The following is a 136,861-nucleotide window of genomic DNA, read 5'->3' as shown; positions in this document are numbered from 1 at the left end:
TCTGGAGCTTGAAAACATCCCATCATAACATGTCTTTTCCTCTCCGCTTTAGGATATGACCTTTTGGCTTGGCATGGTCCTTGATAGCAGCATCAATCCTGCCACCTTCAAAACTGCTGTTTTGACAAGCATAAATAAAAGCTGGTCTCTTAGAATTCTTTATTTTGTCTGTGTGCATGTTTTGTATGGAGGAGAATAAATAAATAAATAAATAAATCTTATATATAATATCTGAATGTCTTGTACAGTGATTACATGATTAAAATTCTCTCAGAATATCTGTCTGCATTTCTGACTTGCACAATGCAGCCTTAATGGCTTGTAAGTGCTGAATTTTGTCACAGATGAAATGAACACAAGAAGTGCAAAGCTTGTTAACATGAGCCAGGCCTGCCATTTATCTGATATTTTCAGCATACTGAATGTGAATGGCAGTTTTGCTGCCATTATGGAACCTATTTTAGACATATCAAGTGCCCATTTTCTTTCAGATTGTGAAGAAAGCCACAGAACAGGAATTTAGTTTTCTGTTGATAAAGCTTGTCCTAGATCATCATAAAATGGAGCTGCAACTAAGTAAGGCTGCTTGCTGCACACAATGCAGTAAATAGCAGTTCTGTCACAAGTGGCAGAATTAGAAACCAATTCCTGCTGATGCTTCTTATCTATGCACCAAAGTGTAATTGGATCAAAGTGATGGGGACCGCAGGGCAGTACAGATACACAGTTTTGTGACAGACTGCTGAGTATGGGGTCTGTGTTTAAGTGACTGGAATGAGGAAGACCAGGAGAAGACAGGGATGAACAGAGAATTTTCAGGCACTGCGGGATAGAGACCAAGTGTCTTTCTGCTTCTGTAGCACAGGAGCACTCACTGTGTAAAAGATCACAGATTCTTTCTTGTTTTTGGATTGGACATTTATTTACTTTTTCATCCTGCACTTTTCGGACATAGAGAGGCTGCAGGGTGGGTGTTTCGCTACCTGTCTCTGAAAGTGACAGTATCAACCCACAATGTACTCCTGACACTTTTCTGGCTGATTTTGGTGGTGGAAGATCAGGACATATTTACTCGGGTGCTGTGGCTTTTTCAGTCCAGGTCCTAGGAGAATTGCTAGGGGAATTTAGAAGCCTGAGAGTGTTTCAGATGCAATGCCTGGAAGGTAATTTTTACTCTCAGTGGTATAACTCAGGAAGCTGGGCTGCTTAATGACATCTTTGATCATTTGCTCCCTCTCAAATTTGTCTTCACTCTCTGGATCTGCTTGTGTGGCTGTGCGTACACTCACATACAAAGTGGCTGAGGTTTACATTACCATCCAGTGGGAAGGATGTGTGAACAGAAGGTAGAAAGTGGAGCTGAGCTCAACATAACAACAGCATGAAACTACAGGTTGGTATTGACAGCAGCAGTAAGATTTTGAAGAGTGAGGAAGAAGAGAGATGTCCCATATGGACTTAAATTCATGGAAGACCTGCCTGAAGTTTTGTCTTGAGCTTTCCTTTTGAGTCTCAAGTTTGAAGAATGTTTCAGTTTTCTGAATTCAGCTGCAGAAAAAAATTGGACTTGAGCATACAGCAACCACAAAGAAGCAAATAAACCAAAACCACTCCAGAGACCATAGCAGTAACAGCAGTACCTGGTTGTTTGATCGCTCCAAAACTCTTTGCAGCCTTCCACAGGCTGTGGCTGAAGCTGTAAAATTTTTCCAGAAATGACAATACCAGATCTAATATAAAGCTTTTTCTTGACAGGGTACGCGGTTTCCTGGGTGCAAGAGAAACAGAAAATATTATTGATTCCTGACACAGTGCTGTGGGGCATTCACATAAACTGGATAGTGGAGCATGATGTAAAATTAGGGCCTGTGAACCTATTTGCTGTCTTATTCTGGAAAGAAGTTGCAAGTGATGTCGTGACAGTCAATTGTAGCAGGGAGATAATGCCTTGTTTAATTACTTAAATGTTAAAATGGAAATGTTGTGCCTATCCAGATGGCGTGGGGCTGGGAAGGGCTGTGAGCATGATGGGTAATGAGTTTAAAATTAAATATGATTTTGATACATTGCAGAAAGTGCATGGTATCAGCAAGATGAAATCCAGTAAGAGCAAATGCAATGTACTATTTAAATTTTTTTTTAAAAAAAGTGAACAAAGAAAAGCTGGGTGACAGAGATGCAGAGATCGAAGACTGAGTCTGCATCAGCTGTTCTGTTGGGGAGGGTGGATGGGGGGAAGGCACATTTAGTTAACATCTCTTCAAAGGAAGATCACCCACTGGATATAGAAGGGAATAAAGCCTGGGCACCAGGGAGGATAGGGCTCACAGGCTCTATGTCAGAGTGTATGCAGAGGAGTGCAGGGATGTTTTTTGCAAACTGGAGGTGGGAACACAAGGAGTGAGCACAGATTTATGAACAGGATTTATGGAACATAAGGGACAGCATTAAACCATTCTGCTTGACCTCTACTTGGAGAAAGTTAAAAGAAACTTCCAGTTTAAAAGAAAGAAAAAAGAACAGGTGAGAGGCTGGTTGAAACTTTTTACGCTAAGAATGGGTGGGTGATCAATAAAAGAAGCTACCTAGAGAAATTAAGAAATATATTTTTCTGTGTGCTTTAAGGAGAAATAAGAGTAGCATTTTGTATATACTTAGAGTCAAAATTACCAAATTATACCTCAAGAGCGAGTGAGAAGGGGCTACCTGGAAATCATAATCCTCTTCTGCAGGAATCTAGGGATCAGGGAATTGGAAGCTGAGTGTACAGATCTATAGCCTCTGTCCTTCCAAAAAGACATTTGCATTTCCAGAAATCTTCTAGCTTTCCTGGAGACAGTGTATATCAGTTACATGCTAAGAAATATTTTCCTGTATTAACTAGGTATTCAGGTAGCCAGAAACACATAGTAGAGGTGTTCAGAAGAAGTAATAATGTAATGAAAATGAAGACAGATAAATGTAATAGATATAGCTTTAAAAGTCAATTATTTTCTTTTTCATTAGGAAATTGCTGATGTTTACAATGAGGGTAGTAGGCAAGACAGCCTGTAAACAGCAGTTTGTATCCATCACAGTTTTTATATTCTTGCATTTCTTTACCAAAGATGTGTCAAAATAAAATGTATTCAAACTTTTGACACCTGTGCTTTTCCCTATTCTGCGTTATCTGCAATATTGTCATGCAGAAAAAGCTTTACTTATCCCTTTTGGTAATTTGCAAGTTTGACTTAATAGCTCACAATAAATATATGGATTTTAAAACTTTGAAATATGTTCTTGGTGTGGGACAAAGGGTTGCAATTGGATGACTTTTCCGAAATCCTTTCCAGCCCTACTTTTTCACTGATTCTGTTTATCTTTCCATGACACAAACATAAGAAATTCAGAGAATATTCCTGAGCATGAAGTTTACAGTAGAGATGTATTGGTATTTTCATGTACAGCATGGTGGGATTTTAGGCCTAAATAGAGAAAAACACATGGGAAATGTTGCTTTTCTTCTGTTTGCAACTCCCTTGTCAAAAAAAAAAAAAAAAAAAAAAGAAGAAAAAAGAAAAAAAGGAAGGGTGACAGAAGAGAATAAAGCAACTCTATTCGGGCTTACACTTAAGGGGAGAGGAAAATTACTTCTGCAGTACTTCAGGACAGATAGGGTGCTGGAGATGCCCCTGTTTTCACTGAATCTATTTTTTTTCCTTTCTTTTTCCTTTTCTCCTTTTTTTCTTTTTTTTCTTCATTCTTTTTTTTTTTCTTTTTTCTTTATTATTTTTTATTGTTTCTTTTTTCTTGTTTGCTTTTTCTTTTTTTTTTTTTTCCTTTTAGTTATCTGTTAATCAGAAGGAGTAAACAACATGGACTGTAGGGCTCCCTTTTCAGTAGAAGAGTGTATTGGTTCAACTAGTTAAAACAATTCAGATTTTGGATCTCTTTAAATGTACTGTTGTTCCATTTTCCTCCATTTAACTTGATAGTGACAGTGAAGAGATAAGGTGTCAGAAATGGTTTCTGCTCTGCTTTTTTGTAAGCTGAATTTCCTCTGTGAAGTTTCCAGGCAAAAGCTCTAATTTCAGAAGAACTCCCGATTTATACCATGCTGAGAGAGCAAACATTTGATCTTCTATTAGTTAAATCAGACCTTTTCTACTTCCATGCTGAGAGAGCAAACATTTGATCTTCTATTAGTTAAATCAGACCTTTTCTACTTCCATCTTCTTCTAAAGGCAGATTTAAAAGATCTTTCTTTCATTTTGTTAAATAGGAAAGAGTGTGTGAAAAAGAGGAATTTTATCTCTTGGCAACCTCCTTAAAAACAATGATCTTTTGTGTTCCTTTCATGGAGTTAAGTAGCCTTTCCTGCACTTTCAGGTAGGGAGGAGCTCATGGATCTTTTATACCTTCCTATAAAACAAGAAATGAGTGCTGTGATGACAAATGTACGCCTTTCTGGGGGAGTACCTTGAATACTAGGAAAGTGGTAATGTCTAGAAAAAGTGAGATGATCTTGCTGGTCTCTGCAACTTTTTCCTAACCAGAGATCTTCTGCAGACTCAGAGAATTGTATAAGTCATCATGGAAGGTTTTGGAAGGACATTTTTATATGGATGGTCCCCTTAGCAGAGGGACCTATATGGAAAAAAAAAAAAAAAGAGAATTCAATTTTTTTACTACTAATAATACTAATCCTTTTATTTTAGCAGACATGTTTTTGGACCTTCTGAAATCCTAGGATCATCATATTTATTTAAGGACAAAAGGAGCAATTGTTGTGGTGCTGCAAAGATGTTTCTCCTTTCTAAACAAAGAAAAATGGAGATAAAATTCTTAAAATTATTTCCCAACAGTCTGCCTACTTGCTTATGTTAGCAGGGGTGTATGAATTTGTTATTTTATAGTAATTTTGTGGATCACTCTGATGGTTTCCTCCCTGCTGTGGGTCTTACATGTTCTCATGAATTGAGAAGCTCTGCCTCTGGCACAGCCTGGCTGCAGAAGGGTACGGATCCATCAAGCAGCTCAGAACAGTATTGTCTGGGTGGATAATAAGAGTTTTTCACCTTTACCTAAGGGTGTGTGTGCCCAGCAGTCACTCCTGCTGTCTATAACCCTGAGCTGACACCTTCCAGCTGTCACAGTCATGGTTTCCACAAGAAAAGAATTTGGGTTTTTGTGCACTCTGCTTTATGATGTGCCAAGACCCAGAGTGCTTCCATATCTTGGAGTTACTATCCTCAATCCCAGTGAGGCTAAAGCAAATCTAATTGCCTAGTTACAAGTACCAAATCCCTCTGTTTACTACAAAATCAGACATAGCTGTGTCTACACAGCACGCTCTTAGAAGGTAAAATAGAGCTCTGGATCAGGATTTATTAATTCAAATCTTTGCTATTAGGACTCAGACTGAGGAAGTGGGTTGCTGAGTAGCTGAGCAGCACAGAAACATATTTTCATAAATTATTCCATTTGCAAGGTCATGCAGATATGTTTATTAATAGCGTAAGGGACATTGTGGAAAAGGTGCAGGGATTTTAAAAGTTGTATTTGAGGAGGAAGGGAGAGACAAAAATGAAATAGTAACAAATTCTTTTTCTTTTCTGTAGCTCACCTACAAATGGTCTGTAGTAGCATTTCCTTTTTTAACTTTTTTTGATAGCTTTTTAGCTATTTTCCTCTGTTTTTTGTGTGTTTGTTTTGTATGTTGGTTTTGGTTTTTTTATACTCCAAAGCATGAAGGTTTAGTCAAAACTGTGGTTTGTCTGGTTTGTTGTCAAACAAAGCATTAAAAAAAAGTTTGCCCTATCTCATCAGTCTCTTCATGTTTTTAAGAAAAGCAAGCACTTTTCTTGACAGCTTTAATAAAAGGTAACTGTTTTTTCAGTAATTTAAATAGTGGCTATGTGGGCGAGGTTTAAGTAAGTTAGGTGGGAGAGAAAAAAAAAAGAAGCATCAGCTAAAAATTCAGCAGTTAGACCTTCATCTGCCCCAAATATACTTTGGATGAAGAGAAAAATAGTGTTTAGCTGATACACTTTACCCTGAAAAACTAAAAGAAAAAAATTAGTGAAAACATAAATCCAAATAAGTAGCTGCAAGAAAATTAGATAATTTTTTTTCTGATTGTGACAATGAAAGAAATAAAACAGAAAATTCAATTCAAAATGGTCTTTTAATAAAGTGAAATACTTTGCTTCTTTGGTCTGATTTCTGATTTTTCCTCCCAGCTGAACTTGCCTACAGCAAGTACTGGATATGCATTAGCAAAATACCTAATAATAATTGGGAAAGCAAAACAGTGTTCTTTTTACATTGACACTGCAGATAACATTGGATGAGAGGGTTAAATCAGCAAAATTTGAAAGGTGCATTTAAAAGTGAAAATCCTTCTTTAGAGCTGTTGTTATGAAAGCATCATATGAGGTGAAAAACCATAAGAGAAAAATGAAGATCTGTCTGGCCATGGATTCATGCTTCAGAGAGAAAAAGAAGGTTGCTCTTGTGAGTCCATAATGTGCTTGCTTTGGTATATACAGAAATAAATCTGGGTGTTTTGTTATTCTCGTAAATCAGTAACTCAATTTCACATCCCTCCTTTTATGCTAGATATCCTTTAAGGAGGATCAGGTGTCATAAATCTGTGCGGTAATAATGAAAGAAATCAGTCTCTTTAGTGGCTTGTAAAGAACTTAACAGATATCCATGATCTGCTTGAGTTTATTAGGAGTGAATTCTGCTCAGACAGGGATTATTAGACAAGGAGGCCACTGATCGGCCACAAAAAAAAAAAAAAAATAAAAGAAAAAAAAAAATAAAAAAAAAAGAGTTTGGGCTTTCCCAAAAGATATCTTGGAAGGAGCATAAAGGATCTGCTGACAATATTAGCAAGATGCTAAAGAATTCCTGCAATTAATTGTGTTTCTTCCACTCTCTTGGAGTGCAAGCAGCAGCTGTGGCTCTGCTCGCAGTAATTATGAGCAGTGCAGCAGTGAATAACAGGGCACTGCTGCCAGCTTAGTGTTTAACCCCAACGGCAGCACAAACACAAACCAATGTTTTCCCAGCATGGATCGGTCCTGTCACCAGCTCCCAAAGCAGCTGCATCAGTGACACCAGCACGTACAGCTGGAAGGACTGCAGCCCTGGCAGTGACCTTCAGAAAAAATAAAGGCCTCTCAGGAGCCCAGATACTCCTCCTGCCCTGGCATCCTCTACTAGGATGAAATCTGACTGTAGCTGACCTGCTTAAAATCTTGTCCTTTTGTTGGAAATAATATAACTTTTGAAATTTTTAAAATTCTGTTTCTCTAGTCAGGCCTGCTTTGCCTTTGTCTTGGTGAAAGGAATTTTAAAGTTTGTTTTTTAAGGGATGTTGCGCCACTCAAGGAAGCTGACCTAAAAATCTCAACAGACTGGGAATAGCCCAAAAGATATCCAAGAAGATAACAACCATCAACAAAACATCAACGACCATCAGAAAACATCAATGAATATCTACCTCATCTACACTGCCCCCTGGCACAGTTGGAGACACCTGGTCTGGAAAAGGCTGATATGGAAATCAAGGAGTGTGGACCTAATTAGTACCAGAGGCAAAGAAATCCAGATCCAATAGGAAACCAAATACTAAGAAATACTCAACTTGGGACAATGAACATTAAACCAATGGATTTCTATGGGTTTTAGACTGTATAAACTTCGGGAAAAATCTAGTAAAATGTATGTGTGTGTGGAACATTTTCTGTGGCACATCCTGGCCAGAATAAAGTAATGCCTGGTTCTCTATCACTTCAAATACAGTGTTAGAGGGATTTTATTTTCTACCCAAGTTCTGGTACATTTGAGATACCAAATTTGGTAGTGGTTTATGGTTTCATTCTAATTTCATTTATTCTGTAGAGTGAAGCACCCATGTGAAAGCAAGAAGATATGGGGCATGCCTGAAAAATGTAGTAACTGATATTTCCCAAATTTAGGACTGAAGTACAGGTGCCCTGAAATCAGTAGGCTATTGAATGCTGCCTTTAATTGAGGGAAAATAAGGAAACCTGCCTGGGACCTGAATTTTTAAAAATCCCTATGAGCTGTCATAGGGACTAATTAGGAGACTAATTATAGTCTTTCTGTGACACCTGAATTTACATGTGCAAATGCATTTATATCAATGGATATTAAGATTCATAATAGACAAGGTATCTGTCTTCCTGTTCCTATCTTCCTGTTCTTTCCTTCACTTCACAGCTGCTGTTCTTTGAAAAAAAGAACACAAACCCTCTGTTTTTCCGGTTTCAAAAGAGATATAATCTTATATCTTGCAAGATTAGTTCTACCAGTTTATATAGATAGGAGTTTCATCACAAGTGTAAGCCAGCAAGCCCATCAGCCTTGAAGGGTACAAATTTAACACATTTATTTCCTTCTGTGTGGGAGACATAAAAAACTTAAAAAACAACCTATAATAATCATAAATGAGCCATCCCCAGGCTCTAATGAGTTGAAACTGCTATTTGTTTTATGCAGATGTCAAAAGAGCTAATATAGCAAATCACTGCAATAGGCATGTATAATAGAATTTTCATAGTGTGTTTACCTGTCTAATTGAATAAATGGATAAATCCAGACTGAACACTTTGTAACCTGGCTTTGCTAGAACTGCTGCTGGGAATAATCATCCCCACTTTATGTATGCAATGTGGTTTAGCCTCTTAAAAGACAGTAAAAGGGTGAGGTCAGGGGCTGACAATAAAGGAATAATATTAATTTTGCTATTTTAAATGATGAGAAAACACAACTAAAAAAAAAAGAAATTAGCATTAATAGTTTGGACCTTCTAGTTAGATGGTGATATTAATTCTGACATTGCAATTGGTGCACTGATCATAGAGTTTTCTTTGTTTATATTCTGATGGACTATATTTAGTAAGAGCCATCATCCAAAATAATTTTCTGTTTGTCTTTCTTTTTGCTGTTGTTGTTTTCATGTCATTGTCAGTGTTCTTAGATATTTGAGACTCTGTATTTAAGATGTGTAAGCTGCATACTTTACTTGGCAGACATGGCAAAATGGTGTTATAATTCAAAGTCACTGCTTTTAAGGTAACAGCTCATTTTCCTGACCACTTTACCATGTTTAGACAAAAGCAAAGAACAAGGCACTATGTGAAAACACAGTGTATGAGTGCCATATGTGTTTCTTCAGCACAGTGATTAAAGTAGCAATTTTTTTTTAATTTACATATCTCAGCAATAATATAAGCCAGAGTGTTCTGTGGAGGGCCACAGGTGAGGAGGTAGCATCAGACCTCATGGTAAGTTCCTCTTGGAGAGATCTTTCGAATAATTCCACAAAGAAATGTGTAAAAACTGGATTAAAATTCAGTCTGACTGGGTACCAAAGTGCTTTGGCTGTCCTGAACCTTACTGATTTTTTTGTGCAGGACAAAGACATGCAGTTGGTTTGCATGTGGGACCACACCTGGATCTCCAGCTTGTGAGGTATGACCTGGTCAGAGCTGAAAATGAAACCTTTCTCCAGCCCTCTCCTTTCCTCATCAAAGGGTTTACAGCTCCATACTCCAGCACTTTGGGGAGGCACCTGGTCCTCACCTACTGATCTCCAGCTAGTTCCACCTTCTCAGCTGAAAGCTGGGGATGGATGTGTCCCCAAGGGCACTACAACTTCATCCTGGCGATGTTCAACCTTTGCATTCAGTATAAAAAACAGCCATATGTGGATTTATGGAAGACAGTGAACTCTCCAAAATTCCTTACTTTGACTTGCATGGTAGGCTATTATCACAGCCATTAATCTCATGTCATCAAAAGGGTGAGATAACAGATGAGCTGGATTTTGTTTAATCTGCCTTCAAAGTAATGAAGAATAATGACACTGACAAGGAAATTCTGCAGAGAAACTGCAGAGCAGCCTCAGCTTGACATTGCTGGAGAAACTCATGCCCCAAAGCCTAACTGGCGACAAGGATTTCCATATCAAACAACCCACTCTGCTCCAGGTAATTATTGAGTTACTTCTGGTCCAGTGGTTAAAATCAGTGATGATTTTCCTGGTGAAAACAGGAGAAGATTAAAACCTGCTGAGATATCTTCCTGTGTCGTGGGGCAATAGGTCAGCTGAATGTGGAGTCAATACCTTGTGACAGAACATCTTCAGGAGCCTGTGTGGCATCTAGCGTCACTTTGACATGCAGCATCCTCTGCCAGTAGGTGTCACAGCTCTGAAGTCTGCCTCACCTCTGTTTTGCTGAAACCTGCAGTAGGACGACTGGGATTCATGAAAATGAGGCTCCAGTTTCTCATTTCTGCTGCAGTATTGAGATGGTGACAAATATGTTTTACAGAACTAACCTGGAGATTGAACACTGGTTTAAAGTTACGAACAGAAGAGCATAATGCTGAGTAAATGATGAAGTTGCTCACGTACCTATACTAAACTGCAATCCTTTCAAGGTACACAGAACATTTAACATTCATGTCTCTGGATTTATAGTTTCCAGATGTTAAGAATTGAAACACAAATCATTTGTCATTTGCACACAAATCATTTGTCATTTGCTCTTGACCTTTCAAAAGTCTTATTAGACATCTGGTATGCTCTATCAAGTGTAGAAGAATAAAGTTTTCTAGCTAACAATTGCAAAATGCAATAACTGTTGAAATTTTTCTTTTGTTTTTCAGAGAATTGATTGCATTGCCATCTTGTTTCTGCTGCTTTGAAGCAGAAAGTTATCCACCATTCACCTACAGACTTCACAAGAAGACTCCTTTGTGTTTCTTACTCTCACAGGCCACATCTGTTTTCACTTCCACAACTTTAGCTCACAGAATTTGTTGTTAGGTGTTTTTATTCTTCTTTTCAAGAGCATTTTTATATAATGTCTTTTTCCTCTTTTACTAAGGTTTGAAGATGTCAATTTTCTCTCTGTACAGACCAAAGAGATCTCTCATGAAAACTCTCCTCTTTTCACAGAGGGAGAGGAACAGAGGATTTGTCAGAAAAGACTAGATTTGCAAGATATCATTCAGTAGCACTATCATTCAAGGCACTAGTCACTCAGATGTAGATGTAAGAATACACAAAATATTTTTGCAAGTAATCGAGTAAATTAAGGATGTAATTCAGTAAGAGTTTAAGCTTTGACTTTATCAGAGAACTTAACCACTAGCATTTCAAAATCCCTTGTCACTAACAGCCTGCTTTTTTTTTCCTGTAAGTGCAGCTTATCTCTGTCCTTGGGACAATCAAGTCCTTATTTTGATTCCCTTATACTCTCCTCCCACCCAAACTGATTTCTTTTTTTACTGTTGTGGTACATCTTCAAAATGTTCCTTGCTCTGACAGGGTGAAACAGTGGCTGGCTGCTGCTGCTGCAATCTGCATGAGAGAGGAATTTGTGGTGGTGTTGGTGTTTTTGCAACACCAGCAGATGGAAAGGAAGCTGCATTCACAAAACAATTTAAGCTACATAATGGCTCTTGAAAGCCAAAGGAGAGTGAGGACGGGAGCGCTCTGGAAGGGTACATGATGTCTGCCAAATGTCATGCTGTAGAGAGGTGCCAGCTGAGCAGGAGTCTGAGAAGTGAGTGCCTGTGGGACTCACACTGCCAGTGCTGGTTGCTCTCCTCCTCACCCCATAGTGCTCTAGCTGTGGGATTGAGTCTGCTGGACTACTCAGTGTGTCAGTCCCAGCTAATCCATCTCCTGGTGTTACTGGTAGTGCTGGAAAGAGGTCTATACCCTCTCTCCCTGAGCTGGGGCAGAAATGGATAGAAGAGATGAGGCTGCTGTCTTTCCCTCTGTGTGCAGGCAGTGAAATTGCTGTCTTGCTCTATACACTCAGTGGAAGAGAGCTATGACTCATTTCAAAGCACACTCCTTGCAGCGGAAGAAATAGTTCTCCCATGACAGCTTTTTTGTCTTAATTCTTTCCTTTTTACTTGAAGAGTCTGAGCATTATATAGACAGTCAGATGTTTCACCATCTGCATAATAAGAGGAGGGGAGAAGGGTACAGGACTTTTTTTTATGTGGGGGGTTATTCGTTTGGTTTTGGTGCAGAAGCAGAGCTCTGCTTAAGATTCTGTCCTTTCACAAGGTTTCCACCCCTTAGTGAGACAGACTTTCCCATATTATGTATAAATGGGTAAGCTGTCCCTCTTTTAGTGTTTGCAGGTATATTCTGAAAAAACAGCCATTTCTGCTTTCCTAGTCAAGACCAACCAAACTTGCAGGTCATGAAAGTAAAACGATGAGAAAATGTGTACTGTCTTTGAACAGGGTTGGTTTTCAACCTCCACAAACAGCGTGGTTTTTGCACATGTTAAAGTCAAGCTTTCCTTGTGTAGATATTCTGGTCTGGTTTGAGAAATGTCTTTGTTGCAAAGTGCTTTTGAATTGCAAAGGCCATCCTCTCTTTACCTTGATGCTTGCTCTTTATTCCTTCTTTCCTTTATTCCTATGTCCTTTTCCTCTTCCTTCCTGCCTTCTTCCTTACTTCCACTGCCACTTATTCCCTCCCTTCCTTCCTTGCATTATCAGATGTTTTAATATCAATAGATCAAATCCAGGGCTTTTCTCATAAGCACTGTGTTAGGCTTTCTCTTAGGGAAACTTGTGCCTATTTCAAAAGCTGGAATCGGACTTTCTCTGTTTTGTATTTTGGCAATAGTGAATAACATTTCTGGTGTAATCGGTGCTTCATTTGTGAAGTCCCTCCCATCTCATGCAGCCTTTCCACAGCTGCATTCAAGGGCCATGTCAAACTTACGGGGTACTATCTTAAGGATGAGCTGTTCAAAAGCAAAGGTTCTCTTCATCTGTCTCTGAGATCATCTTCATCTCTGGGAATAGAGGTCTTCTCCTTCTTCTCTGTGGGCTGAGGGTCTTCATCACTCTCATCATCCTCTTTCTGTTCAAGCTTCTCATGAGATCACAGCTACTTCAACTTGCTTCAGCACAAGTGCCTTTGCTCATGTCTGCAATTTGAATACTCCATCCCCATACTGTTTTCATGAATCAAAGGGATATTCTAGTGTATCAACAGTCCATCACCATGGCCTGGCAAAAGAATTTCAGCCTAAGACTAAGGCATCTCCTCCTTCTCCTCCCATCTAGGACTTAACTCCTCCTTCTTTGACCTTGGTGTCTTCATGTTGTCTCTCTACATGGTTTCGCTCTATCCTTTTCTCTCACTTGAGAGAGGATCAATGGCCTGTAAGTTTCATCTGTACAATAAAGGAGTTAATATCTCACCTGGGGCCTGCGGTGGTCATGATGGTTTAAGTAGTCATGGTGATGGATTCAGGCTGTACCAGGGCTGTGCCAGGATTTCAGGGCCCCAGTCAGAAATGGTGGTGGCCTCTCTGGCTGCATGGCTGGCCTCAGCCCCGTACTGTGTTTAATTCCAGCTGTGAGTTGGCTTGACTGCGCTGGTGAGGAGGAAACCGGCTAGGCAGAGAGCCAGTTACTGGCCCAGCCCGGCCCCACGGAGGAGGGCTGGACTGGCCTGTTACATGTTCTCAGGATGGAAGAAGAGAGTTTTCCTGGGCTTTGTTTGTTTTAACGTGTATTCACAGAGGCGTATTCAGATTCCTAGTGGTTTAACAAGGTGTCAGTATTCAAAACTAGTCACTGATTGGTTTTATCAGGCATGAAGGAAACTGTTAGCAGCTCCTCTTAGAAAAATCATTTCCGCGGGTGGCTTCTTCCCTGCTCACTAAATGTCAGTCAATGCAAAACCAGCACATTCATTTAACTGAATTGTTTTTTATTGTTATTATTATTATTGCGGTTGTTAATATATGTTATTATTATTATTACCATCTTACTATTATTCCCCCCCCCATTATTTAGATATTGTTATCTCAATCCACTGTGGACATGAATTTCTTCTGTGGTTTTCCTGCAAGGTAATGTATGTAATTTGTTTCTGGAGAGTCTTTTCCACTTTCTGCTCTTCATGCTCTAAACTCGCTCTGCTCACATATATCTCACCTATGGTCTTGTGTACAAAACATTATCATAATGTATGGTACAGGGGCCATATTTTAGCACCTTTGGCTTGGAGAAAGAGCACATGATTGCAACTGTTGTGTTGCATTCATTCTTTAATCTTAATTTCATTTTAACCTTTAAAATGCAGAGACAGTGGTCTCCATTTTGCTCATGAGTAGAGGAGAAGCATTTCTTTTGTGTGATACTCCTTTCTTCATTGTTTCATGCATGTGGTTGAGTGTCCCATATAGACTGGGTCAAGAATATAAGAGGACTGTAGACCATCTAAATATTTGAGGAAGAGTGGCCTCCTTCCTTTTAATTAGTGCCCACCATACTGATATCTCTGCTGATGTCTCTGCACTGATGCACCCTCTATGTTTGTGAGTCTTCCAGGGCAGTGAGGAGTTTCTCCTTGGCTCTGTTTCTTCTCTGCCTCACCCAAGTGCAGGTTCTCACTGATTTGACAGTAGGTCTTTCTCCAGTGACCTGGGAAGAGTACAGCTGTGTGCACAGCATGTCACTCCTGGTGCCAGCTGTATTGCCTTCTGGCCAGAGAAGGACTGGAAAATTGCCAAGCAATTTTAACTTTTAATAAGACAAACTTGTGGCCTGTGGGTTCAATACAGGGCTCAGAGTTGTAGAGTTTTTTTGCCCTCAGGGCTCTGTCCTACTTGCTCAAACACATGTTTTTTATTTCTCTCTTTAGCAGCTGTTTGTACCTGGAGGGGTGTTAACAAAGCCCTAGTTGCAGATGATATCTTGAAATGGCTATTGAATTGCAGTAAATAATAGTAAATGGAGCTTAGCTGTTTGGAAAATTAGTTCATAACCAAATCTTCACTGACAGAAATGAACATGTGTTTAGGAAAAGAGAACCAAAATCTTATTTTAAGGCTGAAGAAAGTAAAATTTTATATATATTTGTGATATACACAGTATTGATATGTTGTCTATCCCAATTTTGCTTTTTGTTTTAATATTTACCCAGGGAAATTTACTTGTCCAGAATATTTGATTAAGAGTGACTATAGTACTCTGCTGTGCCTCTGAGATTTACAAATACTACAGGACTCCAGCTGGGTACCTCAGGCTGATCATGCACTTCCCATTCACTTATTTGACATAATATCAATATCAGATAGCATTCAGGTCTGAATACTAAGAAATAGTCTCCCCATTGAATGTCTTGATTCTTAATTTTATTGAAACTAAGACATAGGAAATATTCTGGTGAATGGTTTATACAGGATTTGGGCAAGCAATCATCTATACAGTTATGAGCAGTAACTGCATCACTGATCTAAATAAACAGTGAGCTGGTTAAGTGATCTCTTATAAAGAAGAGGCAGAAGTGCCACAGCATAACAGATACACACTCCCCTGGGACGTGGGAGTCTTGGTAGAAATCCTTTTGCCTAATTCAGCAGGGTTTTTTCCAAGGTGTCACACATCATTAGTGACTGCCTTAAGTGGTATATGAAGAACTCTGGAGCAAAACTTTCCAAATATCTCAGGGCAAGACTGTTCCACAAGGTTATATCAAACAGATATTAGAAGCATGATTGCAAACTACTTTTTCAATTCTTATGGAAGAGTCCTACTGGCTACTGAGTTATTTTTTTCAGTCTCAGGTCTAGCAGGTGTGTAACACTTCCACAGTAGAAACTGAAAACTTGCAGAGCACTGTAAATTAGGTTTATAATTTTACTCTTCTTGGAGGCTGCAAAAATAATGCAAGGAAAGTTCTTTGCTTGTGCAGCAACTTGAAGGACCTGGTTTCTTTATTTTCCATATTAGTCCTAAAGTTCAGTATTGTAGGGTAACTCCATCCTTCTCTGATTTTATAAATATGGTCTTTTACTTCTATTAAAATATTCCAAAACAAAATTATTTTTTACTTGAGTGTTTTATATCTGGAAAAAAAAAACCAAGCCAATTTGAATTAAAAATATTTAAGTCATTTAAGACAATTAATGCATTTACACAATTAATTGAAGTCATGCACATTGGTGTGCATCAGTGCATCATTTTACCATATTTTACTCAAGAAGTGCAATAGATTTTGCATTATGTTGCTCCAAAGATTTGTTTGCGTTTGCCAAGCATTTGGCCTATAAGCAACATATGTGTTGTCATAAATAGAACAATGTTAATGACTTAGAAATAAAGAATATAATTGCTGCTGTACATCCATGTGAAAGATGAGAGAATATGACAGAAGATAAAAAGGTAACATCTCAGCATCTTTGCTGTATGACTGTCAGTTGAAGAATTTTAAACCTTGTTGTTGTACACAGAAAAGAGTGAAATTTTGCCAGTTTTGTTGCCTTTGCTGTATCTCTTTTTTCTGCCTGCAGATACCTGTGTGACAAGAATCTTCTCTGTCCCAGCACCTTAAGGTAGCTCTAAATTCAATAAAAATGCAAGGAGAACATAATTTTTAAAATTTTATATATGGTGTCTCTTCATAAAAGTGAGAAAAAGCAAGTTAACCAATGAATCATTGCAGATTTCTAAGGGGAAAATGCATTTGAGGCAAAGAGATATTTTTTTAAGACTTCTGTGAAAACTCTGTCTTTTAGCTAGGAAATGGAGTGAGACATGGCATGAGAATAATTGCAAGGAATTCTAGTGGACTTATTTGCTGCTATTTCATGCAACCCATTGTCCCAATTAAAACTTGGTTGCTGGTTTCATATTGGCTTTTGAAAGTATTGTCCTACATATGACCTATAAATCAGCATATGCAATGTGTCTAGATGCACTTCAAAATATTGGGATTATTTTTGTTTGCCAGAGAAAACGTTCCTGTATAATGCGCTTGAATTACCTTAGTGATTTCTGAGTATCTCTTCATTTTTTCTTATTTTTGCCTTTCTACTTTCTTGGCCATGAGCCAAGTCCATCTCTGAGGTCACAGTGTTTAGTCAGTGGAGTTATTTAGCATGCCATGTCGAATTAGTCTCTGATAAACTTAGATCTTGCTGATATCCAGCTCTTCACTGGTCTCCTGTGTTGTTCATGTTAAGGTAATTGCCAGGCTTGACCACATGTGAAATGGATGACTTACTCTCAAAGATTTGCCAGAATGCAGTTTAGCACTGAATTTGTCATGGTCGGGTGTTTGGTGTGCTTCTGGCTGCTAAAGCTGACTGAAATAGTACATCAGGTACAACAGGGTTGCCTGCTGTGAGGGGAACAAGGCCAGGTTAGTGTCAGTAGATTGTTGCTGAGGTGGATTTGAAATAAAACATTTCTGAATATTACCAGGAAATGAAACCTTCCCACAGGAGAAAGAGTAGCCCTTTCTTTCAGGTTATGTTGATTCACCAGGTCAGTTCTCCTCACAAATAAGGCTGAAGCCTTAAAGGACTCTAAGACAAGATTTCTCATAGATTTGCAACAGCCAATTAAGAATTTTTTTCCTTCAGTTTTCTCCTCTGTCCTCTTTCGGAGACCATCACTTTCAGACCAAAACCAATAAAGAATACTAGAACATGAGTAATCATAGATAGCTTGGGAAAGGGAAAAGCATGGATTTTAACCCATGAAGTTTGTGGTGTAACAAGGGTATAAATGCAATTGTTTTCAGCATGGCCAAGTGGATTTTTTTTTTTTTTTTTTTTTTTTTTTTGGTGAGATATAGTTTCATTCAGCTGAAAAGAGCAAACAATATTTAGACATTGTCATCCTCATCTCTCACCATAGCTATGTGGCCTTTTTGGGAGCAATTTCAGGAGGACATGTTGAGCTTGAGTGCACAGGGAGTTTCAGGTGCAATGATCTAGCTGGGATGAGAGTGTATTTCCTCTTCTGTCACAGGGGAAAACTCAGGATAGTTCCTTCTTGCACAGTTTTACACCATTAATTCCCTTGAGAACTGTGCTTGCAGACCTGACTTCATGCTTAAGCGATGCCAGCCGAAAGCTGTGTCCCCTTACAGCTTCTAGAGTGATGAATGTGCTGCAGCAGAATCAGCTGATGTGAGGGAGTTAGTTGTGTCTTCCTGCACATCAACACCTCTTCTATAGTATAGCACCTAATATTATACTTCTCCTTTTTTCCTTACAGTTAGTTAATTTTAGGCTGTATGGTGAGTATTTTTAACCCTTTTTATGCAAAGAAATTAACTGCCAATCACATAAGAAAGTAATGCATCTAGGTTGAAATAAAATCATCCTAATCGAATCAAAATCCTAGTGATGTAGAGATTATTCCTAGGGTGTTTACTTTATCTAGTTGAATTGGTGAAAGATATTTGGGCACAACAGAACTCACAAAGAGGTAGTCAAAAGTCCTTGGACCATTTTTTGTATCACTTCTATGGGCTGTTATCCTGACTCAGCATCTTTTTTATGACTCAGAATGTTTTTATTGGAGAACTTGTGGATTTCAAGCATCAGGTGTAGCTAATCCATGAAGGGCCTGCAGAGAATACATAATGAGACACAGACTTCTTTATGCCCCATTCACCATTAACACATGGCCAGTGGAGCTGATCAAAATTTCACTTGCTGAAAAACACAGCTTCATTCTTCAGCATTTTTTTCTTTTTAATTCCAGTACTCACCTACTTATAACAAGAGGAGCAAAGTTCTTGGTGCCATTAGAATTTAAAGTCTGGTAAGTCTGTAAGTATGTACTTACAGAGGAACAAAAAAAAAGACATTGTCTAAGCTGATGAGAAATGCAGCAGGTGAAACAATATTCACCAGGTCCCATACCTAGCTCTAATTCTGCTGACTGATTCCTTAAAAATCCAGTGAGTGCAGTGGATAACAAGAGCTCCACAGAATGAGACCAGTCCCTCTGAGAGCTCTGGAAATCTTAGCATGGCTGTCAAAAATCCACAGCGTCCATCCACCCACTCACCCTGAGTCCAGACCTCCCAGAAATTTCCCCCAGTCTTCCCAAATCTTCTCTACACATATTCCATTAACCTGAATTCATGACAATTTCATTCATTTGCCCCCAAGACTGCCCATGTAAGGGAATATCGCTATCTAGAGTATGGGTATGTTGGACTGAAGCCATTAGCTCTTGGTCTGAGAGCAGGAATTTATAGATTTGCTTGATTGAGTAATGCTCTGGGAAATGCAGGCATGAGTCAGAACATGCAACTTGTAAGAAGGAAATTATGGAACAAAGGATGTGTTGCATATTTTTAATACTCAATGAAGGGTTAATTTGAATGGACCTTGTAAATTTGGTGGGTTATATATATATTTTTTTTTTCTTTTTATTTGGTACCTCCAAAAAAAGACTTATTTTTTCGCCACAAGTCTTGATTTCTCTGGGAGTGTATTTTCGTGCTTCATGAACTGTGGTGTTTGCTGTACTTCAGTTGTTTTTCCTAATGTTCTAAAAACATTCTGAATTGTTTGAGCACAGCTCTTGCAAACTGCAGCTATTTAAAGATTAGGTGTTTTCAAAAAATAACTCAGTAGTTGTCAGAGGTTGTCTGCTTTTGAAGGTCTGGCTCTTCCCTTTCCCAGCCATTGTTTCAAGCAATTCTGCTGTCTTCCTAGTTGCAGTGTGATTTCTAGACTTTGACTATGCTTGGGATGGAATTTTTAACTTTATGAATATTATACATGATATGATGGCTTTGAGATACTTCTATCACAACCAAAATCCTGCTATGTGTGGCACTGTTTAGACACAGGGAAGTAGATCTAAACAAGGAACACATAAGGGATTTTTGATGTTATGTGTTGGCATTAACACAGCATGTGCCAGACCACGTGAACATTAAGCAGGTTCCATTTCTTTAGTAAAGACTGAAAATTCTGTAAGTTGCCAAAAGCAGTTGGTATTTTGCTGAACACTAGCAGGTATCTAGATTTCTGTGGCATTGAAAGGCTTCTGAGAATATGACGGCCCAGCTGAAAGTATCAGAATGTGTAATTCTGCAAAAGTGCTGTAAACTTCAAACCAAAGAATCAGGGACAAATACCAGACATAAAGAATAATGAAGATGTCCATAAATGTAATTTTAAACTTTACTTATAGAGTTCAGCAGTAAAAAATTGGCTTTTTGGTTCTTGTTTGAAAAAAATCAAATCTGTCAATTTCTCTCTGACCTTGGTCTTTCATTCCTTTTAGAGCCAGCGTAAGGGACAACCCATGCTACTGATCTCTGTACAGAAATCAGGAATACAACTTTTACTTGGAAAAGTCTCTGAAGGAAGCTCACACTCCAGGTCTTGTATGCTGATAGATAGTGATAATTAGTTTTGAGCAGCTGGTGGATTTACTGAAGCACACTGCTACTTTCCACTGCTTACACAACATAACAGGATCAGGCTGAGCCTGCTGTTGAAGGGATAGGAGTGGAGTTACCCCCAGGATTTGCACCCTTTAATCTGCTTCCTGCTCCCTGAATCCATGCTGTTACAGATGCAAGTTCTCTGCACTGGTTTTATCTGGAATCACATTCGTTTTCTTCCCAGGGTCTGGTGTGGGCTGTGTTTTGGATTTGTGCTGAACACCAGGTTGAAAACACAGGGATGTTTTTGTTATTGCCAAGTAGTGTTTACATAATGCCAGGGCCTTAGCTGTTTCTCATGTTGTCCCTTCAGCCAGGAGGTTGGGGGTGGACAAAGAGCTGGGGGAACACTTCTGGGACACCTGATCAAAGAGATATTCCAGAAAGCATCATGCTCAGCATGGAGGGCTGTGAGGAGGAGAAGGAAGCGGTTTATGTTCAGAGAAGCAGCATTTGTCTTCCCAAGTCTCTGTTACCAGAGCCTGGCTTTCCTGGTGATGACTGAGCATCTGCCTGTCTATACAAAGTGGTGAATGAATCTCTTGCCTTTGCTTGTGTACACAGCTTTCGCAGCACTTATTTAACTGTTTTTATCTCAGCCCGTAATTTTTCTCACGTTCACCCTTCCAATTCTCTCTCCTCCCTACTCCCATTGGCATGGAGGGAGTGAGTGGGTTGGGGCTGAGTTGTCATGTGGGGTGAAATCAGGTAACCTCCGAACTTGCCCCACATGCAATGCAAAACTTCATAAATCTCTTCTGGGTCTCCCTCAGTACCTAAACAGATGCTCTGAAAGACTCTAGGCCACAGTGGAAAAGACTTTCCTAGGCATTTGAAAGGAATTGTAGAACTGCTTGATGGAGTGGTGAGCACAAAGCTGCATCTGGTTCACAGAAGGCCATGGGTAGGGATGAGGAGCTTGAGGAGTTGGAATTTATGGAAAGCAATTTATTTTTTACATCTTTTATAACCTCTTTCTGAAAATAGTCTTGATTCCCTTATTCTGCTTAGTGATCCTGCGTTAGAGTAGTCTGAGTATCATGAAATACTAAAGTGTTTAGCTTCCAGGATGTTCAACACATTCAAATTTTATTATCTTCATTTTAGAGGTGAGGCATAACAGGATCAAAACTGAAGAGTATTAAAAATAGATCATTGGTCAATCAAGGTTATGAGCGAAAATGTGAGACAACATCCATCAGTGCACAAAACAAACAAACCAACCCACAAAAACCAAAACACAAACAAAAAAGAGAAAACCCAATGTAAATTTGACAGTTTTTTTTCCCACTGGATCCATTTGTCCCACAGTTTGGTGATAACCTGTAGTGCTGACCTCTGCAGCAAATGAAAGTGACTCTGCATTTATCTTTATGTAACACTGCTACTATTCCTAATTTTGGAAAGTCAGCTAGTGATTGCACAGAAGCTGACAGGGAAGAGTTTATACAAAAAGATGATCTTCTGATTAAAACCAGAATAACTTGCATACATGGAGAGGGAATAAATTAGCATTCTGACACTTTGTAGCCCATATATGACAGTGCAAGCTTCACTGTTAATTAAAGAATGCGTGTCCACCTGAGCTGTACTATGTAATGATTCAAATCTGGGTAAAACACTAGATAGTAATATTGGAGCAAAGTTGTGTAGAAAACAACAAACCCCCAAAACCCAAAGAAACAACAACAAACAATCACACAAACAACCCCAAAAACAAAAACCTCAGCCAACAACAAATCAACAAACTAAAACAAATCTTCAAGAAGCATCTCTAACATACAAATTTCTGATTTTTTAAAAAAGGATTAGATACTCCTATGCAGTTATGAGTAGATAAAAACATTTTCAAGGATAAACCACACTGCACTTAAGGGAATCAGAAAAGGATGAATGCTGACCATTTACAAGATATAATTTCAGTTAAAAAAAAAAAAAAAAGCATTTTGTGTGCAGCTTTCACAACAGTAATGTGTTTGTTTTCTCAGTGTTCTTTAGACATGCTCCAGCTATGAGCACTGCCATAAAGACAGAGGTTGCAAAAAGAAAGAACCAAACTCGGGGAAGGATTTTTGTGTTCAGTCATAGGATCTGTCATAGCAATCACATGCTGGAGACAGACATACAGTAGGGTATCACTGCTCTTTGTCCCATAACTTCTTTTACTTTAGTAGTATATTTGGTCTTGGGGATATTTCATGTATAAATGCAGATAGGAACAATATAGGGAAAGCACAACTGACCCTTTTTGACAGCTAGTGATGGCACAGAAGCTGACTGAGAGGAGTTTCTGTTTAAGCAGTCAGCAGCCTTTTAAAACAGCAAAGTTAACATTTCTCTGCTTGGCTAGGATGAGTCCTGTTAGAAGCTGAAAGTGGAACATAACATAATCCATTATGAATGGATGTTGGAGAAAAGAGTTGTTTTCAGCATAGATATACTTTGTATCAAGGAATCTGAGGAGGCTCCTAGGTCCAGAGACTGACTCTGCAGAAGACAGAGCCTGTGGCAGCATAACAGAAGTATTAACTGAAAGGCATCACATTAACCTTGTTTTTTTGAAGGGCCTAAAAGATAAGGTCAAACAGAAAAGAAAAAGAAAAAAAAAAGAAAAAAAAAAGAAAAAAAAAAGGAAAATGAGGAGAAATCAGAAATGAGCAAAGCTTCAAACAATGGAATGAAAGACAACTTCAGGTTACAATGAAGTACCCTTTTTCAGAGAAAACCATAATAAGACAGTAGTCACACCTGCCAGTCTTTCTACTCAGAACTTTGTTCCTGGAAAAACATAATCCTGATGGAGGGGAGATGCAGACCCTCTCCCACAACAGGTTACAGGACCCCAGGTGTGCACTCTTCCTCTTGGAACAGCACCTCAGATGGTTAGATTCTCTCTCTCAAGCCCTTAATACACTGTACCTTACAAAGAATTTACAGATTGCTCCGAGGAAAATAAATGAGGAGCAAAGGGAATTTTGTCAAACTTTTCCATACACATGTTGCCAAGTCGGCTGCAATTGCAAGCAAGAGAGAAAGCAGAGGTAGAAATACAATTCTCTTGCTGGCTACTTTTTACTTTTTGTCTCCTCTGTCCTTATCCTGGTGTCGGATGTAGGGCAGAGGAGGAGCTTGCTGTTCTTAGTACTGGATGTTTTTGATCTCAACCAGATAAGGTAACAGAAATACCCTAAAGCAACTGCTTTATTGAACAATAGGCTGAGAAAATGAGACACATTATGGGTTGTCTAGAGATGGTGATCCTGTTAATGCAGGAGCCAGAAGAAGCTTGGATGCTTTTTTTGAGATCTACAGCCGTTCCTCAAGAAGAAAGGGAGCTGCTTTTGCAGGCAGCCATTTGGGAATGTAATGGGTATTTACTCTGAAGCAAGACTGTTATGCAGAACATTTCCAAAATAGCACATTTTAAGGCAAGTTATGGGATTTGTTCCAGAAGATCAATAAATAATTTGTAACAGAAAGGTTAGACTAATCTCATTTTAGGTGTTTAGTGTTGTGTTGACTGAGAGCACAGATTTAGCCTGTTTGTCTAGGCAGGATATAAATAAATGTTAGATCACATTCCTGGACCTTTTTATAATGAAAAAGTTTAAGTATATAGGAAGAAGATTTAAAAACTGCATATGTGATCTTCCTTGAACTGCAGAAACTCATACACTCCTTGCTGAAGCACTGAAGTCAGACTCTTCCGTCTTACCTTTTTATTCTGTATCAATCTTGCCACAAAGGTATCTGCAGCTTAATGAGTGTCTGTCTACCAGGGTACTTACAGAGTTAAGGCTGCAGACAAGGAAAACAAGCCTTGCATAAAAATATTGGTTTATCTCTTAGATCATTTCTAGGTGTACTAAACTAGTCCTGAGCCAGTCACTTCTATGTAAGCTAAGAAAAGAATTTATATTTGGCTGACTATTTCTGATGCTCTACAGAGAAGGAGCATGCTTAACATTTTGCATTATCAGGTCCAAATGCTATTGATGGTATCTGGCTGCCTTCTTCCTCATCCTCCTTCAAAGGTGTCAAAGTCATTGTAATCAGTTTACTGCTGAAATATTTCTTTAATTAATCAAACTAGACCTTGGTGGTGGGGATGGAGGTGCTGGGAGAGAAATTATTTCTCATGCCAAATTTGGAAAACCTGTCACCAGCAAGCAAAGAGTGTCAGCCACTCAATTATCCACGTTAAATCCATATACAGGCTGATCTAGGAACTCCTGAAATTATTATTTGTTCTAGTTAATCTGGAACCATGAGGCTTGAACTTCAAGAATGTTTGAAAATCTTACATGCTCCCTTGCTAGGGAAATTGGTGAAGCTGGGAAAAGGTTTCTCTTGTGTGTTCTCAATCTGTTTTTTACCATGGAACTCTGGTGGGCTCCTGTGGAGAAATACTCAAAGAAAAAGCTCAGCAAGGAAACATGTTCATTTGAGCAACTGTTCACCAGAAACAAACTGCAGGAACACAGGAGCAGGGACAGTGAGGAAGCTTGGGGTGGTGCCTGAGAGAGGCAGGAAACAATGGATGGAGCAGCACCGAGGTGTTGCTGCCGTGCTCTGTTTAATACAATGGGAACTAAGCCAAAGGAAGAGCCCAACTGGTGCCTGAAACCTGAACTTTGCTTTATTAACTCAAAAATACACATTGCTTTTCCAACCCAGTGGCATTTGCTACCCTGTCATATGCTAATGAAGGAAAACCTGCACACGCTTCGCAGATATGACCAAAGTCATTCAAACTCCACCTGATCATGGAATGACACTAGCTGGAACTTTTTCTTTTATGACTCTTTTCAATGATTTGTGCCTCTGACAGCATCAGAGCACACCCAGGTGAAACTAAGCTTAATAAAGAGTGGAGTTAAGCTTAGCGGACCAAATTTATTTAGATGCCTCAGTATATTTAGTGCTAACAGAGTAAGTGCATTTAACAACAGCAATTCTGAATCTGCATAATCTGTTGCTTCAGTAAACCACACTACTCATGAATCAGCAATTGTGCAAGTCCTTACTGAATGAAACCAGACTTACAGTGCCAAATTGGTCATAATCAAAAAGGATGCCCAGCCATACCCAGCCACTCTGATCTCTGAGTACCAGCTGGAATGCAACGGGGTTTATTTTCTGCCAAATTTCATCCTCTAATGCAACAGAAAAAAAAAAAAGTGTAGTCAGCAGGATTGCCAAGGATAAACTGCTGCAAAAATATAACGGTGCATAATTCTGAGATGGAATAGATTGGGCGCAAAAATTTTGGGAAAATGGGAATAAAATGGTACAGTAGATAGAAAATTACAGAAGTGTGTAAAAAGTTAAAATATAATGACAAAAGAATTATTTACATAGTGTTGGAGACTAATTTATTTAGTGCACAAAAGAAAATCAAAGTGTATTGTCTCCCCCCTCAAATTCCAGATTTAGAATATACTGCTTTGAAATCCAAAAATGAAGTTTGAAAACATTATTGACATTTGAAAGAGAGTACTAAGAAACGCCCAATAGATAAGTAGATCTCCTCATGACTGAAATGCAAAACCTAAAAACAGGGAATAAGGAACCTGCAAAGGTATTGTCTCCAGCTGAAAACTGATAAAAACAGCTGCAGGAAAAATTAGGCCTCTTACTGGACCTGTTGCCATTCTTGGTTTAACTAAAGAGAGCCAGAAAGTGGAAAACTGTGCAGACCCCAAAATAATGGCATGGAGACATCAGGCATGGAGATGATAATGATGAGATGGAGGAAGGTTCTGATTGTCCCAGTACCCATCATTTCCATCCTTATGAGGCTGAAGCAAGCTTTTGTAAACTCTGTTGTTGATACAAGGGCACAGATGTAGTAATTACTATAAAGCAGCAGACAGCCTAAAGTGAAAACTGCAGGAATTGATAGAATTTTAAAGAATGCCTCACTGCAAACATATTCTAATGGCTCCCTTGTGATAAGAAATTAACCAGGACTGAAATACTGGTTGGTGCCACTAAACCCTGTATTTTAGGGTATGATTTGTTGTATGACAAAAATTCCTAAGTGGTCAGTCTGGAGTTTTTCTGCATGAAGTGCAGGAGAAACAGCATCTTTCTATCTGGGAAAACTGGAGTAAGATATGGGATCTTACTTAATTAATAATTCCACTAAATTTCATCAAACACTAGTCAAATTCTAACTTGAATATTTAGCATACCAGTTTGTTGTCAAGAACACATACTTAGCAGCAGCACCTTCACTACATTTGCAAAGCGCTCAACTTTGACAACCTTCAAACCATTCCCTGGGATTTGCTTGCAGAGTCAACCATTTGACTAAGAAAGAAGTAGAATTTTAGTTCTGCTTTATTCTAGTGAAGACCTTCAGTCTTGTTTAAACACATGAGGAAGAACGATATTGGTATTTTCCAGATGTTGCCTAATCCAGTATCAAATGACTCAAAAACCCTGTTAGCATAAAACTGATTTATTCCATGCACTCAGTCATGTTTCCAGAAGAGTTAATACAAAATATTGCTCAGACCCCCATAGGTCCTTGGTGTTCCCCAGATGTTACTAGTAGGGTGTCAAAACTGACAGCAGCTTTCTGGCCCATATTTGCCTTGATTTGCATCCATGCAAACAATGGCAGCTGATTTGGTAGTCTTTGCCTGTTAACACCCTCTCCAGAACTTTCCATCACTTCAGTTTCAGAAACCTTTGCTTCCATGGCTGACAGAAGGTGTGATCTTCTCTGCATCAAAGACAATAATGATATTAAAAAAGTGTAGTGTTATAAATGAGGCCGTAGATTTGGTATTGGTAAAAAAATCATTTATTGAAACAAAATGACCACTGGAACAAAAAAAGCTGGGCTAGTCCCAAACTCTTTATGACAAGTCAGAGTACCAAGGCATGTATAATACTAGACGGGGCCTCCCCCCTTTAGGAAACACAATCTCTCAGGGAAAAAGCACTCCCTCAGACTGTCAGTCTCTTTTTATATCCTCCATTCTTTCCTTGATTGGTGGATTTAGGATTCTTGATGTGATTGGCTCATTCTCTAGGGTTTTATTGGTCCTTAGCGAGAGTTCTTCTGGACCAATCATTCCTTCCTGCCTTCGAATGATTGGTCAATTGTGTTCAACAATCATGACCTGGAGCAATGGTCTGATCCGGAGCCTTCTGTGGAGGAAGAAAGATCCCCCCTTTTCCCCTTTCTTTCTCTCTCTGGCATTTACACTAGAAAACATTGTCAGTACTGTAACAGTCCTTCAACTGTAACCCCTTCACACACACTTTCTAACTATTCAAAACTCACAGTGACAACTTTACAGAACATGCAGTAACAACTTTACAGAACTTGCGAATGGAAATGGAACTTACAAGATACATACATATACCCCTATAACTTACAAGGTCTAACTTTAAACATTTATGACATGGAGTATTAACATATGTAATTGGTCAGAATGACTCACAGTTCCATACAGTTTCTAGGTTCATAACATCTTGTTCTTTGTCTAGTATTTCAGAAGTGCATATTTCTACCCATCAGCTTTCCATCAATGCCTAGTGTGAAATGAATGTGATCTATTGCATTAGTTTTCCATTAAAATGCACTGCAAGAGATCAGTTCATGGAGTACCATTATTTGCCCAAGGTATACTATTGGGCATGGAAAGATACCCAGACTCAGTGGAAGAACTGAAGCTGAAATCAATAAGGTAAATTTTAAATATTTGTGCTTCCATCTATGTTACTTGGTGCTTATTAGTGCACGCTGTTCAGCACAGGGACTGTTTTCTGAAGTTTGAGTTTCACTGAACTGCAGTTCTAGGTGGGATGCTTCCATCAACCCAAGATTCAGTGTCTCAACAAGATTCTTGGAGTACTTAATGAAAAGTGTATGCAGTAAAAGTAACCTCTAACTTCTCTGATAACTATACCTCTTTGTTCTCAATCTGGTTGTCTGTTGTGTGTCTCAATCTTCTGCCTAAAGTTAGAGAGTGACTTAATGGAAGAAATAGCTGACAAGGAGAAACAGAAATTTGTTTACCTTTTGATAACACTGACATTTATTGGCAGCAGGCTATACAAAAAAGGAAAACAAGGGGATTTTGTACCCTGAATTCTGCTCTTCTCTACCCAGAACTGAGTTAATCTTGAGACTACCCTCTCTGTTGTAAGAAGTTTGAGACCAATTAAATCAGGCCTTATGGATGATTGATTCAGGCAAGCTTAACAGAATTTATATTGCCCAGTAGAAAGAGATACTGATTGCTGCATGTTTCTGCAAAAACTTATGGACAACAAGAAGAGGAGAGAAAGACTGTCTCCCATGATACTATTGCTCAAAGATACATGGTACTTTAAAAAAAATGTTGAAAGATAAAACTGATGCAACAAATCACCGAGACATTCACCCTTTTTTTCTCAGGAATTCCCGCTTTAAAAAAATTTCCCTCCTGCTCAGTAGAGAGCAAGGTGAAGTCAGGGATGGGGTAACCAGAGAAATGCTTCTAAACTTGCTCCCATTGGAAGTTCACTTTCTATGCTGTTTGTGTTTCTTTACCACAGTGTCTTCAAAATCATTGAAGGAGAGTGAAGTGAGCCAGTAGAGGCCCTCTCTGTGTTCTCACATGGCCCTCAGCAAAGGAGCAGTATCTGCAAAATCTGTGACAGAACATTTTAAGATGATCTACAGCTTGTGCTGTTTCCAGAAGGAATCTGTCTCTTGCAGCTGGTACGAAGAAATTAATGTGACACAGAATGGGCTCTGCTGTTTGTAGTGTAAAGCATGATGGCACCATGCCATGTAAAATTTTTCGGAAAGAGACACCCACTTGCTTTCCAGGTTATCCACAGCTTACTGGGTTCAGGGCTGACTAGACCTTGACTTCCTTAGTCTGAAATTTATGTCTTCCAAGTCCTTGCAAGAACTTTGTAATGCAGAGTCACATAATCTTACAGAGTAACCAATTTGACACAATAAATCTGCTAATTTTCAATATGAACTTTCACAACCACAGGTTCACAGTGTGGTTTAGACTAAGTCTGGGAACACTGACAATCACAGAGTCACAAATAGTGCAGTTCATTGATTACTATAACAGAATAGGATTCAGAAGTTACTGTTCATGAGCACACTGGTTACCATGCAGTAAAGTTTACCTGATAGGCATCCTTATGGGGAGAGATGGGTACAGCCTGTCAGCTGTCCTAGGACAGAAGGGTGACACAACACCTCTCTGAAAAGACACATATTATTTCCTTTGAGGGTGAGGGCAAGGTAAAGTTGATGTCATTTCACGATCAGGGTTGGAGTGACTTCAGTTATATGTGTAAAGTATTTACAGGTTTTACTTCATTGGAGTATGCAGAGCATGAAAAGCAATATATATTTTTGAATTAATGAAGCAAAGTTCAGCTTTTGCTCATGATTGAGTCACTCCATCATTTGTTTCCTGCCTCTTTCAGGGCAGCACACCAAGATCCCTCATTGTCCCTGCTCTTGGGGCTGCAGAATTTTTGTTTCTGGTGAATTATTGTGCACACAGACATTTCTTGCTGAGCTTTGTCTTTCAGTGTTTCTCCACAGACTGAAGTGGCACATGTATTTTTCTGCCCCAAATTGCCAGCACTTAACAACAGCTGCCCTTGAGATGGAGTGTTATAGATAGATAATGTGATGGTTGACTCTCACAATTAAGGGATAAATACTATGTGTATGTTAAGAGAAGTTTTATTGATGTATAGTGAAGTTCTTGTGGTATGTTCTCCCCAAAGTCCTCTTTCCCCTCCCCCTTGTGGTGTTGTCACTGGACAGCCTTTGTAGTCAGGGCATTGGGGAGGAGGAAAAGCTTGTTACTAGGAGGCATGGCATGACAACACCTGACCTCCAATCAAGTTATAAGAAAGTGATCTCCACCAACGGGTGGTGAAGACTGACAAGATTTAGGTGGGGCCAGGAGTATAAAAGGCATACATTTTGTAGATGAGCACGTGGTGGAAGGTCACAAAGCTCCTAGCACTGCAATTTTCCTTATTCAGTCTTTTGTTGTATTTTGTCAAGATTTAATAAACCTTTAAAATTTTAAAAGTGAGCATTGTTTCTCACATTGAGGTTTTTGACAGACCTGGTTAGAGGCATCCGTCTGCCAACTGAAGATCACAGCTAAAAATTCTTTACACTGTATGTGGGACACAATTGTGTTGGTCAAAATGGGATTTTATTCTTGACATATTCAAAAAAAGGAAAGGCTGAAGAAGAAGAAAGTGACAAGAACAATTGCCACTTCTATCTGTACCAATTATGGTAAAATACAACACTTACGGCTGTTACTGAGTACGTCTCTTGCTATCTTAACTTTTACTGTTATCTACTGACTCTGGTACACTCACTATCTTCTAGTCAATCCTGAGATTTAATTCCTCAAATACATTCTCATCCTGAAACAAAAAGTTACAGTTTTAACTTCAGTATTTTGTAGCTGCTTTCTCATACTTGGACTCCACCATGTTTTATTTTCCCTACCAGATTAGTTAAGAACTAAGAGACTTTAAAATCTTTAGTTTGCACATACAGAAGTCTTTATGGCTCAGATATTACAGGTAATGATGGGTCTCATATATTTTTACAACATAGCAGTCATAAAACTAAAAGTCAGCACAGTATTTGAGATGAACTTTTAATTGTGCTCATAACTCACTGAAATTCCTTACTAGCTAGCCAGAATGTTGTTCAGGTCACACATAAAATTTGTGTTTGCTAGCTGGGAAAACAGAGATAGCTTAGAACTAAGGTTGTTGTGTTTTGTTTTTATAATCCTAGCTAGATTTAAAATAAAAGAAAATGGAAAGGTTTTAATTACAGCTTTATGTGGTTATCTGTACAGGTGACATCCCAGTGGATAATACTGAAGTCCTGTAGGTCTCAGTAACCTCTTTGCTTCTCTGTTACTGTTAAGTAACCCTTTTCATATTTCCTCTAGAGCACAGTAGGGAGACCACACCATATTCTTGACAGGTCAGGGCAAGCTTATGTCTTCAACCTGAAAATATTGCTTTTCAAAGTTTTTAGTTTCATTTTTTTTTTAAACCTCTAGCACTTACACCCCTAGCTGTGTTGCCCATCTTGGTTGAATAATCTCCTTCCAAGATCATTAATTTTTAAACAGACCTAAGTTCCAACACCTCCCTAGAATACTTAAGTATTCATACAAAGGTACACAAACCCATCCTAAACATAGCCAGGAGAGTTTCTAATTAACTAGGACCAAATTATCTCTCTTTTCTCTTAATGGATTCTTAAAGAATGATTTTCTGAAAAGTGAGAGAATTTAGTCTTTCTGGGAGACCATTAAAGACAAACATCAGAAAAAGACAGATGTTTGCAAAGCTTAAATATTCCTTTGGCTGGACTGCAGAGGTTCTATATTGTTTTGCCTTTTAAACTTTCCAGTACTATGGCTCAGCTTTTACAGCTCCTCATTTAGTGTGAAACTGAAGGACATTTCCACGGTAACCAAGTCTAACATTATGAATTTCCCAGAGGCATTTGTGTGGATGCCGTTAACAGATGGTGATTTGAAACTGAAGCACTTGAGTAACCAGCTGATCTTGGGAAAACAGGAGGAGAGAGGATGGAATGGTTTCTGGTCATCCCCATCTCAGATGTCATCCTGTCACCTGCATCAGCTGTACTTGTGGCCTTGACTAATAGAAGACACTTTGTGTTTAGTCTCTAAGTGTCATTACCATGAGAGCATTTGCCAGAAAGGCGGCTGTTGGAAGTGGTCCCTGTGATGTGGGAGGTCAGTTTAGAAGGTGCCACATTTTCAAAAGCACACAAAAACTACGGGGAACACTCAGTAAGCAAGAATGCAAGTGCAGTAACACTTTGAGAAAGTTATTGCTTTAAAATTTTTGCCATCTCAGACTGAACATTTTTTGTTGTTTTTAAAGAATCTTGTTCTTGTGGCAATTACGTAAATTATTGTAGCATACAAACCTAGCTGAAAACCAACAAATGAAAAGATTATAATGTGTTAGAGTGCACAAAACTACCTGAAACAGGATAGTGGGAAAGAACTTTGACCCTTTGATCACAATTATGTACATTTACCTCTAGGAAAACTTAGTATTTTTACAAACACTTTATTTCCTTCTTCCATTTTTTTAGTCTTTTTCTGTATTTTTACTTGACTTTCCGTCACATAGCCTACCCTGTGTAAAGTACATCTGCTTGTCTTATACATCAGACTGTTGGACTCTTCACAGAGAATTGCAATCAAGACAGGCAGTGCACATAAAAACCTCAGAAAGCACCTGATGGTTGCAAAATACACTGTATTTTACCACTGTTCTTCTTTCCTTCTGAAACAAGGGGATTTGTTTGTGAGCAGCTGCATCTATTTCAGAATCTCCTTCCATTTCTGGTACTTTCTTTTCTATATCAGAGTAATTGAGGTGAGAAGGCAGCTCTGCAGATCATCTGCTCTACTCCACAAACCAGACAGAGGAGGAGCAGATTTCTCAGAGTCAGGTCTGGCTGGGCTTTGAATCTTCAAGGACGGAAACTCTAAAACCCTGTTCCAGGGTTTTCCCAGTCTCTCTGTAATAAAAGTGTAGTTTTCTTTGTTTTTCCTCAAAATTTTAAAATGGAATTTTCTATATTTCAGTTTGTATCTATGATAGAATAACATTGATGAAAGCAGAAATGGGTATATTCTAAATGCAAGAATTAGAAGCCTTTTTGATAAATTAATAAAAAGGAAGCCACAAGACCTTTCTTCACATAATGCAGTTACTTCTGCACAATGCTACTTAGGAGACAGGCATTCCTCACTTACCAGGCAGTTAGAAGAGTTTGGTTGAAAAAGCAAATATCCGGGTGGACTCTCAGGAATTTGAATAAAACTGTGACTTGTTCAGGGTGTAAGCATAAGCTTTTAAATAGGAAAATATTTATCTTGTCAATTCTTAAGTTTTTATACTGAACTTCTGTGATTCCCATGCTTTTTGGTTGTCCCCTTTTTCTCCAGCATAAGGAATAGTCTTTTAATTCTTTCTTTAAATTTTATTTTATTTCATTGTTATGGCTTTTTTTTTTTCCTTTTCCATTTTCCTTCTTTTCCTTTTCTTCTTTCTTATGATTCTCTGGAGAAGTTTAAACAACATATATATGAAAGGCAGCTTTTATCAGGTAACAAAATTCAAGAGTTTAAGGAGTTTTGTGGGAAAAATATGTTTTATTTTTTCATCTCCACAGGATTAGGAAAGGAGTACCATGCTACTCTCCTTTGTCTAGAAAAGGAGAACTGCACAGGCCCATGTCCTGCTGCATCTTCATGGGGAGCTGGAAACAGCTAACAGCAGATAGGGGATTGTTTTCTGCAGCAGATGTGCCTGCAGACAATCAGTCCTTGACTTCCTCAGTCCTCCCTGTTTATAGAAAAAAAAGAGGATATGAACTGCTTTACAGAAAATAGTGATATTTGCTTTCTGAAGAGCAAGGCCACAGGTGTGCACCTCTGTGAGGGTTCTGTAGTGTCCCATGAGGGGTGTCTCCTGTGGTTCCCCCTGGTCCCCCCGTTAGAGGAGTGAGCTCAATGCTCACTGCCCATTGTAGAAAACTTGCAAATTGCAGCATTTTTGAGACATACGTCTTTCTTTTTGGATTGGTAAAAAGGAGGTTGAAGAAAGTCAGATGCATTTTCACAACCAGAATTTTTCCTAGGAATAAGTATTTCATTTGCATGCAGTTCATCTGCTTGAAAAGGATATAGGTCCTTGTTGTCATAACCATGTTTTTGTGTAGCCACTAGTCTTTTCTGCATCTCTTTTTTTTTCTGATTCCTCCTGTGCTGAGCTCACACAGACACTGGATGAGATGCCAATCTCTTCACAGGGGTCTGCAGAATGTCAAGTGAACAGGCCTTCCTGTACCACTGAGCTACCAATTTTAGTTCCTAAAATCTTTTTGTGCCCCTTTTCATCCAAGAGCACTCTATTTTCTTCTGACTGGGTATTTTCTCATATCAATTTAATGATGAGGCTGTTATAAAAGGTGCTTTCCTTCTTAAATCTCAGTAGGGGATACTTTGCACCTCCTTTACTCCCTGTCCTGCATATTTCTAATCAAAGTCACAGGTTTGAAAACCCTTTTAAAAAGAAAATTGGAAGTGTGGCTGTATTTCCAGTTTCGACCATCTACCAAGACACTATAGCTTGGATAGCTAGAACAATGATAATCCTGTTTTTTTTTAAATCCTAGAAAACAGTGACTGCTACCTATCAAAACATTATCCCACATTGATCTGTCTGCCTTTTCTGAGGCATGAACAAAAATAACTGTGCTTTAAAATCTGTTAGTTTAACATGTTCCTAAATGATTTTAGTAATATAGGTTTGATAACTTTCCTGTAGAACACTTAATTATTATTGCACTTTCAAGTGACTGGTTTATTTTAATGCTTTGAGCCTCTTTAGATATCTTTAGCCTAAAAACTTCAAACAGTTTTATACTGTGCAAATTGTCCTTCCTTGGGGTAAATGTTGTATAAGTTTACCCCTACTTTGAAAAAGATCTATTTTAAGGGTAAATATCCTTGAGTAAGTTTGAATGTAATCAAGCAATTAAGTAAAAAAATTACTTAAACAAGTAATTGTGAATGTCTGTGGTACATAATAACTGGCAAATTGTGGGAAATTTTCAGATTTGCTCAGAGTTGCCTTAATTCAGGGAAGAATTGATGAAAAATAATGTGAGCTAGGCCTTGTGCTTATCTTGCACCTGGCTCAGGCGAGGCCTGAAGACTGAAATATATCTGGAGTGAAGCGAGTCCTCTCAGCTGATGTTGTTTCAGTGAGGAACAGGATAACATCTGCATCTCTGCACCATCCAGTGGCCTCACTCCCCCTTCACTGTGAGAAACAAGCCTTGTTATAAATCTGGTTTGTTAAGGAGATAACGAGAAAACTCTCTGTTGAAGGTCAGAGAGCCTCTACTGCTGCCTCAGAGGGTGGAGGAGGACCCAAGTGTTTATTTTACCTTTTGTATCAACTATAAATTCTGACCAAAACCAACCAAGGTTCTCATTTACGTATTCATTTTCACTCCCCTAAGAATGCAAATGAAGAAAAAAAGAAAACATGCCTTACACGTATGACCACGGTCACCAACATTCCATTCCACCCTATAACAAGTGACCATTCCACCCCTTTGGGAAGGGCAAAAACTATAGTATAAAAGAAAAGGCGTGTTGGTGGCAAAAACGGAGAGGGGGAAACACCACTGCTCACTTCGGATCGGTCCACAGGTTCTGTCTCTTCTCCTCTTTTTCTGAAGGTCCACCATTGGGTAAGTTCTGCATTTCCAGCTGTGTTGGAGCAGGCGTGGGAATGTTTATATACCTGTGTCTATAGACAGATTATATAATATAGATATAATTTTATGTATTTATATATCTGTATCAGTAGATAGATTATTTATATACACACACATATATATATGTATGTATGTTTAAAATATGATATATATATATATATATTGTATTATCTATATCCCTCTAATAGATCTCTGTTACTGCACTCTGACACTGTTGCTAGTGCACCTGTCAGATTGGTAACTGGTAGTTCTGAATCTGCCCTCTGTTGTTTCAATGAACTGATCCATGAATTTTTTTGTGAAATTCAGGTGGATTCACATGAAAGTTTGTGATTCTGGGTTGTACAGGTTCTTCATGAACTCAGCCATGGCATTAGAAGCTGGTAAACTGCATATTTGTGAGTCTGCGATCACAAAAGTTCTTACTGAAAGTGACCAGGATGATAGTGCCAAATAGGCTGAAAAGAGAAACAAAGCCCAGCTGCTCCCAGCCCCTCTGATCTCTGAGGACCAGCTGGAATGGAGGGTTGTTGGGTTTTTTCCCTGCCAAAGTTTTATACCTTTATCACAGCACTAGTTTCAAAAAACAAGAGAAGGAAACATACCTTTTGAGTGATACAGAGCATAGAAGAAACCTTTTGTCCATTGTATTCCCTTACCTCTAAAATTAGCTCTAATTACATCCCGCTCAGAGCATTTTTTTCCTGGTATGGGACATTTCAGATACAGAGATTTTGCCTAATACATGGAAATACCAGTTATTAAAATTACAGTTCTGTTGCAAAAACTTTGAGCAAACCTCTTTTAGGGTCTGCTTAAATTTCCTTTGAAACTGAGCAAGCCTGGCCTGCTTTGCATCATTTGAGCTTTACTGGTATCATGAAATGTGTCTGTGTACAGCCAGGAATTCTGTCTGTTGAAGGCTCTGTGACAATTCTACATTCATTTTCACATGAAGTTTTCATTTTCCTTAAGCTGATGTAGTATTGAATTTTCAAGGGAGTAGAACACACAGCTCACACTAAAATTTGATGTGCCTCTGCTCACAGGCAAAATTGCTTGGATAAATACTTGCCTAATAGGTAACATTTTTGTCCAGTGACAACTAAGTAGCAGTTTCCTTAAAGAGACTGATAAAGGTCACACATAAAAAAACCAGAGAACCTGCTGCAAAGAACTTTGTCCAGAGATTTGCAGGAAAGTGGACAAAAATGGGAGAAAAAACCCTAAAATCTTCTTTCCCATAAAAGGCGAGGTAACACTTTATTCCATGTTTGTGAGCTGCAGAATATTGGCAGTAGGGATTAAAGTGTTCATAGTCAGCTGGGAACGCTCACAGACAAGAAACATTGCTCAAAATTTATGTGGAAGATTGATAGAGAGGTGCACGAAATTCTCCCCTGACCCCTAAATATGTGCTCTCTGAAGTGAGCAGCTATTTGCAGGAACCCTTGGAAAGCGAGGACATCAGTTAAAATACAATTTTGAGGGATTTTTATGATAGTGGGAAGATAGTTACACTTTGCCTAATTATGTACAATTTTGTGATAGCACACTGTAAATTTCAGATGAGAGAATACCTAAAATATCCAAAGATTGCAAATAAGTATTTGCATGTTATTAAAGAGAGTACTTTTACATCCCAAATACTCCTCTTGTTTATACAATAAAGAAAGGATAAAACCATGCTGATTAGAAGAATCTGATTTCTCTTAAGCTATTTCCCAATACACTGTGAGCTGGCACCATGACATGAGACAAAATGCTAGTTTTTACTGCAATGCTGTTTATAGTTTAATTATGTTCTAATACATAGTGTAACTATGTCACATAGTTAATGAGCATAGCTTCAGTCACCCTCAGAAGGTCACTTTATGTGTAAGAGAGCTTATTTGATTGAAAAAAATAATAATATTAATTTACATTTTTAGCCAAGACTATAGACCCTGCATGCTACACCATGATGAAAAAATAGGGCTGGATTTACTTACTGAAGGTGGGGGCAAAGTAAGAAGCTCAAATCACAGTAAATCACTATAAAACTGTCTACGTTTTTTGTACTGTCTGGTTCAGATGAGAGTATCAGTTTCCAGTCACAGAGATAACTGGTGTCAAATGAGCAAAGGGTCAATACTGGAGCACAAAAGTTTAATGATAAAAGTGCAGCAGTTCCCTTGTTCTCCTGTGAGTTGCAGGAGGTTTAAAATCTCAGCAGCACAAGAGGGCATGAGGAAGGATTTCTCCCTAGGCATTAGCACAGGCACCCTTAGATGTCACTGTGCTAAAAGACCAGGCAGTGATGCCTAATATAGGTATTTTCTGAGCACCTGGCTGGTCTCAAAAGAAAATATTCTTTGCTTCTCACATTGATCTGCCTTTGTCCTTCTTCCTTGATTATTTCAGGGATCAGGTGTGTGGCTTTTCTTCCTTGGGCTTACTTCCTAGGTTCTGCGTGATATTACAGATATGAACTTGTTTTGCCTTGCACTCTCTTTTTATTGCAAACAGGTGCTGTTTCTAAACTCCAGGCATGCAACTTCTTAAACTTCTGTCATGCCCATTAAACCAAGCACTTTTTTGTCCCCTCTAGATTTGCCAAGAAAACAAGGAGTGTCCAAAATTATCTTATAAAGTGTCTTCAGCTCCAGTAAACTGGCTGAATGAGAAGTGATGTGTGTGTAGGGCTGGTAGCACTCAACAGACCATCTGTGCAACAGCAGGGCTAGGCTGTTTCAGTTTGTGGATGTGCTTGAAAGAGATCTTTGTTGTAAAAAAACAACCAGAAAACCAAAAAACCAAAAAACCAAAACCAACCAACCAACAAACAAACAAAAAATCCCACCCCCTAAAAAAACCCCAATACAAAACAAAAACAAAAATACCCAACCAGCCAACTCCCAAGACCTGCGCCCCCCCAAAAAACTGCCCGAAACAACCCACCAAAAAAACCCACAACTCCCCCCCCCACCCCAAAAAAACTTACCAGAGAAACAAAAGCTGGAACATGGGGTAGGGAGAATCTGTGCTTATTAACCTTCTTTTTCATCCCAAAGCATGTAATTCAGAGGTTAGGGTGTCCAGCTATAACTCAAGAGACACAGAACTGAATAGTTAATTTCTCCCTTTTATGTTTTTTTTTTCCCCATATAATTGCTTACTGCTTGATTCAATGTAAACAATTTTCTTACCTTTTGAAGGATTCCCAATCTTTTTATGCTTCTAGAATCTAGGTATACAGCTGCAGAAACTGACGTGTTTTGTGCTGGTATTTTCATCAGAAATTATCTGTGGAATTTTCAGGTCACTGGAAATAAAAAAAAAAAAAAAAAAATTGCATTTCAAAAAGGAATTAAGTTGTATCCAGAAAAAAGAAGGTTCCTGTAGAAGGGCATTTCTGAGATTAAGAAGTCCTCCCTCTTACAGAATTCAGGTGAGACAAAAGGTAAAATGAAAATATGTTTAATGATGATAAATTAAATACTACTTTGGGTAGGTGTTTTTTGGATGTGCAGAATGTTAAAAACCAGGTTGGTATATTCAGCAGATGCATTGCTATATGTATGCCACAGGGCAGATAAGAAGATGATGATGTAATGACATCAAGTCATTAACTTCTACAAGTGATATTAGAATTTGAATAATAATGAGAACTTTGTACCCTTTTCACTCCATATCATTCTGTGCAGTACCTTTTAACTCTCCTGAAGAACTCTTTACCTGCTCTGAATACTTTGGGAAACTTGGTGTTCTGGACCATCAAACATTTAGAAAATATGTGTGAAAAACAAACAAAAAACCAACCATACAAAAACAAAACAACAACAAAAAAGCCCCACAAAAAACCCACCCCAAAACAAAGAGAAGAAACAATGACAAGAATCCATGACATTAAATACGAAAAGTTCAGCCACAACTTTGATGACTGGAAAGAAAAAAAACCCCACCAAAACAAAACAAAACAAACCAAACAAACAAAAAAAATCCAAAATGAAACAAAACAAAGCAAAAAAGAATCCATGACATTAAATACATAAAGTTCAGCTATGGTTTTGATGATTGTGAAGCTCTAATATTATGGTGTCCTGAGTCACAAAAATATATTAACTTCATCCTTTTCCCTAGGATTGTAATGGAGAGTCACTCCAGAGACACTGCTTTGCTTTCTTTCTGATGCTGAAAAACGGATGCTTTCTTTCTCTTTTTCTCCCTCACGGCAAAACATTCAGTAGGACAAGGTCTAAGAAAAAAAAGAATCACGTTACATCAGGTATGTACAAATAATCTCCCTCACAGAAAAATGGTGGAAGCAGTGTGGTGCACTGCTGATAGGCTGTGCTTTCAGCTTTCAAAGTTTCTTTGGAAATATACTATATGTTTAGATGGAATGTGATATATGTAGAATTTGAGTTGAGCTGTTGCGTTCTCCCCCTGCTTATTCTCACTTTGCTAGGTAAACTATCTTCTTCTGTAAGACAACTTGAAAAGAATAATTTATTTAATCATGTTGCTTGGATACTGTTAGTCTTCTTTGACCTAGAGCTGCACTCCTAAATCAAGCTTACACAAGTTTAATGAAACTCTAAAGTAGCTTTAGATTAAAAACAATCATAGCATTGCAAAGGCATAATTTTTTTTCCCAGAATGACGTAAGTCTACCTTTACGATGGGATTTTCTTGTGTTTTTCCTGTGGTATAGTTAACAGTCCTGGCAGCTAGAATACAATACAGATTATTTTGTCAAAAATAGTTTCCACTTTCTTTATAAATAACCATTCTAATGACTATGTATTTCCTTTTGTGCTCTTGTAGAACACCACAGAGACAAATTCCCTTAGAAATACTGTACACATTTCCCCAAGATTAAAATTTGGATAACAAAGAAAAACTTCTATTTCATAACCAAGTAATCTGGAGACATTTGAGAATCACTTCTTCTGCTAGAAATAATATTAAGCAGTTAAAACAATATTTTGTTATATAAGAGTCTTTAAAAGACAGAATTCTCTTTGAGAGAAAAATAACTAAACCTTGGGAATGCTTTCACATAGAAGCTTAATATATGCTTGTCTATATCATGCAGATAGTTTTAACACTGAGTATTAGATTTGCCTGATAGCAGGTCGAATGCCAATGGCACCAATGGTTTACATTCACCACTGTCCTGTTGGATAGCTAGAAAATGAAAAGAAAATGAAAAATCTAGAAAATAAGGAACAGGGACTACACATGCATCATCTAACTAAACAACCTCATTATTTCCTGGGTTACTTATTCAGTTCAGGGTTAAAACCTCAGACACTTACCAGCTGATTGATGATCTGTCCATAGAAATTGAAGGGGGACTTTTATGGGGAAAACAAAAAAAAAAGGTTCCCATCAAAACCTGCAGGATTTTTCATTACTTTCGTCCACCTTTTCCCCATTCAACAAGACTTTGAAAAACAACAGGTGGGGGAAAAGGCAATTGTTTTCTTGGAAAACTGGGAGCTTGACTAATGTAGAGTGCATGAAGGAATGTGATAATGTTACTTGCAGCACCAGTTAAAAATTTCTGTCACACATAAAGAATGTATTTTACAGAGGCCATTGTCTTTAGGCTAGGGAAAGTGTATGAAACAAACTATAAACTGGAATACAGGGTAGTTTTGCTGAAAATTACTTAGGAATTTTCAGTGCAGAGGAGTTTGGTGAGTTGGAGCTTAGCCAGACTCCTCAGGTTGTTGTGTGGCCAGGTCACCTCTCCCCAGTATCTGGGATAACCCTCCTATTCTCCCAGCCTCAGCAAGGCCTGGATTTAGGGCATTTCTTGAAGGGGACCTATGCCAGCCCACTGAAAAATTACGGGGTAAATGACTACGAAATTTGGGTTCCCTGAAGCATTAGCAGCAAGCTACATTCATGATAACACCCCTGGCAGAAATGCCAACTAAGCAACTGTGAAATAATTGCACAAAGATTGAATTTGAAGTCCAGGTATTAATTCCTTCCTTTCAGGGACTATAGCTGACTGCATGCCATCCATACATAGCTGTAAGCAGTTTTAATACATTTCAGATGTCCTTGCCACGTCAGCTGCTTTTGTCTGCAATCCTTCACAACATGACCTGGAAGAAAAACTTTTTTGTTTTTAATAGGTTCTTCCCTGCATCACTGTATTAGCCATCTAGCTCTAGTTAAAACCGAAGTCTGGCTTTGATAAGTGTAACTCTAACCATCGTAGTAAAACAACTGGTGAGTGGTCAATCAAGATCACAGGAGATCTGTGTAGAGGAAGTGAAGTAAATTACTGTAGTTAATCACAACAGGGCTTTATACCCCACCTCTCTTGATTTTTTATTCTTTTTTTTTTTTGTATCTGTGTGGCTCTTCCCTTGAGTACACATGGCAAGAACTTAGTGACTCAGATTTAAAGTTTTTTCACCTGTACTATACATAATGATAATGATGAAAAAGGTATTACTTTCATTCCTCAAAAAAATTGACTACAGGAAGCATGCAGATCATCTTAACTTTGTATTTTAGATATGTTCTTTCCAGTTTCACAAACAATGAAAGTATTCTTAGCTAAAAAGCTGGTGGAATAATTTTGAGCTTTTCAGTAATGCCAACTATAGATTTTTTTTCTCTCATTCAGAATATGTAATTTTTGTTCTGGAGAGGCCTTATGTTGTCTTCTCTTTTAAAGGTTGACAGAAAAGCTGTTATGCCTTTGGCAGACTATCATACAAGAGATCAATACAAATCCAGTTTTGAGTAGAGCAATTAGGAGGTCAAATATCAGAGACAGTGTAGTTTCTATTAGCTTGAATTGAATATAGAAGCCATGAAAATGCAGAACATCTTATTTTTATATATATTAGAATGACATAGCTGAACAAGATCCTCCATTTGTGGCCCTTTGCATAAAGTATGCTCATAAATGACCTGTTAACTCAAAAAACTGATACTTTACAGAAAAGAAAGCAAATTGCTCTTGAGTCTCTCATTCTGTCCTGAGAAGTTCAGACTAATAAATTTGAATTTTAAGTGAGTTAAAGCAAATTAATTACATGGTATTTCTCACCTTTAGGGCATATTCTAAGGGAAGATTTTAATTTTTCTGTCTGTTTTTTCTTGGCTATTTACAACTTCCTTGGAGAAAATAAGGCAGCTTTTATAATATCAGTGATAACAGGGACTTCTTGAAAGTATAATTGCTCTTGTTTTTCCTCATGAGGAGTTGTTTCCTAGAGTAAGGAAGGTACTAGAGTTTTATGTGCCTCCTGCCATGCAGGAGCTGCTTTATTAATGGACTTATGCCAGCTTTACTAAGAGATGCTGAAGTCTGGGGTGGCTCTTACTACCCAGCACAAGCTCCTGCTCTAGTGATGTTTTCAGAACAGGCTTGAAGAAAGGAGTTGTTTGTGTGCAAGAGCCTGTGAAGTCTTCCTGGGACTGTGCCAAGTGGCAAAAAGTTTGATCAATTGTGATCACGTGACATGAAAGTTTTACATATCTCTGATTAATTTTTTACTGTGCTTTATTCCAAGCATGAAATCACTGTTGCCTACGTTTGGGAATACCCATTATTGTTGTTTCAGGTCCCACTGGCTATAACATGCACCACCCAAATATGCTGCAGTTTTATTGAATAAGGCTGACTGAGTCTCAGCTTTACCAAGCCAAGAGAAAAGGAACTGTTTGCTTAGAAACAGCATCGTGGTAGGATTTAGATGCAGTACAATTTTGGTTTTATAAGCTTTACAAATTAATTTGAATTAGAAGAAATTGAGAAAGCCTTAAAAATATACATTTGGTACTGCAACTACTTTATCCATCATGATGTATAGGGCATGACATCTTTTTATGCTGTTCTTAAACAATAAACAGTTCTGACATAGAACTGTTAAATAAATGTACAGCTTAGACAGAATAAAGTCTGATAGGTTTGGAACAAAACAGGCCATGGAAATTGGTACCCACTATTTAAAATACATTTTCTTTCCTTATCCACTCTTTTCTTCGATAAGTGTTTGAAATTACAGGTTCTGTATTTCTGGTGCTGAGCACAAGCAAAAGATGAAGCTCAGGGTGCCCAAGCAGCTGTGAGTCTCACCAGGGGATGCTCCACTTTGCATTCCCAAAATGGGGAGGGTCAGCAACTCCACAGCAGTACAGTTAAACAGTCACGACTTCCCCAAAGGGCTCTAAAACTGGATACAAAATTCGTGGGAATAATTATGACACAGAGTCAGACAGTAATTACCACCTTCCTGCCTTTTTTGTTTACCTTAGTGTTGCCTCAGGGATGAAAGTATCAGGTCCCCGGCTGAAAAACTGGGAATTTGACTGTTGGGGCTTTTTGTTTAGTTTTGTTTGTTTGTTGGTTTGTTTGCTTTTAGTGACCATAGTTCTTGAAGGAAGAGCAGAGGATACTGCTATTCCATTTCCCAGAGTTCAGAAATTTTCTGAGGTTGCTTTGATGTTCAATGTCCAAATGGGAAGGGGAAAGGTCCAGGACTAGAAGTTTCCTTTCATCAGTAGAGAGGAGCCCTGTTTTCCATCCTATTTAACAGAGTTAATGATTTAGTTATCCCCTTATCCGACTTCCTGATTTTGGTGCCTAAAGGCAGATTGTGTGAAGCCACTTTCTTCACCATTGCTTTGCTCTGTTCTGACAAATTAGTGATTAGAATTTCCCTGTGTACTGTTAAATAAGCTGCAGAATGTGCAGTAGCTGAGTTTGACTTCTGGGTATAACTTTGTGACAGCATTCATGGAAACAGTATTTGTGGAAATCAGCTTTTAGAGACTACAGTCCAGAAGGATCTTTATCACTATCATTTGCTATAAAAGATATTAGTTGGCTGAAAATTTCTTTTGCCATTCAGCTTTCCTCGTAACTTTTATCTTGCTCTTGACACACAGTATGACATTATTAGAATGCCTTGTCACTAGCAGGTTATTTAGTTAGTATTTTAAAATAGACAAAGACATAAGAGGCCAAGAATGAGAATAGGAGCAAGAAAATTAAAATAAATTAAACAGGTAAATGTTGAGAATTGGTTTTAATAGGAATACTGACAAAAACTTTGATATAAGACATTTTTCTGAAGAAAGCAGTATGCTCAATACTGGAAAAAAAATTATGGGTTTAAGAGAGCTTTTCAGAGCATGCATCCAAACAGAGATGTGGCTCTGCACAGGTGCTGGGAGCAGCAATGAGGGTTTACTCTGCACTGAGATAAACTGAGCTTTGAGTTGTAGTACCAGGCTTTTAAAATAGGGCTCCTTGACAGAGGGAGGAGCAACGTTGTTTTGCAAAGTGTAATTGTTTATGTTCATTACTGCTGGAGCACTGCAGCAAGGGGATGATTTACAGGCTATGACCAGCCTGGGCTTATTCTCTCAGTAATGCAGATGACTTCTGTGTCAATTGGTCTCTGAGTACATTGTCAGCTTCTACTTTCCCAAATTCTAATTAGCAAAAGATCATTAACAAAGAGGGCAAGACCATGAGACAAGATGCCTCTCATGTTCCAGGATAAAAGCTAATTATCTGAGTTCAAGAAAAAAAAAATCAACATGATGATGCAGTTTAAGATAATTGCTCAGTCTACACAACTCTGGAGCAGTTCTTCCATACCTTAGGACTTTTATTCTGTTCTCTAGTCTAAGTGACCCTGTTTTTTTCAATTTTTATGTAGCGAATACCAGGGGTTTTATTATTTTTCTGAACTTCCAGGCTCCAAGATATAGTTTTCTCTGCTTTGTGTGACCAGTTTAGTTTGTGTCATCCACTGTTTTGCTTCCTTGTTTTGGAGCAGCAGAGCTTTGGTGATACATTCTCAGACAAATTAAGTCCCCTGTTATAGAGCAATTGATTGGTCAGTAATTCCTTAAATGAATTTATTCAGTTGATTATCTTACTCACTCAAAGAGGTTAATTGTATCACATAAGTGATTTACTTACTCTTCCTTTCTGCTGCTCATTTATTATTGTGTCTATGGAAAAGCTTGTGGATGTGTGGATTTGTAGCTTGTGTGTGCACACCTTTGGGGAGAGGTCACAGCAAGTGTTCTGTCTTAGGGTCAGGAAATCAAGTAACAAGAATTATTCTACAACAACTCACCATTATGAGAGGTCTTCGTCCTTATTAGCTCTTTGTAAAATTGGCTTCTTAAAACTGCCAGAATGGAGAGGAATTTGCATGCATCCCATATCTAAATAGTTATAAGTGAGGCTTAACTGACCCAGTTAAATTGCAGTTTAAATTGCAGACCCAGTTAAACTGACCCTGTCTTAAACTGCACCTGTAAAGAGCAATAACACAAGCCAGATTTTTCAATAGGCCCAATGCCTTATGGGACACTTGGAGATGAGATCAGGTTTAAGGATGGGGTTGCCCAGAGAGGCTGTGGAGTCTCCCTCACTGGGGATAGTCTTGAACCATCAGGCCCTGATGGGGGAGGGAGGTGGGACCAGATGACCCACTGTGGTCCCTTTCCAGCTGGGGCCACCCTATGGTACTGTGATACCTGATGCTAAGAAAATATGATTTGGTTTGGTTTATGCCAAGCAGCAGTGGTTATAATCTGAAAAGGGGAAGATTCTAATTCCAAAAAAGATAAAAGGAGCTACAATGTAGTGAGCCTGGCAGAGGAGCAGGGATGCAAGGCAGCAATGAGAGCCCTGTCTCAGGAGGTTTTTCAAGACATGTCTGGATGTTGTGTGGTCCTGAGCTGTCACTCTGAATTTACTTACCTGTGTAAAATGTGGGTGAATTTAGTCAGCTGGTATTTTTTGCCATGGCAATTTGCAAAATTGATCTTGAAAATGTTTTGGTGTATTGCCTTCACCCTCAGTGATACAATTCCATTTAAAATTTTCTGGCCATGGCGTCTTGATTGTTGCCTGAACCAAGTGTCTACACATCATGCTACACCAAAAGCAAATGACGAAGGATGAAAGTGTAGACAAACATTCAATCTAAAAAGCATTTTCCAGACATTTCAAATAGCAAATACTTCACACAGGGGAGGAATAGACAAGTTTCCAAACTATTTGCTAAACAAAACAGAGGCTAAATTCTTTATGAATAGGATTAATAATTGAATAGTCAGTCAGCTTTAGCTTTAATTTTCTTTCCCTCTGTTGCATTCCTGTGCTTACTAAATCATTTCAGAATACAAGTTCCCAGGTGACCAATTTTTCTCACCCTTGGCAAACCTCTAAAAGTCAGAGAGTGGACAGGCACATCTCTTTGGAGGTTCAGGTTCATGACTCAGCTTCTTATAAACAACATTCCCTACTTTGCTCCTGGAGAGGGGGGAGTAAGATGGAGTATACAATAGTTGAACAAGGAAAGAGGGGAAAACAGGTGAAGGGAAGGTAAAAGTGAAGTGGTGTTTGCAAACAAAAACCTCCTCTGTTTTCAGAATTAATCCAAACACAGGAATGACCAAAGCTTTTGATGGGAAAATAGGATGTGAAGACAACATGAAAAGATGCAGCAGTTAAGAGAAAGGAGATGGTTGCTATGTGATGGATGTAAAAATAAAACAAAAAGAGAAAAAACTTTTCTTTTTGAAAAGAGGACTTTTTGAGAGACAAAACTGAACAGGGAAACTCTCCATTTCAAAATACAAATTAACATTGTGGCAGTTAGAAAAAATCAACTGTTGGGTAAAATGAATGTGCATCTTGGTATGAATTTTCAGGGGATATTTACATTCATATGGGATTGCAAAAGAAAACACCCCAACTACTGAACAAAATACAAATCAGTATTTGCCAGGGACTGGAAATTGGAGGATGAGGGGGAGGAAGGGGAATGTTGTCACTGTAGCCCATGCAATTGGTGATAGAGACATTTTTCTTGGACATGATGCTAGGAATGGGCTGAATGGAGCTGGAAGTATTTAAGTAACAGAGAAATGTGCCCATTCTTTCCCATTTTGTATATTCTTTCCTGTCCCTTCTAAAACAATATTTTTTTTTAGCCTGTTAATCTGTCTGAATACCACCCCAGCCATTCTGATTTAGTCCATCTAAGCCAGTCAAGTTATTCCTTTGTCTGAACTCCCCTTTATATATTTTTCCTCTTATACTATGGTGTAAGAAAAATTTTACCTGATTTTATTGCCCTTGATTCCAGGATTTCTGGATATTCCCATCACACATCTTATTCTTCTCTCTCCTGTTCCTCTCCAAACAGCCAGTAGCTGCAGGAACACTTAGTGCGCTGAAATGACAAAATGTTTCCAGCCACAAACTTTATTGGCCTGCTCTGGACTTGATAGCTGAATTTAAACTAGAATTTGCAACAGAATGTTGAGTTAAAAGGAAGGTGCGGTCTTCTGCTGGACCTTGTTTATTCTACTTCCTGCAAGCCTTTGCTCCTTAGCAAATCTGAATGCTTTTAGAACTATGTAATTGTTTTGCAGTTTGTCAGTAACTTTTACAAATTGCATGCTGTCACTGAGCAGATTTTCAGCCAGCTAGGTGAAGCCTTTCACTTCTCTGACTCTTTCTATTTCATCCTCTCCACAGGAAAAAAAGGTCCTACTGAGTTCTTACATCTGTTTGGGGTTTTTTTTTTTTTTTTCCTACAATGACAGAAGAATATAGAGGATGTAAGCCTAATTTTCGAGGTAGAGCCTAAATTATAGTTCAGGTTTATTCTGTAAAAGAGGAATTCCCGATGAGAGCATGTAGGAAACAACAGGAACACCCCAGGCCTCCTTTGGTCCATCCGCAAACCGGGATAATGTCACAGGAGTAACCAAGCCTCACTGGAGATGTGCTCAGAAGACAAATGGGCAATTCTCTGGGTTGGTAATGAAGAGTAAGTGGTGATATATTTCAAAATGCCAGACTTTAGGTGTCAGCAGGGGTTGCCATGATCCAGAGCACTGATTTTCCTGCTTACAGCAGTTACTTCTGCTCTGCCGTGTCTAAGGCCTGGGGTCCAGACTTGCTGGGGATGAATGTGGAAGTCCTAACCCAAGTAACCTGCAGGGCTCCAATCATGTGAATGTGTCACCTTGAGGCAAGGAAGGACCATCAGTCCCCCAATGAGGAGGAACTGAGCAGTGAGGTTGCTGGCTGCTCAGCAGTGTCACAAAAGAGATGATGTGGCTATAGCCTAAGTGCCTGTAGGAGTTCAGCAAAGAGTCAGGTGTCCAGTTACAGGTGGTTCTTTCTGAAATCATCCCAATAAAATTCTTCAGGACTGATTTATTATGCCTTGACTGATTTACTATTATATTATGCCATCTATATTATACATAGAGAAGGAGGTAAGAGGGAGGTTCTCAACACACAGACAAGATTCCTTTTCCCTGAAAAATGCTTCCTGGACATTGTTTCTTGGTGGTATTTCTTCCCATGCCCTGTAGATATGCAGATGTTCTGCATATTTGCCATTATCTCATGTATGTAAGCAAAAGAGAGTTTGCAGTTGGTTTTGGTAATAATAAATCCCATCAGTTCTCTTTTTACTCTATTATTCCAGCAAGAAACTTTGGTCATTTATTTGTTTGGATTATTTCTGAAACTGGAGGAAGCTTGGTTTTGGAAGAATTTCATTTTTACCACCCCTTAACCTGTTTTTACCCCCTTTCTTTGCTCAGCTATGCTACACTTCCACCTTATTTCCTCCTGAGCTGTCAAAGCACTTTCACACTGTTGCAGTTTATTGTAGGAACACCAATTATGTCTCCTAGAGCACCAGCCCATTGATTTAACACAATAATCTCAAAGATATTTTCCAACTTCAGTGATTCTATGATATTTTCCAACTTCAGTGATTTTATGATTCTATAACAATTCCAATTCCTGAATTTTTATTAGTCTCTTGAAATGGTCCATGTCCTTTATGGGATGTCCAGGGCAGTGTGTTGAGATGCTGAAGTCCAATATGTGACTCCAATTTCCTCCAAACACGAAGGGGCTTACCATGTTCCTGCCTGTGGGCTCGAGGAATTCAGGCTTGCTGTGATGGGAATGTTTAGAAGACTTACCAATCAGGCCAGTTTTAAGCTTTACTGAAATAATTCGTTATGAATGCCCTGGTTGCTGGTGGCCAGTTCTCACACCATGTTAATCAGCACTTGTTATACATGAACCATTAAATTAAACAATAGTACTCTAAATTATCGGTGGCTTTTACAGTGTTGTGGAGCTGATGCCAAACAGGGAGCCCAGAGGCCTAGAGCCCCTTGTTAGTGCTTGCCCTGAAATCAAGGTGAGTGGGGTTGAGAGAGCTTCAAGGAGAAAAATCAGAACTAAGCTGAATTTGATTTCCTTCTTCTCAGGCTTTCCCTCCTCATGCCTGTATTTACGCTGTCCTCCCTGTCCACAGGGGGAAGGTTTCTCTTCTGCTCACTCTTCCATTTATTTGGATTTTTTCTTCACACTCATCTTTCTCGTGTAAATTTACCCTCTGTTGCCTTTTGGAATGATCACACCAGTCACATCCTTATCTAAAACTGTGCCTGGCTTCCAGGATTACAGAAACCTTGCATCCTATTGTTATTCTATTCTGGTACACCTATATCCAAGTTCAAGCCAAAATTACATTAATTTATGCAGATTGGTACTTCTGAGATTTATAGGTGAGCCTCTGCTTTGGCTGGAGTGCTGACACACCTGTGAATATACACCCCTTCCTCACAGATTTGAAGGAATGCAGAGAGAGAAGGATTTCTTCAGAATCCAGAAGTTCATTCCTGTCTTGGTTTGGGAAGACAGGTATTTGCCAGGTAATAAAAAAAAAAAAAAACCAAAAAAACCCTGCAGTTTCCTTTGGGATGGAGAATGTATACCCCTCCCCCCCTTTTTTTTCTTTTTCAATTATAAATTACAATCAGAGGCTCTTAGGCAAAGATTTGGGAAATAGGAATAGCAGTTCTTTACTAGTATGTATTACAAAGCAAACAAACACACACACAAAAAACCCTACCAAACAACTACAGCATTAATAACAAACGAAAACAGTACCAAGAACCTCGAGGGCTTTGTTTCACAAAACCCAGGGCAGTTTGGTTTCGGTGTCCCTGCAGGATCCTCAGAGCACCAAGCTGAAACAGTGGAAAAGTCCCGGGCTAGTAGCTGGGATGGCAGGGTGTCTCGGAAGGCAGGGGCAGGATGTCCCGGCAGGGCAGGGGGTGCAGGGTCACGCTGCAGCAAGAGGAGCAGCGCCGAAGAAGCCGAGGGCGGGGCAGAACCGGCCCAGCTCCCGCGGGTGACAGAGGAATCTCAGGATTCAGGCCGAACCGGTGATAGTAGATTTCTCAGGACTGGATCCCTTTGGCCACAGTGAAGCTCTTCCAGCCAGCAACAGCCATTCTCTCTCTCCCGAACGCAGGAAAAAGAAGAGCTCGCAGCTGCCTCAAGCTCTGTCTTTTACCTGCATTATCTCCCCCTTCCACCTTTGTCCACTTCTTTGTTTTGGTTAAGTACTCTCAAGTATCCAACACTTGGTCTCCTTGGTAACTTATGGGGAAAAAATTCTTTAGAGAAAGAAGGAACAAACCTAACCCTCAACATTATCCACCCTGAATTTTTTTCCCATAGTAACATATTACATTGAGTTTTAACTGTTTATATATATATATATATAAAAATGTATATATATATATATACATGCAAATATGGATACAGCCACATTGTCATGGGTGGTTCACCCCAAAACAAAGGCCCTTGAGGTACGCATCGGGTCTCTCCATCTTTTTGCATCACCCACCAGGTGCAACCTGGTCCCTGAGCAAAGACAACCCCACGGATGGGATTGTCTTTGCTGGAGGCAGGATTAATCCAAACAGTTTTCCCCAGCATACCTCTCATGTGTACCACTGGAACCTTATCTCCGTCTGTCTTTTGCAAGGGCTCAGATTGGGCAGGACCTGCTCGGTTGGTGGAACCTCGAGTGTTCACCAACCAGGTGGCCTTTGCTAAATTAATATCCCAATTCCTGAAGGTTCCCCCACCCAGTGCCTTCAAGGTATTTTTAAGCAGGCCATTGCACTGTTCAACTTTCCTGGCCGCTGGCGCATGATAAGGAATATGGTACACCCACTGAATGCCATGTTCTCTAGCCCAGGTGCTTATAAGACTATTTATTGAAATGGGTCCTATTGTCCAACTCGCTTGTCTCAGGGGTGCCATGTCTCCACAGGACTTGTTTTTCCAGGCCCAGGATGGTGTTCCGGGCAGTAGCATGAGGCACAGGGTAGGTCTCCAACCATCCAGTGGTGGCTTCCCACTATGGTTAGCACATAGCGCTTGCCCTGGCGGGTTTGGGGAAAGGTGATGTAGTCAATCTGCCAGGCTTCCCCATATTTATATTTGGACCACCGCCCACCATACCATAAGGGCTTCACCCGCTTGGCTTGCTTGATTGCAGCACATGTCTCACAGTCATGGATAACCTCAGAAATACTGTCTATGGTTAAATCTACTCCTCGGTCTCAGGCCCGCTTATAGGTGGCATCTCTGCCCTGATGACCTGAGGCATCATGGGCCCATCGAGCTAGGAACAACTCTCCCTTGTGTTGCCAATCTAAATCTATCTTCGACACTTCTATCTTGGCAGCCTGATCTACCTGCTTGTTGTTTCGGTGTTCCTCATTAGCCCGACTCTTGGGAACATGGGCATCTACATGGCGGACTTTCACAGGCAGCTTCTCTACACGAGTGGCAACGTCCTTCCATTCATCAGCAGCCCAGATTGGTTTTCCCCTATGCTGCCAGTTGGCCTTTTTCCACCTTTCCAGCCAGCCCCACAGAGCATTGGCTACCATCCACGAATCAGTGTAGAGGTAGAGCTTTGGCCACTTCTCTCTTTCAGCAATGTCAAGGGCTAATTGAACAGCTTTGAGTTCAGCAAGTTGACTTGATCCCCCTTCTCCTTCAGTGGCTTCTGCAACCTGTCGTGTGGGGCTCCATACAGCTGCTTTCCACTTACGGTTCATTCCCACGATGCGACAGGAACCATCAGTGAAAAGAGCATAGTGTGTTTCTTCTGCTGGCAGTTGGTTGTATAGAGGAGCTTCTTCAGCCCGTGTCACTTGTTCTTTCTCCTCTTCGTCCATGAGACCGAAGTTTTCTCCTTCCGGCCAGTTTGTAATTATCTCCAAAATCCCAGGGCAATTTGGGTTTCCAATACGGGCACGCTGTGTGATGAGGGCAGTCCATTTGCTCCATGTGGCATCGGTGGCATGGTGGGTGGAGGGAGCCTTTCCTTTAAGCATCCACCCCAGCACTGGTAGTCGGGGTGCCAAGAGGAGTTGTGCTTCTGTGCCAATCACTTCTGAGGCGTCTTGAACTCCTTCATAGGCGGCCAAGATCTCCTTCTCTGTGGGAGTGTAGTTGGCTTCAGATCTTCTGTAACTTCGACTCCAGAATCCCAGTGGTCGGCCTCGGGTCTCCCCAGGCACCTTCTGCCAAAGGCTCCAGGACAAACCGTTGTTCCCGGCTGCAGAGTAAAGCACATTCTTCACATCTGGTCCCGTCCTGACTGGGCCAAGGGCTACTGCATGAGCAATCTCCTGCTTGATCTGGGCAAAGGCGTGTTGCTGTTCAGGGCCCCAGTGGAAATTGTTCTTCTTGCGGGTAACCAGGTAGAGAGGGCTCACGATCTGACTGTACTTAGAAATGTGCATCTTCTAAAAACTTATGGCTCTTAGGAAAGCTTGTGTTTCCTTTTTGTTGGTCAGTGGAGACATTGCTGTGATCATATCAATGACCTCAGTGGGGACCTGCCGCCGTCCATCTTGCCACTTTACTCCCAGGAACTGGATCTCTCTGGCAGGTCCCTTGACTTTGCTCTTCTTGATGACAAATTCGGCTTTCAGCAGAATCTGGATGATCCTCTCTCCTTTCTCGAACACTTCAGCTGGAGTCTTCCCCCACACAATGATGTCATCGATGTACTGTAGATGTTCTGGAGCCTCACCCTTCTCCAGTGCAGCCTGGATCAGCCCATGGCAGATGGTGGGGCTGTGTTTCCACCCCTGGGGCAGCCGGTTCCAGGTGTACTGCACGCCCCTCCAGGTGAAAGCAAACTGAGGCCTGCATTCTGCAGCCAGAGGAATGGAGAAAAATGCATTGGCAATGTCAATAGTGGCATACCACCTCGCTGCCTTGGACTCCAGCTCGTACTGAAGTTCCAGCATGTTCGGCACAGCAGCGCTCAGCGGTGGAGTCACTTCATTCAAGGCACAATAGTCCACAGTCAGTCTCCATTCTCCATCAGACTTGTGCACAGGCCAGATGGGGCTGTTGAAGGGTGAGTGGGTTTTGCTGACCACCCTTTGGCTCTCCAGCTCACGGATCATCTTGTGGATGGGGATCACGGCATATCGATTTGTCCGATACTGCCGACGGTGCACTGTTGAGGTGGCAACAGGTACTTGTTGTTCTTCTACTTTCAGGAGTCCAACTGCAGATGGGTTCTCTGATAGTCCCGGCAAGGTGTTCAACTGCTTAAATGTTCTCTGTTTCCACGGCAGCTATTCCAAAAGCCCATCTGAGTCCTTTAGGGTCTTTATAACAGCCATTCCTGAGGAAGTCTATGCCCAGAATACACGGAGCCTCTGGGCCGGTCACAATCGGAAGTTTCTGCCACTCCTTCTTGGTCAGGCTCACCTCGGCTTCAACCAGAGTCAATTCCTGTGATCCCCCCGTCACCCCGGCAATGAAAATTGGTTCTGCCCCCACATGTCCCGATGGCATTAGAGTACACTGTGACCCAGTATCTACCAAAGCTTCATATTTTTGTGGCTCTGATGTGCCAGGCCATCAAATCCACACAGTCCAAAAAACCCGATTTTCCCGTGCCTCTTCCTGGCTAGAGGCAGGGCCCCTCTAGCACTGGTTATTATTCCCTTCTTGGACATACATGGTAGAGGTTCTTTCAAGGGAATCCAACACAGCATTCTCACTTCCGTAATACTTGGCAGCTTGCTCATGGGAAGCTGAGGCTACTTTCATTCTAGTGGAACTCCCTCTGTCAGTGTTTCTCTCTTTGAGCTCATGTATCCGTGCTGCCAGGACAGAAGTAGGTTTCCCACACCACACTCCCATGTCCTCCCCATGGTCCCGCAGATAAAACCACAGGTCAGCTCGAGGGGTGTACCCTCTCTCTCTCGCTGGGGGATGTTGGACTCTGATTCTGAGGCCTGTGACTCGCACCGGTGCTACATGGGAACTGTTCCTTCTCATCTCTGCTCTCATTTCCCTCATCTCCTCTTTGAGTTCCTTCACCACTGCAGAGACACGAGCCTGCATTGGGCCACTGATCATACTTTCATAATTTCTGAGCTTGTTGGCAACAGAACCCACTGTCTCTCGGTTATCCTCGGCATTAATTGTTGCGATGAATGTGGCATATTGAGATGGTCCATGAGTTGCCAGATTCCACAACATGTGCCCTGTGCATTTAACCTTGTCGGGGTCATTATCATGCTGTCCGGTCTTCTCAAAAAGTACTTCCAATACTGCCACTTCTCTCAACTGTTGGATTCCTTCCTCAAGGGTCTTCCATCACATTCTATTGTTGTGCTCTTGCATTCTGTCTCTGTGGACAAATCTCTCTCTCACACTCATTAGAAGTCATTCCCAAAGGGAAAGGGGCCTTTGCTCTCTTACAAATACTTGATTTATACTTGAGTCCTGGGTCAAGGGTCCCAAATTCCTTGCTTCAGCACTATCCAGTTGCACACCTGTACTCATAAGGTCCCAGACTTGAAGTAGCCAGGCTGTATAAGCCTCACATCCTCGTCGTACAATATCTTTTTGCAGATTACGTAGACTTTCATACGTCAGGGACTCGGTGATCTCAACCTGTGGCTCTTCTGTGGATTGTGAGGAATCTCCTTTCTTATCCTTAATACCAGGATCTGATGATTTCACTTTACGCTTCCTTGTTTCCACAGGGGCGACTGCTGCTGGCTGTGGCTGCCCTTGTGGTTCAGCTGGAACCCGGACAGTTGTAACGTCTGTGGGTTCCACTGCTGCACCATCAGTCTCTGCCTTCTCGGGGCAGGGGGAGGGTTTTTCATGAGCTGGGGAAATGTACTCCTTCAGCATTTGGCCTATCTCTTTTACCAGAACCTCAACCCAATCCGGGTGGGTCCTTTCTGAGGCAGGCTGTGGGGCAGAGTCAGGCTCTGGGGTATCATCCCTATTCTGTGGGGTAGGTATCAGGGTGGTTATCCAGGTCAATCTTCCCTTATCTCTGAATGCTAAATAGAATATGCCTATTAGCAGCACCAGACATTATATGATATCATTAGCATTCAGAGAGGATTTAAACCCTTCAAAAACTGGTGGGGCAGACCCAAAGAGGTGGGTAAAGGGTTGGGAAAAAAACTCCCCCGGTGTCATTTCCTCACAGTAGGTACCATTGTTAAAGTAACTACAAAAACACACAGTTAGTGTACGATAGCCCTGAATCCATGTGCCTGCTTTCCAGAGGAAATTAAAAATCTATGAGTTCTTCACCTTATTAAGCCATAAAATAAACTGGATGACAGTCACAGTAGCCTTAGTTATAGGGTCCATGTTTAGATAAGGGTTTCCAAATGGAAGGAATACAGCCACAACCACATGCCATCCAAACCAGGCTAAGTTAGAACACATGATGCTGCCTAATGAGGTTTTTTATATCCAACGCACACAAAAGAAAGTACTAGGTTAGTTAAGAACCGCTATTTCTCTGCCCTTTTCTTTTCTCAGTGCCCTCAAGCCCCATGTTGGGTGCCAAAATCTGTCTTGGTTTGGGAAGATAGGTATTTGCCAGGTAATTAAAAAAAATAAATAACTGCAGTTTCCTTTGGGATGGAGAGTGTAAACCCCCACCCCCCCCGCCTTTTTTTTTTTCTTTTTCAATTATAAATTACAATCAGAGGCTCTTAGGCAAAGATTTGGGAAATAGGAATAGCAGTTCTTTACTAGTATGTATTACAAAGCAAACAAACACACACACACAAAAACCCCCTACCAAACAACTACAGCATTAATAACAAACGAAAACAGTACCAAGAACTTTGAGGGCTTTGTTTCACAAAACCCAGGGCAGTTTGGTTTCGGTGTCCCTGCAGGATCCTCAGAGCACCAAGCTGAAACAGTGGAAAAGTCCCGGGCTAATAGCTGGGATGGCAGGGTGTCCCGGCAGGCAGGGGCAGGATGTCCCGGCAGCGCAGGGGTTGCAGGGTCACGCTGTAGCAAGAGGAGCAGCGCTGAAGAAGCCGAAGGTGAGGCAGAATCGGCCCATCTCCCACAGGTGGCAGAGAAAACTCAGGATTCAGGCCGAACCGGTGATAGTAGATTTCCCAGGACTGGATCCCTTTGGCCACAGTGAAGCTCTTCCAGCCAGCAACAGCCGTTCTCTGTCTCCCCAAACGCCGGAAAAAGAAGAGCTCGCAGCTGCCTCAGGCTTTGTCTTTTACCTGCATTATCTCCCCCTTCCACCTTTGTCCACTTCTTTGTTTCGGTTAAGTACTCTCAAGTATCCAACACTTGGTCTCCTTGGTAACTTATGGGGAAAAAATTCTTTAGAGAAAGAAGGAATAAACCTAACCCCCAACAATTCCCAAGTAATTTAAAGAGACAGAGCAGGTGGGAAGTTAACTTTTTTTTTTGCCAAGGGATGCCCAGGGTCTGTTCCACACAATTCCATCTGTGACAAGGAACTACAGCCAAGCCCGGCTGAGTCCCTCAGCCACAGGTGGGACTGAATGAAAGTGGGAACCTCTGGGTGAGTAAAGGAGTGAGGAAAAGCAAGTACAGGGCAGAAAGGGGAAGTGCACAAATGGGCAGGTGCTGCCAAGCAGCCTGGAGCTGGAGCAGGTGTGCTGGGTCTGGTGAGAGCACTAGAAGAAGGAGCTGCACAGGAGAGGACTGAGTCCCTGCAGGGCTCCAGGTGAGGGGACTGGGGAGATATTGGGCCCCGAGGGAAAGGTGCTGGGTGTGTTTTGTCTTTGTCAAAACCTGATTTGGTTTTAACCTGTAGTAAATTAAACTTTTCTTTAACAAATCTAGCTGGACTTGCCTACAGCAGCACCTTGCAGGCAAAATCCCTGCAGCTCTCTGGGCCCACAGGCTGTCCCATCCCACTTTTCTTCATCCTGCTGAGGGTGAATGGCAGGGATGGATGGATGGATGGATGGATGGATGGATGGATGGATGGATGGATGGATGGATGGGTGTCCTCTTACCCCCCATGGCTTTAAAGCTGCAATCAGCACATGCTGGAGGCTTGTTCTAGAATATGCACTGTATGATGTTCTATGCTACTGCCTCTGACTGGGAAGAAATGGAATTGGTGGCCCAAGTGAGTGCCTTCACTCTTGTCCTCCCAAAGACTTGGGACCTGGCAGTTTGTGAATACCTTGCCTTGGGAGATGGTCTTTTCATGGCATATCACTTGCACATTAATTCCTTTTCTACTTAGCCTTTGCACCACTCAGATTCAAGAGAGGATCAGAACATAATTCTTATTTTCCACCAGGAGAGATGGAATAACAGACTGCAGACCCTGCAGCTGAATCTGCCAAGAGGGGCCAGCAGCAGCAGTATCTCCCACAAAATTGCTGTTGCTGTTAACTTATTTAGGAAGTTGGATTTTATATCAGTCATAAATTAAAGCATTTCCAATAAGAGATGCTTGATACTTCATAAATACTTCATCAATTAAATGTTCCTTCTGATGCCCGCAAGCTCAGATATTACACTTCACATCATTAAAATCCTCACTTATGACCTTCGCAGCAGATAAGTCATATCCTCTTTCATCTGATGGATTTTATTATAATGTCATTATATGTAAAATTACTGTAGGAAGATGTTTGCTTTACATAGTTCAAAGATATGCAGAGTTATAGACCAAGAGCTTCGATGAGCTCTGACAAGAAGCAACTTTAGTGTGTCCTTTATTTTCAGGAATTGAGTGCAGTGTGTGCATGGGACAGGCTTTTATGTGCAGAGCTGCCACATGGCTGAAAAATAAATGGAATGAAATAATGTTTAGATATTGTATGTGTTTGCATCAGAGTGCTTGTAAGAACAGGTCAGGTTTGCTTTAGCATCCTAAAGGCTACTGAGTTTTGTTTCCAGCACAATAAAAGGCCCAGTGCCTATGAGAAAGTAGAGTTGTGTACTTCAAATCTACTCAGAGTGGCATCAGACCAGGACTTCTTGTGAAGTCATTAAGGATAAAAGGGCGTGAGGGAAATCCTTCTTGCTAAAAGCAAAGGGTCAATATAGTTTTGAGAATATCAGGAGTTGAAATGACTTTAAGCAAAAGAACACTGTGGTGTAATTCCTGTGCACTGTACAGATGTTCTTAGTTTTTATTTTAAACCTTAAGAGAAGATGTTATGAGAGCTATTTGCACTTAACGATGCTCCAATTTCTCATTCAAAGCTGACTGAATGAAGGCTACCATGAAACTACTTTACAACAGGTTCCTTTTATGAACACTTCATGGACATAAGTAATATTAAAGGCACCACCAAGTGTCAAAAATTATGTAGCAATGCACCTCTGAATGCAATTTTTATTTGCTGTGCTCTATAATCAGCAAATACAGGGTTAAAACAGTGCTGCCATTGAGCATTATTTTATTGCAGTGGTCCATGAATTTGTGTGGTGTAATCAGCTTGTACAAGCTGGAGAAATTAAAGTTATTAGAATGTCACACTTGGTTTTCTAGCAAAGACCAGCAGTCTGAGGTTTGGGAGCTTCAGTGTAGACAACAGGGTTCTGTTCCTTGCTGTGCCAGGTGCGTCACCACGTGCTGCTCACACACATTGAAATGAGATTTCTGACACATCACAGCATGGTGTGAGGCAGGACTTTTGCAGGAGTTTCTTCTAAAAGTGCTCCTCTGAAACCACGGACACCCACTCTAAGGGGACAAAAAAAATCCTGTTTTCTTTCCCATGTGTCTTCTACGTAAGTGGTCCTTGCCCTTTCTGTGAGGCTCTTTCTTTAATGTTTTCAGACCTGATTTTAGAATAGTACATACTTCTTTTTTTCCTGAGTTGTCCCTTTAAAAAACGCTACTCCTTGTGCAGTGACCTGAACAGCTAAGTTTGTGTTTGCATCCACCAAATGAGGAACACATTACAGAGGCTCTTAGAGCTGATGAGGCACAGCCCCACTATAGGACTGTCTTCTTCAAATTCACCTTAGCAGCTGGATATGAGCTGGCATTGTTCCATGGACTTAATAGTTTTGTAGATTTTTAGGGACAAAAGGGGCCATTACTGTAATCATTTCCTCTCTTCCCATGTAAAATGAACCTTAGAATTTCAGCAGATAATTCCTGTATCAAGCTTGATGGCCTTTACTGTAACTGGAGCACATGTTACAGAAAAATACCTGTTTTTTTCAAAGGATCAGGAAATGGATATTCTCCATGGCCATTCCACCTAGTTAGTATTCTAGAGGTTGATACTCTTTTCTGATAAAGAGGTGTGTGATGAGCAGCTTAACTTTTCAACACCTGAAACCACTGTTTTCCATGTGCTTTTGTCAACCAGATAATTATCCAAGGTTTTCTTACATAGACAGCCAGGTCAGGGTCTAGTCCCTTCTGGCATTGCACACACATTGCACACACTTCATAACAGCTAAGAAGCTGACCTGTTGTGTCTTAAAAAGTGCTAAATATACTCGAAGAAGTAAAACTTATGCCTATTATGAAGGCAAGGCCCAAACCACACACCTTTAACAGTGTAGGTGGAAACGAGACCCTGATGTATGGATTGTGTGGACTGATTTCAGCAGAGTGAATTTATCTGAGTGCCTCAAGAATTTCACACTTCCCCTGACAGCTGATGTACCTTGGTGCTGATCCATGGCAGAGATACATGTCAGTCAAGTAACACAGCTCTTCACAAGGTGGTTCAACTGACAACTTAAGTTCGAGCTGGTTTGATTTCAAACTGTCTTCACCCTGAAAGGGTAATATTACAAAAATGGCTGCTGATTGCATGCTCTCTCTCTTTCTGTTTTGCAAGTGTCTGCAAAAAACATCTTGAAGGACTTGGATTCAGGACTAGAGCCTGGGGCATGGAATGAAAAGACAGTGCTGAGGACAAGACTTGTGGCAGAGGGCAGGTTTGTTTCCCAGGGTAGCTTTGTAAGCAGCAAATTTACTTGCTTGAGAAAGATGGAGCCTTGGGGACTGGATAGCTTGACAAAAACTAGAGGAGAATGAATTCATCAAGAAACTTGGGGATTTCCTCAGGCAGCTGACTGGTGGCTCCCAAGGACTCCCGAGGCAGAAGCAGCTCTTTGTATAAATAGAGGGTAACAAATCCCAGAAAGGAAAGGAATGGAGGATGGGCAGTATGAAATGAAGAAGAGCTTGGAGATGGAGAAGCACAGACCAGTGTTTGGAGATATGTTAGCTTTTAATTTACTTTTTTATTTAAACAAACTTAAAAATGGATGTTGTTCCCAGCCACAGACAGGGAACACACAGCTGTGGTTTTATTTGTGAAGGCTGCCTGTAGCTCCCTCATAAGATTCTGGTTTAATTATTCTTTATAATGAAAGCTGCTTAAGTTTTCCTTCTCATCTGGGTAGCTTTTAGTTCTATTTTGTTATGAATTTATCAAGAAGTGAAGGGTCCCTATGGTAAAATTCTGCTTCACTGGAGGTTTTAAACTGAACTTTAAAATTCAGTTGCTTGTGGTTAAATCCAGAGCAAAGCGAGTGATTAAAACAGAGCTAGTGAGTACATACAGAAAAACAAAAATGAAACCATAATTAGTTTTTCAGAAATGTTCTTCTCTCTCATGGACTGTGCACATGTGGAGCCGGCTGAACAGAGGTACATGTCACACAAGTAACCCAAGAGAATTCACAGGGCTGTGGCAGGGGATGCTCCCTGCAGGGGCAACCTGATGATCTGTGTGGCAAAAGGGGACAGAAACACACTTTTCTCTCTTTCCTCTTTTTTCCATGCCACATCTTACACTAACAGCTATTGACCCAGCACTGGGAGATGAACAAATCTGATATTCTGGGTATAATGTCATGGAGAGAAATAGTGGTTTGTTGCTATCAGTGTTAGAAGCACGAGTCTGCCCTTAAAGTGTTTGCTAACTGTGGACATCATCAGGGCTTTTAAAAAGGGTCTGTGTTTTTTCTTACAGAGTTTTCTGTTGGTAAATTAGTAGCACTAACTGTTCTACATTTGCTTAAAACTTTACCTTGAAGAAAAACTCAGCATAAACTCCATAAACTTCCCATGGATTTTGCTGCATATAGATTCTTATTACTCTCCTTGTAGTGATGCATTAAAAGCCTTATAAATACCCATCCTTTTTTATAAAATAATTTCTTTTTTGTAAACTGTGTTTCTGAAAACAATGTATTTTCTCTAATTTCTCCTATTTATAATTTTTACTCATTTAGATGATATTTTACACACACACAAAAAAGGAGCAACTTTCATCTTTTGCCAGATACATTATCTTTGCACTGCCCTAACACTTTCAAATAGAGACATCATGGTGACCATTTCGCAGCACGTTATCACAACATGCTAACCAGGTTTCCTTTCCTTGTTACCTTTGTCAGAGTTTGGTTCACTTCTGCTCCACATCCCAGTAGAAGCAGAAAACATGCTGTGCAGTCATTGTGCACTAGTGATGCCCTTAAGAGCTTTGTTTTGTAACCATGTGGGTTACAGGAGGGTGACTCAGTGAAGGCAGTAGAATGTTTTGCCATAAAACCTCCAGATCTTTTTTTAAAATAAACCTGGTTTTCACACTCATTTATTTTATTCTCATTAACGCATGGATTGTTCTTCATCTCATAATTATCAGGCATCTTGAGGGCAAGGCAAAGTTTTTATGTAATTTTGATTACTTATCTAAACCAAGCATTGGAGGGAGACAGGGAACTTAGAACAATCATTTCTAAGTGAGTGTTGAGAACGTGCTTTAGTCACTGGGATGTTTAAACTGCCTCATTTATTGTTTGAATCAACTCTAAAAATACCCACATTTAAACTTGTGATTGTATCAACAGTGAAAAACCTTGCAGCTGTGCCTGCACAGCCTGTTTCTGATGAATTTTTTTAGACATAATGAAAACCTCTGGATTTTATTCAAGAGTAAAGCAAACTAACTTCTGAAATATGAAACATTTTAAGATAAGGAATTTTCCCTACCCAGACCCATACAGTTTCCCTAGGTCTCATGCTAGTGAATCCAGTTCTGTACTCTTTCATGTGCCCTGGACAGTTAGAATGTACCTGGGTTTTTTTGTCTGGTTTTAGAGTAAAGAGAAAAGCCAGGTCATACATGTTTTTGCACGAGGAAAAGTCTTGCATATAAGCAGAATTATGTTCCTGTATGAAAAAGAAGTCTTCATGGATTGATTGCAGCTCTCAAAATTAGTGAAGCAGAAGACATCTCTTTTAGGTAGTGTGTTCTTAAGTAAATGGCTGCAGTCTTTTTCCTTATGAATAATCACTGAGCAGCTGAGAAAATTATTACTATCTGATTATTATCAGTTCCCTGCAAAATCCTGCAGATTTTTTAATATTCTGGCATTAGCCTTTTTTAGGTTTAATGAACATTTTTACTCCTCTAAGCCATGATATCAAGGAATTTGTCAGTGCTCTGCATTTTAAATATTTTAATAATCACTTTACTTCAATGGTTGGAAAAGCATTTTTAAAACAAAGTTAGGAAATCCGGTAGAGAGATATTAGATTATTTTTAAAAGCTTAAACCTTGCAGATGATATTGCTACATTGACTATTTTAGCAGAATGTTCGTTGAAGGATTTTCATGCCTTCTTCTATTTACTCATACGTGAACCAAGGACTTGAACTATTAAATTTTCAGTGTTAGATGCTCAAGTTGGACTCAATGGTCTTAAAAGGCTTTTCCAATCTCACTTGATTCTATGGGTCTGTAATTGTCTGTTTTGGCTGTGAATAAACTAAACATAAACTTATGACTCAACATTACGCTTCCAACTTCCCATTGCTAACAAGATTAGTATCCAGTGTAATGTTTTGTAGATTATCAAAGAACAGTAATTAATTTTAGCATGGGCAAACTCAGTGTATTAAACATCATGAAACAATGCATTAGAAAATAAATGTCCAGTTTGAAAATAATTAGCCCAACAGCAACCTTTACCCCTATAGGAAATCTTACACTTTTTTTCCCTACAATAATAAATTTTAATGTTTTCCCCAAGGAGCTTTTTAAAATATAAATTACGTTTTTTCCCCTCTTTGGTACATGTAGGAAAATTTGCATTTATATTATCAAACAAAAATACAATAAAAAGTCAACAAACTATTTCTGATCAAAAGCAGACCTGCAATTTATTCTATAGATAAATCTATAGAAGAAAAAGAAGATTCTGGTCTTATAGATTCCCTGGCAATGGAGAAAATTACAATGAAAAAAATGTTCTGTCCCATTCAAGAGAACCTATTAAGTTGACCTAGTTTCACTACAGATATCAAGGAGAACCTACCCCATAAATTACCCATCAATGCTTCCAATTTCATGTTAACTGAATATTTGCAACCCATGAAATAGGAAGCTTTATTTTAAAACAGCAACATGACATATTGCTGGATCAAATCCTAATTTGTGAGGTGGAATGTTACAAGCTTCCACCCTTGAGATTAAGGATGTGCCCTGTCCCAGCATGCTCAGTCCAGTGAGGGAAAAGGGAAGAAAGGCCAGAAAGAGAAGGTTTTAGACCTTTTCTTAGGAGGACAAATAAAGAAGCTGGATTCCCACTCAGAGTTAGCAGAGACAATGAACTTCCCCCAAGGCATTTCAGAGAAAGACTCACGTGCTTCTGTTTCCTGATCCTGCACATGAGAGGGTTGATTCAGTCCATGGATAACTGATGAGGCATTTAGGATATGTAAACTGGGTCAAAGGACAGGGCAGTCACAGCACCAAATCCTCCTGCAGGATGGGCTTGAATCTGTGAGTCTCATCTGAAAGCATAAAGTGATAAGCAGGTGTGAAAATTCAATAGGTTGTTAAACATTCAGGCTTTTAGAATTATTTTTACTGCCTTGGAATTTGTATTTCTCAGATTATGTTTACTGAATTTTCAGATTACATGATTCAGGAGGGAGGGAGAAAGGAAGTAAGGGAAAAAGGAGAGGGAAAGGTGTGATAGTGGTAAGAGGGGATGGGGAAGAGAAGATGGGTAGGAAAGGGGAGAGGGAAGAAAAAGGAGTGTAAAGCAGAGGAAATCAGTATCAAAGTACAAAATCACCGTCTTTGAGCAGCGTATTACTGACTTCCTGATAGCATTATTATTTTGTCAGAATTAGTGTTATGACAGAGGTGCTGTAGCAGAAGCAGTGGTTTAGAAAAAACTATGGCCAAATCAATACTGTCATTCTACTAATTCATTTTACAGGTACCCTCTAAATTACTCCTAATTTACTGGCAGAATAGTCACCAAAGTTTAATTAAGCACACAGGTATAAGTGAAAACATTTTGTAGTGCAGGAGATGCAACAGGTACAGATGAAAAAGAACTGTGAACTTGAAGCTCATTAATTATTTTGAGCAAAAAGAGACCTGATGTTGGTGATCTCTTGCAAAAGTGGATTTTGAGTTGTTTTCTACGTTTGAGTAAACCTACAACGTCTTTCTGATTCTGATGAATTAATTACATATTGCCTTATAGATCAGTCAGTGACAAATCTGGCAAATACAAAGTTCTCTTCCTTAAAGCACTGAGATAATATGCATACTGTGGAGAAATGCTACATGTAAGCATCTTATTTAATGAGTTGCTGTTCTATTCTTTGATTGGAAAACCAGTGTTTAGAGGAAAAAAAGCAGACAGGCGTCAATGCATAAGCAGTTTCTTGCACTCTGCAAGAATCCAAACCACATGCAAGTTGGAAGAGCCTTATCGAGTGGAAGTTCAAAATTCAATGATTTCAAGGGTCCATAAACGCCTAATGGCCTTACCCAAGCATTGTTTGGAATGCCTGGCTCAGAACTGCTCTCAGAGGAGTTAGGATGACACGCTTCGTTGTGATTCAAAGTGGGCTCAATATGCTGACAATATCTGATGAAAGTGAGGCAGCTCACAGGAAACAGTGAGATTCCCAGGAATACAACAGATCCTGTGAAGTTTCTTTAGTCAGTCCTGGCAAGAAGCATGTGATGACAGTTTGCACTCCTCTTGTCTGCTGAACTCCTCTCTGTGCCTCTTGTTCATGTGAGCATCAAGGTTTTGCTGACTATGAGTCTGCAAAACACACTTCATTTCAGAAAGGCTCCTATAATATTTATCTGTAGCTTCTACCTACAATTTTAAACAGAATATGGAAGTAAAATAGAAGTTAAAAATAATTTCATATCTGTAAGCTCTGTTTTCACCGAAGTTTCTCTTTTTCAAGGATATTTAAGCACTTGGAGGGAAGGTCAGGTTTTGAACACCTGAGATGAGAAGCCTCTTTGAAAACACATCCTTCTGGATCAGAGTAGTGCCTCTGAACAAAGTGCATATTCAGAGCTGTGAAGCTGCCAGCAGACAGGTGCTGCTCTTTTCTGTGCTGTTTGGAAGGTTCACTCTTCTGAAATTGCTTACCTGTCTCCACTAACTGCCCAGAAAGCTGAATTTCCACTGCATGCTCTGCCTTACAGATTGACTGGTTTTAGAAGCAGCCCTTTCATTATCAAATCTATTTGTCTTGAAAAATTTACTCTACTTATTGCTGTCATCCTTCCATGAGCTGGAAACACCTTTTTACAGAGTCTCTCTTGACACGAAGCGTTCTGCCTCATCTGTTTCTCTTTAAGCTGTTTGCATTGATGTCTAGAAAAGAATACTCACCTTTTTCTGCTTTCCTAAATTACTTTTACTAAAGCCTGTGGAGTTTTAATGAAATCTGACCTCTTCTGCAGATTTGCTAGTATTCTAAGAGATTGACACTGTGTATTCTAACTGACAGTGAAAATACAGATGGTTAGAAGCACTTTTCTTTGTTGTTGCTCCATCTCTTTGGACTCAAGGATTGAGCAAGGAACAAATGAGAAGAAAATAGTCACTAATGTATCAGTTATATCTTGAAATTTTTATTGCCAATAAAAAACCACTTAGATAAATAACCAGTTTAGGGGTTCTCAATGCCTCTGAGTTGGTAATGGAGTGGAAAAGTGCATTGCTCCAGGACTTGCTTGGCTTCCATTCAGTAACTGTTAAGTCATCTTGTTCAAGTCCAGCACAGCAGTGGGTTCAGGATATTTTTCTGATGTGTATTCCTACTATGCTGTAACATTAATTTTTTAATGGAGAAACTTAATGGAGGTTTCACATGACTGGCACATAGTAATGGCATGTGGGGTATCATGTAGCAGTAGTCATATTTGAGTCTCAGCTGCTCAGTTATTGTTGCTTTGTTAAATCTGAACATCAGAGTTTTGTGACTATGGTTTCACAAGCAAAATCAACTTTTTTGGGAGTGTGTACAGACATTTACTGGTGTGTATTTCTTCCTGCTTCTGCTTCCAATAATAGTTAAGCGTAGAGCTCCCAATTATGAAATGGACGGGGACACATAAAAGGAGGTAGTAGGTATTTGCTAACTATTTCATAGGGGTGGGTTTACCCAGTGTTAAGAGGGGCTTATGTAGCCTTAAGAAATACAACATTTTCTGTTGATAGAATATTAAATTACTTCCTCCTTTGTAGTTAGTGAAAGTATATAACATTCATTTACCAAGGAGGAGAAGGATGGAGAAAGTTAAAGAAGAATTGTTGCCTCTTACTGAAGTACATGGTTTTTGTGGAGAATTTCTCCTCTCACAGCAGACTTTGTAAGAAAAACATACTCCCTGAACCTACAGATTTTATTTAAAAGGCATTGAATCTTATTCCCACAGGTTACATGCCCAGCACACTATATATTGTTCTAAGCCAAGGCCTTGCTTTAAAGCAAATATATATTCACTTGTGTATATAAGCGAGGTTGTGTCAGAATGAGAATTTCTTGCCAAAAAACAAAGTGCACAAGCTGAATGCTGAGTGAAATTCAATAGAATTTCTCTGTTGGAGGTGAGGAGAATGGGAACCTTGCTGCAGTTGATAACTTGACCTTGTGATTAAGGTGAAATTGTCCCATTTTCTCACCATTCTGCTGGTGTGCAAGAGCCAGTGATCTGCCCCCAGGTCAGAAGTGGCTGCAGGCTCAGCTGCAGGGGAGCTGGAAAAACAGACACAGTCTAAGCCTTCAGAGATTTTCTTGTGAAATCATGGGGAGATCCACACAGGTTAGCTTCCTGTACATGAGAAACTTTTGGGAAAAATGTTATTTCTAATGGCATATGAGGTCAGAAAATGCAGAGTTACTGCTTGATTTCTGAAATGGGACATTCTGAATTTGTTATCTAACTGCTTCACTGACTGCACCTTGTCATGGCCAATAGGACCAAATCCTAAACTGCAGAAAACTAGACTGCCAACCTCAGAGTCCCTGGACCTCATTATTTCACATAAGTGAGAAGAATTGTGGGAAAAGTGTTGTCATATTATTTTTTTCTGAGAGATGGTCATGCTTGGATGGTAGACTGTACATTTATTTAGAGGCTGGAATAGGAAAGTCTTCAGAAGATCCATGAGTGAATTACAGGTGCTGAAAAAAATCCCATGGTAATAAGTCTACATCCAGCAAAAACCTTTGCTCTAACCATGATTTGAAAAATTACCAAACCCAATTCAGAGCAGATTTTATTTTATACTTTTGTTTTAAAATATTGTGCAAGCTACATTAGGATCTGTTAAATGAGAGTAGAAGTGCTGAGGCCTACCTCCTGAAATGTCATTTTCTAAACGTTCTTCTTTCTTTTCTTTTCAAGCGCCGTTGCTAGAAATTATTTGAGGTTTGGGTGTTTTTTCTCCTTGTGGCTAGAAAACTGAACAATTGAAAGGAAAAATCCAAGTGAGATTACCATAGAAATTTTGATATGATCTGTCTTTACACAATCATTTGCAGTCTTTACTCTGTCTTAGATGCCAAATTATTAGAAGAGGAATGCATCTGGAAGCTGCAACTTTTTTGCCCAGTTTTAACTAGCTCAGGTGTCCTTGAAAGATCTGTGTCTGTTTTCTTTGCTTTCACAGATAATTTTAAATCAACTGTCTGGTATAATTGTATATAAGGATTGGAAGGATCACTTTCAATATGTTTAGACAAGAGAGAAATCCAATCATTATTCCAGAGTAAAGACCTATTGTCAGAAGATCACTTGGTCTTCTCTCTCATATGAGATTTATCAGAAAAACAGCTTTGTCTTAGGCAGATGGAATCCAAGACTTTTCACACTAGTTCCTTTTTTTTGGGGGGGGGGGGGAGATTCTGTGTGCATTCTAAAATACCTATTTCTATGTATAGTGTTGAAACAAAATATATGTGTATGTATCTGTCTAGCTAGCTAGCTAGCTAGCTATCTCAGGGAGTTTGGGCTTGCTGTCATGGGAGTGTTTAGAAGACTGACCAATCAGGCCAGTTTTAAGCTTTATTGAATTAATTCATTATCAATGCCCTGGTTGCTGGTGGCCAGTTCTCACACCATGTTAATCAGCACTTGTTATACATGAACCATTAAATTAAACAATAGTACTCTAAATTATCGGTGGCTTTTACAGTGTTGTGGAGCTGATGCCAAACAAGGAGCCCAGAGGGCTGGAGCCCCTCGTTAGTGCTTGCCCTGAAATCAAGGTGAGTGGGGTTGAGAGAGCTTCAAGGAGAAAAATCAGAACTAAGCTGAATTTGATTTCCTTCTTCTCAGGCTTTCCCTCCTCATGCCTGTATTTACGCTGTCCTCCCTGTCCACAGGGGGAAGGTTTCTCTTCTGCTCACTCTTCCATTTATTTGGATTTTTTCTTCACACTCATCTTTCTCGTGTAAATTTACCCTCTGTTGCCTTTTAGAATGATCACACCAGTCACATCCTTATCTAAAACTGTGCCTGGCTTCCAGGATTACAGAAACCTTGCATCCTATTGTTATTCTATTCTGGTACACCTATATCCAAGTTCAAGCCAAAATTATATTAATTTATGCAGATTGGTACTTCTGTGATTTATAGGTGAGCCTCTGCTTTGGCTGGAGTGCTGACACACCTGTGAATATACACCCCTTCCTCACAGAGCTGGCGGAATGCAGAGAGAGCATTTTAAAAACTTTAAATTAATAGGATATAAATCGATTCTCACTTAACTTTATGAAACTGAAGTTTAGATTTAACTTAAACTATACAGGGCCCAAACCTAGCAGAACTTAAAATAACATAATTTAACTGAGCAATACTTAACCTATACTTAAACTAAACCATACAGAAATTAATTAGAGAAGAAAGATTTCTTCAGAATCCAGAGGTTCTTTTCCAAGTAATTTAAAGAGAGGGAGCAGGTGGGAAATTATCTTTTTGCAGCCTGAAGGAATGAGAATTACTCTAGTGAAACCCTTGGGAGAGTTGTGTGACTGCTTAGCTGGATGACTGTCTTGAGGAAAAGGGAAAAGTATTAGTTTATTAAGCTGCATAAAATTGCTGTTGTCATTTTTATGTATAAAATTAATCACATTTGATGAATTAATCATCTACAAGTACATCTTAAAATTGAGATTTCAACATTGCCTGCTGAAATTTGGGCAATAATTTGTTCAACAGTAACTCTGCTATATCTCCAAGTTTTTTCTCTCATTTTTACATCTGACCATCAGACTGAAAAGCATTTTCATGGCCTGACTAGGGGGGGATTCAAAGTGTAAGCCAGTATATGTATGCCAAATTATCTGCTCTTTTAGCAAACAGTTTTTTTCTGCATTATACATGACCAAGAGTGTGTTTAATGAAGTGCTTATGACAATAAGTGCAGTGTCAGCTCATGTTTTATGTAATAGTGGATTAAATATTTGCATGAGTTGAACATAAACTTTTGGGAGCCAAAGATTATTTTATGTATTGCATTTACAGGCATATTTTTGTAAAAGAAAAAGCTACCCAGTTCAACAAAGTGTAACCCAAAATACGTACAGTACAGTGAGTTCTGCAATAAGGGATGACCCTTTGTATCCTCTGCTGTTTCCTAAAGATGGCAACATTTTGAATGGGAGAACCAAGCCAATGAGTTATTAGTTTGCCATCTATTTCCGCCTTCTATAACCAAAAATATTCACAACGACTGAAAGGCGAGATGGAAGTTGCACTGTAGAGATTGACAGGTTTTCTTCTTGTGTTTGTGGGCTATAAATATGCTTGCACTACTTCAACTTCTCACCAGGGAATAAAGTTTCATCATATTGTTCAAGTCAATGAACATTGCACAAAGTGATGACTATATCCTATGACATGGTGACTTATTTGTGTTTCTCTCAGCAGTATTTTTTATCACTCTGGTATTTTAGGATCATGTTTACTTGAAGTTGAAACTGCCATAAGACACAGAAGGTACTGCAGTGTACTCTGCCCCCTCCAAATGATGTCCATGGTACAAGAAAAGGACGCCATACTGTCATTCTGAATTTTCCATTTGTCTGTTATGATAGTAATCAAGAGGTTGGGCATTGCTGAGAAGCCTTTCCTGCATTTATTTTGCAGATCCAATAAAAAAATTACCATTTAGGGCTCTCTGTTTCTGAGAGGACATGGCCAGTTTGGAAAAAACCTGATTTTTCAGTCCCTTTAATAACTGGGTTAACAGTTTCTATGGTAGGTCTGCCATTGCCTGACTTTTTGATTAATGTTTCTCATAATTCTCTGACACGTGCTCCCTGTCACCACCAATATACGTGACAGGACACTGCTCTGCAGCCCCTGAAAGTCCAGCCAGAGAAAAACTGAGAGTAGTTTCCTACAAGAATAATGTGGCATAAATAAAAAAATAGAGGGAGAAGATAAGGCAAAGTCAGGTTGTCTTTGAGAAGACACACCTCCCTTGGCTGTGTGAGAACTGAGGCTGCTGAGGTTGTGATTTGTACCAGTGAAGTTTCAGCCTGGACTGGGAAAAGAGGGATAGATCAATGTAATTGCCAGCATTTCATTACTGAGCTGTGAGAAATATTCATTAACTGCTCTGTGTTGCTTTGTAGAAACACACAGCTCCATGATGGCATGCCTCTAGTGCCTGTGCCATCCACTGGCTGTAGTAAGATTCAAATGAAAAATAATTATTTTCCATTTATCAGAGTCCTGCGTGGGACTGAGTGACGTTTTTCCTCAGCCCTCGATGAGGGAAGCTGAAGCCAGAGCTCAGAGAGGGAGGTAGTGCCCTCTTCAGTGTCACAGGATGGTTTTCATGCACAATTCACTGTCTTCATCTGAAGTCTATTGTAACATCATCAGATAATGCTTTTTTCTGTGTTAGAGAGAAGAGCTGGGTATTTTAACAGCTTTCAAATTCCCCAAGCATTACTTATCAAGCTCGCTGAGGAATTTAGAAGCTTAATTAGTACTTACTGAAAGTAAATTGGAAGTTTCAACTGACTTCTTGGAAAATCAGATATTCAATTAGTACTTACACTGGGACAGCTGTAGGATCTATGTTTCATGAAACCAGTATTTAAGGACAGGAAACCCCTGCAGCTTGTCTGAGCCACCAGTCCTTTTCAGAAGAACCAGGGATGTGCAGTTCATTCCCACTGCTCCAGATTTTCTGAGGACCCTGATGCACTGGGAATCTGTCACCTGATTCTCTCCTCTGCCAGGGCAAACATCTGTGGTCTGGTAGTCAAAAGTGACAATAACAAGCAAAACACAGTGATGTCCTATACAGTATTTGCAACCTGTATCCCAATGCCTCATAAAGATTTTTAATTTGCAAATGAAAATCTACAGGAAACATTGGGTGGGGAAAACATCCCTGGTTATGAGCACTGTTTTTAGCACAAATCCTAAACACAGCCCGATATTAGTTGCTGTGAAAGAAATTCACTCCATCCCAGCTAAAACCAGCAAAGTAATGATTTGAAAACATATAAAGGCAGATTATTTCCTTTTGGTTTTGACTACTAAATTACCTGGAAAGGTTCTTCACTGACGCTGTGCTTTTTTTTCCCCCATATATGAAAGGATGCTGATACTCTCTGTGAGAGTCTGCCCTTCTTCCTCAGGCTGGCTGCCCTCTGTCCATGTTAGTCTGCCTGTCTGGCTTGTGCATCCATGAATGCAGGTGTTATACCGCTGTGCTTCCACACGTGTACCCACTGGAAATGCATCCTGAGCCTCACCACCCACTGTATCTGGGGCACAAGTTGTGATAACCAATCCTGGTTTTAGCACCACCTAATAATTACCTTTTCCACTTTTAATTTGCACACACATCTCTCTCATGGCTCTTTTATCAGTTCTTCATATTTTCAGGCATTTTCACATTTGGAAAGAAAACTTTCAGAACCTAACCTTTGTCTTTGTAGATTTTGACTCTATGGAATGACTCTGCTGCCTTGACTGTAGTGCTTTGTTCTGAAAATCTTAATTTGTGTCCCCTTTGCATTTTATGGCGTGCAAATTTTTGATTACATTTTGTCTATAACATGATTTTCTCCCTTAACAATACTTCCTGCATTTTACTGCTTAAGAAATGGTCTTGTGTAGTTGCTTGTGTGCTCAATGTGAATTATTGAAGGTCCAAGTTGCATCTGAGGTGAGACCTTGCTAATTGTGAACAAAATACAGGGAAGGTTTTTTGGCTCAAATCAAATGCTCAGAAGAGAAAACCCTGTTGTGATGCTGCTGACTCTTGCAATAGTTTTGGTAATAGCAGAGTTTAGCATGTCTCTGCTCATAAAGTTTGTGGGGTACAGGTCAGGGCTTTTAAAAACAAGTAATTCCAGAAGAAATGTCTCTAGTTACTGATTTGTCATAATGTCCTCAGAATCATTTACTTGGTTTTTTAGCTTTCAGTTTGATAACCTTCCCAAGAGTTTCTCTGACCTGGTTTCAGGTCTGTTCAACAAAACTGTTCAATTTCACTAGCTGATTTTTTTTTTTTTTACTTTAATATCTTTCATGCTTTCTTCAAACTGTATTAGTAAAAAACATTTAGTTTAAAAAACCTGAAGACAAACAAAACCCCACAAAAACAACAAACATAAAAACCCAAACAAAACAAACAAAACAAACTAAAAAGAAACACCAAAAACCAAACGTGCCCCCCACAACCGAACAAAAAAAGATTAGGAAGAAAGCTCATTAGTAAAAACCAATTAGTAAGAATCACATTTGAATCAGCTTTTTTTCTCTCTCTCTCTCTTTTATCTGCATTGGTTATTTTCCTAATACCTTGATATGACTGCAGCCTTTTTTCCCCGACTACATCAGTATTTCTTGACTTCAGCACAGGTGATCTCTGACTTCTCCAGCTTTTCTTTATGGAAATGGCTTCCTAATTTTGACTGACACTGAATGCTACTGAATATGGGTGGAATGCCTGGCGTTGCTACATGACTGCTTTTTAGCTCACTCCTAGTACTTGCAAAAAATCAGATGGCTCTTGGCAATTCTTTTCATAAAGAAGTTGCAGTAGACTGATCTGTTTTTCTGCAGGCTGATTACTGAGCCTGCATCTTTACAAGCCACTGTCTCCTGGCTAATTTGTGAACTGTCATGTTCTGAGGTCAAGGTCAAGGTCAGTTTAAAAATTTTCATTCTTTTTTGGGTGCCTCACAGGAAAACCTTTTCAGCTGTGTGACCATACTTTGCATAGATTAGTTTGTAGGGTGGGACAGTCCTTTATGTCTGCAGAACCACCTCTGGTTTTCAGTGAATGACTTTGGTGCATCAGTCAGTAACTGTTTATGAAGCTACAATCTTAAGTGTGCAGAACAGTGTGTTGAAAATTGTGGTGTGGACAAAATGTTAAAATTAATTAAAACATATCCCTGTTCCTCTCTCCAGTCACTGTGGTCAATCAGACCCTTGCTCCGTGCTGATATAAACCTGAAAATATCTGAAAATTAGTCCAAGAATCAGCTACAAAGATCACTGAAAAGTAATGGAAAAAGTTCTCATGATTTAAAACGTACAGCCTTTGGAGTATGCGCTGCAATTTCATGCAGGTTTGAACGGAGCTGAGTGTGAGGAATCAATGATGGCCTCAATTCCTTGGGCACAGAGGACACCAGTAATTGGTAGCTGACGCTAGTGGTGTAAATGCTTCAGTTCAAGTAATATAAGAGAAGTTATTATGGGGGGACATATTTAACAGTGAAATTTGTTAATGTCTTTGTTTGACAAGGATTATTTTTCTTAGGTTATGTGAAGTGCAAACAAAAACTGGAGAACAGTGTCAAGACTGTCATGCTGAATGATCAAAATCTTCAGTTCTTACAGTTCAAATTCTTATTGCACTGTCTTAGTTTGAAAGAGAGGTGTCTGCTGGAGAAGGCAGAAAGAAGCCTCCCTTGGAATGGAGAATGTAAACCCCCTCCTTCTGAATTATTATAATTTGAAATTAAGGGGCTCTCAGACAAGGATATGAGGGTAGGAATACCAGTTCTTTACTAGTATGTGTAACAAGGCAAACAAACAACAATAACTATGGCATTAACATCAAAACAGAAACCAGGAACCTCGTGACGGCCTTCACGGCCGAGACGGGAAAGGATGGAGGAGAGGCTTTGCTTCACAAAACCCTGGGGCAGTCTGATCCCCGTGCCTCTGCAGGCCTGAGGAGCACCAAGCCGCAAGGGCAGGAGTGAGCAGAAATCCCGGGCTGGTGGATGAGATGTATCAGAAGCTCCTCGGTGACAGCTGGAGCTGTGGGCATGTCCCGCCAGGGCAGGGGGTGCGGGGCTACAGCGCAGCAGAGACACAGGGCAGGGCCGGAGAAGCGGCGGGGCCGGGACAGCGGCGGCCTGGCTCCCAGCAGGGCAGGAAAAGGCCAGCTCAGGATTGCTGGGCACACGAGCAGAAGGCAGCAGACCCCTAGGACTGGGCTCCAGGGGTGACAGTGAATTCTGCCCGCAGTAAGCAACAGCTTGACCCTCCTCCTTCCGATGCCGAGCACGAGAGAGAGCGGCTGCCTCCAGCCCCGTCCTTTACCTGCCCTCAAAATCTCACAGTATGTCTCCCCTTGGAGAGAAACTCCCGGAGACGAAAGAAGTATATCCAGGTACTATCTTCCTCTCCTCTTTTGTTTTGCTTAAGTACCCATAAGTACCCAGTAGTTAGTTTCCTAGCAACTTATGGAAAAAATTCTATAAGTAAAAAAGGAAGAAATCTAACTCTCAACATGCACTTACATCTTATTGACTCAGTTACTGTTTAATATTTTTCTTGATATTTGATTTAGTGATAAATAATCACTCTTAAAGAGCTACTTGGAGTTAACAGCCTGATTTCAGTAACATTGTTTATTACTTTCTCTTCCAAGGTCTTTTGGCACTAGTAAGAAACGTAGCTAGAGGTTTTGGGTTCATTAATAAAACAAATTCTGGCAATGTGATACTCCATATTTAACCAAGACAGTGATGAGAGTCCACTGTGGAAGAATTTTTTTCTTTCATTCTGGTGTGATTAGATTCTTTTTGATGGCCTCTAACTGGATAACAAAAACAAAATAGTCACATGTCTTGTGAGCAGTAAGAAGGGCAGACCAACTTAGCAATAAAGGTTTTAACTCATAGCAGAAAGTTATATGCATTTCGTTTGGGCCATAAAATATAACCTTAAAATACAGAGATTGATAAAGAGGTAAAGCAAGTGTCAATTTGTTTTGTCTATATAGTTCCAGATCCCTCAGAATGCCTGACAAATTTAAATAGAGAGCAGGCACCGGAAATTCACTAGCATTTTAAATTTTGTTTGAAATAAAGAAAGTTTCCCTCTTCGGGTAGGTCTCCAGAGGATTTTGTGTATTTTATGTTTGTCATAAATAAACATGGAATAATCCTTAACAAACCACAGTAGAAACTGCTGCCTTTTCCATGGTCCCCTAAAGGGCATTTCTAAAGATCACTCAAACTGCTGCAGCAATTGTCTCTGCTGAGATGAGACACTCATTCCTCCAGGGATGGAAATGCCCAAGACAATGGAGCAGGCCCTTCTCTTGCTGTGAAAATTTATGATTTTTCATTGTAACAATGTTTAGGAGCCATGGAGAACAAATGATCTTTTTCAAGTTATGATTGCTTCTCCATTTTATTCCCATGTGTCATGCTCCTTCATGATTTTTTTTTTTAGTTTGTCAGCTGTTTAGCTGATCTAGAGACTTTCCCAGAGCATCCTTGGTCTAGGATACCTAGTTTTAAGATTTGTTTTGCAGAAGTGCTGCTCTCTCTTTACATTTGATCTGACCAGGTTATGTGTGCATCTTGAAGAAATTTTGGTCAGCTATGACTCAGAGCATGCAATTTTAGGTAATTTTAAAAAAGGCTTTAAATGTGCCTTAAAGGCTTTAAAATGTGTCTGAAGAGCTTTTCTGCACGTTATTAACTATATCCTTGTGTTGTCTGAGTCTCCAGCCAACCCTGAGTCTGGTGATGAGGTACTGCAGATATGCATTGCAGGAATGCTGCCTGGAGAGGATGTCTGACAGCTTGGACACACTTAACACTGATAATGGTTAGATGGTGAGCACAGACAGAGAATTCAACCTGTTCCATTTACATCAGGAATTAGATGAAAATGAAATCCGGGTCTAGCAGCAACTCTTTCCCCTTTCCACAGTTTCATTTCTGCACTTGTTAGGACTAAAACGGGGAAAAAGAAAAGTCTGTTCTCCAATTCTTCACTGGGATATTTAAAACCTTGCCACTTTCACAGCTGAATAGGAGCACGTATATTGTTTTCAGAATTAAGTTAACGGCATTTAATTCCTCAGTTTTCCAAGATATTCATCCTCCTCAGGCCTGTTTTAGAGAGTCTTTAAAGTCGTGGGGTTCTGGCTTGTTTGAACAGTTGTTTTTCCTTGTGCTTAAACATAGATGTAAAACTGGATGTAAATTCTGATCAAAAAGCTCTTCTTTTCTGTCTGTTAATTATTTCTTATGAGACTTTTATGAAGGACAGGTTTTTGAGAGGATCCCCCTTTTCTTCTGAAGCTCTGTCAGTGGAAGCCTACCATATATACATACATACAAAAAACTATTTACTTTTACCTGTTCTTTTGAGTTTTGCCAAGGACTTGCCTGTTGCCATGGAAAGTTCTGAGCATGCAGGGGTTGAGCAGTCCCTGTCCAGAAGATATTTGTCAAATAGTAGTTATATTTTTTTGTTTAAAAAACAAATGATTGATAATTCAAAAGTGACAAATCAGAGCCTGCAGCTAGTGACCCATCTAAGGTTAATTGAGGACACAGAAGAAAGGAGTTTCTTCATCTTCCTATGGTAATTCTCCAGTTTTTCTCGTTCTTCCTTCAGGCTACACTGATTTCATGAATGGAACGTGTAGATACCATAACTGACTCTTCTTAAGTGATATTTCCTACTTTCAGCTTTCATTCAGAAAACAAAATAATTTCTGTTTAGCTCTGTCTAGTGTTCTCTGGCTACCAGGACATAAAACATGACAGAAAGAACCAAAGTTTCAGGCAGCTGTACTCTGCTAATATGTCTCTGTTTCCAAAATGTTAGTTTAGGTGAAAAATCCTCAATGCTTTCCTGAAATTCAGGCTTCATCAATCATAACCTACATCTGGGATCTTGCCAGACTGGACTAGAAGCTGCTGAGCACAGAGCAAGTGAGAATGCAGCTGTCGTGTCTGAACACCTCTTTGATTCACAAGCCAAAAAGTCCCTTCCCTGAGGAGCTCCACAGCTTCTTGGACAGTCCAGGCAGCAGGAGGGATGGAGAGGCAGGTCATTTTGTCAGGAGTCAGTCCTTGTAAAGTCCTTACTAGTTTATCCACAGACATTTGGCACATTGATGCCTCTGTTTGAAAACAAAATCCCTGTAATTCAGTACTAAAGTCTCAGCTTTGATTTGGGCAACATGGAAAATTTTGATCTTAAAAAAGTGCTGACTTGACTGGTTGTCATATGGCTGTTAGTGGCCCTCAGACACTGATTGTTTGGTGAACTGTTTGGAAGAGAACTGAGAAGATCCATAGGTTGTCAATTCAGTATTAATAATGTATAATATACTAATATTATAAAAATATACTTATCTTTTTATCTTGACTAAAGTAGTGGGTTAACACAGAGCTCATAGAGCCATACAGAAAAGATGCTCTTTCAAAGAGCAATAAACCAGATTTTTATGAGTCCTACAATCAAGAAAATAAAAAATTTCAATTCCACTTTTTAAAAGCTGTTAGCTACTAGTAGTGGTAACACAAAAGTAAAGAGCATGGAAAACACTAGAAGACAATTTTGAAGCACACAATGCATTTGTCTGCAGAGTGGAAGTAAATTCAAGTGTGAAATTTATCAAACATAAAGGCTCAATGGGGAGAATGTAAACCCTATCCTTAAGTTATGAAAGTTTAATCAGCTATATCCATAAAAGACAAACAGAAATAGCAGAGCAAGGGGAAAAAGTCTATTTTGTAATAAAGTGAAACAGTATAATATGAAGAAAACCAAGTGTATGTTTGCAGTGTATAATTTACACTTATTTGAAATAAATGTTTTAGTTGAACCTGTTCAGAACACTCAGAATTCAGTGAGTCCATTAAAACTAAAGTAATAATAAATTCAAGATTTGAAGGAGAATTAGAGTAAACCCATTTAGAAATGCTTAGCAGATTAAGGAATTCTACAAAGTAGCTCATTTAGGGGTGAAACAAAACCTTTTGGAATCCTACATCTTTTTCCTGATGTATTTACCCATTGCCAGTTGATTATGTGCAATCATTGTTTTGGATTGTTAAACTCACTGCAGTTCTAAGTTGTGACTGTGAGGTTTAAGATTTGGGCAAAGAAAGAACACTTGAATACCTGGGGGCATGACTTTAGCCAGCAGGGTAATAACCAAAGTTTGCATTTGAAAATTAGTATTTTACAATCTACTGAACTAACCATGGACAACGTAGTTTTATCGCACTAAAGAGAAAGCAGAAAACCACATTCTTCCTCCATTCTAGATGCTTTGAGTTCTGTGTTATCAGTGAATGTCATTGTTTTAATTTGGATGAGTAAACTGAACTTCGGAAAACGAAGTCTGAAAGAAGTATAACAACATATGCATCATCATTGCCCTAATAAAACCAGTAGATACCAAGATCTTCTCAGGTCTGGGTACCTGGAGAAACTGGATTCAGATGTCAAAAAATAGCAGTGAAAGGACTTCAAGTTAGAGACAGTCGTGAGATAGATCTGTCTAGAACTGACCCAAAAGACCAGAAAAATCTGCATGAGGTGTGACTTCCACTTTGCTTTGTGAAAAAAGGAAGATTATTTAGTGATGAAATCACCACAAAACTGAAAGCAATTTCCTTCTCAGTTTCCCACTCTATCTTTGGAAGGGTCTCAAATTTGGGAATGGGAGCTGCAGTGAACCTTGAGCAGTTCGCAGTAGTTCAAAGGAGATGGATTTCCTTTCCTTTATGAAGCCTGACTGTATGTTTGTGGTTTCCTGACAGTGTTCTGCTTTATTTATGTTACCAGCTGGTTCCCAGAGTGATGACAACTTTTTCTCTCATGTGGTTGCCATGTTTTGCAGAGTGGTGCTTTTGTCCTGGTTGGGCTGTGCTGCTACCTGAGAGAAGGAAAAACTGTGTTCTCTTTGTAAAGGGTTCTGCTTTTTCCTGCCTCCAGAAAGGGGCAGAGCCACACTGAAAATGTGCAGATTGTACGTATACCTTCTGTCTCACATGGAAAGGAAAATTGAAGAGTTCAGGAGGCCAAAAAGCTACTCCCTGGGAAAACTTCAGAGCAGAGTTGAAACAGACATAGTGGGTCCAGAGGCAGCAACATCTTTCCCTTCTTAGTTGTGTATTATCTGTCTGTCCAAATACCCGAAAGAACTTAATGATATACTTTCACAGATAATATTTTTTAGAGTATGAAATTTGGCAGAACATACCCCACCAGCCCTGTACTCCAGCTGAACCTCAGAGATCAGAGGGGCTGGGTGTGGCTGGGCTCCATTTCTGACTAGAACCAATTCAGTGCTGTAAGTCTGGTCATGTTCAATATAGTGTTTCATGAACAGTGTGATTTATTGATTGCTGTGACAGAATATGGGTCAGAAATTGCCATGGCACTGGTATCAGAAAGGGTAAGTCGGTGAAAAAAGGAAGATATCTGTGGTATCACCACAGAATGAAGCTTATTCCGTAGGCCTCCTTATGGGGGAGGAGATGAGCACAGCCTTTCAAAGGCCCCAGAATAGAAAGGCGGAGTTTCCTCTGACCACCTTTCCCTCTTAAGTCACATGGCAATTGTTTACTTTGGGAGTGGGAAAAAGGTACAATTCTAACTAATGTCATTTCATGACCAGGTGGAGTTTGAGGGACTTTATTCACACAGGTAATGCATATGCAGGTTTTAGTTTGTTGGCATATGAGGGAGTGTGAAAAGCAATATGTATTTTTGAGTTAATGAAGCAAAGTTCAACTTCTGATCACTGTTTGGTCCCTTCCTTGGCTTAGCTCCCACTGGCTGCATTGTTTTAACCAGAGCATGACAACAACCCCTCTGTGCCACTCCATCCTTTGTTTTCTGCCTCTTCCAGAGCAGCACACCAAACTCCCTCAGTGTCCCTGCTTCCAGGGCTGCAGACTTATGGTTTCTGGTGAATTATTGCCCTCACAGACACTTCTCCTTCCTGATCTTTGTCTTTCAGTATTTCTTTCAGTATTCTCTCAACAACATTCCTGTTGTGAATTTCAGCACGATCTCCAGTGTCCTTAGGTTTGGCACAAACCTCCTGCATTACTTTCTGAAGGATTGTTTTTCTAGATTTCCCCTGTTAATTTCTGAGCTCCTAAGATTCAGTTGTCTGTTGCCTTTAGAAACCATTGGGATGTTTTTGTATTATGTATCAAGGCCCTTACTGGAACTCAGTGTACCAGGTTGCCTTCAGAAGAATGTCATCAGAAGGACGTGCAGTTGTAGTAAACATAGTACTTATTTCTGTATGTTGAGTAAGCAAACTGTGGCCTGGGAACTGTAACTTACGTGGGTTGTAAGGGCATGAAAACCATTTTAGCATCAGGTCTGCAGTTTGCTCCTTATTTTGCAAACCAGTTGCATGGTGTCTAAGCCATCCCTGTATTTCCTAATTTTAGGCACCAAGATATGATCATCCACACGTGAAGATCTTGGGACCTGAACAGCTGTGGTGTTGGAGTTCAAAACGTTGGAGAACAGGTATTTAGCAAAATTCCCCCCAGCCCCAGCTTCTGCATAAAGATTCTCTAGGTACTTGATTCAAATATGGCCTGTAAAAACCTTCATCGTTTATCTCTTCATCCCTCCATCAGTCTGACTTCTGCTGTGTTGCCATATTCTGAACCTTCCTTTGCGCAACGTGATTTTGCTGTAATTCTGGGGCCTCCATGGGAATTGTCTAGAACTCCTGTGAATTTTTGCTCATTTTGGTAATTTTCATAAAGGTGAAAATCCCCTTTTGTTATCTTTGCCTCTTCTGTGTCTCCCTCTGTCTAATTCTGCTATCCCATTATTTCTTTAGGATGTTTTGATAAAACCAATATGAAATATGTGAAACCAAGTAATTCTGAATTAGTTGTTTTTGGCTTTGATGTTGTTCTGTTCTTTTTTTTTTTCTTTTCTCCTTTTTTTTCTCCTCAAAGGAAAGCTCTGAATTACTGAAGTAAAAAGCTTGTTCTAGAAGCAGAGAAACTGCGGAATTTTAGAAGCTTTTAAAATTAATGACTAATCATATTCCCTAGAATATTTCCTTTTCCAGACAGTGTAAGTTTTTTGTGACAAACATGAGAAGATTGTGAGAAAAAGCACTGCTATGCTTGTAAAGCATTTTCCAGTGCAAAAATGTGTCTTTTGCTACACTGTTATACAAGTTACTTCGAAAGTGAACTTGAAACTGCTCATGCTGTGCCTGATTGCACTTTTGCTTCACATTCTGTTGAGGTTGGACAAAATTCCTGTAAATCTATAATAAACAGAGTTCTATTGTTATGCCTGAGTAAAGTTGTGTACAAATAGATTGATTAAAGGCATAATGAAAAAAAATCACACAACAAATTCATCTAGAATTCACAGGCTGGGAATTTTTGTGCTTCATCCAAACTTCTAAGTTAAGTTTTTTAATGACCTGTACCAATAATCATAGCAGCACATTGTAGGTCAAGATGTGCTGAGCAGCAGCTGTGAGAATATAAAGATCTTTGATCTTATCAGGGATAGAGAGAGTGGGAGAGGAAGGTGCTGAGGAAAACGACAGTTAATTTGCTTAAACTTGATTGCTGAGGTTCCCTACCCCTCCCCACCCCATTATTCTTCTGAGTGGGACAATCACGTGGTGGCAGATGTCCAGGTATGGTAAACTAGAGCCAAGCTAGAGCAAATAATCCTTGCAAATCTTTTGTAACAAAGAAAACAAGATTAAGTTTTTAATAAAATATCATCCAAATGCTTTTTCTCCCAAAATGTTCTGAAAATAGTGATTGCCTTTGATTGGTAAATTTAGAATTCCTATGCATCATTCTTTCCTCCCTTAATAACTTCCATCTAATAATTTCCACCTAAATTCTCCTACCAGGCAACTCTAAGCAGTGCCACCTTTTCCCCTGACAGTAGTTACCTCTGTGTTTGATGTCTGAAAATGCCACTTCTGCCCCAGAGCAGTTCTCTGTGTTTTAACATGCATATGCACCAGCAGCATCCACCACACTTGCACTTTTCTTTCATTATCTGTTCTGCAAGACTCTCAGCTGCTGGCTGTTCGAAGGAGCAGCAGCAACAGTGGAACAGAACTAGTCTGAAATGGTCCTAATTACTCCAAAATGGCTCAGCCCGGTAAGTCAGAGCTGGCAAAGTGCCCTGTCAAAGTAATTAACTTTCTCTAATGGCTGAACAGTGAGTAGGTCTGCTTGCTTTTCACTTCTCTGAGCCTCCTGGTTAGAAACTGCATTATTCCAATTTTTTGGACTCACTTTTAGCACGGAATTGTTGAGAACACTCAACTCGTGTTTTGGAGAGTTGCTTTTTGTTTCTCTTAAACTGCTGGTGCTTAATAGCATCTCTGGAGTTTGTCCTAAGGGTGTACTGGACTATTTAAGATCATCTCTTTAGTGACCCTCTGCTTCCTCCTAGCTACCCAGTGCACTATGAAGTCTATTAATTTTCAAGGTAAGGAAAGGGATATAGGAAGAGAACACTAATTAGATGTGAGCCACAGGACATAAAAGATGACATTCTTCAAGACAGGGGCACTGCTCGTTTTACAGCTAAATTTTTTGTATTTCCATAGAAGCATAATGTCCTTTAACACACCTGGAGCTCATAACTCTCATTAAAAAAGTAACACAAAGCCAGGAAATCAAATCAAATGTGATAGTGCACAGGTACCATTTAGTAAGAAACAAGGAGAGGCAGAAATGGAAGATAACAAGGAGATATTATCTGTAGGACTTCTTAGATTCTGGCTGGCTGAATTTGAACCCTTTGGAAGGCAACCATTAGTGTACCTCATCAGTGATATTTTGCCACCTTTTCTGAAGGAATGACCCTTCTGTAAAGGAAAATCAGATGTGGAGACAAAAGGGCCATGGAATACTGCAAATGGAATGGATGTTGCATTCAGTGTGCTCAGATGTAAGGTGTTGGTGAGGATTACCCCAAATCTCTTATCCTTGCGGAGTGATTTATAAGAGGTTTAGCAGCAAAGACACTTCATAAGTAAAGATCTAGAAGGAGTTACTAAAAGGAGAGATTTCAATTTGCTAGATGAGAGTTAATTAACCAAACACAGAAATTGACACCTGGGTTAAAAAACTTGACTCCCTGAAGGAAGTGAAACTGTTTCAGCAAAGAGGAAAAGACAGATCATTTCATGAACATGAAGGAATGGCCAAGGTTTGTAAAGAAATATCTAATCTGTCTCAGCCCTACAGATCTTCAGAAGGCCAGGCTGTTGGTACAAACCAGAATGTGCCATAAGAAAAATACTTGTACTCCTTAAAAAGAGTAAGGTGAGATTCTCTAGCAAAGTGTTAGGAAAAGGGATGAGTCAGTGGGGAGCAATACCACTTCTGATTGAGTTTAGCCATAAGTAGTTAAAAAGTGCTTTTCCCTTCATTCTTCGTTTAAGTCTTTGTAGCTGCTTCTATAGTGAATGCAATGCATGATTTTAGTTGCATTTTTCCTCAACATGGCTTGAGCTAAGAATGATTTCACAGTAAACTGGCTAGCAGAAGATTCTTCACACAGGAGCACAGTGAACTTAACCAGGATGGTGGCACTCTACCTGCCTCCCTCCATATTGCACAGAGTATCCTGAGTTACCAAGGTATGTCCCAACAGGAGTTATTTGGCAACTACAACAGTGGTCTGAATGCTGTGAGAGTAAACAACATCTTCTGATGAGTGAGGGCATCCAGGAAAGCTTACTGGTACTTAGAAAATCACCTGATAGCATTATTGTATGTGAAGATTTTTCCACAGTGACATCAAAATCTTATATAACAAGACCAAGAGAATGGGGACTGTATGTTTTCTATTCTGACTTTGGCTCTTTTTTTTTTTTAAAGGCACTCACATGGTGCATAGTGCAGTCCTGCCTTGAGGAGAGAGAGCTGGTGTTGCACAAAGGAGAGATAAGTAGAATTGACACAGTTCTCTGGTAAGGTCAGGGGCTGTTGTGCTTCCCACGGCCTGGGTTTCCTTTGGAGCTTTTTTTTTTTTTTTCTGTGTTGAAATATTTAGAGATTTTGGATAAATAGTGCTTATGCTTATAACTTTTCTAGTAATAAACAGAGTTTATAGTTTGTGATCTACTGTCAAGTGATAACTGCTGTTACAGCAGGATATAAAAATTACATCCACAGTAGTTCAATAGGTGTCTGTAGTGCAAACATTCTGGGTAGAGGGGAGAGCCTCAAGTATTGACATATGTGCCCTCACATAATTGTAAGGGCAAATTTAAGGGTAGACACCATGCTAGTGGAGTGAAATCTGATAGAAAATGCAAGTGTAAATAGATCTTTGAACCTAATTATGATTCAGTGAATATTCATACTGGTTACAGTAGCATAAAAGTCTTTAGATTTAATCAACAGACCTTAATTCAAAGCCCTTACTTCTATAACTTAGAAGCTATTAAAAGCAGAGCAAGGACAGTTCTTTTTTTTGATTACAGAACTCCAGTCAAAAGGACATCAAGATGTTTGTGAGACATGAGTATAAATTATCTAGGAAGACAAATGAATGAAGTATTATGGAGTGGTAGCAATGTAGTGATGAACTATCTAAAGAAATTGCATTTTTTAATGTTTGATGGATGTTTACACTGCCATCTTAGAGGACAGCAGTACCAGAAGGAGCTGAGTGATCAAGGAGGCTTGCAGTGTACGAGATAGTGAGTTGGACTTACTGACACATTCCCTGCCCACTTCTACCCCCCACCTATAGAAACTGAGAGCATCTCACCTCTGGATTATCACTAAACCACTAATTTGACTATGCATATTTGCTTCAGAATAGGCAGCTTTCAATTCCTCTTCACAAGGAGACTTGAAATTGAATCCTTACTGTTCTTTCTTTTATCATAGGAACACAGTGTGTGTCAGGCAGGTCAGTAATCTGTAGCACAAATCTTATAAACAAGTTTAAAAATTCTCATTTTTTGTTCAGGTTGTATTAGATTTTGGGTTTGCTTCCTCCAGAAAGAAGATTATCCATGTCACACTGGACATGACTAAAATGAAAATATTGTTACAGTTGTATTACATGTGCTTCCCCTGCAGGTATTTTTTAGGTTCACAACAGCTGGTTTGATTTTCTTAAGACTTCCACCAAAAGAGTTCACAACTCTCATATTATTTGTGTCTGTTTGGAGTCCAGAGTTTACCTTAACCAGATAATGTTGTTTCCTTGAGTCAAAAATGAAGGCTTGTATTTAGACCCTTGTCCCAGTGATCCAATTTGTCCTTTATTTCAGCCTCATATTCCTCCTGCATTACTGAGTTTTTAAAACACAGGTATGAATATAAACATCACAGACGAATGTAACAGAACAAAATTCTATTACACTAATAGAATATCTTTAAATCAGTGTTTTATTCAGTGAAAGGAATTTGTGACACCATCTATTGATACTTAAAGGGGAACACTTCAAAGGAGTCTTCAGTGCATTAATACAGCTTCAGTGCTAGTATGCAGTGGGGAAAAAAAAATTATTCATCCTTTTAAGAAAAAAAACCAAAATAACCACCCCCCAAAACTCAACGAAGTATATTCCCTTCCTGTTACCTTTACTCTTAACAAAAGATGCACACTTCTGGGTGAAAGAGAATTGTTTCAGCCTCAGTTATGACCGTTGTTTCTCCTAGATCTAATCTATTTGCATCATAGATACAGAAATGTTTTACATTCAAATGTTTGCAATTCATGATTTAAGATATAGACTTTGATTTTCAGGGGTTTGTATTTTCAGGTTTTTGAATACCTGAGAAATACAACTTTGTAATCCTTTAACACTGTGGAAAACATTGAATTTTAGCATAAAGACTGACTTATTTTACATTCAAACAGCCAGCATACTAATAAGAATAGGGATATAAAAATTACAAATGTTGTAGTACAGAAGAATAAGCAAGCAAGCAAACAAACCAGAAATCCTAGAAAACTCTGACAGAGTCAGAAATACAACCTGACACCCTGTTGGTCAGGGTGTTGGAAACAGTGCAAAAGTAAGCCCTCCTGGAGTGGCAGATGTGGTTCTGTTGGAGTAGAGATGGTCCCGTAGAGGAAAAAAAGGGTCCAGAGATGGGTCCGGTCATCCTTTGGGAGTCCCAAGGGAACACTGGATGTCTGGTGATACTTGTGGCTCCTTTTATCTAGGTGGAAATGGTTTGGCTCCTCCTTCCTGGGTAGAGCATCTCATAATGGGATGATGTAATGTGTCATGTCATTGGTGAGCTTTAATTGCCCATTAACAGAAGATATCCCGACAGAGGTAATGGGAGGGTGAACAGAGATATGAAACAATGCCCCACCCGGTTTTAACAGCTGGCTTGTTATCAGAAAGGCAGTTGCACCCTCCCTCCTGGAGTTACAACAGATAAAGAAAAAAAAAAAACTCCCCAGGTGGGCTTCAACAGATGGAATAAACATTTTTTCTTTTTGGTTACAAAACCCAAGACAAAAATTAGAACTCCAAGTGGGAATTTTAAACAGGAATGAGGTAGAGGAGTTAGTGCTGTCCTGCTCATCTTCCTGGCAGAGAGGCACAAAACAGTGGAGGGAGAGTACATGAACATGACACTTGGCTGGTGCTGCAACTACACAGTAGGTAGAAGTTCTGTTCCCTCTTTGACTTGGGAAAACATTCCTATAGATTCCATCTTCCTTCCATACACCTTTCATGACCCCCATGCTGAGCTAGGTCAGAGAAATCCTCAGGCAAAAAAATGAACTTCATAAAAAAACCCAAAAAAACCAAAAAACCACTAACCCTGGTCTAGCACATCAGCTGTGCAAATATTGGTGCAGGGAAAAGGAGATGTGGAAAAATTTTTTTCAGAAACAGTTTGAATCTATGCTGCCTTGAACTGAGTGTCCTCGATCTAATGTCTATTGCACATCATGTTCAAGCCTGAGAAGTTATTTCCATGCTCTGGTTTTGGATTTGTGGGTGGGATTTAGCCTTGGGCTGAAGTGAGTGATCATGCTGAGGACTCAAGTTTAACACCAGCAACAGGATAACTTTAGGCAGAGAAGCCTCAGACCTCTCATTTATGCAGTTTAAGAATACATTTTCAGCAAATGTAATTCTCTTTTGGTTGTGCCAACAGTTGAGCAAGAGCTTAAGCATTTTACTAAGAAAACTTGGTTTTGAAAGCTGTTACTGCACCCTACAGAACCTGTAGTTATACGCTAACAGGACAGCATAATTATTTCTTGTTTGAAATCTATCATAGAATCAAAAATCCCTTGAGGGTGAATGACACCTCTGGAGCTCTCCTAACCTGGTCAAAGAAGGACCAACTACAAAGATAGTCACTTTTCAGTTACTTTCTACTTATCTCTTACCACTAGGGCATTTTCTTTCAAGTATACTACTACTTTGGAGAATCACAGAATGTTCTGAGCTGGAAGGGATCCACAAGGATCATTGAGTCCAACTTTTAAGTGAACAGCCCATAGAAATGAAATTAAAGCTCAGCTTTCATTCCTCATAATATCACACACTTTTGTTTCAGGGACTGTACACAGCAGGACAAGCATCCACTGTGGAAGTGTCCAGTGACCAGAGTGACAAACATATTGCAAAAATAATGAAAGGGATCCCCCTGATAGCTGAGTTCTGCTGTAGAGATGAAACTCTTATAAAAACAGTTAAGAGAGAGTTTGGGGGGTCCTCTTTGAATTTCACCGTTAGCAGTCCTGCTTTCCTTTGTGCTGCAGTACTGCAGTCTGAAGTCCTGCAGGGCACTGCAGTTCACCAGCCTGTTATTAAAGCCAACTGGAGGTTAAAACTGACTGGGAGTCCTCAGAAACACTTCTTGTGAAAAATGGCCTTTTGGCTTTCTGGTGTTTATTTATTTATTTTTTTTTTTTCACATAAACCAGTTCATTTTACACGTTGTTTCAAGGAGATCTTATTTGGAAAGGGCTTCTTCTCAGCCTCAGGCTTATCCCAGGTGGAGATTGCTGGCAACACCCTCCTGCCTCCTCCCTGACACAAACCAGCATGATGCCAGTCCCCATCTCCACACTCTGCTGAGCTGACTGATTTTGGGAGGGAAAAGACTGAAAACTGAATCTTTCTTGTCCTGCTGGAACATTGTGTCTGATAAAAGAAAAAGAACCTCAAATCTAGTCAGTTTAAATTAGTTTTGACTTTCTTTATTTGGGGTATTAGAAGAAAAGGTGTAGTGATTTTGTTTTTGCAGACTTAATGGTATTTTTATGCTAGAAATAGTTGGTGTTGCTTTTTAAATGAAAAACTTTCAAGATCACATATTTATTCTCATTAATACCTTCTGTCACTTCTCAGTTCCATGGGAAAATACTTGATTTCCCTTAATGTGAGTTTGTGAGTACAGCATAGATTTTACAGTGTTTAGACTTTTTTCCTTCAGTCCTTACTAATATCTAGATTTCCTATTCACATTTGTATTTCAGGGGATTTCAACAGATTTTTACTTTCAAAACCTTTTTCACATTGACTGTGCTTTGTCTATTCATTTGACACTTATCACCTCTCTCACAATGCAGGGAATTTTCAGAGATGTCTTGGTCTGTATTAACACATCCCTTCAAAAAAACTATCTAGTGACAAATCAATTCTTGTGTTAAGCATTTCTCTATTAGGTTTCATAGGAACTGCAGAAGTATATAGGATTGATTTGTAGAGTAGAATTTATTCTCTTGAATCCCCTAACAAAGACATCAGTAAGCTTTTATTGACAATTTTACATTAGAGTGTATCAAAAAGCCCTCAAGGGAAAACGTTGAAAATGTTAAATAAGTATTTTACCCGCAGGCTGTCTCCTACAGAGATTTCTTAATTACCTCATTTTCTGCAGAACAGCAGGTCTTGGCACTGGTACTATGAGAACCATGGTGCACCCTGGTGAATTTGTGTCAGGATCACATGAATTGAGGAAGTTGGTCCTGACACAATCTTTAATATCAGCTAGTTTGTCATATTTCTGTGGGCTTTTGCTGGTTCTGCAGGACAGCACAATGAGTAACAAAGATTATGTGGAAGTTTCTGAGTTTAAAACTATTTCCAGTCTTTTCAGTTTCCTTGAATGCCTTTGCTGCCTCAGGGCACTAAGAAACCAGTTACATTTCAGTGTCTGACAGAATCCATCATGACACATGGGAAGAGAAAGCGTATGGACTGGTGCAAAAATAGCGTTTCAGTTGTGGTGGGTGTGCTTACAGCCGTGTGCAGTATGATACCATGTGGAATGACAAAAGGCTGCTCACTGGTGAAAACCTATGGTGAGTTGACCACCCTGTTTGGCTGCATCAGAGGTGCCAACCAGAGCCACTCCATCAAGTTCCCTCCTCAGCTGATCTGGGGAAAGAAAATATCAGAAGAGACTTGTGGGTCAACATAAGGGCAAGGAGAGATCACTCCCCAGTTATCTAATGGGCCAAACAGACTCAGCTTGGGGAATTTGTTTATTTATTACCAGTCAAATCAGAGTAGGATGAGAATTAGAACCAAATCTTAAAACGTCCTCCCACCACTTCCTGCCTTTTTTCCCAAGCTTAATTTTATTCCAAATTTCTCTACCTTCATGACTCTCAGCAGTCATAGGGGGATGGGGAAAAGGGGTTATGATTAGTTCATTGTATGCTGTTTCTGCATTTGATGCTGTACAGTTTTTTTTCTCCTTCCTTAGGTGCTTCCTTCCCCTTACAGGTTCGTCATCACACGAACTGAACCATCACACGTGGCTGAACCAACACACCCACCCAGCATAAATCAACTGTGCCTATGGGCGTACTGGACTTGTACTTCTACTTTTATGTAAGTTTAATGCAACTATGTGGTTTTTAAGCAGAACATGGAGAGTTACTTTTGTAATAGGTAGTAGCCTTTCATGAAAGACACAGCTTTGGCATTTACTATTTATTACAATAGTGATGAGTTGTCTGAGATCTGTCAGGGGTGTGGCAGTATTTCCACTAGTTTCCACTAGGCCAAAGACTGTAGGAGCAGAAGGTCCTCATCTCTCTCTGGGAAATGTGTCCCACTGCTGAAAGGCAGCCACAGAAGCATTGTGCATTAAATTCAAAATTCTAAATCAGCTCTAAATTCTTGATTCTAGTTGAGCAGAGCTGAGTATGATTTCAAGTGTCACTGCTATGCCTTGTTTACTGCCTTAAGAGAAATATAATTATATTCTGTGTTTCATAGGGGCTTACAGAAGTAATGTGCAAATATGTCTCTGAGGTTTAGAGATACAGTACCAGGACTGAAGTTAAACTGGTATTTTCTCAGGGCTTGCACAGAGGATTTGGGTCTATGCTAGGTAATCTGATTACTTCAGAAAGTTAAAACATGCACCCTCAGGGCACAGCAATGTACATTTGATATAAGACTTCCAGGCACAAAATACTTAGGGCCATTTACCAAGAGAAAACTGTTACCAAAACAAAACTTTGGACAGGCCCTGATTTGGCAGTTTGACAGTTGGTTTAATGCTGGTGATAGGACTTCCCTGATTCCAGCAGAATCCTCACTGTGCCTCAAGCATATCCCTAAATTTTAACTCATATTACATGTTATTAGGGCTAAATAATGTACTAGAAATCATAAAATTATCAGCTAGGTCACAAGAGTAAGTAGGAACAAACTTCCTTTGATGAGTATTTCTGCTTAGGAAGTAAAGTTAGTGTAGAATTAGGTAATTCTGGCAATTATTTACTCAAGCACAACTGTCCTTCAATATGCTATGCAACTCCCATTTTAGGACTAGCCACTTTTGTAAACCACTAGGCACAAAACTTTACCTGGCTCTTGTCTCAAAAGCACACCACCACAGCACAACCAGTAAAATACCATTGTTTCATGTTGCAGGTCTGTGGTTTAGCCCAAAACTTGTAAATTATTGCTGTTTTGAAGAGTGGATTTGCCATCAGTTCCAGTCATCTGCAAAAGCTTTTTGGTATGCTTCAGTACACTGCCAAACCAAAAAACACTCATCTCAACCTCTCATCATGCTAGATATATATCCCTTCACCTGGTAAAAATGTTATACTCACTCCTTCCCCACCCTCACGCTGGTTATTTGGAATGAAAATGCAGTGAAAAAGGAGAGAAGGTGAGGCTTCTTCCGGTGCTGGGTGGTTGCCACTGGAAGCTTCCAGTGCCAATCCCGGGGTCTTCACTCCTGTTGCCCCACCCTGCCTGCTTGGGGCAGGCAAGTGAAGGTGAGCTGTGCCCCACGGGTCCCCTCTGGGTGGGCGACAGCACTCATGGAGCCAAGAGGGTGGCTTCTCCAAGGGCCTGGCCATTCCTTCCTTCTCTCCCTGGGACAGCCAGTGACCACTGCCTCACCCTCCCCACAGCGTGTGACACCAGCGAGGGCGAGCGGCTCCCGTTCCTCAGCTGTCCCCAGCCTGCTGCCACTGCCAGCATGGCCACGGGGGCAGAGTGGAGCTGCCCCATCTGCCGCGAAGCCTCGGACAACATCGCCTACGTGGGTTCCTGCCTGCACCAGTTCTGCCGGGCCTGCATCGCGCGCTGGGCCAGGAAGAACCCTTCGTGCCCGCTGTGCAGGCAGACCGTGCACACCATCATCTACCCGGCCTCACCTGACCAGGGCTTCATGGAGATGGCTGTGCCGCAGCCCTCGGTGTCCCGGAGAGCCGGCCGACGGGAGGAGCCAAGCGCCGCGGAGCCGCAGCCCCAGGCCCGCGTGGCGGGCTTCCCTCCTGAGACCTGGGCGCTTTTCTTCCGCAACCACAGCGAGATCCTGCGGCCGCTGGAGGCGTGGCTGAACCAGGTGCTGTGCGGAGACTCCTGGTGGGACGTGGCCTTCGCGCAGGGCAGGATAGTGGGCAGCTTGTGTCGCTACGGGCTGCACGAGGTGGCCTTGGTGCAGGAGCTGCAGCCCTTCCTAGAGGAGCAGACGGCCGCCTTCGTGAGGCACCTCATCGATGTGGCCGCTGACCAGTGCAGGGAGCTGGTGCGGCGTCGCATGAACACGGCCCCTCAGCAGGCCGGCGCCGGTGCTGTCGCCTCCCCTAGCACCGGGGCGCAGGAGGAGCGCCCTGAGGGGCCGGGGCAGGCCGGGGCCGGGGCCTCTGGCGCCGGGCAGAGCGGCGGCTGCGGCCCCGGGGTCTTCCGGCAGTCCGGCAGGCGCAGAGGCGGCGGCTCGGAGGACACTTGAGCTGCCCACAAGAAGCCGTGCCGCCGGCAGAGCTAGAGTGCTGTGGCAGCAGCAGGAGAAACGGGACCGGGACAGCAGCGGGGTCGACTTCAAAGTAAAGAAATTTTGTAAAGAAGCGAAACCGAAGCAAAACGAAATAGCCAAAATGCCCTAGAACAACTTAGAAAACCGCGTGAAAAGCCTTAGTCTTTCGCTACAAACCTTGCATGTGACATTGCCAGCGCTGTCACCTGGATGCCTTCTCCTCCTCCTGGTGCTGTGCACACCTTCCTCCTCATGTGTGTCCTGCAACTTCACGTTGTCTGCCATAGCTTGAAGCCCCAGTCGATCTGTCAGTATATTTCTTGCACTTTCCTGATTGTATTATTGCTGTCTCAGGTCTTACTAACTTTGTGTGTCTCACTTTATTAGCAAATGGATGAATTCCAGACAAACAGAATTCTCCCTTTTACTGCTGTTTAACTTCAGTTATGTTTGATGATCTTTTTCTCATCGTGATCAAGACATTTAAATGTATTTAAAAATTTAGACTTGTTTCCTTTCAGATATTTTACATTAACTCTTTGTGCAAACATCCTGTGAGTGTGAAGACACTTTTTTTCTATAAAGAGATCAACACATTGCTAATATTCCAGCAAGAGGTCTTTAGTGTTTTTCTTACTTAGGTAGAAGTCTCTGTGACAAATGTTTGAAACTGAGATTTTTGTCAATAAAACAGCAGTAATTCTGGAAAAAAGTAAACTTGTGAGCCTTGATTTGCCTATATGTGAAATGATCAAAGCAAAGCTGTTCCTCTCTGCCTTTTTCCCCCGAAGCACTGTATCTCTGTCCTGCTCCCAACTTCCAGCAGCTGCATCTTGCAAATGCCAGGTTCCGTCTGCTCAAATCAGAGGCAAAATTCCTCAGCATTGACTGGAGGACTGCACCCACAGTTACTGAAATCATTATCTTGGACAAAACTAAAAAGTCACAGAAGTGTTCACAGGTCCCCAGCATAAATTAAAAAACACCCATATAGAATTTTAGTAGTAATTTTTTGTTTCATTTCTGCTCTTCCTGTTTTCCTACAAGTTCATATGTAGGCTTTCATACTAATTTTTTTTTATGTTGAAGCCGCAGCATCATTCACAGTTGTGTTGCTTGCACTACTGAGAGTTACAATTTTCTTAATTGGGTCTTTCTTTAATAAATACATTTTACATTAGCACACTTAAATGGTAGCAATAACAGAGAACTTGTAATAAAACTTCATTTCTGTATAAATTCCCATTTTCCCTTCTATATACTTTGAACATCTGTTTGGGGTTTTATTACTTTGGTTTCCATTCTCTGTCCTGTAACAGAATATAGCATTTAGCAGATTTACTTGTCTTCAAAAAGTGAAAGACTATGTGGATCTCATTAACTGAATAAGAGTGGAGGCCACTGTCTGCTTCTCCCTTAGTCCTTTACAGTGGAACTTGCCAGACTTTGAGAACTACTATAGAGAATAATCCAGATATTCCCCTTAATGATGATGATAATTGGGGTGCTTATGTGAGTGAGGTTCGCCTTGTACTATTAGTGTTCTCAGTACTTTTAAGGTTCTTTAAATGGTATATTTATTATTTAAATAATTTTTCTGAAATTTCAGCACAGTTCAGGATCATGCTTAAAGCTATTAGATCTAAATTCCCCAAACCGTGCTGTCTCAGCATTACTCACATCAACTAGTTACACAGTTCACAAGCAATTACATTTTTGCCGTTTCTGAGTGCTGGAGTTGTGTGGAAGTCTTGATAACAAACGTGATGCTGTTTCAAAGAGATTAAACAGAATAAAGTAAGTTTCAGAAGCAGAACACTTTGAGAGAGGACACACCTGATACAAGGAGAGATGTCAGAAAATGGATACAGCAAATTATAACATATTGAGGTTCATGAGATGAAATGAGTGGTGAAATTAGTAAATTTCCTACATTAGCCTATTTAGGAAGGACACATCTAAGTAAAAAATATTCTTCCAAACCACAGTAAAGCAGAAATGTAAATGCCTATGCCAGGGATGGGTGCTACCTTATGCCAGATTAGACACGTGGGAAGTAAGTAGGACAAGGGCAGATTAACAGAACAGGCAGAGAAAGCAGGCCTGGCTTTCCTTTTTTGACAAGGTAAAAAAAAAAAAAATTGGAAGGCACATACTCTGTGTGATAGCAGGTGAAAATTACAATGCAACCACATGTACAGTGCAAAAGAGAAATACACCCACAAATAATTGTCACCTAATTATCTTTTAGAAACTATTTTGATGACACTACTTTGAAGAATTTCAACTTTGCAAGAAAGAAGAAATGGCACAGAGTTAAAAGGCAGAATTGATTCTGATATTCTGACAAGAGGGCTTTCCAAAGACTATAGCAGCTCCCCAAGCAGCTTTCTGATGATGGCAGTGGTGGATGATACCTGCCTGTGGGTTATCTGTGGTGAACAGAAGTTTGAATGTGAATTGTTTAGGAATGTTCTCATTAAGAACAGTAATGTGCTTAATGAAGGGGAATGTGCTTAATGTGAAGGGGAAAATTTTGCAAGAAAATAGCCCATTAAAGAGGGAACTGGAACAAATATAAACCAATGGGGAAATATGAGGAACAGGGAAATATGAAGAACTGTATGTAGTTACATTCTCTTCTCAGGTCTGTGCTAGTGTAAGAACTGCAGTGCTCTTTTTCTTATTTGCAAAGAATGTGTGGAGAAAGCAAAAAAATTTTCTTGGCTGTATATTGGGAAATTTTGCTTTTGTGAAAGTATTTGGTATTTTACCTATTCCTGGTTACATGAGTAAAGGGAAGTCATGTGGCAATGCTACGGCTGTAGGGCAGAGGAGCCTTTGTCCTCTTCTTAGACCTGGTCAGAGAAATTGCTTCAGCATTCACCTCTTCCTTTGCCTCATTTTTGAGCTGCACAAAGGGTATGAAGGCACGCCTGCTGATAGTCAGCCCAAGGACAGGTTTTATGTGCCTCTCCCAGGGTTGTGTGAGGAAGGAGCTTCCATTAAAGTTTGTTAAACTTTAGACAGCATGGAGAAGTCTTTGAAATGGAAGGAGTTCTAATAGTCTGACAAATGAGTGTTTTTATTCTGCACTGCTGATGGCTGAGACTTTTATAATAACCCAGAAATGGTTGTGGTCCTCCTTTGGAAAGGAAAAGTGTGCAGGAAAAACAGGATTGCCATTTTCAGTCATTTAATAAAGAGGAGGGCTACCACATTGTGTTTCTAACAGAGGATCATCAATCCTTTCATTTTCCACTTCCAGTGGCCTTCAAATGAGAAAGAGCAGCAAGGGGCACAGCTTCTTGGTTGGCAAGGTGTAGTTTATCCTGGCATGTTATCTGAAGTTCCCTGGGACAGAGCTCATGGAAATTTTTGCATTACTGAAAGCTAATGACAGCCCTTTGTTTTGTGCTGGATTCTGCCACATCAGTGAAGGGGTCAAGGCTGCCTGTCCACAATTCCACATTGTGGTGTTTCCTCAGGAGTGATGGTGCTCATGCAGCCCATTCCTAAAAACACAGAGGGATGCTGTGGGCTGTGCATCTGTAGGGTGCATATACAGATACTGTGTGAGGTTTCTGTGGTCAAATGCAGCAGAAGATTCCATATGCTTTGCCCAGAAGCTTCTTGACATCCAGCCCAGCATCTGCACTGAACTCCTGACTTGATGAACTGCGTCTAATGACCCGTGATTTAATTTTACTGCAGATTAAATATTGACAATCCAGAAGTGTTGCTCTCTGTTGACACCTTGATGAATGTTTATGGCTTGATGCGTGGAATGTGAGAGCAGCTGTCTTCCTTAATGTTACTTTGGAAGTGGAAAATAAAGTCTTGCAAAGAAGATTGTGGTGAACAGGATATCAGTGTGAATGTTGCCACATCGTGCTAATTAGATGCTGAAGTTGTGATAGTTTTTTTGGTACATATCCTGTCATTAATTTGTATGCTTTTCAAAGCTTTTGCAAAACAGATACGCTGCTAAGGTTAAATCATTAACACAAAATGCAGAACAAAATATCTTTACTCTGTTTTTCATTTCACAGTATTGAAAGCTAATTAGGCACCTTTGCATAGCACTGGGAAAAAATAAATCTCAGATACATTTTTCTGGATTAAATGGCAAATCCAGCCCTTGGTGTGAGGATGTAGACTCATGGTATTAATCAGCATCCTGGCAATTGCAGTGTTATTATGTAGATGGTTATATTGATATCAAATGTAGTTCAGGGATCAAAGTCCCCCAAGAAGAGTGATGACAAGGAAAGAAAACAATCCTGGAGTAAAATAGTTTGTCTTGAGAGCTATTCTCCAGCCTGCAGAATGGGGAGAAAGATAATTTGATTTGGTAATCAGTTTTTTGCATATTCCTGGGAGTGTTGGAAAATGTGTGTAATTGCTGCTTTGAAGACAGACTGTGGAGAAGTTACAGAAGGAGGGGAACATTCATGCTCTGCTCAAAGGCAACTACTTTGATCTGACACCAACTGTTATCTTTAAGACCAGACCTTGTGCTTCAGTGACAGCTGCAATAAAGATATCATTCTGGAAAGCAGGAATGAATAGAGTGGTTTCCCCAGGGAAGAGGAAAACCATGGCTTAATGGCCTGGGAAAGCCCTTTTTCAGTATAGTTAGCAAGGGGCTTACTTCCATGCTCCCTCAGTTCAAGTATGCAGATTTTTGCTAGAAGGTTACTAGTTCTTTGTGTCACCGTAGGTTGATTTTTGGTGCAGAAATTTTAATATAATTAGTTCTTCCCTATTGGACCCTTCCCTCAGACCCCGCCGTAACTCCTCTTCACACCAGAATGTATAAATAACCCTGGTCTAACCCTAGCCTCTGTTTTTTGCCTCTTGTTGTTGGCTTTTTTCAGTTCATTCCTCATACAGTGTATGCCTTCTTGTTGGTTGTTTTTACATTATTAAAACTCTGTTTCTGGACAATTGGATCAAGGCTGCCGCTCTCTATCAAGTTGCCTGAGCTGAGTCTCGACGAAACTCGGGTCCAATTGTCCAGGCTCAGACCTCCAGAGGTTTCACATGAATATCTTCAAGTAATATCTGCAGTTTAAAATTTTGTTGAGTTTTATACAGAATATTTCACAATATTTTACTCTGAGTATGTGTGTTTTTACCAGCTGTGTGTTAGGGCTTCTCTTTGCTTTTTTATTATCCCTGAAATTGAGCACTTCTGTTCTCTGACCTTCAGCTTTGGCTTAGTTTGTGGTGCCAGAAGTGTCTTTCAAATATCCAGACCTTTAAGGATTAGGTTTTATGCAGTTCTTCAGAGGTTTCTGTGTTTGCTCCATAAAATAGTATGATTTCCATTTGACATCTTTTGCATTGACAAATCTTACTCAGATGCAATGTAAATATCTCCAGGAAAGTGTGTATCCTCCTACAGTTGCCCTCAGATTCTCATCAGCATCCCTGCTTGTTCTTAACTATGCGTAGATCATGTAATTGATTCACACCATATGTTCACTATTGCCTTTGGTGGTTTATTTCTTTTTTTCATAAGTTGTTTCACAGAGATAATAATTTTCTTAGGTTTTTCTTAGGCAGCAGTCGCTGTACACCCAAGAAGTAGCTTTGCAAAACCTTTAGTATGGCACCTTCAGTGAAACACCTAGAATTCACTGAGGTGATGGCAGACCAGACTTTGACCAAAGTGACTTTGCATTTCTCAGAGCTGATTTTTTTTTTTTTTTGTAATTTCTGCAACTCTCTCCAACTTGCCACATTCAAAAATTGACTTTAAACAAAACTTAAGCCAATTAATGATAACACTGCCAAATAAAAATTGTCTGTTTCATCACACCTCCAATTTATGGCAGATAATTCAATGGACATGTTTGGGTATTTCAGTGTGATCCAAACTGTAGGTTTTTTGGGATGAATTGGGCGGCCATGCTATCCAGGCTGCTCAGCGTTCAACCTCCGGGTAGCTGCTGCTGCTGTGGAAGCTGGGGGCACAAGCTCCTGCAGAATGCGTTAGAAAGTGCATTTGGAACAGCACACATTCACAAGGAGGCTGACTTCTTTTCCTGGCAAGAAGCAGTTCTTCATTGTAACAACTGACATTTTTCTAGGTTTTATGAAACAAATATGCATAATCTAATCCTAATCTGCATGTGGAGACAGTTTCACTGGATGGTTGCAACATGGTGGTGGCTGAAGAGCTTTCTTAGTTCAAGGGCTGTCCTTTTTATGGTCAGTAGAGTTTGGGCTGTGCATGTGAAACGTTTTCCCAAGCAGAGGACATGTAGGATGAGTACTGGTAAAACCTTCTGCAATTTTTCCAACGCAGATGTTCTGTCAGTGGCCATTGTCACTGCTGGTGTTTCTGTTAATGACTAGCATCTGACAGTACTTCATTCCTGTCTGCCTGAACATTTGGGCAGTGTCAGAGTAGAAAAGAGCAGAGGAAAGGTGGTTTGTGTGCTATATGGCTGTATTTGATGAAAAGGAACAAGATGTCTTTGCACCAGACCCTAAGATCCCAGAGGAGATTCCACTTGCTTAGCACACTGAGACAGAACAAAGGGGAAAGACACAGGAGAGTCCTGATGGGTTTTTTGGCTATGGGAGGCAGTGAGTGTCTTCAGGAAAGTGGCCTCAGTCTCATCTATTTTTCCCCAAAACTGCTGGTTTGGAGAAAGGACCATTTCTACTTCTTCCAAATTAGGCTGGTGCTCAGGGGTCTTCATCATTTGTACACCAAATACTCCAGTGAGGGTCCACCACAGGGAGGAAAGGTCACCTTTGCTGTGCCCACGAGGAGACAAGACACAGCAGAGAGTGCTGGGGCAGAAGTTGAAATTGCTGCACTTTTCCTTCAACTTCATCGCTTCCCAGTGCTGCTAAATCTCACTTCCACTGGTGCCTCATTCTCCTGCTCTGAAAACTGAGGAGAGTAATGTTTCCTTGAGGACTTTACCATTTCCAGAGAAAAGTGCAGTGACAGACATGTTTATTACAGTGCTTGCAACATTAAATGCCAACTGCTCAAAATACACTGCTGGAAACCTCATGGTTCCAAAAAGCTGCATTTTTTAAGTGTTACATTTTTAATGATGTGTAAGTGGGAAGAGTGGGAAGGCCAAGGATAACAGGAAACAAGTGAGGAATAATATAATTTTGGGCTGGCAAGGTCCAGGTAGTGTCAGTGTTACTTGATGCTCATCATCATGGGAGATGAGTACTGACCTGCTCCTGCTTGTCTTCTGTGCACAATAAGCAGGAAGAGTGGAACATGGTCAGTGTAATTCACTTATGACATGCTGATGTGGAGAAAAAATAGAGCATTTAATCCACTGAGATTTTCTGTTTGCTGCTTTGTGAAGGAGGACGCAGGGTTGCAAAGCTAAGACAGTTTCAAGAGGTAAAAAGCTGACAATAAAGAAATTATGTTTCTAAAGATTCAAGGCTGATGGCTAGAAAAAAAAGCAAAATTGCATGCTCAGTTAGCCTGCTCTAGTCCGGCAGAAAAAGAAAAGTACAGTCTTCTAATTTATTTATTTATCTTTGAAGTAATTTGGTCTAATAAAAAAAAACCCAAATAAACCACCAAAAAAACCAAAACAACAACAAAAAAAACCCAAAACAAAACAAAAAAAACCCCAAAACCAAAAAAACCCCAAACCAAAAAACCAAAAACTTTTGCTCCTCAGTGGCATTTTTCAACAACAAAAAACACATACAGCCAAAATGTTTTGACCAGCTCCACATGAATCTATCTTTTTCTATTATTGGGCTTTAGAACTTAGAGTGTAATTTTTGATGTCTTATTTCAGAGTTATCAACTGAAAATAGCTTTTGCTGAACTGATTTCCTGACATGAGATGTTATGAAGGAATTACTTCTAACTGATGCTCTAAGCTACAAAATGCAGTGTTTACTGAAATGTCATCATCTGCTTTATGTTTTGAGAACAGCAACCTTTTTTTGAACTGCCAGTTTTACTGTATTTGTAGTTTGTGCTCATTTGAAAACATTTGGAGAGAAAAGAAGGAGAAAGACATATATGCACCAAGGAACAGATCTGATGAGATTGCACAGGAGATTTCTGCTTAAAAGTACTGTTTTTATAGCATGACAAGTGTCTTGGGCATATGATGAGAGGCACAAATGAACATGTTTTTTGTGATTTCTGAGCTGAACAAAGTGAATAACCTAGTGGAGGTCAGTGACAATGATGGATGGGTCTGCTAAAGACTGTCACAGATTCATTTCAATGCTGCCATCTCTGTCTCTTAAGAGGGCCTTCAATCAATAAATGAACACTGGTGGAATGCACTAGAATTGGGAGGAAGAGAAATTAACATAAAGTTAAGCTCTTTCTGTTGGGCCAGAAAACTACCTGTGCAGCTAAATGGCTCTTTTTTGTTCTTGCCTATCAATATGTTGATAACACACACTCTCCTTCCATGATGTCATTTTTTTGGGGTGCATGATAAAGGTTGCCCAATGAGAGCGGTGCTGTAGTTTCTGAAGAAGAACTTTCCCTGAAGTGACTCACCCTGGACAAATGTGTCATTTATATACAGTCAATGGTGCTGTATCGGCCAGAGTTTGTACCAGGAGGAAAAGGGTTATAAAATAAACTGAGACTATCTACCAAAACCAGCTACACAGCTTAGGTTGCAGGGTATTTAAATTCGTTTTCAAATGCATCTGTAATTTAGCTCTGGCCTGAATACAGTCATGGCTGTAGAATAGGAATGCTGGGGTTTTTCCTTCATCAAAGATCCATTCTGTAGATGTGAGAGCATCTGAAACAGGGAAGGCCTGAGTTTTTATCAGCTTCCGTGAGACTGAAGGGAGACCTCATCCCAGTCGCCAACTTCCTCATGAGGGGCAGCACCACTCTCTTCTCTGTAGTGACCAGTGACAGGAATGTGAATGACCAGAGTTGTGTTAGGAGAGGTTTAGGCTGGATATAAGGAAAATGTTCTTGCCCCAGAGAAGACACTGAAGCGGCACTGAAGAGGCTTCCAAGGGAATGGTTGCTGCCCCAAGGCTGACAGAGCTTCCAGGAGCATTTGGACACCGCTCCCAGGCACAGGCTGGGATTGTTGGGGTGTCCTGGCAGGATCAGGAGTTGGACTGGATGATCCCTGTGGATCCCTTTATTAATATTATATTACTGTGTGGTTCTTCCAGATGTCTTTCTCCATGCAAAAGAAATCCAGGCACAAAGCCCAGACTGGCATGTTGGTGGGTTGTAGCCTGTTTCTAAAACTATCTTAGATAGTTTTAGAAGCAGGCTATAAATTTAGGCTTACAGGCTTACCAGACTTGTCTTTTCTTTGGGCTCTGTTTCCTGTTGGACTAGTTTTGAGGTAGAGCTCTAAATTTACGGATTTCTTTTTTCTCAGTAGAGGAATGCCGTGTTGGCAGGCTGTTGGCCTCTCACAGGAGAGATCTGTTTCATGTAGATCTCTAAGCTACTCTGGATTTTACAGGATGAGGAAGCAGCACTTACTTTGCCATGTGCTCCCAAGAGGTGATGTTCTGCCCCCTTGGCCAGAATAAATGCAGCCATTTGAAAAGTCAAATGGCTTGGTCACTCACTTTATCTGTATCCCATCCTGGATCATTTCCATCTGTGTGGAGAGAGAGGAGGACCAGAACCCAAAAGTCAGAAGCACTCTCCAGTTAATGTACTCTCCCAAGGAGCAGAGTAGATGATTGCCAGAGATCTCTTTTAATGCTTCCAGTCATCACTCTGCTTCTCTGGACTTTTGGGTCTTTAGTTGTGTGAAACAGATGAAGCAACCCTGGGCCCAGGGCTACAGACTGGAATGTCTACAGGCTTGTCTGTTTATTTGCTGACACTTCTTTGGCCTGCAGTGAAGTGGTGAGATGGGACTGAAGTTTTACCTTGCTTTTTGTTGATAAAAAAATGATCAAGTTTCTGCAGAAAAAAAACCAAAACAAAAAAAACCCCACAAAAACAGAATGCTGCTTGTTGAGTCTAATGGAAGGCTATGTAATTAGTTGTGTTCCTGATTCTAGAAAAATAGTAGCACCTTCATAAATGGCAATTATGACAGAAAATGCTGGAGGATATTTTAAGACATCATCCTGTGAGGCTCCTCACTTTCCTCCAGAAACAGCGATCTCACAGACTCTCTGAGTAATTACATCTTACATTTCTCCTTATTTTCTCTCCTTGACTTTCCTTACTCCAGTTTTAGTTCCTGATTTCTTTGCCAATACTCTTTAAGGAAGTTTATCCCTTTCTCATTAGAAACTACTTCCTGTGGTTTGGAAGACTTGTGTTCTCTCTCTGCACAAAACTACAGCTGCTCCTTCATCTATTCATCAGAAGCTGCATTTTGCAGAGCAGTCTGTGTTCTGTATTTCCATCAGCTCGCTCACCATCACCAGTTAAAATTGTGTCAAACTGAAATTTAACAGTACTGGGTAGAAGAGACACTTCACAGGTATCTCACGAGGTCTCATTCTGCCCTGTGCAGTTAGGAAACAGATCAGTGACCTCAGGATCCTGCCTTGCTGACTGTTTTCACATTTTATCCTCCTATTTACCAATATGGGGAAAAAAATCGCATTTAACATATAGAGTGATTAAAATAATAAAGGACTGTCATACCAGATACGAAAAGTATCTGATATATCACTTGTAAGAGCTCTGCAGTCCTTTTTACAGTCCTTTTTACAGACAACACACAGACTGTAAAATCGTTGCAGCAATACTCTTCCTGGCAATACAGTCTTGAACTAGAATCAGGAATTCTTATCTTCCCATTTTTTTTTTTGGAGTATGGTGGACTCCACCTTCAAAATGAGTGTGTGAAAAAGCCCCAAATTCTACATCCAGGCACAGAAGAGTAGGTCTGAATTTAAAAAAAAAAGAAATGCATTTGGATTTGCAGCATCACTCTGTGCTGGTCAGTTTGCACTATGTTCAGAACACCAGGTAGTTGTCCCTGTAAACTTAGAGGTCATTTTCGACAAATTTCTCTGAACAGCCAGAGTTGTGCTAAATTTAAAATTAATTTAAAATCCACTATCTTGTAAAAAATATTAAGTGTCTGCCCCCCCCCCCCTTCCTCCATTTTCTCTTCCATACTATTTTCTGTTTTTTTCAGAGAAATTGGAGGAAAACCTTTCATTTCAAGAGGTCAGACTAAAGAAATGTACAGTTCTTACTAAGCATCAACAACTAAACAAAACCAATACCCTGGGGCCTACAAGAGTGAATAATACATGATCTAATTTTTTTCCATTAAAAAAGGTGGAAATATGGAAGCAATCCTGCATTTTGTGCAGTGTTACAGGCAGGGATCAATACCAAGCACATTACAAAGCCATCAAGCTGGGTCCATTATTGTGATAATTTCCTCTCGGAGTTGCCTGTTTTTCACTACCACTGTCGGAGCCAAGACGTGATCTGTGCTTTGTGTGTGCACTCTGCAAGGGAGGAATTGGAGTAGCTGTTATCTCTGTAGTCTCTTCATGGAGTGTGGATCCTCTTTAAATTCTCAACACTTGAAGCTCAAGGCCTGAAAACCTGAAGTAAGTTTACCAGGGATGTCACAGAGTTTTGATGATCTAGTGATCATCATGATCTAGTCCTTCTGCCCCTCCATCCGGCACAGGCATCAATTACACTTCCCTGGCAACATCTAGAGTTCATTTTTCTGCACAGAATTAAACAAGAAAAAAACTGCTCCGAAATGTTCCTGAAAGGAATCGTGGATAAAAGTAGAAGTTTTCCAGTAATCTTTGGCACATGGATTGGGAGGCATTAAAGGATGAGGCCACTTCAGCTGTGGTTATTTTCACCTTGCTGAGTAGGCACTGCAGCTTCCCCTTCCCCCTCCCCTTCCTCTTCCCCTTTCCTCCCTTCCCCTCCCCTCTCTTTTTTTTCTTTCTTCTTTCTTTTTGTTGTATTGCTCTTGAATTTTTGTAAGACATCCTATGTAAGGTGTAATTCAATTAATTCCATTGAAGTGGGAATAACTATTACCAGGGTGGGGAATATCTCAATACCTGTTATATCTGTATATGAGTATATATGTTGTATATATCTGCTATTGTGAGTGTCTGTTATTTGAGTTTACATCTCTTAAATGTGAACTACAACAACATCCCTCAAGGGAGACTGAGAGAGGTGCTTCAAAATTTGATCCTGAGTTGTCAGTCTTCTAACACTTCCCGTTGGAAAAGAGTTGAGTCAGTCATGGTGCAGTTCAGAAATCAAAGTGACAGTGGAAAGAACTGAATATTAAACATGGTCCATTTCCTGAGAGTCAGTTTATAATTTGAACATTCAAAATGTTTTCAGAGCAGTTCTGTTGATGAGCATTTTTTGTGTTAATTCTGAGCAACTGGGTGGATTCTTTTTCTCTAAAGAAGAAAACAGAAATGGTGAATTTAATAATTGGAGTAGGGAATGTCAAAGAAGGGCTTACTATAACCCAGAATATTTTACTGAAGAGTCATATTAAAAAAGTAGGTAGATGTGGCTCCCTGACTATGAGATTTAGGACTTGTTTCTTTTAAGTTGATGGTTTCTGGATGTGATGAAATCTTACCTTTGGTGACACTGTGGGATATAAACGTGTATCTGTTACAAAAAGTAAAATCTGACACTTTTTTCCCATTCAGTTTTTCTTTTTTGTGCAGGTCAATGCAGGGAAAACAGAAGTGGCAGAAATGTATTATGTATGCCTTAGTTGGGTGCTGGCCTCTGCCTGTATCTCCATGGCTGCAGCTGCTTGGCACGGTGGGCTGAGCACAGTGAGCACCAGGAGCATCTCTCCACGAGCCCAGGCTTCTTATAAATGACCCAGACCCCAAATGGGAATGAGTTATAGTAGTTTTACTGAGAACAATAAAAAATGAGCAAAGCAATGGGACAGTGTTGGGTGCATGGCAAAATGCCAGAGGCTTGTGCACAAAATGGTGGTTCCACCTTTTATACCCCTGATATTACTGCATCTTTATGCATTCTGAGAAAGGACGCCTTACTTCTTAAAAATTTTAAAGGTTTTTTGAACCACAAGGGACTGAATATGGAAAAAGGGACAGCGCTGGCTGCTTAGCATCAGCCAGAGGCACACCGCCCACACCTGTAACAAACCTTATATATGCTATTGACAAGCCAACTTGCTGGTAAGGCAACCCTTCCCATGCTCCTGCACATGTCACTCTTCTGACCCAGCTCCTACTTTGTTGCACCTCTTGGAGTCTATGCAGTCCTTCTTGCTTTGACTTTCTCAATGGTCGGAAATCAACTTCCAACATTACAAAACTTATATAAAAACCCACTAGATCTTAACAGGACTTCTTTTACTAGATCTTACCAGGACTTCTTTTAACCTTAAGACATACATTTAACATTCATGAGATCCAACATCACACTACCTGTTTATTTATATGCATGTTCATTTTTGGTTTTATACAGTCTTGCCCCATGTCATCCTTTTTGGTGCTGACAGTTTCATAGCTGTAGTCTTCCGGATCCAATTCTCATCCCTCCCAGCCAGATGTGCTGACCCTCCTTTCTCCCACCAGGCCATGTCTCCAACACTGATCTTCATCTCTGTTAGCCACCCACACTGGCCTCAAGGTAAATCTACAAATTGAAAAGGATGAAGTTCAGCAGATGTAGGAGCATGAGGAATATCTGCATAAGGAGATGACTCGGTTCCTGCAGCAGAGTGAGGGGAACAGTGGTATCATGGAAACCCTGCTCTGTTTTCCTTGGCAACACAAGGGCTGCTTTGGGTCACTGCAGCAGTCCTGGTTCTGCTGCTTCTTGGTATGGGCTGCTCGCTGCTCAGGAGAGCAAAGCATGGCTTTGCCAGCTGCAAGAAGCAGGAGGGATCCTACAGAAAGGAGAAGGCTGTCAGCAAGGAGAAGGTGAGCAGTGAGAAGTTTGGCTATGAGAATATCAATAGGAAGGAGAAGGAGAAGGTCATCAGCCAGGAAAAGGGTGGCAGCAGAGAGAAGATCAGCAGTGAGAAGAAGGTCAGGGAGCTCAAGGAGAAGGTCAAGGGTGCAGACAGTGGTGGCAGCACTTTGGCTGTGCCCGCCCCATCACCAATGAGCACACCCAGGATAAGTTTGGAGCGGGCTGTCAGCAACATGATCTAGTGAGAATGTCCCTGCTCATTGCTGCAGAGTCAGACTGGACGGCCTTTAAAGGTCACTCCCAAGCCTAATTGTTCTGTGATTCTGCAGCAGGGCCTGCCCAGCAGGAAGGATGAGCTCCTTGGTGTCTGCCAAATGCTCTCCCAGAGGAGCTTTATGCTGGAGCTGCACCCAGTCACTGGGACAGACACCAGCTGTGAAGCCTGCAGCCTGCAGGAAGAGAGCAGCACCTACTGCCTGCTGGTCATCCTGCGGCTGCCCCCAGGCCACTCCTTCATCCCAGAGAGCACAAAGTGGCGAGCCAGGCGCATCCGTGTGACGCTGGAGTGCCTCTGCTCCGAGGAGCAGCTACCAGGGCAGACGTGCTTCCTGCACATCTCTGGTGGCCAGCTGCCCACGCATCAGGACTGGTACCGGCTGGACACCCTCTGCACAAGTTTGTGCTTGGACGCAGGGAAAGTCACCTGCTGGGTCCAGATGTTGGTATTGGCTTGGCTGCATCTGCCCTACTCAAGCCACTGCCAGCTCATGGCGCTGCCCTCTGGCAAGTCCTGCAGATTCCAGCTGCATCATTGAGATGGCTTTGGCCATGCAGCAGGGTGGCTCAGGTGACTCTGCCTACCTGAGCCTTGAGTAGGCAGCAGCTGGCTCTGCCAGCAACACTATGTAGGTCAGAGATCTGCTGCCTCTGTTTCCTAAATACCACCTAAGCTGTTCAAAAAATAGGATGAAATTTTAGTCCTTCCCTAAATAACTCATTTTTCATTTGTTTTAATAAACCAGGGAATTTGTGGCAACTTTTGAAAACAGGTGGAATAATTGGTAATTTTTTTTTTTTTGTCACTGTCTTTTAACTCTTCGTTAAAAGATGGTTCAGACGTAGTATTTATTTTGGAAAATTTTGGAAAATCACTTTTGAGGTGATAATAACAAAAGTGGTAAAATTACTTGATTGTTTTGGAGTTTGTTTTAGGTTTTTTTTTTAATTAACCTGTTTCTCTCTGAAATAAGTTGTAGGCAAGCATGTAAATTTCTCTTTAGAATTATTCAGACAGTGTTCCAAGAATTCAGGGGCTGAAGTGTGATTCAAAATTTATTAACTTGAGAGAAAAGCTCACTTTGACTGAAGCAGATTCTAAATAAAACCTGCAGAATTCCTAAGCAAATCAAAATCAAGTAAGCATGAAATGTATTTGACCCACAGCACTATAAATGGAAATATTTTGTTATTATTGCTGGTGGACATGGGTAAAGAAAAAGGTATTGCAATAGGGCACATAACTATATTTAATAGAGCCAGACCAGCCTCAGCTACCTAAATTGCGTCACGCCAGTTTCCCCAACTACAGGCTGGATCTTTCATAATTCTTGGGTGTTTTATGAAAGTGGATTACACAGTTAGACAGCTGATATACCTCAGGCAATTAAACTGCAGAGAGGAACTCATGTGCTGGACCATTTATCCTGTTTACTGTCCCTGTATTACAAACATCACAGAAAATGCTGACAGAAATTTTTATTTCAGGTTTCCAACATAGGAACATTGAGCCTGGGGCTCCAGAGCATACTGTGCAGTAATTGCTGCTTCACAGAGGGGGAACTAGAGTTTTTCTTCACTTTTTATATATTTCCAAGTATGCTTATTACTATACCCTGGGTTCTATAACAAACAGCTCCTATCAAAATGTATTTTTTACTGATCTCCACAGCTGTTTGTTTTCTGATGTGGATGGTTTTCAGGGATTCAGATCTTTAGAAACAAACAGCTTTTTGACTAGTGTATGGAACATTAGAACAGTAGTAAAGTTTGTCAGATATGATGGTTCTTTTATTTTTTGAAGGCATCAGTGTTCTTGGATGTCAGTCTATCAAACTGCATGGTCCAGGATATATTTAAAATTTAAAATATTATGGCTCAGTGTGTATGACTAGAGTAAATTATGACTGACACAACTTTTATCCTGTCAACTGTATTTTGAAAGGGGGTGAGGTAGCACTGCCAGCTTTGATGTTTTTGAATGTTTGCAAGTTGTTACTTGCAGTGGTATATACTGTAGAAAAATAAAAAGAAGAGAACAGCCTCAAATTCCATTGCAGGGACCAAAACTCTGTGTTTTCAGGTTTTTTAACTAAATAGTAATTCTCTTTCTGGAATGCAAAATGAAGCCAAGAGAAATCAAGAGCTGATTTTCTCCACTTGGTGGAAGTCTTTAAATAACTCAGAGATTCTGGTGTTGTTCTGAAAGAAAGGACTTGGCATTTCTACCAGGTGGGATTTTTCCTCCTTTGTGGCAACCTCACAGTGCAGGTTGAAGGAAGAAGTTGGGATGATCTCCTTGAACATGCCCGGGGGGTGGAGTTACATTGAGGGTATCTGGAAAAGGCAAGAGGAAAATTTGACACTTAGTGTGCTGTTACTAATGTCACAGGCTTTGCAAGAGGGGAATTGATGGCAAATCTGGGTAAGAAAATATTGCAAGTCACTCAGGACCTAGAAAATCCTGTGGGGTGTGGGACAGTGACAGGGGTGGCAGTCACCAGGGATATGCTGTGAATGTGACGTGTGCAAAAAGCCGTCCAGGAAGCTGGAGCTCTCTATGCTCCTCTGTGCTGGAACAGCATCACTGAAACCCAGTGCTAATGGAGCAGAGGCACCCCCGCAGCAGGCGGGTCGTCCCCACAAGGCCCATCATCCCCTCAAGGGCTTTGACAGGCTGGAGGTGGAGCTGGGCAGAAACCCAGCATGGGCAATGCTGTAGCCTTGGGTGTGAGCAGCTGGGCTGGGAAGACATATACTGGATAATCTCTGGACCAGGATGAGGATGAGGGGATGGCTGTGGCCTGTCGCCTCTTTTGGGTGCTGTGACCTTCCAGGTGAAGCATCTTTAAAAAGACACGGTGTCCGGTGCACAGGGACACCACAGTGATAACACCTCAATTGTGAGGGCTGCAGGAGCATCAGATCAGCGAAGCTCTGCTCAGGCAATGCAGGATAGAAGGAGCAGGAGGTGATCTTCCAGTATCAGGGGCTTCTTTATTAGAGGCGGAACTGGCAGCTGAAAGACCCTGAGGTCTCAGAAACATGGGGTTTTATAGGGTTTGAAGTGAGTGGGGTAAGCAACTTGGACCAATGAGGGAAAGGACTGGGGAAACAACCAACTGGGGAATGGATTCAAAATCATCCAATCAGGGGAAAGCAAAAACCAGTGTGACAAAAGAACCAGTCACCGTAATTAGGTAATTGTTTTTATTAAAGAAAAAACTGGAAACAGGGACCTGAGATAACCCCAAGCAACAAAGACTTGAATCAAAGAGTCAACATGCATGCTGTGTGCTCCTTCAGTCAAGTACCTTTGAAGGTCCCCGCCCCTCCCCAGGGGAGTTCTTTCATAGTCTCCAGGTAGATCTAAATCGTCTCTCTTCTAATTGGCTCTTATCTAGGGGTCCTGATTGGTTCAGCTTGATGGTGCATTTCTGTCCAATCATTCTGCAACTCTGGCTGTTGTGGTACACCAATCTAGTCCTCCATGATGTCACTCATCAAAGCTCCTTCTGGAAAGTTCCTGACATGGTATCGCCTCTCAGCTCTCCCTGGTGGTTACTCATTACAAAGCATTACACCCATACATTCACACAACCCAAACTCCAAACATAAACTCAGCCCGAACAATCCCACCGAACAATAACCCACTACTGTCCTATTCAACTTAATTCACCCCTAACACCAGGAACTAGGGTAATGGCAAATCATGAGCAAAGGATTAGCATACCTCCAAAGGCTCATGCGATTGTGAAGTTTCTTGCTCACCATAAGCAACAGGGAAGTAAGTCTCTTAGAGACTCCCTGAGGGAGAGCTTGAAGCTTAGAAACAGCTTAAACACTGTCAACCCTCTAAAAGAGGGTGAACTCCTCTGTGGCTGGCCCAGGGGCCACCACAACTCCCCCTTCTTTATTTAAATAAAACACTTCTCTGAAAACTTCTTTGAAACACTTGAACACACAAAACACGGTCAGTAAAACTGTGAAAATAATAATAAGAACCCAAAGTAAACTATTTAAAATTGAAGCCACTCATCCTTTAAGTCCCCAGTGCTGAAACAGGTTCTCAAACCATTCTGGCCCCTTTTCAATCTTGAGTTGGTGGACCTCCTGTTGCAGTTGTTGGAGGCATGTGTAGATACTTACTTTGTGGGAGGACAGGAAAAAAAACCAAAGTCCGTCAAATTCTTGACAGCTGTGCCCATGAGCTAGTAGGAGAAAGTCAATGGCAGCACGGCTCTGCAGATTGGCATGCCTAACCACCCCCTCATCTTCAAGAAGGTCACTGAGCGCCTTAGATGTTAAGTTGGCTTGCTTGCCAAGCCAACACTCCATATGGGAAATCTCCCCAAGGTCCTTTGCCACTGCTACCAAGGGCAAAAAGATGGACATGAGGACCCTCTTTCTATGTGGTCAGTCAGAAATTTCACTGTTACAATTTCCATCCAATCCAACTAAGTCTCTTTTTTGGCAAGCCAGTTGAACTTTCTGATTAATGTTGTGTTTGGAGTGAGGATTCCAAGCTTACTGAGGGTGCATGGACCATCTTGTATACGGGATGGGATCCTGGCCCAGACTCAATCCCCATAGATCAAAAACACTCCTATTGGCAGAACCTGGGGATTTTGAGAGGACTTGGATGGTTTCATTGCAGTGTAATTGCACCAATTGTGGGCCAGTTAAATTTTTCTGCTGGGGGAGACATCTTTTGCGTAAATAGATTTTTGTGGAGTGTAAGTGATCCGCTTATATGAAAACCAAATACAGGAAGTGACTATTGAAGACCCCAATAACTCCAATTCTTGGGGGTCTTTTGATGCATGTAGCAGGATCTTTATCTACTCTTCCCATGAGTCTACTGGATTTGGATTCTTGTCTGCCAAAGGGTAATCGTTAGGCTTCAATGGGATCCCAACAAGACACATGGCTAGGGGATTGTCTGCACTGCCCATGGACAAACAGATATTTTCTTTCTGCAAGGTCTTTGCTAGTGTCACCCATATATTTTCTTTGGGTTGCGCCACCAGCCATGCATCCAGGCCAATGCATTCCAGGAGCATGCACCCACTCAGGGCCGTTGTGATGTATTTCGTGGTGATTGTCCAGGGGTGAGAACCTTGTTTACTAAAAGGGAGCAAATATTTAGTTTGACTTCCATGTTTCCTCTTTCTTCTTTCTCTTCCCACCCTTCCTCGACCCATCCTCCCACTTCTTTATTTAAATAAAACACTGACCAGGGAGGGGGAGATAGAGTGGGGCTTGACAGGAGAGTGGGGTTTGAGGTAAATGGGATTGGGAACTGACCGGTAATTAATTTGAAGCAACCATGGGAGGGAACATATGAAGAACTGATAACAAAGTGTTGTCTGGTTTTACGTCTTGGCATCCTGCATGGCTTGCTGTTGTTTAACTTGAGCTCTGGTGACAGGGCGATGGGGGGCTGAAGGTGGAGGTGATTTCTTCCAATGCCTCCTTCACCAGGCAGAGCTCTTTTGGTTTTTCAGCAGTTCTGTCTATGTGTTGGATAAATCTTGGATATCATTGTTAGTAGATGCAGTCTCAGAGGAATGTAGGTATAGTTTGACATTTTTCCTAGGGATCCATTGTGGGCCAGAGGGGATGGAAACACATGCATATCCTCTACTCCAGGTAATCAGTTGGAAAGGCCCTTTGACCTGCCGAGTCTCTGCGTCTTTGACCAGCACAGACGGCTTCTCATCTTTGGTCAGGTTTACGCTGGCCAAATTTGAGAAGTGCCTGATGATGGGGGAGTTGGCTCGGAACTGGAGCAATTTAGAAAATTTATTACCTCAATGGGAGGTAGTGTCTCTATACCTCCCTGCTACTGGTGAAGGATCTGCTTGATCATAAGGTGAGTCCTTTCGACAGTTGATTGCCCTGTGGGTGAATGGAGTATGCCAGTGGTGTGCTTTACACACCATTGTTGGAAGAATGCATGGAGTTATTTAGGTTTGTAGGCAGGCCCATTGTTAGTTCTTATTTCCTGGGGGACCCCCAGGGTGGAAAAGGCTAGAAGGAAATGTCTTTTAGTAAAATTCACATTTTTGCCTGCATGTGCAGACACAAAAACTGCTCCTGAAAAAGTATCAACAGAGACACGAATGTACCTCTGTCTGCCAAAAGTGGGAATGTGGGTCACATCAGTTTGCCAGAGCTGGCAACTGTGTAACCCACATGGGTTGACTCCTGCTGAGAAAAAGGAAACTTGAAAGGACTGACAGCTGGCACAAGAGCCCACAATTGCTTTGGCTGGCTCTCCTGAGAGATGGAATATCCTCATGAGACCAGAGACATTTTGGTGATAGAAGTGGTGTGAGAGTTTAGTTTGTTCAAACATGCTTGATGAGGATGGGACTTTCACAGGCATGGCTCACACGTCTGCTCTCCTGTTCCCTTTGGCTTTGGAGTTCCATATGTGATCTTACATGCAGTACATGAAAAGTTTGCTTTCTGTGGGAGATCAGCTTAACAAGCTTAGAAAGCAAGCTAAACAAATTTGGATTAGATGCTTCCTTTAAAACAGAATGTTCAGCTCTCATAGCTATTCTGGTGACGTGTGCCGAATCTGTCACTAAATTAAACAGTTGTTCAAACTTCTCAAAGGCTCTGATGATGGCTGCTAATTCTGCAATTTGTGGTGAGCCATCCACCACTTGAACGTCAGATTCCCACTTCTGCATCTGTGGATCCTTCCAAGTCATAACTGATTTGTGGGAGGATCCTGAGCTGTCAGTAATGATAGTCACAGCCTTGAGAGTTGTTTTACTGAGCATTAATTTAGGAATTTACAAATTAAATGTAGATCTGAAGAATTTATGGCCTGGTAGGTGAATTGAAATTTTTCCCGGAAAGCTATAGAGAGTGAACTGGAGGCTCTCATTGTTTTGGAGTAGATGTTCTAGTTCCTCAGTGGTTGCCAATGGCATATATTTCCATGTAAAACCACATCTGGCAAGAGAGCAGAGACAAGCCCTGCGTCTGCAGATGAGCGTGGCCATTAATTCCTGTGGGGTTGTTATTGTTTTTGTCTGTTGATTTGGTAAAAAGACCCATTCTAGGATCAATAAAGGGTCCTTCAGACTGGAGTACCATTGGAATAAAAGGGCGTACAGGTGTGGTATCTTACCCAGAATGACAAATAAAAAGGGAAGACTTGGCTCGAATCAGTGCGCTTGTCGGGAGGACAATGCTTGTTGCTGGAGGGCAGTGCTGTGAGCTGGCAGTGGCACAAGTGGGGCAGAAGCAGCCAGGCATGCATTCCTGGAGTCCTCTCTCCTGGGAGGGGTCCCTGCTCGCTCCACACACATCTCCGACGGCTCTGACGGTCCAAGGTCTGGCTTAAGGCTTCCTCCATACAGGGGATTTTGTTTGCCTGGAGCCAGCCTGGACTATGCCCAGTGTCCTAAGGGGGCAGTGTCTGGTGGAGAATCAGGGGTGGGCACATGGGGAAGGCAGTAGCTGTTAACCAGTGTGAGGAGAAGGATGAGGGAACTGGACTTTTTCCCAACACATTGTAGGGACACATCATGGCAGATGGGATGTGGCAGCAGGGCAGAGAGGCGACATCTGCTCCCCACAGGTGAGATGGTCTTTTGGAAAGGTTGTGTGATCCTTGTCCTGGGCAAGTGCCTGCTCCTGTTGGCCTGACTGTGACACAGCCGTTTTGCCAGCTACCTCCAAAGTTCCCTTCTGACATTAAGAACTTCAGGACTTGGTGATGGCCATTGTCTGCTACAGGACAAAAGTTTTTATGGGTCATCACTTCACTGCCCACCCAAACAGGGCCCTACATTGGGAAGAGACACTGTGTCATCCTTAGGCCCAGAAACAGAAAGTTCATGGGGTCAAGGAGCAATGCCTGACAGCTGCTGAAGGAAAGATGTGAGGCAGAGTTACCTGGAGACAAAGCCATTATGACTGAAATTGCAGGGAATTCATGAAAAGATATGGGGTTTTGCTAAAAAGAAAATTATACCTGGGCCCAGCAAAGAGCCTGAATAGAGCAGCAGAGGAGCACTCGTAGTTTTACATTGAGTTCTTTTTTCCTGCTTTATACTTCCAAAAAGAAACAGTTCAATACACTTCCGTTAGGTCAACGGGGACACCCAAGAAAATATATCACAGCCTTGTTTACAGGGAAAAGCCCTGACATTCTCTCTTCAGGAGAATGAAGGCTTCAACTTCATCATCTATACAGTAAACTTGCAACATTTTAAAATGAATTTTCGAATGATAATTTGAATAGTATAAATGAGAATGACTACCAATAGTGCCTGATAAAAATGCGTGATATTTCAATTAGTTAATTTTTTTGTCAAATAATTGGTGGGAAACACTGGCATTTAACTAATTATTACACTTATTCTCTATTTTTACTATGTCATAACAATTATGAACAGTATTTCAAAGGGCTTTGTGATAACTATTTCAAAAGGAATGATAGTTGTCCTTGTTCCTTGTCATCAGAAGTGGCACAGGACATCCCACCTTATGCCAGGGTAAGTACCAAACTATCTTTGCAATCCTATTGGAATTGATGAACCCAGTGGAGTGTGGCTCTGGAAATATTCAAAATCCTTTTGCCAGAGCAGAATTAAATTTTTGCCTCCTGTGTACTGGGGGGCTTATGAGGAGGCAGGGATGTGCGCTGCATCACACCTGGGATGTTTCCCTGTGAGGGTTTTAGGCTGTGCTTAGCTGTGAAGGCAGCAGCACTCTGCAGGCTCTGGTGGAAAAGGCATCAGCCTGCACAAAAGCCCAAAGAGCATCCGAGCAGAATAATGTTTTTTCTCTACAACACAGATGTGTTGCTTAATGAATGCCACTGCTCTGAGTTGTTTTAGAGGAACAGGGCTGAGTAGAGCCGGAAAAGAAGGCAGGGGACAGATGACACCATGGGGGCTGGTATGACCACCAGTCTCTGGCCGCTGTCCCTGTTTCTCCTATGGGACTTTAACTTCTCTGGCATTGATTGGGAGGGAAATGAAGCAGGGCAGGAGCCATCAGGGGGTTTTTGGAGTGTGTCAGGGATGGAGTGTCTTCAGTTCCTGAACCAAGCAGAGACAGGAAGAGGTGGACCTACTGGTGGACAGCAAGGAGGGGCTGCTGGGGAGGTGACTGTCACTGGCTACAAGTGATCATGGGGCAGTGCTGGTCAGGGTGCAGGGAGAGTGATGATTTGGGAGCAGCAGAGGATGCACCCTAGACTTTAGGGAAAGAAGGAAACTTTTTCAGCATTTGGCATATGCTGAAATAAAACTAAAGTAAGGCGGCAGGGGGGAGTGTACAAGACAAGGTGCACTGGTACAGGGCCTCACCATAAGAGCAGATGCTTTTCCGTGGGGCAGAAGTTCCAGCACATTGGTAGCATCACTGTAAAAGCCAAATCTTCAGAGGAAACACCAACTATTAAACAAAATGCACAACCACCAGTTCTGAGATCTACACTTGTGTTTTGCAGCACACCTCATCCCGCCCCTCTAAAATGTTATAAGGAACGCAGGAATTGGAGTTAATTTGCTTTATCTCTTCATTGTCTCATGTGGGCAGAGCTCCCTGAATAACTCACTTCTTCCATGACACAGGGCCAACAGGTGACTCCCATGCTGCACTACACATCCATGTCAGGAGGTGCTTGAGTTGCAACAGAAGTGGAGACAAAGTTGGACAAAGTCACTGCCACTGGAAAACAGCAGACAAATGTACAGACAGGTGTTCAAGGTACTTGGTTTAAAAGGGACATGCACTGTTGTTGGGGATTAGGTTTGTTCCTTCTTTCTCTAAAGAATTTTTTCCCCAAGTTACCAAGGAGACCAAGTGTTGGATACTTGAGAGTACTTAACCAAAAAAAAGAAGTGGACAAAGGTGGAAGGGGGAGATAACGCAGGTAAAAGACAGAGCTTGAGGCAGCTGTGGGCTCTTCTGTTTTCCGTTGTTCGGGGAGAGAGAGAACAGCTGGTGCTGGCTGGAAGAGTTTCACTGTGGCCAAAGAGATCCAGTCCTGAGAAATCTACTATCACCGGTTCGGCCTGAATCCTGAGTTTTCTCTGCCACCTGTGGGAGCTGTGCCGGCCCTGCCTCACCTTTGGCTTCTTCAGCGCTGCTCCTCTTGCTACAGTGTGACCCTGCACCCCCTGCGCTGCCGAGACATCCTGCCCCTGCCTGCCGGGACACCCTGCCATCCCAGCTACCAGCCCGGGACTTTTCCACTGTTTCAGCTTGGTGCTCTGAGGATCCTGCAGGGACACCGAAACCAAACTGCCCTGGGTTTTGCGAAACAAAGCCCTCAAAGTTCTTGGTACTGTTTTCGTTTGTTATTAATGCTGTAGTTGTTTGGTGGGGGTTTTTTTGTGTTTGTTTGCTTTGTAATACATACTAGTAAAGAACTGCTATTCCTATTTCCCAAATCTTTGCCTAAGAGCCTCTGATTGTAATTTATAATTGAAAAAGAAAAAAAAGGGGGAGGAGGGGGGGGAAGGGGTTTACACTCTCCATCCCAAAGGAAACTGCAGTTGTTTTTTTATTACCTGGCAGATACCTGTCTTCCCAAACCAAGACAACTGTGTAAATTACTGAGAGGAGAAGTCTTAAGGCACAGACAAAAGTAAAAATCTCCAAAAAAGTTTCAGTTCAGATCAATCTGACCAACAAAATGAGTCTCTAGTGAGATTAACAATTTTGCTTGGGGAATTTCTCTTTTAATGGCTTTATATTTCTTATCAATGTTTTTTTGGCTAATAGCTCCCACTAGTCTTTATTAGGTACTAATTTCCTAGAAACTACTAATAAGACAATGGTAAGTCTTTTAAGTGATACTGAAAAATCTCATTGGAAATAATGGCAAAATCATTTCATTTTATATGTGTATTTACACTGGGAAGAAATAGATACACCTCTAGGGACCATTGTCAATCGAATTGGAAATTTCTCAAAACAATGACTGAAGTTGCTCTTTTATGCAAAGGTGACACCTTTGTGAGTTGCTAACCTAAATGGATAGTACATTGATATTTTTGTAAAAAATGTGGCACTAGATTCAAGTTTTCACTGATGGCAGTAAAAGCTTTGGTTTGGAATTGGGGTCTTAACGAATATGTCTGTGAATTGGTAGATGTAGAAGTCAAAGGGGTTTTGTCCATTTCTAATTTTTATAAAACTGCAAAGTGTTGAAGTCCACAGACAATACATGCTGTGTAAATGCCATCCTGGCTTGCCTGCTCCAGCCATAGCTCATTTCTCTGCCCCTAAAATCAAGTCTTTCTTTAAATACAGTTCTCATTTTCTGTGTCTCTTGCCAAGCAGCTGCTCAAGGCAGCAGTCCCAGGAAGAGTCCAGCTTCACTCCGTCTCTCCATTCCTGAGTAAACCCCTTCTGCCATCCACAGGGATGGGGCCAGGGGAGTTGCAGGGTGAGGCAGGACCAGAAACCTGGGGAATCCTGAGCATGGGCCATCCAAGAAGGGAGCACACAACTCCCTGGGATCCCCCTCCCCTGGTTAAACCAATTTCTCCACAACTGAGAGGTCCCTTCACTTTTGAAGGACCTTCCTTGGTTACTGGGACCTAAGGAACCCAAAGGAAAGAAGAAGAACTAAATAACATCACTAAAAGCCCATACATGATCTCTGCATGACTGTTCATGACTGACAGGTGGATAAACATCTCATTTATTGTCTTTATTTTCTAATTAGTAGAACTCTCAGCAGGCAAAACAAACCTGACTGCACAATTTTTTTTTTAAGATTTGGTTGCAAGTTTGCCCCAAACTCAGGGCATTCCCCTGCCTTCAATGCAGGTGTGTTCACTGTGGCCATATGGAGGTCCAGAAAAGTGCAGTTTTGTTTACCTGCTTCCATGGCCAGGTTTTTTTCTTTAAAAAGCTCCAAGCAACAGTAAAAATTCTGAAAGAACCCTATATACCTTTCTGCAGAACAAATGCAATCAGTGTGCCATGAACGCCTTTCATGAGCTGAGAGGTTTTTAGAATTATTTGATAACTAAATAGTTGATGGCACATCTAGCCCAACTGCATATTAAAATCATTGCGCTGTTTTTTCTCCATCAGCAGAAAACCAGAATAAAAGGTGCAGTAGAAGTGTTTGCAATTATGGTGCATAATGCTTGCTTTAAATAACTGAAAAAAATGTGTTTTTTTCATCAATATCCTTACACTGAGTCTGTGCTGGCTGCATCTGCCTACCTAGTGAAATTAGGTAGATCTAGTTGCTCATTTGCATGCCCTAATATTCTGATAAACCACTTGGATTTTGCTGTCAAACAGCTCTTACAGCCAGGCAAGATGGTTTATTTGGGTATTTCTTAGCTCTGCCTGGGTATGCAGGCATGTGAGTAATTGGTGTTCAAACCACTAAACCTCCTAAAGACTAAAACATTTTAAAACATTTCATTTGGAACAAAGGAGGGCCAATTAAAGCATCATGTTTTGCCACAGATTTAGAAAACTACACAGATGCTTCTGTTCAACTTGCTACAGAAACACAGAAATAACACCACCGGTCATCATGAGGCAGAAAGCTTCTTTCTGGTGTTGTGGAGATCTGGTGGAGGACCAGGAACACACTGTCTGTAACTAAGGTTTAGGGGCAGGTAATTAAAAGGGTATAAAAGCCCTTCCTGGGAAAGCAAATAAAACATTTATTTCGATGGGACTTTCCAGAAGGAGGAGCAGCATCCCCAAGGATGTGTAAACCTTAAAATTCAAACTTGGACCTCAGCCCTAACCCCTTCCATGGTCCTCTGTGCCCCAGTGCTTTTGTTTTCATGCACACATAGGTACCTGACACTGATTTAAAACCTTTGTGTTTTGATCCTTCTCCAAAAGCAGCCCCAGGCAGAGTTACATACATTTTATTTAACCTGTCTTAACTGCTGTTGAGGGGGTTGTAATTTGACTGTCCCTGGAACAGCAGATGCAACTGAGAATCTCAAAAATATGCAACCTGAGAGATAAAGTGAATAAGCAAAAACAGTTTCTAATTGGTTTTTCTAAATTAACTTTTCTCCCTCTCAAAATATAGCAAGGATAGTTATGTAAATGAATGCAATTGGATGACAAGCACAGCAATGCCACCCTAATTTAAAAATTAAAATTCTCTGAAACGGAAAGTTAAATTGGATGCAATTAGTGCAGCCTAAACAAAGAAATTTACTTGGAGCTACACTGATTGAACCTTGCCAGGTCTCCCAGTGATGAGCTGGATGGTCCTTGCTAAGCCTGCTGAGCTTGGCTGGACCTCTGCATGGCCCTGTCCTTCTTCAGGGCTGATTTTTTTCAGTTCCTTACTTCTTGTTGTGTGGGAAGCCACGACCTGTAACGTCAGTCTATTTATAGAATAAAAAAGAAATATGTCAGGCAGCCTTGTACCTTCAGTGGCAAACTATTAGTTTGGAGTTGCTGGCTAGAATTCAATTCAAAGAAAAAAGAGGACTTGGGATAAGGAGGGGAATATTCTAGGATTTTAACCCTTCCTGTTTGATAATCCTCTTTTTATCATGGTTCTTAAATGAAATGCAAAGTAAACAGTTTATATTTGTCCTCTTCCCACTGCCACTCAGTTTCTGAATTTAACAGACTGAATTTGAACAATGACTTGAAAGGTTCCAAATATTGCCTTAAATGCACATATTTTGGAGAAATAAAAAGAGAAAGGGACAGACCCTAACCCTTCAGTAAAAGAAGAGATGGCAACAACTTTTCCTGATGGGAGCGGTCAGAGCCTGCCAGAGTTCAGGAACTATGTGGACAGTGCTCTCAGGTACACACTGTGGGTTTTGATGTGTCCTGTGCAGGGCCAGGAGTTGAACTTTGATAATCCTAATGGTCCCCTCAAACTCAGCCTATTAGCGAATGACAGAATTACAGAATTAATCAGGTTGAAAAAGACCTTTGAGATCATCAAGTCCAACCTATGACCGAACACTACCTTGTCAACCAAACCATGGCACTGACTGTCACATCCAGTCTTTCCTTAAAGAATCACATTCTGCGATTCTGTCATTCTTTGTTTCCTGTGTTCCTCATGTCCTGTTGCAGACAGACCACCCTGAACTCTTCCAACAGCATGGCCTTGGTGCTGTTCTCTCTACCTGGGCTCCCTGTGTGACTCCCATACACCTGGGGCACCCTAGGAGCTTCTGGCAAACTGGCTGTGCCCCTGTAACCTAACACTGGTAACCATGCAACAATGCAATTAATGTTATTGGTATGCCAATATGCTTCTGATAGTTCCATAAACAGTTTCTTGCATTTCATTTTCCTTGGCACAACTTCCACGTTTGCAAAAGCCAGCGGTTTTCAAGAGGCTCTGGGCAATTCTCTTTGCTTCTGGTCTCTGACAATCACTTCTATTTGACTTGATAGCATAGGGTTAAAATGTTTCTAAAATCATGGGAACTGTATACAATAGATTCAGGGGAGGTGGAAAAAAGGTTGGGCCTGGATAGGCCTGGGAAGGAACCAAAACTATGCAGGACCTGGAAAAAAAGGTTATGTTTTGTCTTTACTAGATCATGTACCAAAGAAACTGCATCTGCATAATCATCATATGATCAGTGATATGATTGTTAATTGTAATGATTGTTTGGTGATGGAATATGATTATTATCTTAACCAAGAATCATGAGAAACAATATTTGGGGGGCCTGATGAAAACTACAAAATTCATACAATAGAAGAATATGGGTTTAATAATTAGTATGTAGTTATATAGCGAAAGGGTATAAAAACATGTCCATTTCAAATCCATGTCGGAGTCCGATTTGGGTGTGTATCCTGTATCCCTGATTCCCAGAGCTCTTCAATAAAAGCACCTGCATATGATCATTCTGTGATTATGTGTTTCAACGCTAACAGACTGGCCTGCTGTCTTGAGTCTTTCCCCTTTCCCCCAACCATTAATTTTCTCTTCCTCCCTAAACAGAACTAAATTAAGTACAGAGAACAAGGAAGATAGCACATTCTTGGATTGTTTTTCTCATCCAGGTTGCTTAGTGCAGCTTCATTGCTAGACCATAACATCATGTGTTAGGAAAGGTATGAATGGATAGTTACAAACAAACACATACAAAAACCACACATGATTCTAAACCAGAAGACATCCATAGGAAAAAAAAAAAAGGAATTTTTGTTTTCTACGGATTTCTTAAAGAAGGGATAAAGGGGTACAATTTTGGACTGACTGCATGCAAGTCAAACCTCTTATAACAGTCTTGTTTATGAGTTTTAACTCGTACACAATCTTCCCATCTTTCTTTACAGGAGTGTAGATTGCCAGCTGGCAATGCTGTTTCAGAACAAAGACATATTTCCTTTTTACCCTTTTGCAGGAAAGCACTGACATATTTGTAGATTGTCTCTCCCCAGGTGGACTGAATGTCATCAACTGTTACCTTCCTCCTTTTTCTTAGTTTTTTAAACAAATGTCCTTTCCATGAAAAGTCTTGAGTGATTACTAATGTATATTGCTATGAATAGTCAAACACTCTGAAAATTTTGCTGTATAAGGCTTTCCCATATATGTTTAGAACCACGGCATCACAGAATCATTTAGGTTGGAAAAAACCCTTGTGATATCAAGCCAAATTTTTATCCAAGCACTGCCAAGCCCACCAGGAGACCATGTCTGTAAGTGCCACATCTCCACGTATTTTAAACCCCTCCAGGAACAGGACACTGCCCTGGGCAGCCTTTTCCAGTGTTTGACTCAGTGGATAGATCTGAGCTTCTATACCCTCATGATATTTTCCTACTTCAACATTATTTTTCACCGAGATCTTGGGAAATGCTCATATTGAATTAATACCCTTTAAATCTTGCTTCATGAAAGGCAATCTCACAGTATATAAGTCTATCCTGAATTGGGGCTTTCCTCTGACTCATTTTCTTCTGGTGTATGGAAAGGAAAGAACTCAAACATTTTTCTGGGTTGTTTTTAAGCCTTTTCTCTTCTGCACTAAGCCTTCTCAGTTAAGAACTCAAAATGCCTCTGAAAATATAAAAATTTTGGGCTGTGTTTCTGAAAAGAAGAAAACCACCTCAAAAACCAGAGGCTGGGTGCTGTTCAGCATTGTCTGTGCTCAAGACCAATAATATAAAAAAGGCAAGAAGGTGACTGAGAGATTGCAACCTGCTCTGAAGGGGTAATGCAGGCTGCATGGTGGACACGTGCAAAGTGATAGGAAAGTCTTCCTGGTTGTATGTACTGTCCTGCCTGGTGTTGATATCACCCATTACAAAACTGTTCAAGTTCTCACAAGAGTGAATGGAACTCTTGACCTTTTCAATTTTTTCCAGTTCCTTTCTCAATGTGTATTATTTCAAATTGTCCATTTTTTCCCACCATGTTCTTGATCCTATTCACCCTTTTTCCTGCCTCTCCCCCCATTACTCTGTGTGCTTGGATGAGGGCAACACACCCCATCTATTTTATTCATCCATCAACAAAAAGAGTCCCACAACTTCTGTAGTTTATCTGATGTGGGTTTGCACTATCCTATTTCACTAACAGTGTGATGCATGGGAAGGATAAAGCTCTTTGGGTGCTTTCAGAACATTAACAGAGGGGCTGAAAGCTATGCAGCAGCAGCAGCAGCTCAGTTGTGTGTCAGCAATGATGAAGCACTGAGGTCTTGAGGTTAAAGTACCCGAATGAGACCTGTACTCTGAAGCATCACCCCCAATAGCTGGCAAAGGGACCTCTCTGGAATTCTGTTTCTTCAGCAGTAAAATTATTCTGGTGGTTTGCTTGCTTGATAAAACCCTTCCTACATAGGGAAGGGGCTGTGTAAGAGGTAGATGACCTTGCTGTGGAATGTGTCCTGGGGATGCATCTGAGGCTGTTTTCAGTTTGCATGATTTGTATTTGCCTGATCCAAACAGGATCTGTGTACTACTGTGTGCTGGTTTTGCATTGATTGACATTTTGCAAGCAGGGAAGAAGTCACCCACGGAAATGATTTTTCTAAGAGGAGCTGATAACAGTTTCCTTCATGCCTGATAAAACCAATCAGTGACTAGTTTTGAATACTGACACCTTGTTTAGCCACTAGGAAGACGAACACACCTCTGTGAACACACACGTTAAAAATTGAACAAACCCCAGGAAAGCTCTCTTTTCTCCCGGACTGGGAACAGCTAACAGGCCGGTCCAGCCCTCCTCCACACAGCCAGGCCGGGCCAGGCAGGCCCAGCCAAGGGGCCGGGCCCCTTCTTGCGGAGTCTGCCGGGCCCCATCCCAGCCGGGTCAGGCTCCAGCCGCTGCCAGGCAGGGGGAGGGGATGTCAAGGGGCCCCATCCTGATCAGACCAGACCCCAGCAGCTTAACATCTTATCACCAGGCTGGTCCCCTCCGCCTCCAGCACGGGCCAGACCAGGCCCTGCCTCTGCCGCAGCGCTGGCCAGACCGAGCCACGAGATCCTGGCACAGCCCCAGTGAGGTCTGAAATCTCTCACTGTGACTGCTTCGGCCACCACCCAGCAGAAACCATCATGACCACCGCAGGCCCCAGGCGAGATATTAACTCCTTTACTGTACAGATGAAACTTACAGGCCATTGATCCTCTCTCAAGCAAGAGAAAAGGATAGAGCGGAACCATGTAGAGAGACAACATGAAGACACCAAGGTCAGAGAAGGAGGAGTTAAGTCCTAGATGGGAGGAGAAGGAGGAGATGCCTTCTTCTTAGGCTGAAATTCTTTTGCCAGGCTATGGTGATGGACTGTTGATACACTAGAATATCCCTTTGATTCATGAAAACAGTATAGGGAGATGGAGTATTCAAATTGCACATATAAGCAAAAGCATTTGTGTAGGAGCAAGTAAATGTTGAAGTAGCTGTGGCCTCATGAGAAGTTTGGACAGAGAGAGATAAGAGTGAGGAAGACCCTCTGCCCCAGGGAAAGAAGAAGGAGACCTCTACTCCCAGAGATGAAGATGACCTCAGAGACAGATGAAGAGAACCTTTGCTTTTGAACAGCTCATCCTTAAAATAGTACCCCATAAGTTTGATATGGCCCATGAATGCAGCTGTGGAAAGGCTGCATGAGATGGGAGGGACTTCATGAATATAGATTACCATGCGGCTGCTATTCATGAGAAATTGAGACCATGAGAAAACTGTTTTCTTGTGGAGAAGTCTCCATGATATGGTGAAAGAGACTCTTCTCCCTAAGAAAACTGATGAAAGACTATTTTAGAGGTGGTCAACTGACCTAAGTCCTAAAGTTTTGTCTCTATACATTGTTAGTGGGAAAGAAAGCAAAGTTGTGGGAGGAGAAGTGTTTTGGAAGTTTTATTCTGGTTCTTGATAATTTTTTTCTTTTTCTTGTAGTTTTGTTTGAGCCTGCTTTGCTCTTCTCCTAATCCTATCACACAGCAGAAAATGACTAAATAATTCTAATGGGTAAATTGGCATTTAGACAACATTAGACCGATCACATTAATTGGTGCATTGGCTGGGAATTGAACCCGGGTCAACTGCTTGGAAGGCAGCTATGCTCACAAATTCTGTAAGTAAGAAATGAAGAAATCTAACCCCTAACATGGTGCTTTGTGTCTAAAAATTTGTTTCTTCCAGGGTACTGACAAGTTTTTAAAGTATGTCAAACTGGGGTGTATGTGGACTGTGGAAAGAAGGACAAGTTACTGTGCAGAGGTTGTTGCTAAATAAACTTAACATCATTATTGATTTAAGTCAGAGCCTTGATGGTTGCCAACTCCACTCTCTTTCTGGTTATACTGTAATGGACCTAAATATGCTGCCTTTTCATTGTGTACGTGCTGAATTCCATGTTGAGTTAATAACATAACATCCTGTTTTCAGTTTAGGGGGGTTTTGCATGTTTTTCTCCTGTTTTTTAACATTTCAAAGCATGTTTTGCCTTTACAGCCCATCACATTTTCCTATTTTTTTTTGTGATTTGAATGATTCATAAGGAGCATTACTTTCAATGCAGAGTACGCAGGAAACTTTTACATGTGACTCACTGACAATCATACAAAAGTCAAAGACGCTGTTTTGAAATAACTCATGCCAGAAAAAAAAATTGGTGGTTTGTTTTTTTCACCTGTAGATTTAACTCAGTGTTCTTGGGACAAGAGTTACCATAACTCTGCATTTCTGATGGGTTAAACAACTCCTTCTGCAGAAGAATCATGAGAGCTGTTGTGTCAGCAGTGCAGAAACACCTGCTCCAGGTGTGTCTTTGTCCTGTTGCAATCATCCCTGAAAGGCTTTATGGTTTTGGAAATTTTCCCCTTCTTCCTCCCCAGTCTGCCTCTCTAGATTCCTTGTACCAGGCTAAAGCAGCTCTTACTCCACGTAGAGATAAGAACTCTGCATTCTCCTTTTCTTCGCATGGACATTCAATGTTCATCCTCATCCCATCCAAGCAGGAAATGCTGCCTGATTCTCTCCACATTCGTTTGGAGATGGAAAGTGCTTGTCAAGTTTTCTGTATATAAGAAATTAAACACAAAGCAAGGCAGGGCCACATCTAAACTGAATTCAGAACCCAGGCACATGGTTTCACAGAAGCCATGACATATCTTAAAACTGAGGTGTTGCCCAAATGCATCTCCTGCCAGCCCTCTACCAGCTCCATTCTGCTTTCCTTGAACTGATGCCAAGCACTACTGTGGGTATGTTCAGCTAGTTCAGGTCACAGATCAATCTAGAAATATACTCAAAAAAAAAAAAAAAAAATCCCACTGCCCATGTGACCACACCAGCACCTGGCATAGTGTAAGACGTGCTACAGGTACCAAGGGCTAATGGACTAAGGGATAAAAGTAGATTATGACTTATGCTTTGAGCATTAGCACAGGGAGGGTTGAGCCTTATTCCCCAAAAATGTGTTGTAGTGAAGATAAAGCTCTCAAATGGCATCCCCTAGTTGTGACTTGAGCTCACTGGCTTCTTCTGAAACGTGCCAGAGAAAAGAGGCAGACGCTCCCATCCAGCACCCATGGAAACTGGCACAGTGTATTCACTTGCTGAACATCATGAAAGGATGCTCATGTTAGGAATAATAATTTATTTGGGTCTAAACACAAATAAAATGATGCAGATTTGCATGCTCGGTCACAATTTTCTCTAAATTTTCAGGTCACGTGCTGCTTTTTTTCACTTTTACTCTGACCTCTGTATCAGCACAGACTTCATCTGACTCAAACTCAGTGCAGATGGAGAGCTGTCAGCTGTCCTGCAAATGACAGCCTGTCTGTCCCTAGCAAAAAATACCACAGCTAATTAGGTGAGATAATTATGTCTATCCCACTGCCACTACCCTTCCAAGAACCAGCAAGCTTTCAATTACGGAAAGGCCAAGGAAGGAAGATTTTGAAAATTGCGAAAGCTGCAGACTCTAGATGAGCACAAACATCATTGAGAAATTGCATAGAATTAGGAAAAGAAGAACACCTCAAAAGAGAAATGGTTTTCCTTCCCTGGCCCTTAGTCCATGTGCATTTTTGAAGTTGCCAGAGTTCACACACCTTCCAACTCCCCTGCAAACTTCATCACAACTCTAAATACACAGAAGAAGACCCAAGGGAACATTATTGATAATAAATAAAGGGCAAGACATCAGTACACAACTAAATGGTTTGTTCCAGGACGTACTGAGTCTGATGAGAAAATGAAATGGAAACAGGGAAATCTTAAGTTCAACATGAAGAGACTTGGCACATTCTCAGCATTTTCTCTCAACATATTAATTAGTCATTTGTTCCAACAAGGAGGGAGGGAGGGGGAACAGGAGAGTGATTCAAACTGAAGAATAGCATTGGCACAAGAATAAACGGCTATTAATTAGGATGCAATTTAGAAGAGGATTTCTAATGGTCAGAGAAAGGAGGTTATAGAATAGCTCTCCTAATAGAGGTGAAAACAGAAGACTTGCTGTTGGACAGAACTTGATGGAATTTATGACTGGGATTATAGGATTTTATTTCCTTACCCAAGAAGTTCCTGCCAGTTTATTACTCATTTCCACCTCCACAGCTACAATATCTTTGTCAAAAACACTTGGGCACTCATGGGCATCCCTGCTCAGTCACGTTAATGTGAATGCAGCAGAAATGGAGAAAAAAGGTCTGCCCAGAGACTTTCTTTGTAGGTGATGACAAGACTGGTGCAAAATCAAGATGCCTCTAGCCTCTCAGCTGCCCTGTGCAATTTTTGGGCACCAGAGACCAGCAACCCACATTGGGACTACAGTGGGAAAGAATGGAAGAGCCAAACAGTTTGTGCTCAGCATCAAGGACTGGGCCATGACAGCAGCCAGGGAAAACCAGGGTCTGTTTAAAGTGCCTTATCTGTATTTATTATGGATATTACTGAATGCAAGTGATTCTTCTTTACTCTCACATGGCTGAATTCCCTCAGCTGCAGGCAGCTATGGGGGAGCACAGGGAATATATGTATGTGCACAATTTTCCTCAGTGTCTTGTGTAACCACAGAGTGCTTGAAATATCACCAAGAAGCAGTGAATCCTGGCAAGCTATTTACAAATTTCTACTTATTTTTTTTTTCCCCTCATTATTTTTTTTCTCTCTCTCTCTCTCTCTCTCTTTTTTTTTTTTTTTTTTTTTTTTCCTTCCTATCCTTCTTACTTTTTAATCCTTACGATTTCTTGGCCTTTCATTTCAGGTCATTCTAAATCAAACCCAGAGCTTTCTTTAGGCACTTCATACTTATGCCATTAAACAGATTTCCTTTCCTACTCTTAAGAAAGCCATGGGAAAGTTTTACTGAGGGAGAGAGAGAGAGAGACTTTATTAGCACAGAAGCAGTTTTGCAGCTGGTCTGATGAAGCAGAAGATGCCAACATGACTGAACAAGAGGTAGCACTCAGTGTCCTTTTCTGCAGTGTGACCCCCTTAGAAGAATATTTATATGAGATGCTGCTAAACATTTTGTTCTTGACATGTACCTAATTTTCGGAAGCCTGTGGCAGCCTGGGTTAGGTACACTTAGTGGAACAAGAAAGAGAACAAATGCTTGTGCTCACTCTCATCGCTGCCATTCATGCTATGCTCGTGTTCCCTGCCCTTATTTCTGCAGATAATGGACATGAACTTGTTCCTCTGGCATGGGAGATGTATCTTTTTCCAGCCCTGCTGCCTTGCAACCCACTGTGTGAAACACAACCCTGCTGTGACCACTGGCAGAACAGAAAATGGGGCAATTCTGCAACCTTTTTCTTCTTTGTTAGTGAAGGCTTTTTGCTCTCTGCTAGGACAAGTACCCAGGAGTATTCGAGCTAAAGGGTGAGTAAACTCCTCAGAAAAAGGCCGTGATGAGTTTTGTTTCCACAATCCTCTGTGTGCTGTCTGTGAATATTAAGTAATATGATCAAAATTTTCTGACTTGCAAAACCTGGATAGACACCCCACTGCATCAAAACAATGTCAATCAGTGGCCTTAAGCATCTGTAACTCTGTCTTGGATGTGGAGCAGAGTCACCTAGATAATCATCTAAACCCTCCAATGGAGCTCAGCCTGGGAGTCCTCAACTAGAGAGAGAGAAACCTCCTAAAACAGCATTGTTAACCCAGCTGTATTGTAACAGCAAGTCAATGCACTTCACTTTTGTGTTTGTGTTTCACTTGGTCCATGCCACTGGATGAGTAAAAATCTGTTGGAACTCCTCAGTCTCCTCCAGCACTGTGTTAGAAGGCAGTCTTCTTCTTTTCTAACTTAAATCATTACATATAATTTAGGATTTGAGAAGTCCAGTGGAATGGCACCAGCATAAAATTATTCCCCACATTTAAAATCAGCAAGGTCAGGTTGTTGAGAAAATGTTATGTCTTTGTTGGACTAAGATTACTGAAAACCAAAGAGATAGTATTTTCAATATCTACATTCTTCTTCCTAATTTTTTCCCAGAGAGGAAAGTTCAACCTTCAAAACCTTTACAAGCAATTTACTTTGCAGATAGCTTCTTAAGAAAATAAGATATGTGAATTCAAGAACACTGCAAAAATGGGGGAAAAACCATAAAGACATGGTTATGCAGAGGCTAAGGAGACTAAATTCAGTTAGTTTCATGGATGTCACATGAATCTCTTTTAGGTTAGGTTTAATTTGAGTTTTCTGCAGCTCACTTTGTTCAGTGTCCTGCAGGCATTCCTTCCATGTGGTCTGGCAGATCAAGGTTCTTCTACACAGTCAGCAAATTTCAATAAGTATTTCACAGTATTTCCTGAACTTTTAGAAGTATTTAAAATTATGGTTTTTTACCTCCTGAGAAGGCAACCAGGCAACACCTTCTCTCCTTTGTCATGAAAGGGTGACCAGATGTAAAAGCTGCTTCTTCCTGTCAGCCTGATGTACTTTGAGTCACAAAGAGAACTTGGAAGGGAGAGTGAAACTCTATGTGATTTAAAATATAGTGCCTCTGAATTTTAAGATCTCTCCTCTCCTCTCCTCTCCTCTCCTCTCCTCTCCTCTCCTCTCCTCTCCTCTCCTCTCCTCTCCTCTCCTCTCCTCTCCTCCCCTCCCCTCCCCTCCCCTCTCCTCGTTTCCCATACTTACCTAATCCTAAGCACTATGATTAGCAGGGCACACCAGCTGAGGAAAACTTACTGGGAGGGGACACATCACTCTCACATGAACAGTCATGTGAGCTCTCAGCTCTCAGTGTTTGTTTCTCTTTTTCTATTAAGCCAGAAACCTCTCTGATTCAGAAATGCAGAACTTTAAGTTAAAGTCGATACGTGTAGCACAGAAGCACCTTCAGCCATTGGGACCTGTACCTCGATGAACATGACTCTTACACTCCTCAGGCAATCAGTTTAATTAAGGGTACTTGTGCTTTGTTCTGGCTTTCACATTCTCTGCTTTCTCTGGTATTTCTGGGTAAGAAACATTTTCAAGTGTTTTGCTGAGATGAATAGTCAACCAAGACAAAAACTTCACCTTCTACTGGTAAAATTTCCAAAATCCTTACGGCCACGTGTTCATTGCATACATAGCCTTTTTTTTTTTTTTTTTCCCCTTTCCTGGCATCAACACAGTATAACTCTGGTCTTACAATCATTTTATAGAAAACTACAAAAATATTTTCCCAGAAATGGTAGCAGTACAGGGTTTATTAAAAAGTAATTTGTGATTTCTCCTTCTTTGTATGATAAAGCTGCTGCAGAATTAGTTTTTTATATGTCGTTTATCCAGAAAGTGTACACAGTAAGTTGAGTGAGACATATGAAGAAGGAGAGGATTCAGACAAGAATTTCCTTTCTTTTAGACAAGCACAAACAGATGAAGATTCTAAGAGGCAACCTGTGTCACCCACAAAATGTATCATTTCAAAATATTACATTTGACACACAGAATGCAATTCAATATTTTTCACTATTTAATAACCAAATAAGTTGGGCATTACAAGAAAAGACCAGACTAAGTGCATCACTTTACCAGTGTACCATTTTCAAATTGTATCTCCTTTTTTCAGACTTTCTAGGTTAATTCCTTTCCAATTTGTGCATTGCAAAATATGAAACCAGGATAATTTACATACTGACATGGCCCATAAAATAGTCACTGAATAACAATGAAGTGATAGCAAAGGGGAGCAAGACTACATCCCTTGTCAGATGCTTTAACTTTTATATCTTTATCATTTGGCCCTTCTACCCTAACATGAACATCTACTTGGCTTTTCTGTAAACAACATCCTTGAGTCCGTCAATCACCAGGGAGTGGACAGCTTTTACAAGCTAGTGATGGATTTTTGAAGGCTGACAAATGGGTCATGCACGGCTTTTCACTGAAAGTGCATTTTACAAGCTAAGGAATTAGCTGATAAAGTAGTTATCAATGGCTTTGCATAATGAAAGCCATCAACTTTAAACGGCTTGAAATTTCATTAAGGTAGTAATAGGAAAAGCCTATTTCTGCAAAAGCCTTCTATTTGGCAGCATTTCTGCATTTATCTTTCCTGGGTTACTCTTGCCTTCAAGAGCAAGCTGATATACTTCAGTGATGATGTAGCCCTAAAACTTTGCAGTGTCCATTATATATTCTTCTGGGATCATGAAGGAAGCAGTAACATATGAAGAAAAACTGAGTGTACAAAGTAGTTTTGGTTCAATGCACTGAGAGTAAAGTTTTTCCCTGTGAAAACTTCTGGGTTTTGGTCACACCAGACTTCTGCCATACATTCTGTGGCATAGTGTGACATGTTTTATGTGGATTTACTCTTGAATGCCTGATACCCTATTTCCTTTCCTTCTTCCCTGGCAAAATGTTAATGATTTTTAGTAAAGGCACACCTCACAAAGGTAACTTTTAACTGTGGAGAGCTATGAAAGGCAGCACAGGTTTCGGCACAGGTCCTGGTGATGGTCTTATAATTGTGATAGTGCAGTGCAATTGGTTTTTTGAATACAGCAATCACAAAGAAGTTAGCTGATCAGCAGTTGTTGGTGTTTATTCTTGTATCAACTGTTCTGCAAGATAAGTAAATATTCCAGATTGTGTCCTTGATTATTTGAATATCTGAGGATTGATTTTTATTTATTCCTAGAACTGACTTCTTCATATGCATTAAAAAACACTCAGCCTTTGAGTCCAAAACAAAACATAACATAACAAAACAAAAACAAACAAACAAACAAAAAAAACCCCACAGAAGACCTTGTCCTGTGAGACACCTTGGCTTTGTAATTTCTGCTTGTACAGGAAAAAAAAAGAGTGAATGACATACTGTGATCACAATATTCAGAAAACACTGAATCCCTCCCATCAGAAGCCAGTAGAATGTTTAGCCAACATGTATTCTTGTATAGTGAATATCTTCCCTTTGCTGTGGGGCACATTTACAGAAGTGCTTTGGGAAAAAAAAGTTTTCAAGTTTTTTAACACCCCCCCCCCCCAGCTTCTTGCTTCCTTAGATTTTTTAAATAAAAGTATAGTTATTGCACTGCAGGCTACCAGATATTTTGAGGCAAAGAATCCTTTGTTTTATCTACTAATAAGTTTTTAAGGCCAGACAGTCCAATTAGATAACCTCTTGGGTAGAAATATAATTACTTATTTAATTATAATTACTTATTTAATTATAATTATTAAATATAATTATGGAGGCAGTGCAAGTACATTTACAGCAATGACAAGAAAGAGAATAATTTCTGTCAAATATTTACAACTCTTTAATGTTCAAACATTGTATAGTAAAGATTCAGAATGGATTTCCAACTGAAGATAACAAAATGGGAAATGAACACAAGAACTAGTAAATAGGAACAGCATTTTCTTCTCTGCATTTACAATTTAAATGGAAACTGAATAGGACATGCAGACATGAAATGCAGATGAGATGAGAAAGGGATAATTATAATTGAAGATGTTCAACTGGGCAGGCCGTTTGTGTGCAGAGTGCCTTTTTCATTAACTGTGAGAGATGAGCATACCTTCAGTGTAAAACCCTAACCTTAACCCTTGCCCCTCACATTTCTGTCTAGAGCTGACCCAGAAATGTCCTGTTGGGGAGTGCCCCTTTCCCACATTCACCGCCATCTCAAGAGCAGATCTGGAGTGGTGGGGAGAGGGTGAAGGGGTAGGAGTCCTTTCCATAAACTGCAGATTTTGGGGTGTACTGATTTTGCTAGACCTGGTTTTAGGTAGCAGAGGGGCCACAAAGATGGCTCCTGTGAGAAGCTGCCAGAAGCTTTCTCCATGTCCAACAGAGCCAATGGCTGATGGGTCTGATGATGGACATGCTGCTGACCAAAACTGGGCCAATGAGAGAGGTTGGTAATGCCTCTGTGATGACTTATTTAAGAATAAAATCAAAACAAAGTCACAGGGTTTTGCTTCTAGCCAGAGAAGAGGAAGTGAGAACATGTGAGGGAAACAACATGGTCAACCAAGGTCAGTGGAGAAGGAGGGGAAGGAGGTGCTCCAGGCACTGGAGCTGAGATTCCTCTGCAGACTGTCATGAAGACATGGTGAACCAGGCTGTCCCCCTACAGCCCACGGATCCGTGGGGGATGCAGAGATCCACTCGCAGCCCGTGGGGGAGGTGCCCATGCCAGAGCGGGTGGATGCCTGGAGGAGGCTGTGATCCAGTGGAAAACCTGGTGAAGAGAGAGGGCCCTTGCTTCCAGGCTGAAGCAGCCTGTCCTTGGAGGACTGCACACTGTAGGAAGAGAGCCATGCTGCAGCACTTTTAGGAGGACTGTCTGCCCATTGGGAGAGTTCACACTGCAGCAAGTGCTGTAGACCTGCTGCTTGTGAGAGTGGAGCCATGCCAGAGAAGTCCATGGAGAACTGTCTCCCATGGGAGGGACCCCACAGCCTCACAAGGGAAGGACTCCTCTCCCAGAGCAGTGGAAAAAAATCTTGGTGATGAACTGACCAAAACCTCCATGCCATGTCTCCCTGCACTGTCAGTGGGAAGGAGGGAGGGGTTGGGGGGAGAAGGTTTTTTAAGGGCCTGTTTTACTTCTCATTATCCTCCTCTGATACTGTTAGTAATAAATTTCACTTTACAACTTAAGCTGAGGCTGTTTTGCCCTTGAAATGTTTCTCCTGGTTCTTACCTCACTCATGAAGCCTTTGTTAACTTTGTTCTCCTTTTTCCTCCTTTGCCCAGCAGTGGCAGGGGAGGGTGAGCGACTCTTGCGGATGTCTGGCATTGGGCCAGTGTCAAACCACAACATGGGGGTACCTCTCCCTCCACAAGGGGTTTTTGGGGGCACAGGAGGGACTAGTAGGGATGGGGCAGGGAGTACCAATAGAGGGGGAAAATTTGGGGTGGGGGTATACACAGGGACATCCCATAAAGCTCCCCCAAATTGCCCTTTTTCCTTCCCTGAACCAGCCTAATTCAACCCTGAAATGGCTTCAGTGCCACAAATCTTGTCCATAGGGGCATTAGGACAGACCACTGTCCCAGCAGCTGCATGCCCAGCCAGGACAAGGAGCAGGGTTAGGGCTGCTCCCAAATTTCCCCTGCCCCATGACACAGCTGGACATGGGCAAGGGAGGGCTGGCTCAGGCTTTATTGTCCACCTGCATACCACAAAGAAGTATCAAAAAAGTATGCAAAATCCACTTGCATCCTCTGCAGGATGCCATCCATCCTGGAGCAGAGCCATCCACAAAGGAATGCATGAGCCCATGGTAAAACCATCATGTTGCAGTTAAGGAATTGTGAATTTAAGAAGTCGATGGGGAAGTCCCACATGACACTGCACTTGGCTCATATGGTGATAAACATGGATTGTCTGTACTGAAGGCAGCAAATTAAACCTTTACTGACTTCCATATTCTGAACAATAATTTCTGAATTCCTTCAATCTTTTCCATCAGTGTTTTTATGCCTTAAGAGTGCTTATGGAGTAACTCCACCACTGCTTCACTTGCCAGCCACCTGATGTCTCATGTTCCAAGCAGTAGCTCATGTCAGGGTAAATTTTTACACTTCATGGCTGCAATTTGGTAGACTTTGCCTCTGTTTGAAAACATGATCAGTAATTGTATAAGATTTTATGGTTTTCTAATGTTTTCCACTCTCCTGGAAAATCCTGGCTTTTCATCCCTGTATGCCCAGGACTTCTCAGGAGGTAGAATTCATCTGTAGTAGGATCTCAACAATTTCATGGGAAAGAAGGGGAAAGAGAAGGTCCCAAACCTAAACCTAAGCAGGTTAGTGAGCCAAGTCTGCCAAAAGCCTTCATGGGACTGTTGACAGCAGGGTTTCTCAGGATGCTGTACAAAAGGAAGGAATTTGGCTGTTCCTATGTGATACTCAGCAGGCCATTCAAAACCTTGGTCAGTTCATACTGAGATGGGGCCTCTGTTTACTGAAGTTAAAATGCAGATTTTCCTTCACATTTTTGCATTTTTTTACACCATACACTCAAATTTTTAAAGCATAGAATGATAAAATCATAGAATACTCTGAGCTGGGAGGGTTCCATGAGGAAAGCCTAACTCCCAGCCCTGCACATAGCAAACAAAAGAATCACACCTTGTGGGCTCAAAAAATACAGGTTCATAAAAATG

At 40.7% G+C, this 136,861-nt stretch overlaps 1 protein-coding gene and 1 long non-coding RNA gene across 6 annotated transcripts; one reads left to right on the top strand and one right to left on the bottom strand.

Moving 5' to 3' along the window:
- The first annotated feature begins 35,232 nt into the window (after positions 1-35,232).
- Positions 35,233-94,783, top strand: LOC136288566 (E3 ubiquitin-protein ligase Topors-like). 5 transcript variants are annotated; one of them, XM_066181913.1, is made up of 10 exons: positions 35,233-35,618; positions 38,946-39,075; positions 39,768-39,912; positions 60,657-60,756; positions 69,307-69,379; positions 81,836-81,917; positions 85,280-85,371; positions 91,112-91,239; positions 92,293-92,380; positions 92,784-94,783. In XM_066181913.1, exon 10 carries the CDS (start codon positions 92,852-92,854, stop codon positions 93,605-93,607), a length of 756 nt encoding a protein of 251 aa, XP_066038010.1. In that variant the 5' UTR covers positions 35,233-35,618; positions 38,946-39,075; positions 39,768-39,912; positions 60,657-60,756; positions 69,307-69,379; positions 81,836-81,917; positions 85,280-85,371; positions 91,112-91,239; positions 92,293-92,380; positions 92,784-92,851; the 3' UTR covers positions 93,608-94,783. The 5 variants fall into 5 exon arrangements, with proteins under 5 accessions (XP_066038010.1, XP_066038011.1, XP_066038008.1 ...); XM_066181914.1 differs by lacking the exon at positions 60,657-60,756; XM_066181911.1 differs by lacking the exon at positions 69,307-69,379 and having other exon boundaries at positions 35,234-35,618.
- Positions 65,028-66,412, bottom strand: LOC136288961 (uncharacterized). Its single transcript, XR_010720676.1, has 2 exons — positions 66,250-66,412; positions 65,028-65,964 (listed from the first exon to the last, which is right to left on the bottom strand). It is a non-coding gene; the product is annotated as an uncharacterized lncRNA (long non-coding RNA).
- Positions 94,784-136,861: the final 42,078 nt, after the last annotated feature.

This window comes from Chamaea fasciata, unplaced genomic scaffold (assembly GCF_029207755.1).
Source record: "Chamaea fasciata isolate MVZ Bird 193981 ecotype frontalis unplaced genomic scaffold, bChaFas1.0.hap1 SCAF_4, whole genome shotgun sequence".
Taxonomy (NCBI): Eukaryota; Metazoa; Chordata; class Aves; order Passeriformes; family Sylviidae; genus Chamaea; species Chamaea fasciata.
Note: the sequence above shows the minus strand (reverse complement) of the source record. Positions and strands in the feature narration are given on the sequence as shown.

Bases quoted from the DNA above. Each gene is read 5' to 3' on its own strand.
- LOC136288566 (XM_066181914.1), top strand. From the start codon at position 92,852: ATGGCCACGGGGGCAGAGTGGAGCTGCCCCATCTGCCGCGAAGCCTCG.